The following is a 134348-nucleotide window of genomic DNA, read 5'->3' as shown; positions in this document are numbered from 1 at the left end:
TGGACCGAAACGTCGTTGTCCCATCACTTTCTAGTGTGTGGTTTGGTCAACATACTTCAGCCATGTTATTGTGACTCCTCGTCTGCACTGTTAAACATTTTTATTACTGTAGCATAATTGTCTGACATTAATCAATCTAGTCACTATTCAAGTTTAGATTTTGTATTTAACATAACATATCAATATACTGAGTTTTATTTTACCTGTTCAATGTATGTACAGTATTTTGTTTATCTTTGTTTTGTTTAAGTTCACCAAAATACTCACTTGCTTTAACTCTCTCTAACTTATCTTCTCATTGAAGTACTGAACGGTATTCTTCTCTGTGTGATTTTCTCTTCACATCTATTTCTTGTTCCACAAAATATAGTTTCATTATTATGTTGATTTCTTATCCCTTATTAGCTGCAAGTGCTGCTAACTGGAATTATTAGTGTTATTATTACTACTATCTTGATTCCAATCACGAACATATATTTCTAGCGATGCGGCACTGGGGGTTTACACTACCGAGGAAGATCCCCTCCCTGTTCAGCTCGTTGCTGCCGTGGAGGGGCTTGGTGGGCGGCTGCCGGAGTGTGATGCTCCTTAAGGCTGTCCCCTGTTCTTTTGTAGCCTTGTGCTCCTGCTGCTGTCCTCACGAATTTTGCTGGACGCCTTTTCCTTTTCCTTCTGTTTCGTTTTTCTCCCCCCTCTTCTCCTATCTGCTTGTCGTTTCCTGCTGACCTTTTGCTTGTTTTGGTTATTCCTTTGGACTACTTCTATTTTGACGCCCGGGTGCTCGAGGAGGCATACTCTTGCACCCGTAGAACTGTAGTACCCAACGTCGCGAGCGAGAGGAACCTTTTATTGTCAATCCTCCTTTCGTCATTGAACCCGCTCTCGACGGACTCACGGTTCTTAAGGTGGCGTATACTCACGACGCACCGCTGGGGGGCCCCCAGCAAAATCGGCGATAGCTGGGTGTCCTGCCTCTAATTGTGGCTCCATGGTGGGTGTGGGGACACATTCGTGAATGAAAGTTTTTCCTCGTTTTCATGGCAGATAATGTTTCCCTTGTACCTTTTCGGGCTCGTGGGGTGGGCGACCAAGCCCCTGAGTCGGACAGTGTTGGAAGACCAGGCCCTGTAGCCCTCGCTGCATTGGGTCCCCGACTCCCTGACTACTCCCCTCAGCTCCCCTCCCTCTGCTGTAGGGTCGAGTTCCCAGCCCCCAGTGGTGACCACCTCGTCCCCTGGCACGGCTTCATCTCTCACTGTGAATACTGCGCCTTTTACCTCCTCTCTCTCTCTCTCGGGGTTCTCAACGCCTTCCCCGCCACGGCCGCACTCGCATGATCCCTTCCCGTAATAATACTTATAACGCCTTGTTTGGTCCCGCTACGTGGACTAAATACTTTGATCTCCACCATCTGGATTCTACTCGTCCTGATGATTTCTCCCTCCATAAACACCTTGTTGATTTAGTAGATGCCTCTGTTACTTTTAACTCCACCAGTTATGGTACGCGTGTTGTCGCTGCTCCTCGCTTAGCTGCTTTGTCCTGCATTGGAGAGACCTCTGTTCGGGTCTCCAAAAACGCTCGGTTAAATGCCAGTGTTGGCACAGTTCTCCCACACCATGTTGCAACTGGTGTTCGGGACCTCAAAGATTGTCATGAGGATATTAAACATATCCTCGAAGCCCAAGGCCATTCTGTACTCCAGGTGGACACGTTTACTCGACCCCCCTCGTGGTCGTCGCCGTCGGCCCCTTCGAGTTGTAAAAATCACCTTTGATAGTAGGGCCCTTCCGTCCTCTATTATTCTTGCTGGTGCCAGATGCTCCGTTCAGGAGTACATTCCCTCTCCTAGACTTTGCAATAAGTGTTGGAAGTTCGGGCACGGTGTCCATGCACCAGTATTGTGTATCTATGCCCCATGTGTGGGGACGATAGTCATTCTAAGCCCGAGTGCACTTCTCCCCAGGCTCATTGCCTCAATTGCGGTGAGGCCTACCCTACCTTCTCGCGCTCCTGTATACACTACAAACTCGTGGAAGAAAACGCACTCAGATGTACCTCTCTCAACCATATTAAGATAAAAACGAAGATATACCTAATAAATTACCTGTAACCAACCTTACCCCTATTGTCAACCCATGTCTGTTTTTTTTTTAAACGACGCTGTTTGTCGACCTAATTGTATTTGTGCTGCTTTTTCAGCCATGTTCCCCCCTTTTTATATCTTTTTTTTTATTTTATTTTATTTGTTCTCAACTCATTTTATTCTTTATGCTCAATTAGTATTAAGCTTTAGTCATTTAAGTTTTTCATGCCCGAAACGCTTTGCGTAATAGTGGCTTTAGGCATTGTATGTACTAGCTCTATCTATAAATCCACCATTCTTTGTAAAATCTCTTGTATGTATGTACCTTACCTAAATAAACATTTATTATTATTATTATAGATTGGGGACTTGTTTATTTTATAATAGTAAATAGTAAATTAATAATTAAATTAATAATAAATTAATAAAAAGTAAATAATAAATTAATAATAAAAAGTAAATTAATAATAATAAATTAATAAAAAGTAAATTAATAATATTATTTATTATATAATAATTTATTAACATAGTATAATGATAAGCAATTATTTTTATTGAATCAAATAGCTAATTAGGGTGAATGATAAATAATTAGTGACAAGTGCATAACAAAGTATTAAAGAATACTTATAATGAATAATCATTATAACGATAAAGTATTAAATCAATTACAATTAATAGTTACATCTATAGTTAGTAATTGAAAGTTGCATTATTTGAATTTACACTAATTACAATTCATGGTAATATTTCTTAGCTATTTGCATGCTTATCACTTTGGGGGTTCCGGCGGAGCACCCCCATCCCGCGAGGGCCAGCGGCACTGAACCCTTAACCTCGAAGGGCGAGCGGCGTCTGGCCGCTGTAACTAGGAATGTGACTACTCGCACTGTGGTTGTAACTGTGCCCGTGACAGGTTTTCCTGACCGAAAAAGTTACCAAACCGGGTCTACTAGACAGATGCTACAAGTGAAACAGCTTCCTTGCCGAAGCAAACGGAGCGCCATCGCGACGTGCCATGAGCATAAAGAGGCAAGAGCCCATCAACTAGACCTTGCGAGGCGAGTGTTCCTCGCCAACCTTTAACTAGGAATATGGCCACTCCTTTCTGTGACAGCAACCATGCCTGCATCCCAGGAGAGATCATTAAAAACAGCCAGGTTCCTCCTGACTGAAAAAGGTACAAAACCCGATCTACTAGGCAGTTAATCAGTTAAAACTAAATGTTTACAGTTAAAGTTAAACTAGCTGTTCTACTAGGCAGTTAACATGCTGCAATTTAAACAGCGTCCTTGGTGAAACCAACGGAGCTTCATCGCAACGGTCCAGACCAGATGTTTTGTCAGTGCGCAGCTGCTTGCTTGTCGAGAACAGGGCAGAGCTTATATAACCTCGGCTCGTTGCGCGCGCAGCTTGGGCGATTAGACTCGGCTCCCAGACATACGTTTTCCTTCCTCTCAGAAAACCCACAGCTTTTTTGGGAAAAGCAGTGTTCTTATCTCCTCAAGGGCACTAGACTTGGATTTAAGGGATAGGATTATCTCATTAACATCAGTGGAATTTGTAGGCTTTAGGTACAGAGACTGTGGATAGTTTCCTGTAAGATAATCCTGAACATCAGTACTGGAAGATGGAATATCATTTGCAAGGGATGACCCAATGGATGAGAAGAACCTATTGAACTCAATAGCAGTATCAGAGGCTGTAAGCTGACCATCGTTATTGGACTGGAGTATTGGTTTGTTATTTAAAATCTTCTTTGATCCCAATATTTGTGAAATTGTGCTCCATGTTTTCTTAATGTTGCCCTTTGGGTAAACTTATCTTCGTAGTATTTAGTTTTGACTCTTCTAGTTATTTTAGATAGCAATGACGAGTAATTCTTTGAAAATTCTTTGGAGACGATTCCTGACCTATACTTCTTCTCAAGGTCATGTTTTTTATTAATGGATTTAAGTATTCCTTTTGTAAGCCAAGGATTGTTTAGCCTTTTAGTTGTGACTTGTTTCATTAGCATAGGACAGTGGATGTTATAAAGGCTGAGAGTTTTTTTGAAGAAAAGATTGCACTGCTAGGTTGATGTCCCTTATGTTACCTAATTCGGACTCTCAGTTGACATTAGCAGCAGCAGCTATAAAATTGCCTATAGCAGTTTCATTGTGCAGCCTATATCAATTGTGCAAACGTATCAATTGTGAGATTAGCTCTGCACATATGTCAGTTGCTCACTTTCGCGCTCTCACAAACGAAAAAAAAAAAAAACGTGTGCGCGCAGCATTTCGCGCGATCGAGCGGCAACACTGAAAAGTGTATACTCTTTTTCACTGTCCTGACGTTAATTTACGATGTACGTATTTAATTTTTGTACTAATGTGTTCGCAATAGAATGTTCTAGAAGAACATAAGTATAAAATGTCACCAAAGCATGAGTTAGACCAGTACCAAATAAAGAACTACGTCGAACACTAGCCGTGAGCGCCAAACAGCGACGAAATGTTTCTACTCTTTTTCAGAGTTGTCAACGCCACACTTGTCCTGTAGCGTTAAATTTGGTATCACTGAGATGGCAATAAAATTCCCTACACGGACATATGCATATAAATGTAGAATCATGACCGCGGCTCACCCGCAAGAGAGTGGGAAGTAGCTAAAGTGTTACCTGTTACTGCACACCCGAAGGCACATCGGCGAAACTCCTAATAAAAAGTGTATTCACTTTTTCACTGTTCTGACATTAATTTTCGATGTACGTATTTCATTTTTGTACCAATGTGTTCGCAATAGAATGTTCTAGAAGAACATAAGTATACAATGTCACACAAGGATGCGTTAGACCGGCACAAAATATAAAACTACGTCGATTACACTCGTCGTGTCAACAATACAATGGTCTTGCCACGATGATGCCATGCAATGCCGTGCTCCCAAAAAGGCTATGCGGCTATTAGAGAAAAAAAATTCATGGCAAACATTTTTAAACTATCCCCAAGTCGATCGGATAAAAATTGGATTTTATATAAATATTTTTTGAGGTAGGATCTTAAACATAATACAGGGTACAAAACACAATCGAATCTGCCCATAGAAGGAAAACAGCATGTCAACGATTTGGGAATAATGATGTCTGACGACCTAACGTTTAGGGAGCATAACCAAGTATTGCGTCAGCCAGAAAAATGATCGGATGGATTACGAGAACCTTCAATTCCAGAGATCCCATCACAATGGTTGTACTCTTCAAATCACTTGTGTTGTCCCGTCTTGAGTACTGCTCAGTACTCACTTCCTCCTTCAGAGCCAACCAGGTAGTGCTTAGTTTTTATCTTAAACTGGTTGAGAGAGGTACAGTCTTTAACATGATTGGGAAGGTCATTCCACATTCTGGGTCCCTTGATTTGTAGAGCATTTCTACTTTGATTAAGAGTACCAACGATACAATTATTAGTCTCCTTGATATAATTTACTCAGCCCTTGATAAAAATGAGTTTCCGATTGGACTCTTCATTGACCTGAGAAAGGCCTTTGATACTGTTAATCACAATTACCTCTTACATAAACTTCATCATTATGGATTCCGAGGCCATGCACTGGACTATATCCAATCCTATCTTAGTGATAAACACCAATGTGAAACCATCAATAATATAACCTCTCCCACTCTACCAATAACCGTTGGAGTGCCACAGGGCAGCATCTTGGGACCTCTCCTATTTCTTATATACATCAATGATCTGCCTAATGTCTCTAACATTCTGAAACCTATTTTGTTTGCTGATGATACTACCCTCATCTACTCTAACCCCAACCCACATACACTAAATAATGTTGTTAATAATGAACTAAAAAAAGTCGACTTATGGATGTCAACCAACAAACAAACAAACACTTAACATAGAAAAGACCTACTACATCTTATTTGGAAGCAAATCTACAAATGTAATTCAACTTCAGATAGACAATGTAAACATTACCAGGAGACTCAACTTCAGCACCCAGATACAACACATAACTAAGAAAGTCTCTTAAACAGTCGGTATACTCTCCAAAATCAGATATTATGTACCTAACTCTGCTCTCATCTCTCTATATAACAGACTGAACAAAAACCATCTAATTATCGCAGGGGACTTCAATATTGACCTCTGCGAGCCTGAACACCCTACTGCTGTTAGCTTCCTCAACTGTATGAATTCCTGCTTCCTCATACCCTTAATCACTAGACCAACTAGAATCACTGATAGTACTGCTACGACTCTAGATCACATCTGGATCAACATAACCTCTCCGCTTACTTACTTACTTACTCTCTGTTAAACTAGTTAGTTACTTAGTTACTCTCCGCTAAAAAAGCGAGAGTAACGCCTGTCCACAAATGTGGTGATCTCACAGATGTTAACAACTACAGACCTATATCAATCCTGCCAAACTTGTCAAAAAATTTTGAAAAACTAATCTATAAGCAGCTTTACTCATATTTAGCCAAACTCAATATACTTAGCCCTTGCCAATATGGCTTCAGGCCCAAAAAAAGCACTAACGATGCACTTATTAGTATGCTTAACTCGATTCATACAGCTCTTGATAAAAATGAGTTCCCTGTTGGGTTATTTGTGGACCTGCGTAAAGCTTTCGATACTGTCAACCACCAAAACCTTCTTCTTAAATTACATCATTATGGTGTCAGAGGACACTACCTACAATACCTCAAATCCTACCTTACTGACAGGCTCCAATGTGTTTCTGTGAATAATACAATTTCTCCCACCCTACCCATCAACATTGGTGTTCCCCAGGGCAGCATACTTGGCCCTCTCCTCTTTCTCATCTACATTAATGACCTTCCAAATGCCTCCCAACACCTCAAACCAATTCTATTTGCTGACGACACAACCTTCATTTACTCCAGTCCTGATCCCCTTGCTCTAAATGCCACAGTAAATACTGAGCTAAATAAAGTCCATCTGTGGCTAACTGCCAACAAACTCACCCTTAACATTGACAAAACTTTCTATATTCTGTTTGGCAATAAATCCTCTAATCAAATAAATCTCAAAATAAACAATACCCAAATTTGTAACAAATTAGATGGCAAATTCCTTGGCATTCTCATTGACCACAAGCTGAATTTCCAGGGTCACATTCTAAACATATCAAAAAAAGTTTCAAAAACTGTGGGCATTCTTTCTAAGATCAGATATTATGTACCACGCCCTGCCCTGGTGACTCTCTATTACTCCCTTATCTATCCATATCTCAACTATGGTATTTGTGCTTGGGGTTCTACTACCCAAAATCACTTACGTCCTCTAATTACTCAACACAAAGCTGCTATTAGGACAATATCCAACTCTGGCCCCAGACATCACTCGGTACCCCTACTCAAATCTCTGAATATGTTAGACATTAAGTCACTGCACATTCTCTCATGTGTATTATACATATATAAAACGCTAAACTATAATGCCAATCCTGATCTCAAAAGCTTCATAGAAGGTTGTAACAGAACCCATGAGCACCACACCAGAAATAAATACAGTTTTGATATTCCTAGAGTACGACTTAATCAAACCAGAAATGCTCTACAAATCAAGGGGCCCAGAATGTGGAATGACCTTCCCAACCATGTTAAAGACTGTACCTCTCTCAACCAGTTTAAGTTAAAAACGAAGCTATACCTAATAAATTCCCTGTAACCTACCTTACCCCTCTATTGTCAACCCATGTATGTTTTTTGTTTTTTTTTGTTTTTCAAATCAACGCTGTTTGAATGTAACTTTCTGTAATAATTTGTAATTGTATTTGTGCTGCTTTTTCAACAATGTTCCCCCCTCTTTTACCTCTATTTTAATTTGTACTCAACGCATTTTTTTCTTTTTACCCATTAGTTTTAAGCTTTAGTCATTAGTGTTTTTTCCTGCCCGAAACGCTTTGCGTAATTAGTGGCTTTAGGCATTGTATGTACTAGCTCTATCTATAAAGCCAACAAACTTTGTAAAATCTCTTTATGTATGTACCTTTACCTAAATAAAAATTATTATTATTATTATTATTATTATATTATTATTATTCTTATATACTTCAGGTATAATCACCGACAGCACTACAGACCATTACCCCACATTTCTCTTAACTAACATTATCAAACCACCTCTTGAGTCAAGGGAGTTAAGCTTTAGGCTGCACAATGAAACTGCTTTAAACAATTTTATAACTGCTGCTGCTAATGTCAACTGGGAGTCCGAGTTAGGTAACATAGGGGACATCAACCTAGCAGTGCAATCTTTTCTACAAACAACTCTTAGCCTTTATAACACCCACTGTCCTATGCTTACAAAACAAGTCACAAACAAAAGGCTTAACAATCCTTGGCTTACAAAGGGAATACTTAAATCCATTAACAAAAAACACGACCTTGAGAAGAAGTATAGGTTAGGAACCGTCTCCAAAGAATTCTCAAAGAATTACTCGTTATTGCTATCTAAAATAATTAGACGAGGCAAAACTAAATACTATGAAGATAAATTTACCCAAATAAAGAGCAACATTAAAAAAACTTGGAGCACAATTTCACAAATATTGGGATCAAAGAAGATTTTAAATAACAAACCAACACTCCTGTCCAATAACGTTGGTCAGCTTTCAGCCTCTGATTCTGCTATTGAGTTCAATAGGTTCTTCTCTTCCATTGGGTCATCCCTTGCAAATGATATTCCATCTTCCAGTACTGATGTTAATGACTATCTTACAGGTAACTATCCACAGTCTCTGTACCTAAAGCCTACTAATTCCACAGATGTCAATGAGATAATCCTTTCCCTTAAAACCAAGTCTAGTGCCCTCGAGGAGATACCAACTTTAATTTACAAAAAAGCCTCCAGATCTTTAGCCCCTGCTATTGCATTGCTCTTCAACAAGTCACTTGAACTCCAAACCTTTCCAGACATTCTAAAAAAAAGCAAGAGTAACCCCTGTCCACAAATGTGGTGATCACACAGATGTTAACAACTACAGACCTATATCAATCCTGCCTAACTTGTCAAAAATATTCGAAAAACTAATCTACAAGCAGCTTTACTCTTTTCTAGCCAAACACAATATACTTAGCTCATGTCAATATGGCTTCAGACCCAAAAAAAGCACTAACGATGCACTTATTAGTATGATTAACTTGATTCACGCAGCTCTTGATAAAAAGGAGTTCCCTGTTGGGTTATTTGTGGACCTGCGTAAGGCTTTTGACACTGTCAACCACCAAAACCTTCTTCTTAAATTACATCATTATGGAGTCAGAGGACACTCCCTGCAATACCTCAAATCTTATCTTACTGACAGGCTCCAGTATGTTTCTGTGAATAATACAATTTCTCCCACCCTACTCATCAACATTGGTGTTCTTCAGGGCAGCATACTTGGCCCTCTCCTCTTTCTCATCTACATTAATGACCTTCCAAATGCCTCCCAACACCTCAAACCAATTCTAATTGCTGACGACACAACCTTCATTTACTCCAGTCCTGACCCCCTTGCTCTAAATGCCACAGTAAATACTGAGCTAGAAAAGTCCATCTTTGGCTAACTGCCAACAAACTCACCCTTAACATTGACAAAACGTTTTATATTCTGTTTCGCAATAAATCCTCTAATCATATAAATCTCAAAATAAACAATACCCAAATTTGTAACAAATTAGATGGCAAATTCCTTGGCGTTCTCATCGACCACAAGCTGAATTTCCAGGGACACATTCTAAATATATCAAAAAAGTTTCAAAAACTGTTGGCATTCTTTCTAAGATCAGATATTATGTACCCCGACCTGCCCTGGTGACTCTCTATTACTCCCTCATCTATCCATATCTCAACTATGGTATTTGTGCTTGGGGTTCTACTACCCAAAATCATTTACGTCCTCTAATTACTCAACACAAAGCTGCTATTAGGACAATATCCAACTCTAGCCCCAGACATCACTCGGTACCCCTACTCAAATCTCTGAATATGTTAGATATTAAGTCATTGCACATTCTCTCATGTGTATTATACATATATAAAACGCTGAACTGTAATGCCAATCCTGACCTCAAAAGATTCATTGAAGGGTGTAATAGAACCCATGAGCACCACACCAGAAATAAATACAGTTTTGATATTCCTAGAGTACGACTTAATCATACTAGAAATGCTCTTCAAATCAAGGGACCCAGAATGTGGAATGATCTTCCCAACCATGTTGTTAAAGACTGTACCTCTCTCAACCAGTTTAAAATAAAAACGAAGCACTACCTAATAAATTTCCTGTAACCTACCTTATCCCTCTGTTGTCAACCCATGTATGTTTTTTTTTTCAAAACAACGCTGTTTGAATGTAATTTTCTGTAATAATTTGTAATTGTATTTGTGCTGCTTTTTCAGCCATGTTCCCCCCTCTTTTACCTCTATTTTTATTTGTTCTCAACACATTTTATTCTTTTTACCCATTAGTTTTTTACCCATTAGTTTTAAGCTTTAGTCATTAACGTTTTTCCTGCCCGAAACGCTTTGCGTAATAGTGGCTTTGGGCATTGTATGTACTAGCTCTATGTATTAACCCAACAAACTTTGTAAAATCTCTTTATGTATGTACCTTACCTAAATAAACATTTATTTATTTATTTATTTATTTATTTATTTATTTATTTATTTATTTATTTATTTATTTATTTATTATGCACTAATCTATCCCTATCTTAATTATGGTATCTGTGCATGGGGTTCAACCACTGCAAACCACCTCAAGTCCATCATCACCCAGGAAAAATCTGTTATCAGATTTTAGCTAGACATTTAATAATACAATCAGAGGTACTTTTTCTTTGAGGAACCCAAACAAATTACTAGACAGCTGATCACCTATTATATATAAAAGTCTATTTAAAATGATCCTCTCCATCATCTTACAAAAACACGAGGTTAAGGACAGGTCTGTACTCTCCATTGGCTTTAGGGATAGGGATGATCATAGCTTTTTTCCATTTACTGGGAATACTGCCCTCTTTATAACTAATATTAAAGAGGTCTAAAAGTGGGCTTTTCGTCATAATGGCAAGTTCATTAAGTATTTCATAAGTTACTCCATCCTCCCCAGGGGCGGTAGATTTCCCAACTTTAATCGCCGTTATTAGTTCTTCTCTGGTAATGCCTGTGCAAGTGACACCACGACTGTTACCTGCTGTAAGTATAAAATCCTTTCTTAGATCTTTCCAAGAATCTAATGACTCTCTCGTTACAGCGGGTAATGAACTAAGTTTGGCAGCTTCCGCCCATTTATTTACGAGACCATTTGCAATTCCTTGCGGGTCAGGATGTGCAACAAAATTATGCTTTTTACCCCTTATTTTATTTACGTCTTGCCAGATTTCCTTCAAGTTTCTGTTACTCCCAACTTTCTCTGCAAACTCCTGCTAATACTTGCTCCTAATTTCCTTTATCTTCTCCCCACACAGCCTAGCAACTGCCAGTAAAGCATTCTTCCCTTCCTCAGTCCTACCATTCCTATTCTAATTTCAGTGAGCTCTTCTCATTGTCAATGTCCACCCCTTAAGCATCTTGTCATGTGTATAATTTTCTTTTCTGGTTGGATGCTTTTTTATACTAGATGTTTTCCGGTTCAATGTTGCATTAAATACATCTACCTCCTTAATTAAATCTTCATAAAATGCTTCTGCCGAAACTGGCTTATAAGTATTATACCAAGACTTAATATGGCCAACAAGACCCCTTAATTCTCCCTCATTAAACTTTAACCTTTTCCTCTGAAGGCAGGCATGCTTTTTATCTAGTTTAAGCTGTATTTGTAATGCAAAATTATCACTTAGCATTTCATCCACAGTAAGACAATTCCCCTCTATACCCTCAGCATTTATCAAACAAGCATAATCTAATCTCCCTCCCCTCAAATGAGTAGGAGAGGGCTCGCCCAGCAGTTGAACATCTTCATGTTCCTGCAAAAACTGGTACCATCTGCAACCATTTCTATTTGCTTTACCCCTTGATCCTAAAGCTGGATGTCTAGCATTAAAATCCCCTACCACAAGTGTATCTTCAGAAAAGAAGGAATCTGGCAAGTATCTTAAATCAAGGGAGCTATCAGAGATGTATAGATTAATGAAATTTAACTCTTGGTCCTTTAATTGTATCCGCAAGCTAATACTTTCAATACCTCTATATCTCTGAGGGATTCCAGTTATCTCAGCAGGTATGGTACTTTTGACATAACATGAGACCCCCCCTAGTTCCTACATCAGCATATAAATGAAAACCTCTATAGCCATTTAGCCTCAGAATGCTACCATCCCTATCCCCAGTTTCCTGGAGTGCTACTTATTTATTTATTTATTTATTTATATATATACAAGAAGGTACATTGGGTTTGTGAGAATACATTGGATAGTACAGTATTTACATTCTTGTAAAGCCACTAGTACGCACAGCGTTTCGGGCAGTCAATATCCAATGTCAATATAATTGTACAATATACAATGTCAATATTGTACAATATTGTACAATGTACAATGTAATGTACAATGTACAATATTGTGTCAATATCAATGTACAATATACTATGTCAATATCCTCTCTAAGAGTATAATAGTGTACATCCACCGCTCTAGTTTTTAATCCATTAACGTTCCAAGATAATATTCTCAATTTACTTTCATCCATGATTAATAATAAAACTACCTTTGCCCTGTCCGTCACATTCCATGAGATACGAGAGTACCTTAGAAACTTCCTTCCAACACCGTAACATTTTTTCTTTCTCCTCACTTGCACAACTACTACTAACATCGAAGGTAATATTATTCATATCTATTTTCTTTGTTATTTCTGTATACCGTTTTACTTTAACCTTTCTTTCAACATTTGTCACAACAGGAGGTTGAACACCGCTAACACTACTAGAAAGTGTATTCTCCTGACTATACTCTATCATCGTTACGTCATGCACATCATTACTTTCTTCTACGCACGTTTCACTTTCGATTTCACGTCCTGTTTTACTTTCAATTGTGTAATTCAAATAATTCAATAATTACCATTGTGATCATTGCTGTCTTCTTATATGTGCTATCAATCTGCTGTATGGTGTCTATTAATCTTGTTTAAATTACCAATCAAGCTGTCAATGTAATCAATCAGAGCTTTAATATACCAATGTGCTTTAATATACTTACTAATCTCTCTCATCATATTTTTTTCTTGCAATGTATCCGTTATCATTGTATTAATTCTGCTAGAATTTACCTACTTAAAATTATCTGTTAGATTAAGGACCTGCCCGAAACGCTGCCCGTACTAGTGGCTTTACAAGATTGCAAATACTATGCTATGTATTCTCTCAAACCCAATGTACCTTCTTGTATATAAATAAATACCTTGCGTACTTTAGCAGTAAAGTCCCCCATGATTTAATGAAAGAAAACGAACACAGACCAATGAGAGAAAATGTGTGTGCGAGGGTCTGGCGAGGGAGCAGGCGCGCAGCAGACGACGCTATTTCTGGGTGTCGGCGGCGGGAGGGCGCAAGGTAGACCCGTCCTTGTGGCTCCCCTCCCCTCGACCCAATGTGGCGCGCCTCACCCGACCTTGGTGGAGTCGGACAAGGGGGGGATCACCACAGCTGTCAAGCTCCGAGGCAAGGTAAGCCGTTCCGACTCTCTAGTTATTTGGTATTACTAGTGTATTTCACTCTAGGAATACGTGAAATGTGCCACAGGAGGACGACGGAATACTTATATTATAAGCAATGCATCATTGGAAGGTACAAGTGGAATAATACGTGGTCATCTTGGCCTGGCAGACGACAAGGCCCGGGAACATACACAGGTATACCGTGACGTGGCCTCCTCCGTATATCTATATATATATATACCAAGTGTATGGTATTGTTGGGCCATCTACAGTGTGCTGCTGTGTTAGTTGTCACATTGTGAAGAGTTTCCGACACCTAGGAACGCCACACACTACCATGCAAATTATTCGGGAATTGAGTGAATGCATCTTTCGAACGCGATCGAAGAAGCCAAGAATACATGGTGCAGGTGTGGTGAAGTACAGGTGTGGTGAAGCAGGTGTGTGGTGAAGCAGGTGTGAGATGAAGCAGGTGTTACTGAGAGGTGTTGTTGTGAATGAGAAAGGGGAAGGCTGGTGTGCCACAGGCCACGACCCGCGGAGGCTGATGCTCCCGTATTGATTATTGTGGCAGGTTGAGCGTGGCGTGGGTCACCCAGCACGTGGTGATGACCGCCTCACCACTCACCACCCACCACGTGGTGATGACCGCCTCACCACCCAGCACGTGGTGATGACCGCCTCACCACCCACCACGTGGTGATGACCGCCTCACCACCCACCACGTGGTGATGACCGCCTCACCACCCAGCACCCAGCACGTGGTGATGACCGCCTCACCACTCACCACCCACCACGTGGTGATGACCGCCTCACCACTCACCACCCACCACGTGGTGATGACCGCCTCACCACCCAGCACGTGGTGATGACCGCCTCACCACCACGTGGTGATGACCGCCTCACCACCACGTGGTGATGACCGCCTCACCACTCACCACCCAGCACGTGGTGATGACCGCCTCACCACCACGTGGTGATGACCGCCTCACCACCCAGCACGTGGTGATGACCGCCTCACCACCCAGCACGTGGTGATGACCGCCTCACCACCCAGCACGTGGTGATGACCGCCTCACCACTCACCACCCAGCACGTGGTGATGACCGCCTCACCACCCAGCACGTGGTGATGACCGCCTCACCACCACGTGGTGATGACCGCCTCACCACTCACCACCCACCACGTGGTGATGACCGCCTCACCACCCACCACGTGGTGATGACCGCCTCACCACTCACCACCCAGCACGTGGTGATGACCGCATCACCACCACGTGGTGATGACCGCCTCACCACTCACCACGTGGTGATGACCGCCTCACCACTCACCACCCAGCACGTGGTGATGACCGCCTCACCACTCACCACCCACCACGTGCTGATGACCGCCTCACCACTCACCACCACCCAGCACGTGGTGATGACCGCCTCACCACTCACCACCCACCACGTGGTGATGACCGCCTGACCACCACGTGGTGATGACCGCCTCACCACCACGTGGTGATGACCGCCTCACCACCACCCAGCACGTGGTGATGACCGCCTCGGTACTCACCCAGCACGTGGTGATGACCGCCTCGGTACTCACCCAGCACGTGGTGATGACCGCCTCACCACTCACCAGCACCCAGCACGTGGTGATGACTGTCTCACCACTCAGCACGTGGTGATGACCGCCTCGGTACTCACCACCACCCAGCACGTGGTGATGACCGCCTCCGTACTCACCACCACCCAGCACGTGGTGATGACCGCCTCGGTACTCACCAGCACGTGGTGATGACCGCCTCACCACTCACCACCAGCCAGCACGTGGTGATGACCGCCTCACCACTCACCACCAGCCAGCACGTGGTGATGACCGCCTCACCACTCACCACCACGTGGTGATGACTGCCTCGGTACTCACCACCAGCCAGCACGTGGTGATGACCGCCTCGGTACTCACCACCACGTGGTGATGAACACCTCGGTACTCACCACCAGCCAGCACGTGGTGATGACCGCCTCGGTACTCACCACCCAGCACGTGGTGATGACCGCCTCGGTACTCACCACCACCCAGCACGTGGTGATGACTGCCTCGGTACTCACCACCCAGCACGTGGTGATGACCGCCTCGGTACTCACCACCAGCCAGCACGTGGTGATGACCGCCTCGTTACTCACCACTCACCACCAGCCAGCACGTGGTGATGACCGCCTCGTTACTCACCACCACCCAGCACGTGGTGATGACCGCCTCGGTACTCCCGCCAGCGCGTGGTGATGACCGCCTCGGTACTCACCACCAGCCAGCACGTGGTGATGACCGCCTCGTTACTCACCACTCACCACCAGCCAGCACGTGGTGATGACCGCCTCGATACTCACCACCACCCAGCACGTGGTGATGACCGCCTCGGTACTCCCGCCAGCGCGTGGTGATGACCGCCTCGGTACTCATCACCCGCCAGCACGTGGTGATGACCGCCTCGGTACTCACCACCCGCCAGCACGTGGAGATGACCGCCTCGGTACTCACCACCCGCCAGCACGTGGTGATGACCGCCTAGGTACTCATCACCACCCAGCACGTGGTGACGATCGCCTCTATTATCACACCTTCCTGGTGCTCACCACACTAACTACAATTAAGCCAGCACGTGCATGGCAATGACTGCGCGTCGGTAATCATCACCACTCGGTAGTTATCCCGCAAATTAGAAACCTTTCATATGAAGAGAGTGACAAAGCTTAATTTACATTCTCCTAGAAAGGCGAAGAATTAAGTGTGACATGATAAGGTCAGCAGGAGTGCATTGCTCACCAGGTGCCGGAGCTCTGATGGTGGTGCACCGTGGAGCTGACAAAAGCCTGTTGTTTCCTATCCTGTTTCTGTATATGTCACATGATTAAGTATTTCGTGTTTGTACTCACTAATTATCATAAAATATAATTATCAAACAAGTAAAGGAAAGACATCGTTCATGTATTGATCAATTTAAGAAGTTAAAACACTTAGTGTCCACAAAATACAACCAGTGAGAAGTTTCACAAGTTTCCACAAAGGGTCAGGGGATATGGCTCAGGAGTCCACTGAACTAGAGGAGGTCTTGACATTGTAACTATAAGGTGTGAAGGATAAATGAAATTGTTTATGTAATAATCTAAGATGAGGTCTGATAAAGACCTCTTGTGCCCTCTGTAATGCTTTTTGCGCTACCGCTCACAGGATGGGTATGGGGTGCACAATAAACAAGCTGCCTCCGGCGGCAACAATCAAAAAATCAATAGAGGAGGTCTATGTAGCACAAACATAAGTGCTGATACATGATTTGTGATAATTCTTGAGCGTGTTGTAATTATTATCAGGTTCACGTTACTGAATTCCCTCTCACATTCAGCAATAATAATAATAATAATAATAACTATAATAATAATAATAATAATAATAATAATAATAATAATAATAATAATAATAATAATATTTTATTCTGGAAAAGTACATACATAGATGCAGAGTTACAAACATAATGTTGGATTTATAAATAGAGCTAGTACAGTACATACAATACCTAAAGCCACTAATACGGAATAAAAAAAAAACTTTGTGGGGAGGGGAGGGGGGAACATGGCAGAAATCAGCAATTGTGCAAGTTGGTCAACAAACAGCATTGTTTAGAAGCAAGACATAGGTTGACATTTTGTCAACCCATTGTTATGGTAGGTTACATGGAGATAATTAGGTAGTATTTAGTTCTACTCTTAAACTGGTCAAGAGAGGTACAGTTTTTGACATGATTGGGAAGGTCCTTCCACATTCTGGGTCCCTTGATTTGTAGAGCATTTCTAGTTTGGTTAAGGCGCACTCTTAGAATATCAAATAGGTATTTGTTTCTGATGTGGTGCCCATGTGTTCTGTCACAATCTCTAAGGAAGCTTCTAAGGTCAGGATTGACATTACAGTTCAGAGTTTTAAATATATAAAGTACACATGAGAGGATGTTCAGTGACTTAATATCTAACATATTCAGAGATTTGAGTAAGGGTACCGAGTGTTGTCTGGGGCCAGAGTTGGATATTGTCCTAATAGCAGCTTTGTGTTGAGTAATTAGAGGACGTAAATGATTTTGGGTAGTAGAACTCCAAGCACAAATACCATAGTTGAGATAAGGATAGATGAGAGAGTAATAGAGTGTCACCAGGGCAGGGCGAGGTACATAATATCTGATCTTAGAAAGAATGCCAACAATTTTAGTAACTTAATTTTTTGCTATAATTCAGGATGTCCGTGGGAATTCAGCTTGTTATTGATGAGAACCCCAAGGAATTTGCCATCTACTTTATTACTAATTTGGATATTGTTTATTCTTAGATTAATTTGAATTGAGGATTTATTACCAAACAAAATATAGAAAGTTTTGTCAGTGTTAAGGGTGAGTTTGTTAGCAGTTAGCCAAAGATGGACTTCATTTAGTTCAGTATTCACTGTGACATTTAGAGCAAGGGGGTCAGGACTGGAGAAAATGAAGGTTGTGTCATCAGCAAATAGAATTGGTTTGAGGTGTTGAGAGGCATTTAGAAGGTCATTAATGTAGATGAGAAAGAGGAAAGAGCCAAGTATGCTGCCCTGAGGAACACCAATGTTGATGAGTAGGGTGGGAGAAATGGAATTATTCACAGAAACATACTGAAGCCTGTCAGTAAGGTAAGACTGAAGATATTGGAGGGAGTGACCTCTGACTCCATAATGATGTAATTTAAGAAGAAGGTTTTGGTGGTTGACAGTGTCAAAAGCCTTACTATAGGTCAACAAATAACCCAACAGGGAACTTATTTTTATCAAGAGCTGCATGTATCAAGTTAATCATACTAATAAGTGCATCGTTAGTGCTTTTTTGGGGTCTGAAGCCATTTTGGCAAGAGCCAAGTATATTGTGTTTGGCTAGATAAGAGTAAAGTTGCTTATAGGTTAGTTTTTCAAAAAATTTTGACAAGTTTGGCAGAATTAATATAGGTCTGAAGTTGTTGACATCAGTAAACAACTTCACCACAAGTGAGATCACCACATTTATGGACTGGGGTTGCTCTCGCTTTTTTTTTTTTAGAATATCTGGAAAGGTTTGGAGTTCAAGTGACTTGTTGTAGAGCAACGCAATGGCAGGAGCTAAAAATCTGGAGGCTATTTTGTAAATTAGAGTTGGTATCTCAGCAAGGGCACAAGACTTTGTTTTAAGGGAGAGGATTATCTCATTAACATCAGTGGAGTTAGCAGGCGTTAGGTACAGACTCTGGATAGATACCTGTAAGGTAGTCCTTGACATTAGTACGGGAGGATGGAATATCATTAGCAAGGGATGTCCCAATGGATGAGAAGAACCTATTGAATTCAATAGCAGTATCAGAGACTGAAAGCAAACTATCGTTATTGGATAGGAGCATTGATTTTTTATTTAAAATCTTTTTTGATCCCAATATTTGGGAAATAATGTTCCATGTTTTCTTAATGATGCCCTTAATTTGGGTGAATTTATTTTTGTAGTATTTTATTTTGACTCCTAATTATTTTGCACAGCATTGATGAGTTCTTTGAAAATTCTTTGGAGACGACTCCTAATCTATACTTCTCAAGGTCATGTTTTTTATTAATAGATTTAAGTACAGTACCTGTATCTCCTTTGTAAGCCATGGATTGTTTAGACTTTTAGTTGTGACTAGTTTCGTTAGCATAGGAATGACTTGTTAACAGCTCCGTAATGGGTGTAAATCTCGGGGGGGGGGGGGGGGGGGGGATGCGGGATCTATGATCCTCCACATAGTTTCTAAAGGCATTTAGTGCAGAGTAAGAAGAAAGCTTAAACTTTAGAAAGCTTAGGAATATCATCTAGGGTGGACAAAGCAGCAAATGAGATTAAAATAATTGAGAAAATAGTAGGTTTAGGAGAAGGCCTCAATTCAAGAGAAAATGTCAGTCATTTTAGGATAGGAAAATAGGAGAAAGATAAAAATTGCCTCTTAAGGGTGACATTTAATGGAGTGAAACAAATGACAGTAGTGCTTAGAAATGCCAGGAAATTGCAGCGATGAGGATGTCAAACCTTGGTCAATAAGACAAGACCTCTTAGAAGAAGACAGAGAAAAGCTGAAAACAAACCTTGATGAAGTGAAATGTATAAATGGGAATAGAAATGAAGAAGAAAGATATTCTTTTTCCTACGTGTTAGGGACTGGAAAGCTAGTGAAATGGTACGTAAAAAAATAAATCAACAAAATCATTAGAGTGATGGGGAGTAAAGAAAAAAGGGAGAGGGAACAGGTTCCTGAAAATTGTGTACACCAACATAGATGGAGTGAGATAAAAAAAATACAGAAGCTAAACAATATAATTCAACTTAAGGTCCCAGATATAGTTGCACTACTAAACGAAACTTAAAAATATTTTAAATGAGGTCGTATTCCCAAGGGGCTACTCAGTTTGGAGACTAATCTGTTTGGAGACGTGACAGGGAAAACTATGAAGGGGGGAGGAGTGACTGTGCCAGTGAAAGAACACATTTATTTATTTATATACAAGAAGGTACATTGGGTTTGTGAGAGTACATAGCATAGTATTTACAATCTTGTAAAGCCACTAGTATGCCAAGGTGGTACACATGAAGGTAAGAGAGTTAATAATCAAAAACTCTCGAGAAGTTAATATAATGGCATTGCAGGTCTGCAATCAGGATGATAAACTGATAATTGTAAATGCCTACAGCCCACCCAGCAAGCAACACATGGACAAACAAGGAACTAATGACAAATGAGAGGGCCTCATAATGGTCATGAGAGAGATTATAGTAAAAGCAGATAAAAATAAATCACGATTGTTGGTACTGGGGGATTTCAACTAGAAAGCAGTAGACTGGGAGGAGTACGAAGCAAGAACGGAGGACATTTGGACAGGCAGATTTGTAAACCTCATTCTGGAGACATTCATGTATCAACACATCAAGCAGGCCACAATGAGAAAAGGGTATGTGCTATCAATACTGGATCTAATATTCACCAGAAAAGAAGAGATATTTGATATCCAGTACCTTCCTCCCTTCGGAAAGAGTGACATTTAATGGCGTGAAACAAGTAAAACAACAGCTGGACCTGTTGGAAATTAAATATGCTTTGCGATATAATCTTGAAGAGAATGGGGACATAAAACAGTTGATCAACTCGATTTCAAGAGAGGACACTATGTGGAACTTAGAATTTTTTTAATGACTTTAATTGGACAGACTTGTTGCAAAGCATTCATTAAAACAAGCTGCATGTAAATGATAAAATCCAGAGTTTGAGAATGGGGAATAGGACTACTGAGAATGAAAAAGAAATGTGTGAAATGCTAAATGAACAGTTCTAAAGTGTGTACAAAATTAGGATTTCAGAAAGCCAGACCAAATACCAATTCCTCAGCACGCCATAGAATGCATCAAGGTATCTCAAGACGAAGTGGAAAAATTACTCATGGGGCTAGGAATAAATAAAGCGGATGGACCTGATGGAGTTTCACCTTGGGTGAAACATGCTGTGAGAATGTGCAACCGAGCTGAGCATTGCAATCCAATTAATATTCCAGACATCCTTGTGCACGGAAATCTTAGCAGATATATTTATATATACAAGAGTTGTTACATTCTTGTACAGCCACTAGTACATGTAGCATTTCGGGCAAGTCCTTAATCCTATGTGCCCTGGAATACGACCCCCACAAAGAATCGTTTTTACAACTAAGTACCCATTGCACACAGATATCACAATATCTGTGTGTAGATATCACAATATCTGTGGTTTGTGTCTCGGAGAGGCTGCAGGATCCAGTAAGTTCAGTAGAACTTCGGTTTCAACTCTTTTGACCATGTCGTAGCTCAGTCGATTAAGGCAGCGTCTGGGATGCTCTCGGACACAGGTTCGAATCCTCGTCACGGCCCATGTGGATTTGTTCATTTGATGCATCACGTTATTGTGATATCTGTGTTAACTAAGTACCCATTTTATTGTTGAGTTAAACAGAGGCTACAGTTAAGGATTTGCACCCAGTAAATTCTCTCCGGCCAGGATACGAACCCAGGACAAAGTGCTCGCGGAACGCCAAGTGAACGTTTTACCACTACGCCACGGAGACTGCGAATGGCAAAAAGCAAAATGGCAAAAGGCAAACATAGTACCAATCTATAAAAATGGTAGTTGAGAGGAACCTTTAAATTATAGACCAGTACAGTATCATTAACAAGCGTGGGAGTTAAAACACTAGACAAAATAGTTAAAGCCAAATGGGCTGAATACCTAGAGCATAATGACATAATAAAGAACAGTCAGTATGGTTTTTGAACAGGAAGATCCTGTGTAACAAATCTTCTTAGTTTTATGATAGAGCCAGAGATACTACAGGAAAGAGGTGGTTGGGTTGACTGTGTCTATCTAGACCTAAAAAGGGCTTTTGATTGAGTCCCACACAAGAGGCTGTTCTAGAAACTGTTAAAAACTGTTAGTTAAAAAAGATTCATATTCAGGATTTACTGACCAGAATGCAGATAATAATAGCAACATTGTGCTTAAAGTAGTTATAGGCATGTTATCTTGGAGGCATTATGGCAGGTCAGGTGGTGGGTCAGCTGACTAGCGTGTTGACGCTATACTGTTCGGGTTCATCAGACCAACTTAGTGGTACGTTGTGGTACACAAAAATGTAAATAGTTATATATATATACAGTGGCACCTCGACTTATGATTGTCCCAACTTACAATAATTGCGAGTTACGATGTAAATTTCATCGAAAAATGTGACTCGATTTACGATAGTGTCTTCGACTAACGATATTTGTTGGTACACGTTTGGGTCGACTGAGCACGTGGTTCCCGGTCACGTGGGCCAACCTGCCTCAGTTTACTAGAGCTGCCCGCTTAGTGACAATCACGCCTATAAGAAATTCTGTTTTTGTGGTGATTTTTTGCTTTTTGAACATAAAACTGATTATTATATATCACGTCATGGGTCCCAGAAAGTCAGTGGTAAGGTTCAACCTAAGAAAATAGTTGTGAGTTGAGGCAGGAGAGGATATCCCTTCCTCATTAAGAAAATGTGTGAAGTATGGGAAGAACTGCAGTTTTGCTGAAAAAACTCACCCAAATAAAGCTGTAGCAGGCCGTTGCATTGACATTTTAAATGACAATGTGATGTCTTATTACAGACAAGTGTTAAAATGTAGGGAAAAACAAGTGTTTTTAGACAGATTCTTAGTAAGACAAGCAAGCAGTGAGCCACAAGCAGGTCCTAGTGGTGTGCAGGCAAAACATGCCAGAGAGTGTATCCCAGAAAAGTCATCACTGCCTGATGTTATAATGGAAGGGGACTCCCCTTCCAAACAGTAACACCTCTCCTCCCCCCTCCTCACCATCTTCCATATACCATCAAGAGTCCTCCATAAAGGTAAGATAAACATTTATACTGTATTGTAGTTAGAGAACAAAATTGTATTCAGTATAAAATGTATTTTTAAGGGTGTGGGAACGGATTAATTCAATTCCCTTTATTTCTTATGGGAAAAATCGCTTCGATTTACGATATTTCGACTTACGATCCGTCTCTGGGAACGGATTACCATCGTAAGTCGAGGCCCCATTGTATATATATATATATACTCGTACTGTATATACAGTGGCACCTTGACTTACAATTGCCCTGACTTACGATAATTTCGAGTTACGATGTAAATTTGATCGAAAAATGCGACTCGACATATGGTAGTGTCTTAGACTAACGATATTTGTTGGTACACGTTTGGGTCGACCGAGCATGTGGTTCCTGGTCACGCGTGCCTACCTGCCTCAGTTTACTATAGGTGCCCGCTTAGTGACGATCACGCCTATAAGAAATTCCGTTTTTGTGGTGATTTTTTGCTCTTTGAACATAAAACTACTTATTATATATTGTGCCATGGGTCCCAAGAAAGTCAGCGATAAGGTTCAACCTAAGAAAATAGTTGTGAGTAGAAGCAGTAGAGGATGTCCTTTCCTCATTAAGAAAATGTGTGAAGTATGGGAAGAACTGCAAAGTTTTGTTGAAAAAACTTGCCCAGATAAAGCTGTAGCAGGCTTGACCTTGCATTGACCTTTAAATGACAATGTGATGTCTTACTACAGACAAGTGTTAAAATGTAGGGAAAAACAAGTGTCTTTAGACAGATTCTTAGTAAGACAAGCAAGCAAAGAGCCACAAGCAGGTCCTAGTGGTATGCAGGCAAAACGTGCCAGAGAGTGTATCCCAGAAAAGTTATCACTGCCTGATGTTATAATGGAAGGGGACTCCCCTTCCAAACAGTAACACCTCTCCTCCTTCCTCCTCATCACCATTTTCCATATGCCATCAAGAGTCCTCCATAAAGGTAAGATAAACATATGTACTGTATTCAGTATAAAATGTATTTGTAAGTTAATATTTTGGAGGGTGGGGAACGGATTAATTCAATTCCCTTTATTTTTTATGGGAAAAATAGCTTCGACTTACGATATTTTGACTTACGATACGTCTCTGGGAATGGATTACCATCATAAATCGAGGCCCCACTGTATATAAATAGTGTGTATGCAATGTAATAGCAGCAAAAGCACTGTTTTCTTGTTCTAAGAATATAATAATCATGTCACTAATATAAACACTATATTTATAAGTACAGCAAACTTTCACAATTTATTATATAAATTTTTCAAATTACACACTATTGTTATCAGAATGCTAACAATAAAAACAACATTGTACCTAGACTTAGTGCTGTGCGTAGTATATCGTGACACATTTTGTGTCGTCTGCTGGCATAATCTGCCAGTAGTGTGTGTGGTACTATGTTGTCCTTGGATTTCATTATCATACCCATTAGAATGGCTTAGTGTTAATAATTGTTCATGAAAATGTACATAGGTACATATATAGTGTGTGTATAGTATAATACAGTATCGTACCACCAAAAATTTAATGTTTTATTGTTCTTTAGCAAATAATATAGGCTGCATCTTAGTGGAGAGAGAGAGAGAGAGAGAGAGAGAGAGAGAGAGAGAGAGAGAGAGAGAGAGAGAGAGAGAGAGAGAGAGAGAGAGACAGACAGAGAGAGACAGAGAGAGAGAGAGAGAGAGAGAAAGAGAGAACAACATGTCACCTCGATTGTTCATACTTTGTTTATTACAATTACTAAGCAAACTTCTACAGGCCCCCTGATTTGACTAACGTTTCGCCATATTTACTTGCAGCCACTTATGGAGCGATAATGGAGGAGACAGCAAGGGTGCCCTGAGCTGTGTGCTCTTTTAAAGCGACTCCAACAGCAGGAGCAGCAGCATGGCTGCTGGAGTGTGAGGCACCATCCATCACCGTCCCCCAATATGAAAATTCTAGTCATCCTAGTCAATCTACTGTGATCTCTTATCTCCCAAGACATAAGTCATTACTGTATAGTGATAAGAAATATATCTAGTAAGTATGCATTATACTGAAAGAAAACAATCGTGCTGAGTTGTGCTCAAATACTTATCATAAGGGAAGTAGTTTTTCCTCAGTATGCCCAGTAAGTCTTCTTATTTATCTTTGTCACATGAAACCCGGGGCTTCCACTGCAAACGTGTATCTGACATCAAGAGCAAGTCGTATCTCTCATCCAAGTGTTTTATTACCTCAACTCCTCTTCCATCACTAGCATCATTATCACAAAAGAAACTCATTGGCTACCATAAGATCTCTTGTGCTACAACTGGCTCAGTTATCAGTTTGAGCAATTCAGAAATTCAAGGTAAAATATCCAGTGGAATAAAAGACTTTGAAATCCCCATTTCTGGGGCTTCACATTGTCAAATTGTGGCAAATGCTGGGACCTTCAGAAACGTATTGATCAATCTTCCAATATCAGATAGATGGAATGACAAATTTCAGGACTCTTTAAGCAAGCCAACTAAAACACATCAAATATCTAATAACAAAGATAAATCTGACACTCAGTTTGATGAGGTCTATATATTAACAAACTTTAACCATGCACACTCAGAGTCGTATAATGCCTTTGACCAAAGGAAAGATGCTCTATTGATTGGTGGAGATCTTTTAATCTCAAAGACTTTTGAATCATCTTGCAAAAGTACAGAGAAAGACATTAATATTAGAGCTGAAAGAAATGTTTTTTTTTTTCCCACGCATACCTCAACACATGACACTCTGACAATAGAAAAGATAGAATATAAGTGTGAAGTGCTGCAGGAGCACAGCAAGGTGTGTGGGTGTCAGACTCCACGCCTCCACGTTTACTTGACAAGCAACCACCGCTGCAGGGACCTCTGCACAATCAATAACTACACTAACATTTTTACTAATAGAGATCCCAAAAGCTCTTCTGGCTGTACAGTCAATATCTGCTCCACTGCAGACATGAGAGGAAAATCTAGAGGTAGACCGCATATGAGAAAACCTGCCAATACTCAGAAGTTACCTAATCAAAAGGTGATGCATGCAAGCAAATCCTTAAGAGTGAATGCTGCCATAAAGGATAAAAATATGTGTCAAGATGAACCAGAATCTGAGCTGCTCATAGTTGGAGAATGTGAGTCTTTACCCACCATCATGAATACACTTTCTGGAGATGTTGAGTACATTGTACTAGATGACGATACTCTAAATCTCAGTTCAAGTGCAGAAGGAGCAGTCTCTCCTGATGCTCTTAAATCTAAAATTAATAACATATATGAGGATATTGATGAAAAACCTGACATTCGTTGCATTGAAAGTAGATTAACAAATAGAAAGGAAATTAAATGTCGCCGAGTCTCGGATTCAAGCAACCAGTTGATAAATATTGAGCATTCTGAAAGAAACTTGGATACCACAGCTTCATCCAGCCTAGCTGGGGTCTGCACTAACCGCTGCCCATCCATCAGAGATATCTTTGGTGATGTGAGCATTAAGGAAGAACCAATAGATGACATTAAAAATGATATGACAGTTGATGACTTCAGCAAGGAAATTAAAAAACTTTCTAATGATGATTTGAGTATAATTAGTGATACTGGAGTAAAAAAGAAGGAAATTAAAGAAGAGGGATATGATGAAGGCACCAGCAAAGGACTCTTTGCTAGGCTTATCAAAGAAGAGATCACAGGAGATGAAAAAAACAATGATGCACACAGTTCAGATGACTCCCTCGGCCCTCTTCAGATAGATGAAGACAGCCACATGCCCTCTATTGAAAACACTGATACATTGGTGGTGAAAGAGGTTAGTGAATTTAATATGCCAAGTGTTAACATAATTAGTCCATTTAAAATCAGGATCCTCTTGGGAAGTCCTAACCGTGAGGCATTTCAAATTCAAACAAGCCAACCACATAGCGGAATATCCAAACCCGTCTCTCTCTTAAACAAACCTAATAAAGTGAAGAAAAATGGAACAGCACTGCCTAGAGGCTTCAAGCGAACTTTGAACATGGAACCTGAAACTGACTTGCCACTGGTTACAGCTACCTCTACACTTCACACAATTCAGAGTTTAACATGTATTTATTGTAACACTGAATGTCCTAATGGTGAGGCATTGGCTCAACACTTTGAAGATCATCAAAAAGACGGCCTAATTATCTGTTACTTTTGTCAAAAAAGTTTTGGTGATAAAACTGGTATGAAACGACACATGCGAACTCATACAGGTGAGAAACCATACCAGTGCCAAGTTTGTGGAAAAAGATTTAGTCTCCCAGGCAATTTTAAGAAACACAGAGACATACATGAAGATCGACGAACAGAACCATGTGGTGTATGTGGTAAAACATTTCGGCGTAAAGAGCATCTCAAGTATCACATGCGAACACATACAGGTGAAAAGCCTTATATGTGTAGTGAATGTGGAACATCCTTTACTGCCAGATACTCCCTACAAATCCACATGAATATACATTTAGGTAAGAAGCCATATAAATGTACTTATTGTAATAAAGCTTTCTCAGACAAATCCACTATGAGGAAACATGTTCGAGTGCACACAGGAGAAAAACCCTTCCGATGTCAAGAGTGTAGACGGTGTTTTGGAGAATCTGGTACACTAGCAGCTCATATGGCAACTCACCGCAGTGACCGACCTTATAAATGTGACAAATGTGAACTTCGTTTTAAAACAACCGGAGGATTAAGACAACATGAAAAGGTGCATTCTGGTGAAAAACAATTTGCTTGCAGATTTTGTGGTATGAAATTCCTCCAAAAGTATAATATGACAATGCATGAAAGAATTCATACTGGAGAAAAACCATATACCTGCTCTCATTGCCAGCGTAGTTTCCGTAGTCGATCATGTTTAGCTAAACATGTTGTGTTACATGGAGGTGATGATGAACGCCGCTTTCGCTGTGATCACTGCAGCAGCCGCTTCTACCGCAAAGCTCACCTCAGGCGCCATATTGATATGCACTTGGGAATAAAAAATTATGAGTGCAACACCTGTTCAAAGAAATTCTGCACAAGGGGAACGCTCAAAAGTCATCTCAAGACTTTCCACAGCCATGGAGCAAGGAGATTCCCATGTAATTGGTGTGGTCGAGTGTTCAAACGCCAAGTATATGTAAGCACACATGTGTGTCTCAAGAACCCAATCAAATGTGAAAGTGGAGAGCAGGAAACACATGATCATCCCAGGTCTGTTTCTGACATTAATTTGGATAAGAACATTTCGAGTGACTCAGAGGGCTCTAGTGTTGAGGTGAAGAGTGAACCTGAAGATGAACTGATAGAAGAGGATGTAGGTATTGATGATGGAGAGGAATATTATGAGGATAATGATGATGATGATGATGATGATGATGAGGAAGTAGAAATTGAAGACAGAGAAATAACAGAGCAAATGATTTTGTGTCAATAACTCTGATGTTGCAACAAGAATAACTAATAACAAACCTTCCCATCCAGATTACTAACTGATACCATTAAGTATTAAAGTGACTGGAAAGCTGTATTAATTGCACACAAAGTGTTATTCATTAGTCCCACATCATCTCTCTATTCAATTTAAATATATTTGTATCTCAGATGAAGTAACATGTCATGTATTTTAATTTTATACTATTCAGTAGTTCATTAAAATACCACTCTTATTTAAGTTGAAGGTTTTACAATTCTCATTTTTACAAGATGTATGTGTAGTGTATTATTTTAGCTAGTGTATTCTGAATGGTTCATACAAGTGAATAATTTATTTTTTCATTATCAAATTCTAGTCATGTGCTTTAGCAGTTGTTGTTCAATGTTAATTTATCAATGCAGTAATCATGTCTCGTGAATAATATATAGGCAGTCGATAGGAGTTGCACTCATCTAACAGTTGATTCTTTACAAGACTTTAAATCTAGCACCATTGCCAAAGTCACAGTTGAATGGCCATGTGTGACTTGACATTTATAGTAACTGAAAATTATTTTGTCAAGTTTCTATGAAAATTGTATTTGCAAAATATCTTGTTAAAGATGATTACACCTTCTTGTCACTTGGTGATCTTACAGTACCCTGTGGTGTCCATAATTATCTGTAGTAGTGCAGTTTTTGTCTGTGGACGAAAACATGTGGTTCTGTTATGTGTAAGTATCCAATAGGAAAGTGAAAGAAAATTCTAAACGTTTTCATGTTTCACCACATTATCAAGGAAATGCAGACAGAGGACACAAAAATTTGGGATTATATACCCAACTACACCTGACTAGACAAAGAACCATAAGTTAAAATATTGAATAATGATCATGAAGGTCACTTCCATTATTTATTTATTTATTATATGCACATACAATGACTAGATTTTAACTGGTACTTTAACCATTATAGATAATACTTTCTCTTTGGTGAGACATTACATATATGGTATTACTTACTTATTATGAAGCACCTTACATTGTATATTAAGAAAAAATAATTATAAAAATTTATTTTATAAGATAGTGCATTTCATGTGAAAGATACTCAGATAGGGTGCATGTTGATAATAAAGTTTGCAACATAAATTAACTAATCAGTACTGTAATATCATTAATGTAGCTACATATAATTTACTCTTTATATCTGTTGATACCCAATGTTTTTGACAATTTAGTTACAAATATTTATTATTTAGAAGTTAATGATTTTTTAGTTATTAAAATGTGTTATTTTTATACAAAAGTATATCCAGATTTGTTTTGTATTTTATTCAAAACAGTATGCTAATTTGTATATACATTATTTGCTGTTGTTTAACCTCCCAACAGTATATATGGTGCTGTGTCTGTCTTTATTGCCATGCTCAACAGTATTCTCTGTTGTTAGGACAGTACCACAGTATAGACATTTTATATTAAAATACTTATATGGAAAATCACAATCAGTGATGAAAAATCAGGCTTTGATTGAATATAAAAATGCATTTCTCAGCATGACACTTTGATGTTCCCTAAGACAAGATTGTTGAAGATTCTATTCAAAAGCATCATGATAGTTATGGCAGGATGATATTTCACATTCTTGTAACAAAGATGTTTTCAATTGTTCTTTTCAAATCATACTAGTGCTAGGGAGGCACTGGAGAACACATAGCCAGAAGCAATACAAGATAGAACTGAAGTTACTGTAGAAGAGATAAAAATACACCTGCAGGAACTGGATGTAGCAAAAACAGTAGGACCAAACCAGATATTACTGTGGTTACTGAAGGGATTCTATTTTACCCATTTACTAAAGCTTTCAATAAGAGAGCTTCCAGAGATATGAAAAAAGACAAATGTAATTCCAGTAATTAAGAAAGGAGACATATATGTAGCACTAAACCATAAATCAGTGTCACTAACATGCATCCTACAGAGAATACTATAAAAGTCATAAGGAAAATTGTTGGGGGGCATTTGAAGAGGGTAAATTTTTTAACAGAGGCACAACAGAAGAAGAAAATTATGTGCAAGTAACATACATGATTTAATTATATGACAGTCATAAAAATAAAGCAAGAGAGTGGAGGATTGATATACTGTAATTCCTAGACTGCCAGGAAGCTTTTGATACAGTTCCTCACAAATTATTACAGTAATACATAAGATGGAGATGAGCAGAGATAAGGGAGAAACCACTGAACTAAGGAAGAGAGTACAGACAGATAGGAACTAGTCATAACCATAGAGGAAATATATCAGGCTGGTTAGGAGTGGAAAGTGGGGTTCCTCAGGGCTCTGTTCTAGAGCCCATTGCTTTTTGTAACTGATGTAACTACTAAAATAACTACCAATTATTTTGTACATATCAACATTTGCAGATGATGCAAAATTAACGAAGGGAAAAAAATGATGATTGTTGAGTGATACCCGTTTGATGGGATTCTGGGAGTTTTACTACCCAAGCCTAGCCTGAGGCCAGGCTTGACTTTTGCTGCAAACTTCAGGAGTGAACAAACAAATGTAATCTAAAATTCAATCCACATTAGACTAAGGTAATGCAGATGGGAAAAGGAAATAGGAGATACAGGCACTACACCAAAATTGGGAAAGCAACTACAAGAAGCAATAAGAGAAAAAACCTAGGAGTAGATATAATCCCAACACTAGCCACCAAAAGGTTACATAAACAGAATAACATCAGTGGCATATGAGAAGTTGGCAAACATAAGAATGGCACATAAGAATCTAAACAAGGAGATTTTCAAACCATGTACACTGCCTGCAAGACCATTACTGGAATATGCAGCAGTGGCAAGGAATCCATATCTCATGAAGCACAAAAAGAAACTTTAGAAAGTACAGGTATGTAACTACTGTAGATTAATACCAGAATTGAGAGGGTTCGGCTACGTGGACAGAATAAGAAAACTCAGCTTCAATGCTTTAGAGAAGAGCAAAAAGGGGTTTATGATTACAGTACTACATTCAAGATATTGAAGGGAAGAGAGAACATGGACAAGGGCAGCCTATTTAAATTGAAAGTAGGTAAGACAAGACATCAGTGGAAGCTGGATACACATCAAGTCATAGAGATGTAAGGAAATTCTCTGATTCTGTATGATAGTCAGCAAGTGGAATGTATTAAAGGAGGAATTTGTTGACCCCACTTTCATCCACAACTTTAAGATAAAATATTTTGAACTTGAGTGTTGTGAGATGTAATTAGTGCAACTGGAATAAATGATTAGGTAGCAGGGCCTAAAGTGATAGACTTCACAAATCGTCCTCTCGAATAGTACATCGTATTTTGATGTATAAATCCCCCAAGGCTAAAATCTTAAGGTTTAAAAACTGTTGTACTAAAAATCATTGTGGCTTGCAAAATTGACGTAATTTCCCATTTTCTATTCGTGGGTCCTCATTAGGTTAGGTTCGGACAATTTAGTACATCAGTTTAATGATGTTGGGAACACTTCAGAGAATGGACTGAGATTTCATTACTAGTATTCCTCAATAACTGACAAGTAAGCACTCAAAGCCTAACCAAGCCCTGCCAGGCGTTACAAGGATATTTAAATACTTCTCATGCAAACTGCTAGTTGCCTACCTAGGTGCCAGACTCAACCACCACCATATGACAGCACCTACACCAACCTCAGGTCCCCTGCCTTGTTTCCCACCACATTTTAACAAAGATAAAGCAGGGAAATTGGGGAAGGAATGAAGGCATCAGTGTTTATTGCTCTGAAATTATCTTTTTGAAACCAGTTGGTTGATTTCTGAGCTATTCCACAGCAGCAATAATAATAGGGTAAAAGCTTACCTGAGCTGTAGAATGGAATCTTCAAAGTTACAGGGCAGGCAGTACAGTACTCTATATTGAAACACCGAAGATCAATGCAGAACAACTTTGGCCCGACTGGAGCAGTGCAGATTACTAGTCCTAGAGAAGAGCCTTGCAAGTGAAATACTAATAGTGCAGTCTGGGAATTCTGGGGAGGTATTGGGCAATATATTTTTGACTGGATTGCCAGAACCCAAGCTAATATGTCATAACAGGATATTGCCGAGAGCACTTTCAGTTTCACACTTCTGTATGCCATACGCTTAAGGATACACCTGCAACTAACTAAACTTGACCATTCTGTGTACAATGTAAACTTCTTTATAGCAATTAAAGTGTGCTAGAGAATATCAAACTATGAGAATGAACTAGATATGAGGATTTTGGCTTAATTCCAACAATTTTTTACTGACAATAATACAACATGCTTCTTTTTTAGCATAGAGTATATTTAAGGTGTGTGATAATAATACTTGTAATGATAAATTTCCTGAATGTTGATGTGAGCCTGCACCAATGTCAGATACCAACTTCAATGGCAACATCATGGAAGCTGGTAATAACGCCTTAACCCATGCTATAAGCAATATTAAACAGCTCAAGAGAGCTAGAATTCACCAAGGGACTCAACCCTAAAAACTATAGATAGAGGTAGCCAAAAGAGATCCCCCAAGGGCAAAGGACAAAGAAATAAGAACCAATCCAATTACAGTAATAACCAGTGATAAACAAAATTGGATAATGGATAAGCCTATTTAAAATCTTTAGTTGGACATGACCCAGCAAATATGCCATGTAGGTAAAGTTCAGCTTGCCAAATACACTTTCAAGATTCCCAATGTGAGAGGTGGTGTTATCCCAGGACTAGCATGGTCTCCAGAAGGGAAGTGGAGACCATCTTGGTGTCCTACAAGAGCTCCAACCACAGAAAATACTGTGAAGACTGGATCTGGAACTTCAGCTGGTTGATGATATAGTTAAATTTGCCCAGCACCACCAACACCAGATCTTGGGCTAACAGTCAAAGCTACAGACATTAAATCCAGGTAAGCCAATTGATGAGGTAAGCCAAGACTTTGTTCTCCATGGTAAGAATCTCCTGGGTGAGCTTATCATGGAGAACAATCTAGTGAGCCTGATTTAGTCCAAAAGGATGAGCCCAAAAGTGTCAAGACATGCTACTCATCCAGAAGCCAAGCAGTTCACTGAATCTTGGACAAATGAACATTTACCAATAGGCATCCTAAAGGTTTAAAGACCCAAAAGTGGGGCAAGAACATCTGGTAGCCCACTGGCCCTGACAAATCAAGGATTATTCCCTTTTTGGTGAATCAAACAGGAACCCAAGGCACCACTAAGGCTCATGAATCCCTGGCCCTAAGTCAACTGAAAGGCATACAGGCATTCTCCAACGGACAGCAATTTCATGTCCATGGGAAATTAGTCCACCAGAAACTACACACAAGAAGCTGAAAAGCATGACTACAACCCTTCATTCCTCAAGAGGAAGTGTGTGCCATGGATTTCAGCCAAAATACCTAGTTCAATGACTGAAAGAATGTTCTGCATTATCCAAAACCTGCTGTTACTCTTCAGGAAAGAGGAGACATACGAAGGATGAGAACACCAGACCATAAAATAAAAAAAGGACACAGCCCATGAAAAAAAAAATAGAAATACAGCTAAGAACAACTTAGCCAAGGCCTGACCTAGATAAGTAAACAAACAGTTCGCCCACACACACAGCTAACCTGAGTGTCCTTGAGGAGTGCTCAGCTGAAGCCAAACCAAACTGGAACAGAGGAGTCTGGTCACCAGGCTGATCAAGTTTCACTTAAAATACGTATCAAACAATACAAAATCAACTCTAAATATACTTCCTTTGCAAGTTCAAGCGTATATGAAACGTTGGTTTCTAAAGATAGAATGCAAGGTACTTACATAACTGAACCTGGTCACAAGCCTGCCCAGCCATCCTGGGAATGAGTAATGAAGGAATGTTATGAGGCTTGAGGCAGGGTACCTAAGGTTGGTGAAGGTGCTATCACCTAGTAGTGGTTGGCAATTGGCAGTCACTGTGATGTCAAGTAAGGCTTCGTAAAAAATTGAACGAATTAACTTGCTTTAATTACCATACGCTGGATTGAACTTTTCTCCAGTACAATACTTCCGTATGACCAGTATAATCCCGAGAATGGCTTGTGAAAAGATCTTTGTCGCACCAGTGTGGAATATCACATATCCATGACTCATAATCCTGTCCACTGGGACTTTCAATGAGCTTGGTTTAAGAAATATCTGAGTGGAATGGCTATGAAATATAAATTATGGTGGCAGTAGATATTAAAGTGCACTCAATGTTTTAATTCTCTGTGAGAGGCAAAATTCATTCTTCACATTTAAGTTTTGTAATGTTATTAATTTAATATGAAGGAATATTTTTTGTCTAGTGTAAAATTTGTATTTACAATTTGTCAATAAATGATGGAATGATGCTCAAATAACTTTCTGAATTAGCTATTAAAATAAGCCTCAGGGATTAGAGGTGTATATGTATGTATGTATATACACACGCACACACACAACATATATGCCGGTGTACAAGTCGATCTAGTGCAAAGGTCGACCCCTAAATTTTTTAGGTGTAATTCAGGTTTGGGCCTATATTTAGGCCCTTAGGACGATTCCCCAAAATAAGGCAGCACCGCTTCCCCTGCCCTACTGTATGGAAACAAAAAACTATGATATCTCATATACACGGTACCTTAACAAATATTTACCACATAAGGTTAAGGTGCTAGAATTAGTTCTTTCAGCAGCCAGGTCAACCTCTAGTCTCTGATAAACTATTGGCTAAGTTTCTTTTGTTGGTATCACTCATAGGCTACACAAATAAACATGCACCAAGTAGCAGAAACACAATGGTATTAAAAATTTATTACAGAAATGCTGGTAATATAGAGTGATATCAAATGCCAATACTGCTGAAACAATTTCCATAAACTTCTACCGGTATGTTGTACCATGTGCTAGTATAAATAAAAACAAACCAAGATGTGCTTGCCATTCTTCATTTACACACATAAAACATTGAAATACAGTATATACTAAATTATTGTAAAATAAAAGTACATGTGAAGAAATTAATACAATTTCCAAAGAGTAAATACTGGTACAGTAGATGTAAAATTTATTTTCTACACAAACCCATAGTTCAACAACTAGCTGCTTGGTGTTGGTGGCGCCACTGGTACGCCGATCAACTGTTGTAAATGGAGAGTTTGCAGGGCTATGTTTTCTACAACTGTAATGTAGCATGTATTAACCATTGTGACTATACCATTTCGTGGTGAAATTAGTTTTTTCCGATAATGTAGTTGAAATTTTCACTTTTCCAATTGTTTTCTTCTAAAACACTTCAGTCGCAAGTGAATTCTAACTCACAGGGTTATCCAGCCTAAAGGCAGGTGGTGTCAGTGGTTGTCAGAGGCAACCACAGTAAAGCATGTTTGGATTATGGACTTTTAAAGAAATTGCAACCACAGTGGACTGCATTGCAATAATTCCCTGAATTTTAAGGACTTGAGAAAGTACGAGCATCATTTCACATTACTGTATGTAGCCTTCATATTGCATTAAGATTTATCTTCTTAATGCATGGTTGCAACATAACCTTGAAACATGCCTATCACTACTTTGCCAACTTATAGTTGTAATCATAGGTTAAGAATAACAGAAGTACATATATGTTCAAATATATTTTCATAATCAACTATTGCTGGAAGTCAAACATTTGTAAAAACTGTATTGAAGATAAAAGAATAACTGGCATTACTACTTAAATTCATTACATTTGTTAGAAACTAGTACAGTCATTTATTGTTGTGGTGAGGTGTGTATTTAGTTATAAATTAAAAAAACCATTGTTGAATGTAATGAAATGCCATTTTCTGGGTGAGCCCCATTGGTTTCCTGAAGCTATGCTGATATAGTGCTAAACTATTAGGTGTCATTATTTGCAGAGTTCTATTTGGCCTACTGGAGATCATGAGCCAGAACCTGGCCCCCCTTCTAAAGAGGTGCAGGGAGCAATGGTATTTATGATAGAATTTCTATGAATTTATTCATGTCTGCTACCATTGAGTAAGGCATCCAGAAAGTTAGTGAAATAAAACAAACGATCATAAATAAGACCACAGCCTCAAGAACCACCAAAAGAACTCCCCCAACAATTTAAATGACCAAAAAGTCGTGAAACTTGCACAAGTTCATTTGCCCCACCCCGCCCCTCATTGGGAGGGAAGGGGAGGGATGTAGCCTTGGTCAGCTGGTTGTTCCACCCTCAGTTCTATTGATGGAAACAACCTCCTGACACCTTGGGGGAGAAACGGTGTCAGGGAGCCACCAGGGTTCAACCAGTAATTGGTATTTCATTACTTTCAATGCTGATTTTCTGGGGGGAAGCTCCTTTTGGTTCCCTGAATCTCACTACCTGTGGAAAAGGAACAAACGAGCACCAACCAGAGTGGAGGGAACTCCGCAGAAAGAAAGATGAAAACAAGACACAGCTGCAAAACAGGTCCCAAAACTAAACAAGGGTGCTGGGGACCAATCACGGAGAGAAGACATTGAGCTGCCAGAATGCAGGACAATCCCCAAAACCCCCAAATGCCCAAAAGCAGCCAAGGACAGCTGAAGAATGGCACAACTGTAAAAAGAATGGGAATGTGGACAGACCCCCCAGGCCAGTCAGACAATGAACCCACAGATCCTGCAAGACACAACCGAAAGCCACACAAAGGTGCCGAGGCCTGGGCACAGCAAATGAGGCTGGGTCCCAGATCCCTGTGCAAGCTTCATAAACTCTGCTTCCAAAGAACAGCCTAGAATGGACAAAGAAACAGCAAAAAAACAAACATCAAGGGCAGGAGGGAAGACCACAGGCTAGCGCCACTAAATGACACTGCGAAGAACCAGAGAACGAACCTCAGAACAAGGGACCAAGATGACAATACAAACCACAGAAGGCCACCGAGGCAGAACCGGCAGCACAAGGAAATGGCAAAACTGCCACTGAAGACAACTCAAGAACTGAACCAACCCCAGCTGAACCAACCAAGCAACAACAACCAGGGGAGCCCTTTGGAAGCCAACTGACTCTGACTCTACCAGAAAAAAAAGGAGCCGGCAGCAATGAACAAGCCATCCGACAGGGCCAAAGGAACAAAAACAGAGGTGTTGGAGGAGAGCAAAAAGTTCACCCAACAAGCAACCTGAGGCAAGAGAGACCTAAGCAAAATCAGGACAGAAGGTGATACTGTAAACAGAGTGGAGAGAGGAAAAGAAAGAACCTGGCCAAGAGATGAAACAGGTTCAGGCAGCGCAATAGTGGTCTATGAGACAGCATGCGAAACAAAGCCAAGGCAAAATCGACCCTGAATCCAAGCCGCAGCAGCTCCACAAATGCCACACTAGAGGTGACAGGAATTGACAAATTTACTTCTGCCAATAAAAATACAATACAAAAAACCATACAAACAAATAAAGCCCAAAGAGAAAGGAGAGTGTCATATGCTCAGACACCAAAGACCGGCGCTGGAGAGAAAGGAAGCTGCGAAAAAAGTGCCATGAACTCCACACTGTTGGCACGAAGAACTGCAGATGGGACAATTTTATCGAAGCCACCCACCAAACTGCAAACCTCAACAGGAAATGGGATGAGCCAAGACATTCCAGGGGTCCAGAAAACTAAGTCAAGAACCCATCCCACAAAGAGACCGACCGTGACAAACGCTGGCAATTAGAAGGGGAAAGGAGAAAAACCGGGTCAGCTGGGAAGCACCAAAGACCACTGAAACCCAGGACAGAGCTGGGAATAAATGGGGAAACTCACAGAAATGTCAAGGTCACTCTGACCAATCCTGAAAGAATCCACACTGAAAACAGGCGAAAGGAGGAAACTCGCCTCAAAGTCCGGAACCCTCAAAAACGTGGGGGAGGAGGGAAGGCCTACCAACCACAGCACAGACCTAGGGCAACTTGAAAGGCCCACAAACTTGAGACAAAGAGATGGGAAACAAGGTGATCCGTCATCCCCCACCACCTGCTAGGGGAAAAAAAAAAAAAAAAGCCGTCACAAACCGGAAAAAGCTGCCCACAGAAAGATGAGCCTAGAGTCGACCAGACGGAGAATCTACCAGGATGCACAGTAGACTCAACATCTTACTCCCCATGAGGCCTGCCTCAACCAACAATAGTCAACACCCGAGCTCAAACTTACGATATCGAAAAGAGAACGAGGACTCCGTGGACTGAGGCCCTAACAAGCTGAGAAGTTGTAGACACAAAAGAGAAACTGTGCACCAACTCCGCAAAAAGAGGAGAAAAGAAATGAGAGGTAGACTGGGGAGCCAGGACTCATGCCAACCAAGAAAATGCCAAACCAGCCAGATGACCTGGACGTTGGACAGAAAGGAAGAGTCTACCATCTCTTAGAGTACAGGAATGGGCAACATGGAATACAGCTGATGCAGCAACAGTGAGGGCCAAGCAGAAAGCAGCTTAAAAGAGGCCCAGAATGCACAACATAAACCCAAAAGCAGTACAGCAGAAGGACAACCATCACAAGGATCGGCTACAACAAGGGAACCAGGCAGCAACCCAAACCTACACCCCAGGAAAAGTGGGAGCAAACAAGCAATCAATGAAAAGCACAAAAGAAGGCTCAGCCAAAAGCCCCCACCCTAAAAGAGCAATGACATTACAAAAATGGTGCGAAACACCAAGAGACCATCTACCACCCAGGAAACAGTGGAACTCTAACCAACATTGACAAGGAACCAGAACATGAAAGAAGCACAAAAAGAGAAGCCTCAAGCTGCAAAAAGGGGGCCCCCTGAGAGGTAGGCACCTTTGGGACCTCAACCCCAAAAGGACCCAAGGCATGTGGGATCGATCCTAGGGGGAAGCTGCAACCTATCAAAATAAACAGAGAGGGGAAACAAAACATCGCCCCCTGTACCAAAATACCTATTGCAAAAGGCACGACAACCAATGGAGGGTCCAAAGAGGGCCCAAGGACACAACTGACTTCCCCCAAGCCCCAGGGCAGAGTTCCCATCAATACCCACCCCCTGGATATAGAAGCAGTGTCCAAGGGAGAGGCCTCAAAAGGAGGACGACTGGCTGTGGAAGGAGTACCCAAAAACCTCGATGGACCAGTAGACTCAACTGCCTACTCACACAAATTGAAAGGGCAATTCTCAGAGCTGACCGAATCGCATCCTGAGGTAAACCCCACCGTGGCCCCAAGATGCTTAGACTCCTCATGACCAGAAGCACGGGGGTTAGGGGGAGAGAAAGACATACCTTGCCCAACGGGAAAGGAAGAGGAGGGGGAAGACGAAACCACAGCTGAATTAATCAACACCTCCAAATTGGGGTCCCTAAACACCAACCAGGGCAGCTCTGGAGGTATCCGAGCACACAACCCAGACTGCTGATACCTAAGAACCCAACATGCAAGTGGTCGCCACCTGAAGACCCCACTGAAAGGGTCAGAAGGAGAGCAACATGAAGGAAGCAAGCCTCTTCTCCCCCCATGACTAAATGCCGAAGGTGTCACCGACCCAACAGGCAGCGCGCAGGAACAGACGAATCAAACGCTGCAACGTGATTTGGACGACAGACAACCCTCAACCTCACTCAAAGCATGAGCGGGTTTGGTGGGAATACTGCTATAAGCACCGAACCCACTGGGAAATTTCCAGGGCCTGAAGAGGGGGAAAAAAACCTACAGGTATGCGCAGGCACTGGGAATGCTATGCCGGTATACATATATGATCATATAGGCTTCCTCGAAATATATAATGGAAAGGAGAGAGAGAATAATAAGTTAACACAGCCCAATCATATGGCTGTGAAGGCTGACCTTAGTGCACAGGTCAAAGTTGTGCAAACTCCAGTGTGCTCTGCCATCCAAAATTGTACACAACCTGAGAGAAAACAGGAAAATCAAAGAGCACTGACTCATCCAGGACGAATCCTACCACAAGCAAGGACCTCCAAAGGGGCAATCCCATAACACTTAAGGGAAGATAACCCTGGCTGTGCAGGGGCAGCACTAAAAGAGCACAGAAGGAAAATAGCCCAGTTCACATGCAGCTCCAAGCGATCTTCACTCCTGGCTCACGTTGCACGAAAGTGCACGGGAACAGCCACAAAAGCAAAAACACCACTTAGCTGAAAACAGGACACTAAGAGTAAAATAAAGAGGACCCCCAAGCACTGCTACTATCAGCAATAGAACTGAAGGTGGAGCAGTTGGATGGCCTAAGCTGCCTCCCCTCCTTCCCAACAAATGAGGGGTGAAGGAGCTCGCATTAGTTTCGTGACTTTTCGAGCTTTTGTTTACATTGTTGGGGGAGTTCTTTTGATGGTTCTGGAAGCTGCAGTCTCATTTATAATCAGCAGTGGTTTGTTTTGTTTTGCCGACTTACTGGGTGCCGTCCCTGGTGGTGGCAGACATGGATTAATTCACATGAATCTTATCATAGGTGCCATTGCTACCTGCAACTCTCTAGAGGGGGGCCAGTTTCTGGCTCATGGTCCCCAGCCTTAGGACAACTAGAAGTCTATAACTGATGGCACCTATTAGTATAGTAGCTTCAGTGAGCCGCAAGGAAATTCCCCAGAAAATGTCATTGTCCAGAGGTGTCATCTGACTATCAGTTATTGCAATGCAACATTTTAAATATACAGTATTTCCTCCTATTCTTTGTTGCTGTGATCATATCATTGTATATATCATGCGACATCAGTTTCATATATTCTGCTTTCATTATCAGTTAAGTATTTATTTTATAATTTTATTTATATGTAGCTAATACTGTAGTTCTAAACTTTTAATAAAAGTCACAAAGTTTCTTTGGTTTTATCTAACATAAATAGCAAGTTCATTAAATATGTACAACAGTGATAAATGTAATAAAATCTTTTATTACATTTTTTTTTAAATTTGCACATACATCTCTTTAATTTTCTCTTTGTACTTTTCTAGTTCCTTGTTAACCTCCTCTACATGAGTAATTGGAAACAGGCTGATTGAAATAGGAGAAAAGTGCCACAGGATCAAACCCTAAAAGCCAAAAGAAGAAATTGACAACCAGAAGCCACTGAAGAGCCAAAGGAACCCACACTCAACAGACCGCAGGATGGCAAAAGGACAAAACCACAGAAGCTGGCACAGCCCAGAGCCAAATCAAATAGGCAACGTTCAGGCACTCGCCGAATCACTTGAGAAGTCATCCAGAAATCTTGGACCCAGAAGATGGTAGTGACACAGTGAGCAACTGGATTGTACCTGGAGGGGGTTCTAGGAGTTGTTCTATTCCCCAAGGGTTGTTGCTCAGGACGGCCCACAGGCCCTCATATCCACTAAAGTCTGGTTGATCCGGCACTTTTTGCAGAAAACATTCTAGTTTTACTTGAAGAAGTTCACTTTTCCTAGTAACATTTCTTATACTTGCTGGAAGGATACTGAACATCCATGGACTTCTGATGTTCATACAGTATCTCTGTGCCTGTGGCACCTCCACTCTTCACTGGCTGTTCTGCACTTCCTTCCATACTATTCACTCCAGTATAGTTATTTTACTGTACAAATCTGGAATCTGGCCCTCCAGTATTTTCCAAGTACAGTATATATTATTTGATACCTCTCTTATCTCCTTTCTAGAGAGTATATTTTAAAGAGCTTTGAGATGGTTCCAATAATTTAGGTCCTCTATTGTATGTGTGAGCGCCGTATGTTCTCTGTATTCTATTTCAGCAATCTCTCCTACTCTGAACGGAGAAGTAAGTATCGAGCCATACTCAAGGTGGGACAGCACCAGTGATTTGAACAGTATGAGCATTATGATGGGATCCCGGGATTTGAAGGTTCTCATCATCCATCCTATCATTTTTCTAGTCGATTTGCTTGGTCATGTTCCGTAAAATTACGTCATCAGGTATTATTCCCAGAACCTTTACATGTTGCTTTCCTACTATGGATAGATTTGATTGTGTCTTGTACCTGTATTTTGTTTAAGGTCTTAATTTTTACCATACTGTACCTGGAATTTATCACTGTTAAATATCATGTTATTTTCTGCTTCCCAATCAAAAATTTTATTAATATTGGCTTATAGTTTTCAATGTCTTCAAAAGATGACAAATCTGTGACTTATATTTTTCTCTATATCTGATCTGAGAATTTGGAAAAGCAGTGTTGCAAGGACTGTACCCTGAGGTACAGAGTTTTTCCATGTGCCTAGACTCGATTTTATTTGATTGACTTACTTTTTTAATTCTGTTTCGACAAAATTTAATATCCATCGCCCTACTTTAGCCGTCATTCCTACTGACCTCGTTTTATGGACTATCACTCCATGGTCACATTTATCAAATACTTTTGCAAAGTTTGTGTATACCACAGCTACATTCTTTTGTTCTAATGCAGCAGTGATTTTGTCATAATGGTCAAGTAGCTGTGAAAGGCAGGATCTTCTGGCTCTAAATTCATGTTGGTCTGGGTTGAGGTCATTAGCCTCCATAAAACTAGAGATCCGACGCCTTATCACTCAAAATTTTGCATTATGCAGGACGTTAGTGCAACTGGTCTATAATTCTTAGACAATGCTTTGCTCCCTCCCTTGTGTAGGGGAGCTATATCTGCTGATTTAAGTGGTTTTGATATCTCCCCTGTATCTAAGCTTTTTCTCCACATTACATTGAGTGCTAGTACTACTGGCAGTTTGCATTTCTTTATAAATATTGAATTCTATGAGCCTAGACCTGGGGCTGAGTGCATGGGCATGTCAATTTCTCTTTCAAAATCTGCAGAGTTCAAGTTGACATCAGTTATCTAGTCTGTAGTAGGTAACATTCTGTCTTCCAAGGGCCTGGTGTGATGTGTAGAGCTATCCATGTCGCTAGCACCAGGAAGCCACCGAGGGGGCCCTCAGAAAGAGGCGCTTCATTACATCCAACACTGGATTTTTCACCAATAGAACTAATTCCCAGTTCCCAATTGCATTAGAATTTTTTATAATTAGATCATGAAGCAACTTGCACTAGGCCTGACAGCCGAGTGGACAGCACTCTGGATTTATAGTCCTGAAATTCCGAGTTCGATCCCCGGCTGAGGCGGAAACAAATGGGCAGAATTTCTTTCACCCTTATGCGACTGTTCACCTAGCAGTAAATAGGCATCCGAGAGTTAGACAGTTGCTACGGGCTGCTTCCTGGGGGTGTGTAATAAGAAGGAGGCCTGGTCGAAGACTGGGTCACGGGGATGGGCCCTGACAACTGAAGCATACAAAGGTCTGCTTGAAGCACGCACCTGTGAGGAGAGTCAGAAAGAGGACCACTCTAGAAAGAGAACTCGGACAACTGTACAGGAGAAGGAAAAATAAAACGGAAATGCTTTGGCAGATACGACTATCACAAGAAAGGAAAATAAACCTAAAACGGGGAGATCGAAGAAATAGAACAAACGAAGCGATCATACAAGCGAGGAAATGGAATTGGAACAGAAAGCTATACGAGAGATAAAGAAAAATCCAAAATATTTTATCACATATGCAGGATCAAAATTCAAAAACCTCGACCAGTATTGGACCCTTAATTACAACCGAAGGTACGTACACAGAGGACAACAAAGAAATTAGTGAAATTCTAAGAAGCCAGTATGAGGCTATGTTTAGCACACCAATAAACAACATGAAAGTTGATGACTCGGACAGCTTTATGAATGACATTCAAGCTGCAGATAATATAACCGATATTAACATGAACTTGGAAGACTTTGAAAGAGAAATTGACAATATGCCCATGCACTCATCTCCTGGGCCCAACTCATGGAATTCAATATTCATAAAGAAATGTAAAGTACCAGTAGTGCGAGCACTCAGCGTAATATGGAGAAAGAGCCTGGATACAGGGGAGATACCAGCTGCACTTAAATCTGCAGATATAGCTCCTCTGCACAAGGGGTAAAGCTAAAGCCCTGACAAAAAATTATAGACCAGTTGCACTAACATCACACACAAGTTTTTGAAAGAGATTTCTAGTTTTATGGAAAATAATTAGCTACACAACCCAGGACAACATAGATTTAGGGCGGGCAGATTCTGTCTGTCACAGTTACTAAACCACTATGACAAAATCACAGAAGCTCTAGAAGTAAAGCAAAATGCAGATGTTTTATACACAGACTTTGCAATGGCATTCGACAAATGTGACCATGGAGTGATAGCACACAAAATGAGGTCAATGGGAATAACTGGTAAAGTAGGACGCTGGATACTCATCTTTCTTGTCGAACAGAACACAGTAACAGTCAAATAAAATCGAGTCCAAGCGCAGTTAAAAGCTCTGTACCTCAAGGTTACAGTCCTTGCACCACTGCTGTTCCTTATTCTCATATTAGATATAGACAAAAATACAAGTCACAGCTTCGTGTCATCCTTTGCAGATGATACAAAAATCAGCATGAAAATTACCTCTGCTGAAGACATTGAAAAATTACAAGCAGATATCAACAAAGTTTTTGATAGGGCAGCAGAAAATAACACGAGGTTTAACAGTGATAAATTCCAGGTACTCAAGTACGGCAAAAATGAGGATCAAACATAATACAGGGCACAAAACACAATCGAATCTGCCCATAGTCAGAAAACAGCATGTCAAGGATTTGGGAATAATGATGTCCGACGATCTAACGTTTAGGGAGCATGAGCAAGCAAATATTGTCAGCCAGAAAAATGATAGGATGGATTACAAGAACTTTCAAATCCAGGGATCCCATCACAATGGTTGTACTCTTCAAGTCACTTGTGTTGTCCCGTCTTGAGTACTGCTCAGTACTCACTTTCCCCTTCAGAGCAGGAGAGATTGCTGAAATTGAGGGAATACGGAGAACATATACGGCCCACATAGACGCAATAAAGCACCTAAATTATTGGGATCGTCTCGGAGCTCTCTAAATGTACTCACTAGAAAGGAGATAGAGAGAGATACCAATAATATACACATGGAAAATACTGGAGGGCCAGGTCCCAAATTTACACAGTAAAAGAACAACGTACTGGAGTGAACGACATGGAAGAAAATGCAGGATAGAACCAGTGAAGAGCAGAGGTGCCATAGGCACAATAAGAGAACACTATAAACATCAGAGGTCCACGGTTGTTCAACGTCCTCCCAGCGACTATAAGAAATATTGTCGGAACAACCGTGGACATTACACACAGAAATCACAATTGCGTGATGCATCAAATGAACAAATCCACAAGGGCTGTGATGAGGATACGATTCTGCGTCCAAGAGCATCCCAAACGCAGCCTTAATAGACTGAGCTACGACATGGTCAAAAGGAGTTGAAACCGAAGTTCTACTGAATTTACTGGTTCCTGCAGCCTCTCCGAGACACAAACCAGGGTTTTACACAATTCCCCCCCATGCACTCGAGCTATGTCAATAGGCCGTTCTCCCTCTTCGCCCTTACTTTATTACACAGAAATCACAATTGTGTGATGCATCAAATGAACAAATCCACAAGGGCCGTGACGAGGATTCGAACCTTCGTCCGAGAGCATCCCAAATGCTGCCTTAATCGACTGAGCTATGGCATGGTCAAAAGGAGTTGAAACCGAAGTTCTATTGAACTTACTGGATCCTGCAGCCTCTCCGAGACACAAACCAGGGTTTTGACCATGTTGTAGCTCAGTCGATTAAGGCAGCGTCTGGGATGCTTTCGGACGCAGGTTCAAATCCTCGTCACGGCCCTTGTGGATTTGTTCAACCGTGGACATCTTCAATAGAAAACTAGACTGTTTTCTAAAATAAGTTCCGGACCAGCCGGGCTGTGGTGGGTATGTGGGCCTGTGGGCCACTCCAAGCAACAGCCTGGTGGACCAAACTTTCACAAGTCATGCCTGGCCTTGTGTGCCGGGTTTGGGGAGTAGAGCTCCCAAAACCCCATCAAGCAGGTATCAAGCAGGGATGCTAAGCCCCAAAATCATCTCAAGATAACTTCAAGAATTAAGCTCTCCTTATTTTCAGTTATTTAATAACATTTGGCTTACTGCAGGTCCAGTGCTGTAAGCAGGAATACTGTATATTAGTCTACACACTTTACGAGAAATTAATAATGCTGCTCTCTAGATACACTACTACAATAAATATAAATAACATTTCATAAATATTTGCACTGGTCAGAAATAACAAACCATGAAACTAATCAAACAATTATTATAAAATCTTTTATTGATTGCACATTTTAATTACTTGAAAATTATATGTATTTGATTTTTTCCGAGATGAAGTAAAATAAAACTACTGATACTTCATGTAGTTTGTGTCTTTAAAGATGAACCATATTGGAAGTCAATATGATACACGTGTCCTTCATACATAATGAAGGTTCAGTAACCATCAGCAAGCTTAATATACACAAATGCTTTATGAAGCACTGAAGTAGTCAAAGGTATCTTGCTTTCCAGTTGAACAATCGTCCTTTAATAGCCATCAAAAGTTCCCTCATCAACTTCATACAAGTCACACAGCAGATCAACTGAAAGAGATGTTTTGTTAAGTTATGTCACCAGACTTAAAATTATCTTATCATTAGCTTTTCACCATAATAACAAATATAAAATATAATCTGGAGCTGCACGGACATTAAATTTTTACTCCCTCCAATGTAGCTCTGATTCCTTGTTTCATTTAAGTTTTGATACTCTACATTTTTTTTTAAATTTTACACTGCTATTACACTGGAAATATTTTTGAGTTACTAATGTGAATATTGAGCAAATTAAGTTATTGCCTTAACCCTATCCAAATGACAAATGAAAGATCCAAATTTCCCCCTGGAATTCTTAATATGTATTACAAATATGGCCCCGATAGTTCCTAGGTATGATGGTGATCAAGATCACCTCAGTGTTGGGGGAACCATTTTATTCTCTTCCTCGGTTTATTGTGATATCCTTGATTTTTGACACAGTTTATTTGCCCATGGAGAGCTCTAATGATCTCACTCTGCAGGCTACCTCAATCCTGTTTTCCTGCCATTCAGGCATTGAAGGTTTGTGTTGTTCTTGTTGCAGGACAGAATCCACAGTTTGAGTTTGGTTATCATCTTGCTTCCTTTATTTTAGCATCAGGTTATTGCTTCCTCTTGGTTAGCAGACGGTTCTAAATTTTCTGTAAGGAACTGTAGAAACTGTTTTGCAGGTTCCCAGTGTTGATTGGACAGCTTTACCCTGACTCTGGCATGATTTCTGGACCCCTTTAATATCATTAACCAGGGTTTTTTTTGTTGTTGTTTCCATATAATCTTGCTAATTTACACCCTCCACATCCAGGTTTTCCTTATTGGGAAGTATATTGTTGCCAGTTTAAAGGTTCTCAATTGTCTGCCAGATATGGTTCAGTTCTTTTCCTGCCAGGAACTCTTCTTTCAGCAAACTCATTGCCTACCTTCTTGATGGATGTTGCCTTGACAAAATTGTTGCACATATACTTTGTGATGTGGGGACACCTTCAATGCTCTCCATTTGGGTAGAATTAAAAAAAAAAAAAAAAAAAAAAAAAAAAAAAAAAAAGTTTTCCTGAAATAAAAATGTGTAGTTCTTTAATCCCAGATAAATATGCTAAAAGTAAAAAAGTTGATTTTGGGTGATTACCATAATTTTTGGGCTGGCAACCACTTAAAATGTGTCTAGGGGGGGAGGGAGAAATGAATATATGGCCATAACTCACTAACCACTGGGGCTAGAGACATGACTTATGGCTCAAAATTTGCAGAATTCTCATGTTTTGTTATGTCTTAAGAGGAACTTTCTCTATTTGTGCAAGAAAAGAAGTTATTGGCAAAAAATCCATTTTGGGGGATTCCAGCATTGGTATCCCCATCTGTCAGTAGACAATTTATCATGCATCATAACTTTATTCACCTAATATTTATTGAGTAACATTTCCTCACCACTACAGTATTTACATTTCGTGGAGAACGCAATGTAAAATTGGATATTCACTCGTAGTGTGTTGGTTTTTGTTTTACCAGAACCATTCCCAGGAGGCCTACAAACTGGTTGCAAGATGGCTGTTAACTTGCAAGAAGTTCATTCTCCCTTTACAATCTTTATGGTTGTCTGACCATGTCTGGTCACCCTTCCATTGACTGGTGCTTAGGAAAATTGCATTTTGGTGTCAAATATTTTCATAAGTTTGCAGGATGTAATTTTTCAACTAATCAGGACATCTCTTCTTTCAAAACCAACAACTTATGCTAATGCCTCAGTCACCAACTTAACATGTCTCTCAATAGACTAGTTGTGACACGAATGGATGAGCTATAAAGGTGTCATTTGGCATTGCTCTATATCAAAATATATCTAGTGCCAAATGCCTGGACACAAGCCCCTTCCATGGTGTACAAGAAAAAAATTACCATTTTTTTTTTTCCTTTCTGATAGTTAAAATGCATTTCCTGAACATGGGAAAGTAAAAAAACAGCGTTGAATGTAATGAATTGCCATTTTCTGGGCGAGTTCCGGAGGTTCCCCAGAGCTTCCCGAGGTGATATGTATGTACAATATTAGACCATCGCATCAGTCAATTTGATTGGAGTTCTTGCCTACCACAGACCACGAGCCAGAACCTGGCCCCCTCAGAGGCACGAGGAGCAATGGCCTATAGAAAACCCATGTGTTGGATTCAATGTCTGCCATCGACTGGGTTAGGTATCCTGAAAGGAAGAGTCCCAAAACACTCCACCTGGTTAAAAATTTCTACCGAAAGCCGAACTATCAAGCAGAACGCCACAATCTGAAAATAAGAAACAAGCATGACATCACAACCGCCTTCTTGAGTCTTCAACCGTCTGCACAGCTCCCCCCCCCCCCTCCCTGGGAGGGAGTTAGGGGAGCCCAAGACCCTCGTGCCAACTATCCAACCCCAGTTCTGAGGCCGATGTGTTGAGTTGCAGTCGTTCGACTCTGGCTCCTGTCTCTGTGCAGTGCTGTACTCTTGGGGTGTTGTTCTGCTGTGTTGTGGTGTGCGAGCCAGAAGTAATTCACGGAGTAAAACCTGGGAGGCGGCTGCCATAACCTCCTTAACTCGAAGGGAAAACAACCGGTTGCAACCAGCAACCCAAAGCCACACACGAATGCCCAATGCCTAGGACCAGGAATGTTGACCAAATAACAGGAGGCCAGGACCCTGTTCGGCCTTAAAAATCCCTGTGCCTGAATATCAGCCCAAGACATGTTGCCGAAGATGGCAGCCAAAGCCGCAAACTTCCAAACGTCATGGGCCCGAGGATAGATTGCAGGCTGACTAGACTTATAACCCTGTGGATGACCTGGGAGACCTGAGTCCTGTAACAGGGAATGCGGGAAACCGGATCAACCCAGTGTTCCCAGCCACTGAAGCCAAGGTGCACAGGTGACTTCCTGCAAAAAGCTGCAACCGGACACAACACATGATGCACCCCCAGCCTGACCAACCAAGCATCATGACCCAAGGACCTCTCTCTGGAAATCAGACTTCTCATTCTTCGCCAGAAAAGAAGAAGGCTGCAACTGAACAAACCGACTACCAGGACCGAAGGAGCAAAAACCCCTGCACCAGGGTTGAGCATGAAGCTCGCCAACCTAACCCCCAGAAGCCGATGTCAGCAGAAATAGGAGTCTTGAAAAAACAATCTTGAACCGAATGGGCCACCAAGAACCGAGGAGGAGAGAGATAGGAGAGCACCCTGTCCAAGGACCAGGACGGCTCAGGCAGCGCATCAGCAGACCGGAGGTGAAACAAAGCATGAGAAAGTTTGTGGAACAGGGCAGAAGCATCAGCCACCCCAAACGCAAGCTGCAGCGACTCCGCCAGAGCCGCACAATACGAGGCGATTAGGCAATAAATGTAGGTCCTGAAATAGCCAAGACAGCCCGATCAGAAAGATGGCAACCTATAAAGAGAGATACAACCTACGAAGAGAGAGAAAATAGCGGAAAGAACGCCATGAAACTTCATACTGCCACCGAGACAAAGCTCTCAGTTGGGACACCAACAAAACCACCTGATCACCATACAAATGGTGATAAATCCGCATCAAAAAGACCAGACACGAAGAGCGGAGGAGAAGACCGAACTAGCCATGTATCGGACCGGTCCGATCTGCTGGAAGAGGCGAAGCCGTGGAAAATGCCCTGGGTTCGGACATTGAGCAAGCAGCGCATAAAACCAAGGCTGGGCCGGCCACCAAGGGGCCACTAGGACAACTCTTTCATGGTAAAACTCCAACAGACAACCTGAAGCAACAGCTAGACCAGGGTAAAGAAGTACAGGTAACCTGATCTCTACCAGTCCTGCCGAAAGGCATCCACCACGAACAATCTGCGGTCGGAGAAGGGCGCCACATATATATCGAGACACCCATCGACCAAGCTGTTGCGAAGAAGTCCACCTCTGGGAGTCCGTATGTCCGGTAGAGCCAACTGAAGGAGTCTGTGTCGATTGTCCATTTCATGGACAGGGGAATGAACCGAAACAGGCCGTCTGCCAGGATGTTGGACACACCCCGGATATGAACTTAACCAAGAGCCAAACTCCAAGAAACCAAAGCATATGAGCTACTCGAAGCGACCAGCCCCAAAGAGGTAAGGACTAGAGAGAACCCCTGCGGTTCAGGCAATGAACCACCGGAGAACAGTCCAAATGGAGATGAACGGTCGAATCCCGAGCGACCTGAACCTTCCGAAGCGACAGCCAGACTACCGCGAACTCCCGCACCAAGCTGTGAGCTTGACAGAAGAATGGTCGAACCTCCGAAGCGACAGCCAGACTGCCGCAAATTCCCATATCGAGCTGTGAGGCCGATCGAAGAACGGATCCCACCACCCCTAGCCGGCCTGGAGAGCACTGGTCACAAAGTCCCAGCCGAGAGACGACGCGTCCATAAACACATCAAGTGAGGGCGTGGGTAGGCACCAAAGCACTGTAACCCCAAAAAACGGAAAAGGTTGCCGGCGACAGCGACACAGCAACCAATGCAAGGCCCCTGGAGGCCAAACCCAGCAATTGTGAGGGGCAGAAGGGGCATTCCCAATGGAACCAGAACAGACATCTAAGCCAAACCCGACCCAATGGGTAAACCAGTACCCCCTGCCTGTCTCCGACTGTAGGGAATTATTTCACAAATGTACACTCATTTTAGTCTATATTTATGTACTGTGAAGTTCAGACTCCCGCACAACTGCTCAAACAACCACTGAGTGACTCGGGAACCCCCAGAAACAGCCGAAGGTGGGATCGCAGCCGCAGCAATGCCTCCAGAGGGAGAGACATGGAAGCCGTCCGAGAATCCCAAACAAGACCCAGCCAGGTCCGAACCTAGGATGGAACCAGATTGGACTTCCTCTATTTCACCAGATCCCGAACCCGGCGAGGTGGGAAAGAAACACACCCCCTGCAAGGCTCACTTGTCCGTGAGTAGACAAGCGGACCGGTTGGGAGCCCACACCAGCCAGTTGTTCTGGGGCGACCCCTTTCCCCTCCCCCCTCCCGGGAAGAGGGGAGCTGGGCAAACGTGTGGCACGTCTTATGTGACATCATGCTTGTTTGTTCGTTTAAAATTGGGGAGTCCTGTCTACTCGTTTGTCTATTTTTGTCGTTTTTAACCAGAATAGAGGTTTGTTTTGGGGGTGCTTACCTTTTTGGGTGCCTGTCCAGGTCGATGGCAGACATAGAATGCTCCAAAATCACACCTGCATGTCTATAGGCCATTGCTCCTCGTGCCTCTGAGGGGGTGCAGGTTCTGGCTAGTAGTCCCCAGTAGGGCTAGAACTCCACCCACATCGACTGATGCCAAAGTTAGGGATATCCTCATCAGCCTTGATAGCTCCATGGAGCCCGTAGGGGCTCCATGGAGCCCCTACGGGCTCCATTTTTTTTTCACAGGGCGCGCGCGCTTTAAAGTGTTAAAATGTACAATGAGGGAATTATAACTACTACTTTTAGGGATTAATCAGCTATAACTGGTGAACTTCCAGTTAGAACTTTGGTAATAATTATTTCACACAACACACCATTAGCTATTGGCATTAATATTCCACTGTTACTATTAATATAAATATTTACAGTGAAAGTTGTGACTAACTACAAGAATAGAGTGAGGTAGCTTGTGATAACATACCTGTTTGTCTGTCAGGTTGTATATCCTTTGCACTAGTAATGATGGTGCCCATCAAGGCTGTATAGTGAGGCAGATGAGCAACTTTCTCCCACCACTCTGGGTCTACTGTGGACCAACGGTGCAACACTCTCACACTAGACAGCAACAGCCTATACACCGTCTTTTCATAACCTTTATCAAAATATTATCACACTATCAAAATAGATTCTTTAAAAGGACGAAATATCAAGAGTATATTTTGAGGCAACTTATGTTAAAACTGGAATGTACCTAAAGAAGGGTAAAGTATATTGCTTCATAAATACAATAATACATATTTACACGAATTAATTTTTAAGAGAAATCTCATCCTTACGTCTCTCTGAATGTGTGTAATGCAATGCTTGATAAACCTGCTTGAGAAGTGTAGCCAACAACTGGGATGGGCAGATACAGTTGGATTGTAACCATGGTGGTGGATCTTCCACTAATACCATAACCCACTTCAGCAACTCGCTGACAGTGGTCACTTCACGTATGCATATTTTGTCAATGGTGCTACATAACTTTCCAACCAAACATGAACCTGAATAGAATTTGATAAGAGAAACATTTTTATTGGCAACATGTTTTACATTAAGATCATATGAATTCGTTATATAATATTTTATTTAATAATCACGACCCAATTAAAACACATTCCAATTAAGATGGCAAATAAGTTACCAATATAATAAAACAGAATTTATGAGTTGATTAATAGGGTAAGAATAGTTAAACAATTTAAGAAAAGGTCATTTTCACTGTGATCACAGTTGCAAAAATCTAGATGTAGTTTATGCAAGAGAAAATGCATATAAAGGCTACCTGTTAAGGATGGCAGTAATTGTAAGAGTAGACGAGGAGCAATACCTGCAGTGGTGCACATGAGGCTGGTGAGCGAGGCATGGCCAGCCACACCTACTAGAGCCTTCAACACAAGTAAATGTTCTCTGTCTGTGTTAATATTTGCAAAGCAGTCTATAAGAGATGCAATTACCTGCTCACATCTGCAATACAGTACAATTAAGAAATGTATTGAAAATTTATTGTATAAAACAATTAATGTATATATCATAAGAATGAAAGTAATATTAACTAGATACACTGCAAAATAAGTTTAATGATGTTGACCAGACCACACACTAGAAAGTGAAGGAACGACGACGTTGCGGTCCGTCCTGGACCATTCTCAAGTCGATAAGTTTAATGAAGCCCAAATTTAAGCGAACATTGAACCTCATCTTATTTGTGTGCGTGTGTGTAATTACCCAAGTTTACTCAAGTGTAATTACCTAGGGGTAGTTACAGGATGAGTCCTATGATCATGATGTCACATCTTTCCTGTAACTAACCTATCATATAACATCTTAAGCTTCTGATGTTATGGCATCCATACCCTTCCTGCCTAAAAAATGCATTGCATACTTCATTGCCAAAGAAGATATGGTCACTTTTACTCAAGGGAAGAAGGTACTGAATGTCAAATATCTCTCCTCTTTTCTGGTAAATATCAAATCCAGCATGGAAGGAACAGCCCCTTCCCTCATCCTCGTAGCTTGTTTAACATGTTGATACACGAATGTTTCCAGGTTGAGGTTTACGAATCAACAGGTCCAAAGGTCCCCTGTTCTAGATGAGGGGATCTGACAGCCGAGTGGACAGCACTCGGGATTCATAGTCCTGAGGTTCCAGGTTCAATTCCTGGCGGAGGCAGAAACAAATGGGCAGTTTCTTTTGCCCTCATGCCCCTATTTACCTAGCAGTAAATAGGTTCCTGGAAGTTAGACAGCTGCTACAGGCTGCTTCTTTGGGGTGTGTAACAAAACGAAGGCCTGGTCAAGGACTAGGCCACGGGGACCCTAAGCCCCGAAATCATCTCAAGATACCCTCAAGATAACTTCACATGCCTCCCAGTCTATGGATTTCAAGTTGAAGTCGCTAACTACCTACTTTTCCAGAACCCTGGAAAACTCCCTTGTGGTTGATACCTGGTTGAGGTTGGGTTTTTCCTTATCTGCCATTGACTGGGTTAGGCACCCTGAAAGGTAGGCATAATAAAACAAACCCCACAGGGTAAGAAAACAACAACAACAACAACAAAAAACAAAGAGGCAGAACTCCCTCCAATCCCAAGCAAACAAGCAAACGTCACACTCCACTGCCATGTCGCTCATCTGTGCAGCCCTCCCCTCCCCGAGAAGGGGGAGAGGGGAGCCCCGGACATCGCCGCGCTGGCTACATAGCATTCCAGTTCGGATGCCAAGTATCAAATAACGTGAAAAAAATGCCGACCGGAGGGACAGAGGGTTGCCAGGGAGCCTCCAGGGCTCACTCAGAAAATGGCGTTTCTTTACATTCAATGCTGGTTTTTTGTGGGGAGCCCCTATGGCTCCCTGGAGCTACATATTCAAAGATAAGGAAAAGGGAGACATATCCAGGAGGCAACCGCTACACACTCCTCAATACGAAGTTGAGCTAACTGGCTGCAACCTGCGACCCAAAGCAACACAGGAACACCTAGGAGCAGGAACGTTAACAAAATAACAGGCAACCAGGACCCTGTTCAATCTCCAAAATCCCTGCACCCGAATATCAGCCCAGGACATGTTGCCAAACACGGCAGCCAATACAGCAAACTTCCCAATGTCATGAACCCGATGATAGACCTCAGGCTGGCTAGACTTAATAACCCTGCATACAACCTGGGAGACTTGAGCCCTGGAACAGGGAACGAGGGAAACCGGATCAGCAGAAAGTGCATCCCCAGCCACTGAAGCTGAAGAGCACAGAAAACAGTGAAGAGCAGCAACCTGACAATACATGATGCACCACCGGCCTGATCAACCAAGCATCAATGACCCAAGGACCCCTCCGGAAAACAGCCGTCTCGTTCTTCACCAGAAAAGAAGAAGGCCACAACCGAACAAACTGACTACCAGGACCAAAAAGAGCAGAAACCCCTGTGCAGGAGGAGAGCATTAAGCTAGACTGACCCTTTCCCCAGAGGCCAATGCCAAAAGAATCAGAGCTATGGAAAAACCAATTGAACTGAAAGGGCCATCACAAACCGAGGAGATGAAATATAGGAGAGCACCCCGTCCAAGGACCAGGACATCTCGGGCAACTCCGTTTCACCTCAGGCGGTGGCTCTGCTTATGCAGGCCAGAGGTGAAAAAGCAAGAGAAAGCATATGGAATGGGGCAGAAGTGACATCCACCTCGAACACAAACTGGAGTGGGTCCGCCAGCCCTGCACGATACAAAGCGACAGTATTAGGCATCAAATGACTGTCCTGAAAAAGCCAGGACAGAAAGGAAAAGACAAAATACGAAGAGAGAAAATGGCGGAAAGAACAGCAGGAAACCTGATACTGTCGCCGAGACGAAGCTCTCAGGTGGAACACCATCAACGAAGCCACCTGATCACCATACAAATGGTGATGAACCCGCGTCAAAATGACCAGATGGGAAGAGCCGAGAAGACAAAACCACCCGTGTACCAGACCAGTCTGACCCGCTGGAAGAGGCGGAGCCACGGAAAATGCCCTGGTATTGCACACTGAGCAAGGCACCCGGAGAATAAACCCAGCAATCGCGAGAGAAGCAGAAGGGGCGTCTCTGAAGGAACCAGAACAGACGCCGAAGCCAAACTCAACCTAGCAGGTAGACCACCACGGCAAAGTTCAAACTCTCACACAACTGCTCGAGTAACTGCCGAGTGACCTGAGCCCAAGGCACAACCGCAGCCTCAGCAATGCTTCCAGAGGGAGAGACATGGAAGTGACCTGAGAACCCCAAACAAGACCCAGCCAGGTCTGAACCTGGTATGAAACCAGATGTTACATCCTTCAGTTCACCAGGAACCCGAACCCGGTGAGCTGGGAAAGAACAACACCCATGGCGAGCAGACAAGTGAACCGGCTGGAAGCCCACACCAACCAATCCTCAAGGTAGGCTAGGACTCGAACCCCTAGCAGACGCAGACCACGACCCGGGTAAGAGGCGTGAATATGCGGGGTGCCAGATTCGAGCCAAAAGAAAGGCAATGAAAGTGGTAAGCCTGATACCCCACCACGAAAGCTAACCAGTCCCTGAACCCTGGATGAATAGGAACGTGCCAATACGTATCTATAAGGTTCAGGGACACCATCCAGGCACCCGGGTCCAAAAGAGGCTGGACCCGAGAGAGTGGTCATCCGAAAGGAGGGGCAAGGAATCCAGGGGTTCAGACGGGACAAGTCCAGAATGAACCACAGATCCGCACAGTCACGTTTTGGCACTGGAAACCAGGCGGGAAACTCACCCGAGGGATAGGATCGTTTCAACCACACCCACTCCGAGATGACCTGAAGAAACACAGGGAAAAGTCGTCCCCGCCAGCCCCGAACCCCCTGAAGGGGAAGGAGCCGCCCAACGCCACCACAGGCCGGATGACACGATTGTAAACCCCCACGAATTGTGGGACCAAGCACGAGCTCCCCCCCCCCCCCCAACAACATGCCCAGTTGACTGGGCGAACTGCGAAAGGGCTGATGATTGTTACAAGAAGCCGACCAACAAACAGCGATCATTGCGCCAACACTGGCTTCGAAGGCAACGTTTGGCACTAAAGGCCCACCTCAACCAGCTGTACCCCAAGCCCTGGCATGACCCTTCCGAGAAGACTGAGAACGGTCGCCCCGGAGAACCAACAAGTCTGACATAGGATGACAACTAGACGAAGCTGCCTGCAGAAACTGCGTGACAGCAACGGATAAAATGGTGACGAAAACCCAAGAGCCAGGGGGCACAAGTGGATTCCAAACAGAGCGAGTACAGTCTGACGGTAAGTGAGGTGAGAACAGAGACACCACCTCCTCCAGGATAGGCACAAACAGCTTCAACAGCGCGGTCGACGCCCAAGCAACCGAGGACAGCACAACAGACGAAGGCCCAGCACTCAACGCCTCCGCATCATCCTCAAGCCAAGCAGAAGACAGCTCGAGAAGGCAAAAGAAGTGCAAGACTGAAGCCAATTGCCCATTCAGGTGTGCAAATCCTCAGCAACCAAGAACGCCAATAGGATAAGAACCTGGATGTGCAACTGCACAAGGCCAACATCCCAAGAAAGCATAGAGACGAACAAGCATGCATTAAGGCACTCAAACTCACCCCCCTAGGTAAACCTGCAAAATGGTACAAGTCTCTCGTCACACAAGCGTGCAGGTTCGACAGAACTCGTGCCACACCCCCAACGAAAAGAAAGGGCAGTCTGCCAGCCAAGACTCTGGAACCTCCCAACGCACCCTTTATTGAACTAAAGAACTGAATTCAAATAAGAAGAAGAACTGAACTCAAATAAGGACGGATCCATCATGGAGGCAGAATCCTAGTTTCGCAAGAGGTACCGCAGCAAGAGCCTCCCAAACCTCCCTAGGGGAGATACAAGAAGCAGAAAACCTCCGGAAGGACGGGGCCGAGGAACCCAAGGGAATCTGGAACTGAACCCGGGGAGGAGCCAACCCAAGATCATACTCATACAGGGGGGTAAGAAAACCCCTTCCCCTGCAACAAAGGGGAGGGCCCAAGGCCCCCAGGTCGCTGGGGGCCTTGGCCACTGGGATCCCCCAAGTCAGGACCCAGGGCAGAGCAGTCTTCCATACCTTGAGATAATTTTGGGGCCAAGTGTCTCCGTGGCCTAGTCGTTGACCAGGCCTCCTCTCCCTCCATAATGTAAGCATAAGGGCATCAATGCATTCTTGTTCGCCCCTGTGCTTTCTCAAAATGTTGACCTTGTGCAGCTGCATGTGCAGGTTCCTACCCTTTTGGTGTCCCTGGTTGCCGAGGATTTGTGCGCCCGTGGGCATACGTGGGCATACTGGTGGGACCCAGAAGCCTCGGCAACAGAAACTGCCTTGAATGCCTTCGTCCCCAACCCGAGTGGGGCAGCCCCTGAAGCTGCCCGAGTTTCAGTACCAACTAAACCCTGCCCAAACTCTGAAACCCTTATACGTTTGGGAGCAGGGTGAACAACAGGGAAAGGACCATGGAGTGCAGAGGGAACCAAAGTTGAAGCAACTAACTCCCCCAGGTCTGGGTCCCCATAACCAAAGCGGGGCAGCCACGAGGCATCCGGGTGGGAACCAACCTTGTGCATTGCAGCAACCTGAACCTAGTATGCAACGTGGATGCTGCCTGTACCCTAATAGTAATGTCAATAGAATAGTACTGGAGAACAAACAGAGAACATGACTCGCAAGAAACTCCGGGTCAATGGTGTTTTTGACCCAACAGGCAGCATGACCGAGGCAAACGAGGTTACTGTCACCATGAGACAAGGGCACACAGCAACCTTTAAACCCACATGAGGCAAGCTGGAACTCTGAAGACGTATCCATAGGTCCACCGAGCTCCGATAGGGTTTTCCAGGGCCCGTAGGGTGACTGCTACGGAAAGCCCAAGCAAGGTGTTGCTAACTGGTCAAGATCCAAAGCCCAAAGATAAGGGAGAGATCAAAACACTGAAACCTCTGCAACGTGTACAATCACAGGGGCTTAGCAGAAGGCCACCAAAATATGAGAAGTGGAACTACAGCATAGCCACACCAGGCAGACCCCAACCAGACAATAAAAACAAGAAAAACCCCGCAAAAGTACAACGTCCCCAGAGGAAACAGGAACTGGCTGCCGCATAGGTAGGCAGGGTGCACAACACCTTGACACCCCAACCAGCACGATGCTACTCCCTACCCAAGGCTAAACAAGGGTGGGGTAAATCCTGAGCAGCAAAAACCCCTAGGGAAATGGTTCCCGAACGCATCGGGGAAGAGAACCCTAATATGCAGTACTTCCAGGGCCTCTAGGGAAGGATGCCCCTAAGTGCATGCAGCCCCAGTACTCTTGAGGACACCTAGCCACCACACACAACAACACTGCAGAGGTCGCCACGAAAGCAAAACCCCGCCTTGGAATTCGAGGGCAGAAAAGACGTCCACCCCAGACCACATTAGAGAAAGAACTGGAGTGCTCGGTATGCGGCGTGGAGAGGTCAGTGGCTTCCCCTTCCCTCTCTTGGGGAGGGCTGCACGGACGAGCGACACGGTGGTGCAGTGTGACATTTGCTTCTTTGCTCGTTTCCTTTGGATTGGAGGGAGTACTGTCTCTCCATTTTTCTTACCATGTGGGGTTTGTTTCGTTATGCCTACCTTTCTGGGTGCCTAACCCCAGTTGATGGCAGATAAGGGAAAAACCCCAACCATGGGGGGAGGGGGGGTTTCCAGGGCCATTGCTCCCTGCACCTCTCTGAGGGGGGCCAAGATCTGGCTCGTGGTCCCTGATAGGCTGAACTCCATAGACTAATGCCCCAGTCTAATATATCGCATATTAGCTCGATAGCTCCAAGGAGCCGTAGGGACTCCCACTTAAATTACCCTTGTCAACTTTGTTCACTTCTGTTATGATTTTGTATATGGTTACTGCATTGGCTCTCTTCCTTCTAACTACTAGCTTTGGCATATTTAAATCCTCCAGCTTCTCCTCACACTTCTTGCTTTGGGGTCCACAAGCCATTTAGTAGCATCTGTGAACTTTTCTGGTTTATTAGTGAACTTCTTGGGACATGAACACCACACAACTGCTGTATACACTGTATTCTAATTTCAGCTTTACAAATGTTGTGAGCAATTTCTTTTTATTTCCCCATTCATGAATTTAAAAGTGATAGTGACAATTGCAAATAGAGCATAGGTTTCTCTCACAATATCTTGAATGTTATCCTCCGACTCTCTACGTAAATCAAGTGGCACACAGCAAACTTAGCATGAATTGAGAGGAAACCGAGTCACAATTTTGTTAGAAAATACAACTGAAAATTAACACCACTCACAATGACCAAAGTCTGTGTGTTATCTCAAGTTCCAAACTTCAGAAAGCCAAAAGCAAAGGGAAGCTTAATCAAGGAGGAATAGGGATCAAGTTCCATTCTTATTCCAATAAGATAAAATGGGCCTTTTGAAAACATTAAACCTTTGTCAACTACATTTAACTTGGATTGTAACAATGAGATTAAAGCATGCAGTAAATATGGAAGTCTGACCTCTCCAAAAGTACACTGAAACAGAACTCTAAAACTTGCCAAATATGCACTTCTATGCAACTTCTATGGTAAACCAATAACAAATGATAATGATAAACCAAGATAACTTCACACCAACACAAAATCAATTACTTCCTATTTAAAAACAAACTGGACTACTCACATTATTTTGTCTTTTGGTGATGACACAAAACTTGCAATTTTCTCCATAGTTTCCAGAATGATACAGCAAATTCTGTTGTTGACAAGAACTTCCTGGAGGGAGGAAAAAAAAAAACAAGCGTTGAATGTAATGAAACGCCATTTTCTGGGCGAGATCCGGAGGCTCCCCGGAGCTTTACCAGGCTGATATGATAATGTCAGACTTTGGCATCAGTCATGTGTATGGAGTTCTAGGGCCTACCAGGGAACACGGCCAGAACCTGGCCCCCTCAGAGAGGCAAGGGGAGCAATGGCCTATAGAAACCCATGTGGTTGGAAGCATTCTATGTCTACCATCGACCAGGTCAAGCATCCAGAAAGGTAAGCATTCCAAAATAAACCCCTATTCTGGTTAAAATTGCTACCAAAAGCCGAACTAGTGGATAGAACTCCCCAACAGAAAACAAGCAAACTAGTATGATGTCACACGTCACTGTGCTGCTGTTTGCGCAGCTCCCCCCTCCCCGGGAAGGGGAAGGGGGAGCCCCAGACCTCACACGACGGCTATCCACCCATCAGTTCCGAGGCTGGATGTCAAAACACGCGAAAAACCTCCGACCGGAGGGAGGGAGGGATGCCGGGGAGCCTCCGGGTCTCGCCCAGAAAATGGCGTTTCATTACATTCAACGTTGGTTTTCTAGGGGGAGCCCCATCGGCTCCCCAGAACTAACTACCCACAGAGGAAGGTCAAAGGGAAGGAACCGGGAGGCAGACACCACGCACCCCTCAACGGAAGCGAGACAACCGGCAGCCAACGCCAACCCAAGGCGACATAGCCTGAAAAAGGCCCCAGGAACAACACGAGACAACGAGCAGCAAGGCCTCTGTACGAACACCAAAGATCCGTGCCCGAATGACAGCAAGGACACGCCACCAAGACAGCAGCAAGAGCAGCGAAGCCACGAACGCCACAGGCATGGGAAAAGAACACAGGCAGGCCAGTCGCAAGAACACGGCTGACAACCCGGGACACCGTCACCCGCGAACAGGGAAGAAAGGAACCGGATCAACTCAAAACACGCCCCGGACATAAAGGCCGTGGCATGCAAATAACAGGAGGAGGGCTGCCACTGAACACAAAATCACGACACACCCCCGACCCGACCAACCAAGCACCAACAACCCAAGGACCCCTCCGGAACGCAGCAGCCCCAATCCGTGCCAGAAAAGTTGGAGACTGCTGCCACCAAAAGAACTAAAATGCCAAAACCGAAGGAGCAGAACCCCCCCCCCCCCACCGAGGGGCAAGATGCCCAGCGACCTGACCCCCCTCCCCCCCAAGAGGCAAATGCCAACAGGAAAAAAGCCGCCGAAAAAAACCCAGAACCGATGGGGCACCACCAACCGAGGAGAAGACAAAGCACGATGACCAGAGACCAGGACGGTGCAAGTGGCGCACGAACAGGCTGGAGGTGAAACAATGCACGAGACCGCTTACCAACAGTGCAGATGCAACACCAAGACCGAAAGCAGGCCAAAGCGGCTCCGCCAGCGCCGCATGAAACGAGGTGACAGTACGTGGCAAGACGACGGCCCCCAACCCCACCAGAAAAAAACCAAGCCGATAGTAACAACTGCAGCACCTAAGAAGGGACCGGAGGAAAAGGAAGGACCACCAAAATACCCTATACTGCCGCCAAGAAGAAGTACGCAGGTGGAACACCTACCACGAAGCCACCAGACCACCAACCGGAGGCGAGACACACGAGGCAGAACGTAAACAGCCCCGACAAGGCACCTCCGAGCCCAGGAAAAGGCGGAGCCGCAGGAAGATCTCTGGCGCGACCACCAAAGCCCAGGAGGCACAAAGGAGATGGAACGTCTGCCGAACAGAAAACTCCAATGCAAGCAAGCCTGCCAGGAGATCAGAAACGATTGAAAGGGTTGCCACCAGAACAGTACCCAAACCAAGGGGTACGACCAACGAAAACAGACCAAGACACATAAGCGCACCATAGGACACAAGCTGAAATAACGCCCAAGAAGCCAAGGAACGCACGAAGAACACCCCTGCGGGAGAGGAGGAAACAAAGGGAACGCACAAGGAAGGGAAGCGGTAGAAACCAACCCCCCCCCCCCTATAGCAGCAAGAGCAGGCAAAACCGACCAAAGGAGATGCCAGGGAAGCGACTGGGGAAAAGCAGGATGAAAAAGCCAAAGCTCAAACCCCAGGAAACAACCAGGGGTGGACAATCAGGCAAGGACAGAACCCCACGCATATGGAAGGGCCAAGCCAGGGACCTGAAGATCGCGAAAAATAACAAACAAATCCCCAGACGCCAACCCCAGGCACAAAACAGCAGCAAAGTGTCACACCACAACTGGACACCGGAACAAGGTCACGCCACCGCAAAACACGTTACCAATGCACACGTGCAGCCGCAACATTCACCACCGCAACACGCAACATGTAAGTAGCAACGTGCCTCTGCAAAGGCAGAGAACGGTGCAGGCAGACCCCCAGACAGGGCCAACAGAGATACAACAGAATCCAGCAGGCCCAGGAATCTGCACACCCAGCGACCGACGGCGGAGATACCAGGCCGATACCTGCTGGATGGGGTTCAAGGAGTTCATTTACTCCCCAAGCCTGGCCCGAGGCTAGGCTTGACATGTGAGAGGTTGGTCCACCAGGCTGTTGCTTGGAGCGGCCCGCAGACCCACATACCCACCACAGCCAGGATGGGCCGAAACCTCTATTCGAAAACAGGCTAGTGTTCCTGGGAAGTCCACAGACGTACCGGCAATACGGCGGATGCTCGCAGGTAGGACGTGTAACAACCGCAGACCTCTGATGGTTATACAGTGTTCCCCGATTGTGCCTATGGCACTACTACACTCCATTGGTACTATCCCGCAAGTTCTTCCATATAGGCGGGACCCAAGAGCCAGAGCTCAAACCCCGCAAGCACAACCAGGAGAGCCGTACCAGGCGAGTACATAACCAGCACGACAACCGACACACCTCATAGCACGAAAGAGGTGGGTCCCCTGAATGACTCTAGCATGGGTTGGACATGCACATGAGTGGGACTGGAAGGGTTGAAAAGGGACAGTCACTGGTGTACTAACAGTTTCATTCGTACATAAATGTACCTAAATAAACACAGGTGTATATATATCCACAGATGGGTGGATAGCCGGCGTGGGAGGTCTGGGGCTCCCCTTTCCCCCTCCCGGGGAGGGGGGAACTGCGCAGACAGCGGTGCGGTGATGTGTGACGTCATACTAGTTTGCTTGTTTTCTGTTGGGGAGTTCTATCCACTAGTTCGGCTTTTGGTAGCAATTTTAACCAGAATAGGGGTTTGTTTTGGAATGCTTACCTTTCTGGATGCTTGACCCAGTCAATGGCAGACATAGAATGCTTCTAACCACACGTGGGTTTCTATAGGCCATTGCTCCCCTTGCCTCTCTAAGGGGACCAGGTTCTGGCCGTGGTCCCCGGTAGGCCCTAGAACTCCATACACATGACTGATGCCAAAGTCTGACATTAGCATATCAGCCTAGTAAAGCTCCGGGAAGCCGACGGGGCTTCCCCCCAGAAAAAACATCACTGAATGTAATGCAGATCCAATTTCTGGGCCGAGAAGGCTCCCAACTTCTAGGTTGCATCAGCCGTGGCATTTTTAGGCCTACTGAGGACCAGAGCATTAACCTGGTCTTCTCAAAGAAGAGCAGGGAGATTATGAGTCCATCACCTCACTGGGAAAGGAATCCAGAAAGTCAGGAAACCAAACAGACCGAAGCCTCAAAACTAGCGGATGCTTGTTCGCCCCACCTACCCCACCTGTTTGGGGTGGGTGCATACCCTTCAAAGGATTGAGCTTTCTGGAGCAAATGCACACACAAACCCTAACCAAACAACCTGTAAGGAAGAGAATCAGGGAGCCATCAGGGCTCGCCCAGAAATTTGCATTTCATTACATTCAACGCCTATTTTCCGAGGAAGGGGGGGGGGGATAGAACTGCAAGCAGTCAAGACAGAGACCACAAGTTGAGAGATCCGACTCAAGGCTAGATAAGGAAGCCGAGGTCTGGGAACATTAACTATATACCATACTCCCAGATTCCTATTAGACTGCTAAAATCCCCATGCCTGAATATCAATCCAGGGCATATTAGCAAACACAGCTGCCAGAGCAGCATACAGTACTGTACTACTGAACATCATTGGCACAAGGGTAAGCTGCAGGCTTACTGGACTTGATAACACTACAGAATACCCGAGAAACACGAGCCCTGGAACAGGGAACCAAGAATACAGGCTCCACCCACAAAGTATCCACCGAGGTAGAATTGGTGGCACAAAGGTAGTGGTGAAGAGCCGCCAGTGGACAGCACATAATAAATCCCCCGGCCGAACCAACCAAGCAATACAGTAATAACCAAAAGACCCCTTTGGAAGCCGGCCAAACTTGTTCTTTGCCAAAATGAAGGAGCTGGCTCCAAATGAACAAAACACCCACCAGGGCCAAAAGAAAAACCATACCCCCAAAGGAAACCATGAAGCTCCCCCTGACCCGACAACCGGAGGCAAGAGAAAAAAAAAAATAAAAAGGGCATCCTTAGCAAAGGAATCATGGACCGAAGGGAAGGGGACAGTAAACCAAGGAGAAAAGGATGAGCAAGGTCCAAGAACCAAAGAGGCTCAAATGATGCATGAGTAGGCCAGGGGCGAACAAACATGTCAGACAGCTTGTAAAATGGCGCAGAGATAATATCGACTCCAAACGCAAGCTGCAGCAGTTTTGCCAGCATGTCATGATATGAGGTGACAATATTTTGCACGAGATGCCGATCAAGAAAAAACCAAGAATGAAAGGAGATCCCCACATGCTCAGTAATGTAAGAACGATGAATCAAATCAAACCCGTACAGGGAAGGAAGCGTAAGAACTTCTCCCTCTGCAACAAGACAACCTCACCAGAAGGGACAAAGAACCACTTGGAGTCCAAAGAAAACCAATACTTCTCGGGAGCCAAAGATGAAAGTATCACACAGGATGCAAAAGCAGAGCCCAGATGAGAGGCTCCAGAGGAGAGGCTTCAGAAGAGGGGGCCAGTTTGAAGGAAAACCCTAAAACCTTGGCGAGATCGGCCAGCTCAACTGCTTCCATGCCCGAAATGGAAGTGGCAACCCCCAGAGCCACCCAAGCCACGTTTCCAAGCTAAACCCAGCTCCAACCTAGAAACCCTCAGACACGTTGGGCCCGGAAGCAGGGGGGGGGGGGGGGAGGGGAGTAAGATCAGATGGAGGGCAAACCAAGCCTGAAGGGCAAGGTGGTGGTGTGGACAGAGCCACAGCTTACAAGCATCTCCACATCTGGGTCCCTAAAAGCAAGCTGCAGGGCATCCAATCAGGCACATAACCTAGATCACTGGAGGTGGGCAAAAGATCCCACAAAATGATCACTGCCTGATACACACTAACTTCATCTGGAAGGTCTGATAAAAGTGTCACATGGGAAGTGACACTTCCCATGTAGGAAATTCCCCACAAGACAGAACCTGGCCCTCTTACAGAAGGGGGGCCAAGTTCTGGCACTGTCTCCAATATTGCCAACAGGACTCCTATTACTGATGGGACTCAGCATGGGAAGCCATCACAGGAAGAGTGTTTCAGGGACCCACTGGGGGCTACCCCAGAAATACATGACTAGACTTTGATGTGTGTAGGAAACAAGTTACTAAATAATAAAGTTAGTAGTTTATATAATTTAGAAAAATAAATGATGGTAAGTCAAGTTCAATATAGAGTATTTTGGAAATTTCTCAGCACTACATGATAAGTGTTTGAATGCGAGACAACCCTGTGAAAACAATGAAAAGCAATGTCAACTACCTTAATATATAGAGGTGATAGATGAGCACTGATGATCTGCAGTATCTTAGATTCTTCAGTTATGTTATGTGGAGAGACAAATGAACGTATCACATGAAGAGCTGGAACTACCTGGCCTTCATACCATTCTAGTGGAGAAATTGGCCTGGTTACTGGAGATCTGACGAAGAAAATATTAAAACAGTTCAATGAAGAATAGGGTAACTATATTTCTTTTCTAGAAGGCAGTTTGTTTCTGTTTACTGTTTCAATATGATACACAATATTCTGCAGAGTGTTTGGTGTGACAATTATAGTTTGGTAGATTTCCCTGACAGATTCTTAAACATTCTCAACTTGTACTTTCCGACAACATTGTGTTAAACCCATACCTTCCAGCATGAAGATAAAGTGTATCCACTGACCTATCACTCAACATTCTCGGATGCTATGAATCCCGTGCTGCATAAATCTGCTGAACCTGCTACCCTCCAAACACACACCGAAACTACGACGTTGGTACAACGTTCGAACAAGTTTTAACACCTCCTAACCAGTTATAACAACCAATATAACAAGTTGTAACAACGTTCAAATACGTCATAAACACGTTAAGCCAAGATGTAACAACTATTATAAGTTGTAACAAGCGGAAAATAGAGACAGTTTCGGTTTGTGTTTCCAGGGTATGCTTCTGCCGTTTGTGACCCTGTCTAACGCTCTGGTAAAATATGTTTAAACCTTCGTCTGTTCTATTTCCAAGGAGAATATCCTGTCTTATGAGTATACAGTATTAGCACACCCAAAACATTAATTCATGCTTCACTGGCTATTACCCATATGACAGTTACTGCCTGCTAGAACTGTACTACTCCACAGATACAAGTACCATGTGGTAAAGTCTATCTAGCCAACAGATACAAGTAACAAGTGTTCAAAGTAAACTTAGTTTACAAATAAAATCCATTATCACCTCTGATGCGTAATTGACAGCTCACCGTTTCTTCTGTTATATAGACTAGTAATTTGTGTGAGGGCAAGATTCATTTATTGAGAAAATCAGTAGGAACCTTGAGGAGGATTCGAACCCATGCTCTGGGTACTTCCAAGCAAACACCTTAGATGAATAGGTCATGACATGGTCAAAAGAATTGCAACCCGGGATTCAGCTGAATTCTCCAAGGTTCCTGTGGCTTCAAATGAAGCAAAACCAGGGTTTAACATAATTACCCCATGCACTCTGGCTCTGTAGTTCAGAAATTCTTCCTTTAAATGCTTTTCTTCAAGTGCACAATGAAATTAAATTAACCCTTTGAGGGCACAGCCATTATTAGCCAACATCAAAGCTGTGCACATGAAAAAACCAGCATTGAATATAATGAAATGCTACTTTCTGGGTGAGCCCCTGAGGCTCCCAGAAGCTATCATCACTGATTAAGTGCCATACTACCTAGTGTAATGAGTTGCGGAGTTCTTTTTGCCTACCAGGGACCACGAGCCAAAACTTGCCCCCCCCCCCCCCCCCACAGAGGCGCAGAATGTGTTGGCCTATGATCACTTTTCATAATCTTTATATCATAGGATATCATCTTTGCCATCAACAGAGAAGACACCCAGAAAGATATGCAAATCAAAACAAACCATTGTCCGGTTAAAAATGCAACTAAAGCCCTAAAAATGCCAAAAGAACTCCCCAATAATAAAAGAAATGACCAAAACGTAATGAAAGAAGGCCCCGCTAATTAACTCCACCTTCCCCCTCACTGAGGGGAGGGGGGGGAGCCAGCCTGGGTGACTGGCTTCAGTTCTTTACTGAGAAACACTCCTCCAACCTGGGAAAGGGGTTGTTAGGGAGCCTCCATGGCTCACCCAGAAACTGCCGTTTCATTACATTCAATACTGGTTTTCTGTGGGAAGCCCTGTCGGCTTTCTGAAGCTAACTACCCATAGAAAACGACATGGGAGACTTACCAGGGAGGCGGGAGCACCGCAGGTATCAACTCGAAGTCGAGACCAAAGGTCGCGACAGACGCCCCAATGCAGCACAAAGCTATGGAGGATTTACAAAATACACCACCAAACCAGCCATCTGATCACCATACAATGGTGTAAAAACACACAAGTCCAGAAGTGAAAAGTGAAACAAAAGGTCAAACCAGCGAGGTACATCACCTGCCCGATCCTCTGATAGAGGCGGAGCCATGGAAAGACTCCCGGGGTTCGTACATTGAACAAGTAGCGCCTGAAACTATGGCTGGGCCAGCCAATAGCACAGAGATGTAAAAACTCGGCAGAAGAGCTAGGCGCCAGATTCAACCCAAAAGGATGGCAATAAAAGCGGTAAGCCTGCCACCCCACCGCGAAACCTAACCGGTCCCTAAACCTCGGATGACTCCTTAGGCGAGATTCAAGAGGTAGAAAACCTCTGGAAGGAAGGAAGGAGCCATGGAACCCTAGGGAACCCGGAACCAAACGCGAGGAGGAGCCGACCCAAAATCATACTCATACAGAGAAGGGGAGTAAGAAAACTCCTCCCCCCTGCAATAACAAACCAAGAAGAGGGCACCAAAACCCAAGTGGGATCAAAGTGGGCCCAAGCTCAGGTCAATTCCTCCCCTGCCCTGAGATCCTCCAAACCAGGACCTGAGGCAGAGCTGTCCTCCACATCCTCAACCCCTGAAGAAAAGGCAGAGTCCAGGGGAAAAGGCAGGAAATAAGGTGGTCTGCTGGTAGGACCCACAAGCTTCGATAGGAGGAACAGGCTCGAATGCCTCCGTTCCCAATTCAAATGGGGCAGCCCCCCCGAAGCCGCCCAAGCCTCAACACCAACTAAACCCCACCCCGACTCCAAAACCCTCATACGTTTCAGAGCCAGGAGCAGGGGAAGGGGGAGCAGGGCAAACACTACCAACTGGGGAAGGACTGGGGAACACTGACAGAACCAAAGTCGAAGCGACTAACGCCCCCAAGTCCGCGTCCCTATAACCAAAACGGGGCAGCCTCGGAGCATCCGAGTGGGCAATCAAACTGGCACATTGCGGCAGCCTAAACCGAGCATGCAATGCAGATGCCGCCTGTACCCCAACCGGACTGTCTATAGAATGGGTAAATTGGAGCACAAGCAAAGAATATGTCTAGGAAGACTGAGTCAAAGGTGTCATTGACTCAACAGGCAGCATGACTGAGGCAAAACTGGTGACCGTCACCCAGAGACAAGGACACAGAGCAACCTTCAAACTCACACGAGACGAGCTGGAACTCTGAAGACACATCCATCGGTCCACAGAGCCCCAACGGTGTTTTCCAGGGGTTTTCCAGCCCGTAGGCTGAATGCTACAAGAAGCCCAGGCAAGGTGCTACAAAGATAGTTAAACCCAAAAGCTAACAAAGGGGTATGAGCAAAACATTGAAATTCCTGCAACGTGCACAATCATGGGGGCCTAGAAGGCCACCAAAATATCTTAAGTGGATCAATAGCTAAACATGGCAGAACCCCTCCAGGCAAGGAAAACAAAGAGGAGAGAAAAACCTTGTAAAAGTACGTCGTCATCAGAAGGAACAGAAACAAGGCCACCAAGTTGGTAGGCAAGCTGTGCAGCATCTTGCACCCCTACCAGCAGCAAAAACAACTCCCTAACCAATGCCAAACAAAGGCCACAAAACCCCAACTGGCCTCCAAGGGCTGGGTAAATGCTGAGCAGCAAGAACCTCTACAGAAGTGGAGTCCCAAAGACACTATGGAAGGGAACCCTAGCACCCAAGTGTAGTTCTGTATTTACAGGGTGCTTAGGGAAGGCAGCCCTCAGTGCATGCGGCCCCAGTACACTGATGTTACACCTGGCCACCACACCACAAACAGCAGAGAACACCACTAAGGAAAAACACTGCCAAGTAATTGAGGCCAGAGTTGACGACCGCCCTAGATTGCATCAGCCAACGAAATTGGGTGCGAGTAGCTGGTGCGGGGGGGTTTGGGTTTTCCCCTCCCTCCTGGGAAAGGGAGGGCTGCACGGATACAGCGCTCCAAATGTCACACACTGTGCGGCTGCAGTGTGTGACGTTTGCTTGTTTCCTTGAGAGTTGGAGTTCTGCATCCCTGTTCAGTCTTTGGTTACAATTTTCTTACCAAGTGAGGTTTGTTTTGTTATGCCTACCTTTCTGGGTGCTTAACCCCGGTCGAAGGCAGACAAGGAATACCCCCAACCACGGGGAAGGGAGGGAGGTTCCAGAGGCCATTGCTCCCTGAGGAACCTGCCCCCCCCCCCCCCCCACAGCTATGCAAAAATAGTCAGCCAGCCTCCCCCCCCTGACCCCCCCCCAAACCTTATGAAAGGGTTAACAGGTACCTCGAGTACCAGCCTTCCTAATACCTCCCAATCGAGGAAGATGGGGGGGGGGAAGGGGCACAACAGCCCCAGCCGCCAGCTCCACAGAGGAGCCACCTCGACCAACAGCAGGTGAAACCCTAGGCTCAACTCCTCCGAGAGGACAGACGAAACAGGTCCTCACCCCCCCCCCCCCCCGGACACGCAAGTCAGTGACCAGACAACACCTCACCAGAGCTGCCGACCAAAACTGAGCAACTTAGTCCTCAGAAAAAAGCAGAGGACAAAAAGGATAAGCTGAAAGAAAAGCCAGGACCCACACCGAATCCAAAGCATGAACCAGCATACCCTGCCGACACGGGAAGTGAAAAACAATGTAACCGCCTCCCAGAGGATCAGAGCATACAGCTTAAGCAAAGCAGATGAAGCTGAAGCCACTGCAACAAACCCCCCTTCCCCACAAGAGGCGCCTTTCTGAGTGCCTTCACATCCTCTGCAAGCCAATCAGAAGACAGCATGTGGAGACATGAATAGCACAACAGAAGCCAATAGCGACAGAGTCCAAAAATCATCAGCGACCACAGCTGCTGAGAGAAGTTGAGTATACAATTGCACCGGACCAGCATCATAGAAAAGGGCAGGAGCAAAGAGGAAAGAATTGAAGTATTCAAGAGAGCCCCCCACAGAAAAACCTGCAACACAAGACACTTCCCGCCAATCAAGCGCACGGATACGGTAAAAACCACACCAAGTTCTCGGCCAAAACAAAAGGTTTGGTTGGCCAGGATGACTCCGGAACCTTGTAAGGCACCCAATATGGGGAAATTCTTTTGACCATCTCGTGGCCTAGTTGTCTAAGGTGTTTGCTCGGGAGCACTCAGAGCATAGGTTTGAATCCTCCTCATGGCTCCTGATTTTCTTGATACATGACATTAATATGAATTCATTGTGCATTCTTATTTAACTGAATTTAACTATTATTATTAAAATATTATAATTTAACTATTATTATTAAAATATTATAATTTAACTATTATTATTAAAATATTATAATTTAACTTATTATTTAACTATTGCACATCTTCATTACTTTTCAGTGCAAATTTAAAATATTACTGGTATTCGGAAGCACTATATTCAATGCCTCTGAACTTTGTTATCACACCTGTTATCTTCAATTTCCTTGGACGATACGAGTGTGTGTACCTCCTGCAGTCTCTCTATTGCTAGTGTCATCACTCTTTTCTCCACTTCCACATTACCATTCTGAAGAAAAAATACAGCAATTCTTAATGTTAGAATCATGTTGGAACACACATCACAAAATATATCAAGAGAAACATTTTAGTACAGCTTTCATATGCTGAAAAGTATAAAACACACATTTTTAATCATTAAAAATAATAATTATTTGTTGAACAAAACAGTAATTGTTGAAATGTTAGTCTGTTTTCATTATCAGTTTAATGACCTTAACTTAGTAATGACCCAAACTCATAGGAAGCAGGGTCCATCATGGAAGCGAGGGCCAAAATCTACAAGAGGCACTGCTAAGGTCCTCACAGGCTATCGAAGGGAAAACTCAGAAAGAGGGAACCTCTTAAAAGACAAATCCATAGGACCGAACGACACATGGAAACAAGAGACACCACCTACTAAAATACAAGAGGAATTGACATGGACAAACTATTTACCATGGGTGGAACACAAACAAGGAACACAGGTTTAAAAGTGTTATATGACAGTGCTGGTAGGACGGGACACCACAAGCGGGGGTGTTACATGTTAACCTCACATGATGGCAAGATAACATGTATGGCACTTCTAACACAACCTCTCTCATCCACCCTACGGATCAGGGAGTTATCTGTGCCACGAAGAGGTTGTACACCAAAAAGATGCTGAACGAAGTTTTGGTGGTTTTGCCTCTTCCGGAAGATATTGAACTGTGTGGATAACAGGGCTAAAAAAAAAAAAAGAAAAACTTGAGAATTTGAAGAACTATACAATCATGGAAGCCATAACTGGGCCAAGGTGTGGAGTGAAGTAAAGGAATCGACTTTGAAAAATTCCTGAAAAAAACTCCTCACGTCTACGGTCAGAAATGAGGATGAAGAAATGGATTTTGAAGGATTTATAGATGAAATCCATGGAATGTTCAGAAATTCCAGCGAAAACTTAGAAAGACAAGATGTGGTTGATTGGCTTGAAAAAGATGCCAATGACCCAGGATATGGTATGATGAGTGAAGACGAGATTCTCCAGTCTATTACTGGTGAGGTCGACGTAGAGATAGAGGATGAAGAAGGCAGTGAAGAACCAACACCAATGACCACAAAATACAGTGTACTCATAACCTATGACCACAAAATACAGTGAACTCATAACCTATGTTGACGGATTAATAAATTTTTCATCCAATTGTGCTCATCCAGAAGTTGGAAACATGTATCATTACCCGAGGCGAACAAAAGCGCTGATCATACAACTGGCCAGTGAACACAGAAGGCAAGCTACACTTTATTCTTATATGGTACAAAAATCAAGCCCAGCGCCTTCAACAAGTGAGGCGTCACAGGTAAGCCAAGTGCCTTCAACCAGTGAGGCTTCCGTTGCTAGCAGTCAAAACTAACTTTGCCTAATGAACTGTACAGTAATTTTAAGTGTTAATTTTAGTGTTGTGTTAGTATAGGTTACGTAAATTGTCAAATTTTTAACTTCAAGATGTGTAGCATCAATCAAGAAGACGAATACCAAGGTAAGTTGAGGTTTCTAGTTGAATATTTAATAATTATATGTGGCAAGGCAATTCAAATTATGTTGTTTGTAGTATAAAAATAGTTGGAAATGGTCACTTTTGGACTCTTGGGTGAAAAAGTACCATTATCAGGAACACGTGATTATCTGGCTGGGGGTCCTTCCCATATAGTCCGGATAATCAAGTGGAGACAGCATAGTTCATTTTCCATCCATGCCTCTTTTAGGAAATCTTTCAGTTTAGGAAGTGTTCCGCTCAGGGAGTGTCATTATTTAATTTTTTTTATAGCTTTGCATCAATAAACTCAGTTTTAATATTTACATTTTTGTATTTTTGAGTATTTCCAATAATTACACATTGTCTTTACTGTGGTCCTCATGAGTCTGGGTTAGTCTTAAGTGAGTAAGCACCAATATTGCAGGCAAGCCTAGTCCATTTGAAAAGCAGATATATCCCCTTGTTTTTCCATTTGAAATCCACACTTAACGTAAATTCATCTCCCCCCCCCCCTCCCCTTTTCCAAGTAATTGGGGATAACCCACCCCAAGGGTTAATGGTTAATTAATTGGCCCAAACCCCAATTAATTAATCTTCAAGCTTTGTTTGTTTATATGGTGGTGGCGGCAAGCCGAGATCCTTGAGCGTGTAGTAAAAAGGTCTCTTGTTTGTTTTATCTAAGGTGATCGAACGTCGAAGGTCACGAGGCGTGGGACTTGGCTGAGAGTTAACTCCAAGACCCCAGAGCTAAGTTTATTTACGGGCAAAGTAGTGGACAATAGAGAGCTACTACCCTGTCCCGTGTTACACCTCGAAAGGGCAAATTCCCAAACATACCAACGAGGTAACTGCTGTATGCATGCAGTTAGAAGCATAAAGTGAAGTCCACATAACAACACTAGATAGAAACACACATTTGCAAAGGTAATATGTTAGAATGATACACAAGCAAATGATTCCACAGGAAAAGTCCTAGTATGGCCAGGACTTAACTTAGAAGCACTGGGATCCATCACAAGAGATGGCGACCATGGAGCACTTACGTTGCACAAGGCAATGCATCAGTGATAGAACCGAGTAGCAAACTCCAGGTCACCTGGTGATAGTGATTGGTATTAATGGGTTAATGCTAGTTTCGAGTAAATTATTTTGATCAAATCGTTTGGGTGGTAGTTTGGCAGTTTCAAGGCTCCGAGTTTTGTGACCCCAACAGTTGTCTGTGAAGTTTTGCCAATTTTCTGGATGGTTTCACTGTGAAATGGCAGAATATAATTTGCTCTCTGCACCTCTGTGAAGGGACCAGATTCTGGCTCTGCTTCCCAGTAAACCAAACAGAGCTCTCACAACAGATGTGACCTGTAACATGGAGCAATCTCAGCAAGATAACTACAGGGATCCACCAAGGGGTTCTTCCAGAATGATACAATATTAGTACATGCAAATACAGAACAGTATAACTATTGACGATTCTCTTACAATAGACACCTCACAAAATCACACCTAAACATTCATTTACCCACTACTGTATTTATTGGTACCTTTCTAGCATAGCATAACAACATGTATTCTTACCTGGATTATGATCTGTGATGTCAAATATGACCACTCACATGGTAAGCTCCATTGTTTGGCGGCATAACTGGTGGCTTGCCCCTCGATGGATGGTGCTGATCCAATGGCTGACAGAAGGTAAGCAGCGCGTCTACTGCCACATTTATGACCTATCATAATATTGTAGTTCTGAATCATAGAAATCAGTTTTATTTTTATTTTATCTCGAATATCAAATAAATGTACAGTACTAGCCAAAGAAAATACTGTACTGTAATAACTGAATTCAGTTATAAACAAAAATCAAACAGATGAACTACTATTGTTCTAGAATTTAGATTATAAAATATGAAAATTTATAGTCACCAATTTAAATAGGCCAGACACTAATCTGCCTCATTATATTAACATTTTTGCTAGCCCGGTGGGGAATCCAAAGGCAAGCCCAGCATTACCGGTGAGCACACAACCCAATGTTAAACTCATTCACTCGCAATGTTTATACTTAATAATAAGACATTGCAAAAAAATTTTGCATGACGTTTGCGTCATCCGGAACTCTGCGTGTTTTGGATTAAAAACGCATATTGCGGCATCAGGGAGGGAGTGTTAAGTTCAAAATTAAACATAGCATTTAATATAGAGGAAAATTGCAGTTGTATACAAAACTGTAATAAGGTGCAGGCAAGAAAAATTAACACCTGTATATGTAGATTAGTGAAAATGGGAGATGGCACTACTTTTGTGCTTAAGAGTTTATTGACCTTTTATGTAAACGATATAACGTATGAAAATTTTACGTATTGGCAATTGGCTGTCGAGGCAAACAATGTGATGTCACACACAGAACACTCTCGAGAGAGAGAAACTAAAAATATGGGAAATGTCTGATCATATTATACATGTAATTCGTTGCTATTTGAAGAGTCATATGCTCTACATGCATTGCCATATGATAAATGTAAACAAAAAAGTTATTTGCTTCATAAAACACCTACAGCACTAATGGGTAAACAATACATATTCCGTCATCAGTTGTTTCACCAACAACATAGAAGATTAATATGGCTTCTTTATTTATTGTTTGGTAATAATTGAATATAGCTATGTTATGTTGGTTAACCATCATATAAATATCAAGGCATATCAGATGCAGTTTCATCATAATGTATGATAATCAAGTACAGAGGAACCTTGGAACTTGAACAATTCGGCACTTGAATGCTGTGTTCGTGCTCGGTAGTACAGTGGCACCTCGACTTACTATTGCCCCGACTTACAATAATTTCGTGTTATGATGTAAATTTGGTTGAAAAATGTAACTCGACTTGCAATAGTGTCGTCGACTAACAATATTTGTTGGTACACTTTTGGGTCGACCGAGCTCGTGGTTCCTGGTCACGCAGGCCGACCTGCCTCAGTTTACTAGAGCTGCCCGCTTAGTGACGATCACGCCTATAAGAAATTCCGTTTTTGTGGCGATTTTTTGCTTTTTGTAATCATAAAACTGATTATAATATATCATGCCATGGGTCCCAAGAAAGTCAGTGGTAAGGTTCAACATATGAAAACCCATGTAAGGATGACCATAGAGCAAAAACAAGAGATCATTCGTAAATATGAAAATGATATGCGGGTTGTTGAACTAGCTAGGCAGTACAACAAATCTCAGTCAACGATATCCCCCATACTTGCTAAGAAAAAGGACATTACAAGTGCTAAAGTGGCAAAAGGCATATCAATAATCACAAAACAGAACACAAACACTTGAGGATGTTGAACAGTTATTAATTTGGATACACAGCAAGGAGTTAGCGGGTGATAGTTTCAGAGGTCATCATATGTAAAAAAGCAAGGAAATTGCATGAAGACCTTTTAAAGAAAACCCCTGGAACGAGTGATGCAAATGTGAGAGAGTTTAAGGCAAGCAGGGGATGGTTTGAGAAATTTAGAAAAAGAAGTGGCATACATAGTGTTCCGAGTGTTGTGTGTTGCAAGCTGGTGGAGGAACACAGCGAAGAACTGACCACCGAAGAACTTCACAAGGAGCAGCAACAAGAGACAGCTGAGGAAATTTTTTCAAGGGAGGAGAAGACAGTACAGAATGTCCCTTCCTCATTAATTAAGAAAATGTGTGCAGCATGGGAAGAACTGCAAACTTTTGCTGAAACGACTCGCCCAAATCACAGTGCAGTAGGCCGTTGCCTTAACCTTTTTAATGACACTGATGCCTCACTACAGACAAAAACTTAAACGTAAGGAAAAACAAAAATCTATGGAAAGGTTTTTAGTGAGAAACAAGCGGTGAATGACAACCAGGTCCTAGTGGTATGCAGGCAAAACATAAGGGAGAATCTACCCCAGAGAAGTCATCACTGCCTGATGTTATAATGGAAGGGGACTCCCTTTCCAAACAGTAACACCTCTCCTTCTCCCCCCTCCTCACCATCTTCCATATGCCATCAAGAGTCCTCCATAAAGGTAAGATAAACATATACATGTATACTGTACAGTATTGTAGTTAGAGAAAAAAATTGTATTCAGTATAAAATGTATTTTTAAGTTAATATTTGGGGGTGTGAAAGGGATTAAGCCAATTCCCTTTATTTCTTATGGGAAAAATCGCTTCGACTTACGATACGTCTCTGGGAACGGATTACCATCGTAAATCGAGGCCCCACTGTAAACTTTGTTCAGCACTCAAGTGTAAACACGTGTAACGGCCAAGTCAGTTTTCCAGTATTCACCTAGTTGTGCTTGCAGGGGGTTGAGCTCTGCTCTTTCGGCCCACCTCTCAACTATCAATCAATCAACTGTTACTAACTACTAACTTCCCCCCCCCCCCAAACCCCCAAATACGGGGAAGAGCCGTACCCAAAAGACCGATCCATCACAGAGGCAAAGTCCAGGTCTCACAGGAGGTAAACTGCAAGAGCCTCTCAAACCTCCTATGGCAGGATTCGAGAGGCAGAAAATCTCTGGAAGAGGGAGCTGAGGATCCCAAGGGAACCTGGAACTGAACCTGGGGAGGAGCCAACCCCAAATCAAACTCGTACAGGGAAGGGGATTAAGAAAACCTCTTCCCCTGTAACAACAAACCCCACGACGAGGGCACCAAAACTCAAGCGCGATCAAAGGGGGCCCCAAGCCCCCCAGGGGTGACTCCTCCCCAGCCCCAGAAGCTTTCAAGCCAGGACCCAAGCCAGAGCCACCATCCACGCCCTCTACCCCTGGGTAGAGGACGTGGAGGTAACAAATGTAACAAAGAAAGGGATCCACTGGTAGGACTAAGAAGCCTCAGCAGGAGGAGCAGGCTTGAATGCCTCCGTATCCAACTTGATTGGGGCAGCCCCCCGAAGCCGCCCGAGTCTCATCACCAACTAAACCCAGCCCTGACTCTGAAACCCTTAGACGTTCAGGAGCCAGAAGCAAAGGGGAAGGGGGGTTAGGGAGAGCAGGGCAAAAACCGCCAACCTTGAAAGTACTTGTGGGTGGGGACTGTACCAGAGTCAAAGCAATCAACACCCCGAAGTCCGGGTCCCAAAAACCAAAATGGGCAGCATGACTGAGGCAAAACAGGTGACCATCACCCTGGGACAAGGGCACAGTACAACCTTTACACTCACACAAGACATGGTGGGACTAAGAAGATGCATCCATTGGTCAACCAAGCCTCGACGGGATTTTGCAGGGGCCCATAGGGGGTTTTGCCTACGGGAAACCCGGGCAAGGTGCTGCAAAGCCGGTGGAACCCGAATGTAAACGTTGGGAATGGGCTATAAACTGGACCCCTGTGATGTGTACAAGCACAGGGAGCCTAGAGGAGGATCACCAATATCCCCTAGGCCCTAGGTTGACTAATAGTCAATCAAGGTAGACCCCCTCCAGGCAAGGAAAATAAAATTAAAGAAAAACCCCGCAAAAGTACAACACCACCAAAAGGAACAGGAACACAGCCGCCTCGTAGGTAAGCGTGCAATGCAGCACACTGCGCCAGTTGCAATTTCTTACTAAGTGGGGTTTATTTTGTTATGCCTACCTTTCTAGGTGCCTAACCCCGGCCAATGGCAGACATAGAATGCTCCTAAACACATTGGTGTTTCCATAGACCATTGCTCCCTGTGCCTCTCTGAGGGGGGACCAGGTTCTGGTTTGTGGACCCCGGTAGGAAGAACTCCATTGACTGATACTCCAGACTAATATATCATACATCAGTTCGATAGCTCCAGGGAGCTGGAGGGGCTCCCCACAGAAAGAACTACTGTACTGTAATAGCAAAATATGAAAGTGGTGTCTGCTCTTGCTACCGAGTTTGGAATGTCTAAATCGATGATATCTACAATACAGGTATTGTACTTGAAAATAAAGAAGCGATCAAAGCTGATGTTGCAAAAAAGTGAAAGCGGTTACAAAATAAAGATCGCAGACATTGCAGACAATTGAAGAGGTTGAGAAATTGTTGTTTACATGGATTGGATGAATTAACAACAGTTGGTTGGTATTAGTAATATATATCCGGGGTCATCATTTGTGAATAACTAAACAACTGCATGGTGATCGCTTACAAAGAAAAAAAAAAAGGCCGATTGTGAAGTGTTCAAAGCCAGTCATGGGTGGTTTGAAATATTTAAAGAGAAGTGTCACTCAAAATACTGTATGGTGAGGCACGGGAAAGATGCCAGTTTTAACACGGACACTGCCGAGAAATTAGTATTCAAGTTTCGGGACTTTGTAGAGGCCGAGGGTTTTATTCCCAACCAAGTACTGTATGTATTTAAATGTGATGAGATAGGCTTGTTCAGGAAAATGATATCAAAGAGGATCTGATTGATGGGGTTCTGGGAGTTGTTCTACTCCAAGCCTGGCCCGAGGCCAGACTTGACTTTTGAGAGTTTGGTCCACTAGGCTGTTGCTTGCAGTGGCCCGTAGGCCCACATATCCACCACAGCTGAGTTGGTCCAGCACTCCTTTGAGAAAATGATCTAGTTTTCTCTTGAAGATGTCCACGGTTGTTTCGGCAATATTTCTTATGCCCGCTGGGAGTATGTTGAACAACCGCGGACCTCTGATGTTTATACTGTACAGTGTTCTCTGATTGTGCCTATGGTATCCCTGCTCTTCACAGGTTCTGTTCTGCATTTTCATTATCTATATCAATCAAGAGAAGAAGTCATTGGCAGGACTCAAGCCAATGAAGGACAGACTGACTTTTGTTGTGGGAATACAAGTGTGGATCTTAAGCTAAAACCTTTGCTAGTCTACCACTCAGAGAACCTGAGGGTGTTTAAGAAAAACTGTGATGAAAAGTAAGTTACAGGTAATGTGGAGGGCTAACAGCAAAGCTTGGGTAACCAGGCATTTTTTTGTTGAATGGGCTAATAAAGTGTTTGGTCCTAATGTCAAGGAATATTTCAAAGAAAAACAATTGCCTCTGAAGGCCCTTCCTTCTTGTGAACAATGCCCCTGCTCATTATCCAGGCACGGAGGCTGGTCCCGTGTCAGGAAGATGACAGGGCTACCTCACCCCATCCAGAAAATACTGAACAATCAAAATGTATAAACAACCACCACTGCCACTAAAAATAAAATTAAAATACTGTATGTTGTTGCAATTAAGCCTTAACGACTGTATTCATAATGATATTATACATCGTGTGGATGCTTATCACCTAGGATATCAAAATTTGATTCATTTTTGCTATTTAATATTTTTGTTAATACTGTATAATTTTTGCTTTAATGAAACAGCTGGAAAAAGCTGGTAATTTTCTACTAGAAATGTAATAAAATCAGGAATATTAAAAATTAGATTTATGGCAATATTTTGAAATCAGGGTTTAAATCCAAGTGTTTGAACAGGATTTAAATCAAAGTGCCACAACAAAATGGTTACCATACATTAACCAAGTTCTCTGTTCTATCGATCAATTAAATAGGTTTACATTCTTGGAAATGAAATGTAGGTCCAAAAAACTTTGAAATTTGGATTTAGTTTGTGGGGACAATTTGTACTGTAATTACACTCCTGTTATAGGAGGCCTTTGAGATGCACGATGAACAAGGCACACAAGACAAGCAGGCAGCAGTTATCAAGTCTTGACTAGAAACCACAACAATTTCTGAGATACTGTACCCAGTAAATCAAATTAAAAAAAAAAAACTTCTGAAGTAACATCCTCACCTCCGGCAGCAGCAGCAGCAATAAGCTGTCTTCGCACTTTAGTTTTAGAATACGATTCAGTTTGAATTTCCACACTGCGAACGCTGACTCTGCTTCCTCCAAAATCAAACCTTAAAAAAATATTTTTTTTTATGAAACTAATACTGTATATATAATGTAAACATTAACTGTTTTTTTGTAAAAGAAAAATTAACACACAAAACCAAGAGGGGATGAATTTGAACAAATTATCAGATTCATAAATCTGGATAAGAATTCAGTGCAAGTATAAAAGTTAGCAAAATTCAGGAGTAACTCATAACTCAAATGGAAAAAAAGTTACTAAAGGACTGGAAAAGTGTAAAGAGGAAATAAAAAAAAAAGCACAAGTTGTCAAGTTAAAGAATCAAAGAAGTATATTTGGAAGACAAAAACTGAAATGAGCAGTCAGGAACTGACATTAGACAAGAGTTAGCAAAGAACTGGTTATCCAAAGTAAATTAGCACAATATTTTTCATAGAAGTCTATAATAATCTTTGGATGTTTAGAAGAAACCAGCATTGAATGTGATGAAACAGCAGTTTCTGGGCGAGCCCCGGAGTTTTTTCGACTTACTGATTAAGTGCCATACTACTTTGTGTCATCAGTCTCGGAGTACTTGTTGCCTACTATGGACCATGAGCCAGAATTTGGCCCCCTCAGAGATGTGCAGGTAGCAATGGTTCATGAACACTTTACATTTAAAGTTCATCATCTTGCCATCAACTAGGGAAGACACCCAGAAAGGTAGGCATCTCTAAGCAAACTACTGTACTGCATGGTTTATTGCAAAACAAAACCATAATATCAAAAGAACTCTGCTAAAAACAAAGGACGAATATTTCGTCAAACTAGAACCAGCTCATTACCTCCACCTCCCCCCCTCGTTCGGAAAAGGAGGGAGCCGGTCAGTTTTGAAATGATGAAAAGCTGCCGACCGTAAGGAGAAAGGGTGTCGGGGAGTATTTGGGGCTTATCCAGAAACTGGCATTTCATCACAATCAAAACTGGTTTTCTGGGGGAAGCCCCATCAGCTCCCTGAAGCTAACTACCCAAAGAGCAGGACAAAACAGGGGAACTTACCAAGGAGGCAGAGACACCGCAAGTATCAACACGAAGAAGAGTCTGACGAGTGCAACAGATGACCCAGAGCAACAGAAGGTTATATACGACCATGAATGTTGACAAGATATGTTGGCAGCCAAGATCCTGTTAGACCTCCAAAACCCCCATGCCTGAATATTGGCCCAAGACATGTTACCAAAAACTGCTGACAAGGCAGTGTAATTCCGAACATCATGAGCACGAGCTGGCTAGCTCTCACAACACTGCAAACAACCTGAGACACACAAGCCCTGGAACAGGGAACCAGAGAAATCGGATCCAACAACAACGAATCCACCGAAACGGAATCGGTGACTTGCAAGTAGCGGTGCAAAGCTGAACCGTACACAATGCATGACTTGCCCCAGCTGAACAAAGCTTCCACAACCATAGGACCCCTCCAGAAGCCTCCCGTCTCATTTTTTGCCAGAAAAGAAAGAGCAGGCTGCAAATGAACAAAATGATCAGGATAAAAAAAAAATGGAGCTGGAGCAGGGCATGAAGCTCACCAACCCGACAACCAGAGACCAAGGCAATAAAAACAAGAGCCTTCCAAAAACAATCCTGGACCAAAGGGGCCCATGGTAAATCGAGCAGAAGAAAGAAAAGAACCCAGTATAAGGACCAGGCAATCTCGGGCAGCACACGAGCAGGCAGGTGAAACGAAGCACAAGGAAGCTTGCAGAATGAGGCAAAAGAAATGTTAACCCTGAACAAGAGTTGAAGCAGCTTTGCCAATGCCGCACAATAAGAAGAGACAGTACTTGGCATAAGACGCCAATCAAGAAAAAGCCGATAGAGAAAGGACAAAACCCTGTCAGAAACTGAAGAAAAGGATAGAAAATGGCAAAAAGACCGCCAAGAAACCTCGTATTGCTACAGAGAAAACGACTGTAGGTGGGACACCAACACACCCACCTTTTTGCCATACAAATGGCAATAAAGATGCTTCAAAAAGCCCAGACATGAAACGTGGAGGAGGTCGAACCAGCGAGGTACGTCACTTGTCTGACCTTTTGATAAAGGCAGAGCTGCGGAAAAAACACCCAAGTTCAGAAATCAAGACTGGGCACGCGAGTCTCGCAGTCAGGGAATAGCGCCACATAGAGGCAGACGCCAAGACCATGCCAACGTGAAAAGGTCCACATCCGGGCGCCAATATGTCTGGCAGAGCCAGCGTAAGGAATAGGCATCGACGGTCCACTCAGTGGAGTAACCCGTCCTCAGACTAAGTCCATTCTATCCAGCGGTCGACGACCCTAAAGACACATTCATCAATTTTAACTTTCCATTCATTCAAAACATCACTTTTTTCAAATATAAATTATTATTACAGTACTGTATATTAGTATATCGTGCATATTTAGGCACTGGTTAGGTTAGGTGTTTAGGTTCTGTTGCCGATTATTTGTATTTGTAATACGTGGATGAAGCATTTACAGCATTATAGTTCAAAACAAAAGTCGTCAGCGAAGCACTTGCTCCGGAGGTATTCAGACGTTATCTGTCGAGTCGTGCGTGTGTAAACCATTTTTCATTCATAAACAGGGGATTTGGGGGTGCATGGAATATACTTTAGGTCTTTGTTTAGAGGATGGGCTGCAGTGGAGAGAGAAATGAAGCAAGACAGACTGTCGGCCAAGACATTGGACACTCTGAACGTGAACAGCGTGGAGAGCCAAACCCCAAGAACTGAACAAAAGAGCTACCCGAGGTGACTAGTTTCAAAGAGGCACAGACAGAAGAGACATCCCTCCCACCCTTTCCCTGGTTGAGACAATGAACCACAGGGAAACAGTCTGAACAGAGCCGGATTACTAAGCCCCAACAATCTGAAACCTCCGCAGCGCCTGCCACACTGAAAAACTCCCGCACCGTGCTACGAGACCGATGAAGGTGCTGTTGCCAACAACCCTGGCCGTGCTGGTGAGCACTGGTCACAAAACCCCCAACCTACAGCCAAGGAATCCGTGAAAACATCAAGCAAGGGAGGAGGAAGGCATCATGGCACCGAACCCCAAAAAACCTGAAGAGGAAGCCAGTGATAGAGCAACTGCTACAGGGACACCAGGGGCCAGACCCAGCGATCGTGAGAGTGGCGACAGGGGCTGCTCCAAAGATAACAGAACAGCCTCCAGAGCCAAACCCTCTGGAGACGCCTGCAGAGATGCTCGAGCAAATGCAGAGGTTCTCAGCAGCAGCCAGAGCAAGGCCGCAGAGGGAAAGGAGAAAGCAACACCTGAGAATCCCAAATGAGGCCCAACCAGGTTTGAATTTGGAACGGAACCAACTGGGACCTCCTCCAGTTCACCAGGAACCTAGGAGACACGAGTTGTTGCTTTAGGCTGGCTGTTTCCCAGCTTCATGTATACTTTGCCATCTCTCCTCCTCCTCCTGGTGAGTACTTTGTCTTTCATTTCCTTGGTTAGTTAGCTTCAGGGAGTAACCATGGGGCTCTTCCAGAAAACCAGTGTTGAATGAAATGAAATGCCTCTTTCTGGTAGAGCCCAGGTGGCTTCCTGACACTCTCCCTCCCTTCCAGGTGGTTGGTTGGTGGATGTGGGGTTCATCTGCTCCAGAACTGACTTGGGAGAGTTGGCAAAGGGCCAGGGTTCCAGGCATCATGGTAGCAGTCTGTTGGTACCAAGGGCTCGAGCTAGTTTCGAACGATTCAATTATTTTGTTTGAATTGTTTGAGAAGTTGGTTTGACGGGTTTCAAGGCTTCTGTTCCTGTGACTCTTGCAGTTGTCTGTAATGCTTGCTGACTTTTTGGATACTTTTTTGGTGGAGTGCAAAATGTCACAATGTCAAAATACCTGCATTTCTGTGAAGGGGCCAGGTAGGTCAAACAGAATTCCTGTGATGTGACCTAGGAGAAAGGAGCAATCTCAATGAGTTAACTTTAGAGAGCCACCAGGGCTCTACCAAAAAGCGTCATTTTATTACATTCAATGCTGGTTTTTCTCCAAAGCTATGGGTCCTCATTATTTATACACTATATTCTATTCCTTACCTCGAAGTAAAGTTTGAGTGTAATTTGCTTGGAGATACTTTAGGTGAAAGTACTTCTGAATGACATCGTTTAACTAGGGATCCATGCAACTGGGATGGAACATGCTGTTTTGTTTGCTGTTCTAACTTGTGGCATCTTCTTATCAGTTCTTCTATCTCACGATTCTAGAATGTAATTACAGCTAGTGATAAGCATTTGCCTGTTAGAATGAGCACTCGAAGGAGCCCAGGGAGAATCATAAACAATTAATTTTGTCTTCATCAATAACTATACTTGATAATTAGAGTGGTAGTTTGAAATACTGTAAGGGTGTGTATGTACCGTATTCATGAAAAATTACTATGTATCAACATCACTGATGAAAATATTTATAATCATGTCTACTTTATACATATACAGATGGAAAATTAATCTGAGCTCCAGACATTGTTAAAGGACTGGAAATTTGTTTTTCTTAACTTCAACATGCATGCCTCCTCCATATTAGGCACAACAGTCAGTAGAAAAAGAATTAAAGTGAAATTACATGTATTGTTCTACTCTGCAAAAAAGGAACAAAATCTAGTATTCAGTGTCATGAAACAAATCTTTCTGGTTGGTCCCTTGGCATCACCCCAAACTACTAAGAAATCCTCCAGACCTTAGATGGCTCCTGGCTCTCGCAGCCAGGAGAAATGCAGATTATTTTTTCAAGATGGCCAATTTACTAGATTCCCGAGAACAGGATGCGACCCCCGTGTACCCATGGGAGTTTTGAATCTCATGATATACAGTACAGTACCAACATTCATCATGTCTGGTGGCACCCCACCACACAATGCACATCTAGCACCCAGTGAAAGGGAACCCCGAGCACATGCAGCTGCAAGTGCACAAAAACTTCTTGCTCATGCTGCACTAAACACACAAGGAAGAGCCTCAAAGACAAACACCACTTAACTAATACAGGAGACTGGAACCAGAGCAGTCAGAGAGGGTGACCAGAATAGAGTACCATGTCTACATCAGCAAAGAACTGAAGGTGGAGCAGCCGGCTGACCCAGTCTGCCGCCTCCTCCCCCAAACAAAGGGGAAGTCAGTTGCAGACGCAACCGATTCACATATTAAGAGAACAACTTGCAAATAGGAAATGTTCTTGAAATGCCTACAAAATAGGTACAGTACTTGCTATCTTGATGTCCAAACCACACATCAGAAAAAAAAAACCATTTCAGTCCGTCCTGTACCATTAGTCAGCTTAACGGTCAAAGATGAACTGAAACAACATCGTTTCCTCATTTAACTAATGTGTGGGTTAGACATTATATTGTCAACCACATTACCGTGACTCATGTCTGAACTTTTGTTAAAAAAAAAAAAAAAAAAAAAAAAAAAAAAAAAAGCAGCAGCAAGTAAAGTACCTTAAAGAGAAGCTCTCCTTCTAGCTTCTCCACACTTCTCACACTCTCCTTTGTCCTTGTCTCGGCTTCAGCAGCAACATTGGCTACCTGTGAAATAAATGCCATTCATTAATGCTACAAATTTGCATTGCATATCATCTTATAATAAATCACAATTACCTGAACTGTATTTACAACTATACAATAGCATAGCAATACCGTATGAAAATCTATTCTAAATCACACGATTTGTAAGGAAAATGCATTTCAGTACATGCAACCTCTGTACCTACAAATAGACCATTGTAATAGGTTCTTAGGTATATTGAATGAATAAAATTATTATTATTACTTTTCTTATAGTAATTGCTCTTAACAGTGATGTTCTGACCAGCTTCATACAATGTAACAATTGGAAAGATTGTGGACAAGTACATACACACAATCCAGCATGAGAAGAGGCTTCTATATGATGATGCATCACCCAATCATAAGTTTTCTTAATTTAAAAAAATAAATTTGAGAAAACCTATGATAACAAAAACCCAGCGTAAAAAGTAAATGAAATGACACTTTCTTGATAATCAAGCTGTTTACCTTGTAACCACAAGGTAAAGAGCTTGGTTACCTTGTGGTGATTCCGAAGATCACTGTCCCTGCGGCCCAGTCTCTGACCAGGCCTCCTGGCTGGGGGTCTGGTCATCCAGGCTGTTGAAGGCAGTTCTCCGAGATGGCTCCAACTTCTAGATCACATCAGCCATGGAGTTCTGTTTGGCCTACTGAGTACCAGAGACAGAACCTGACACCCTCCCCTCACAAAGATATAAGGAGCAGATGACATTCCGCTACTTCACAGAGAAAGCATTCAGAAAAGTCAGTGAACCAATACAGACTACTGCTAGGCTCTAAGAGACCAAAGCCGCCAAATTAACTCCCTCAACAATGCAAACAAACGATCTCTCAAAACAAGCATGCAATGCTTCACCCCACCCCTCCCACTAGTTGGGAAGGGGGACCAGGGCTCACGCTGTCCACTGTCTAATGCCATCAGTTTAGGAGCAGATGCAAAACCAGAAGAAACTCCTACCAACAACTTGGAAGAGAGGGGAAGGAAGGGGGCAGTGGAAATCAGTGAGCCACAGGGGCTCACCCAGAAAGATAGGGGAATCAAAACAAACCACTGCCTGGTTTAAAAATGTGACTGAAGCCCCCAAAATGCCAAAAGAACTCACCCCAATAAGAAACAACCAAAACTTAGTGAAATTATTGCCCCCTTCCCAGCTAGTTAACTCCACATCACTCCTTTATTGTGGGAGGGGGGGGGGAGCCGGCCCTTTGGCCGGCTTTCAGTTCATTAATGAGAATCACACTGCTAATCTGGGAGAGGGAGGGAGTCAGTGAGCCTCCAGGGCTCACCTAAAAATTGGCATTTCATTACATCCAACACTGGTTTTCTGTGGAGAGCTTTGTTGGCTCCCTGAAGCTAACTACCCACAGATAAGGAAAAAAAAAAAAAAAACAGGAAACCTACCAGGAAAGCGGGAACTCGAAGGAGAGACCAAAGGCTGCAACAGATGCCACAGAGCAACACATGACTGCAGGAATGACCAGGAATGGCCACAAAACACCCGGCAGCCAAAACCCTGTTAGATCTCCAAAACCTGTGCTCAAATATCAGCCCAAGACATTACCAAAACAGCCGACAAGGCAGCGTACAGTACAGTATATACGAACATCATGAGCACAAGGGGAGACCACAGGCTGGCTAGCTGTAATGACACTGCAGACAACCTATGAAACAGAGCTCTTTAACAGGGAACCAGAGAAACCGGATCAATCAACAACAAGTTCACCAAAACAGAACTGGTGGCACAAAGGTAGCAGTGTAAAGCCGCGTTCGGATAAAGTACATGATGCACCTCAGGCCGAACCAACCAAGCTTCCTCAACCAAGGGACCCCCTCTAGAAGCCTGCCATCTCATTCTTTGCCAAAATAGAAGCAGCAGGCTGCAAACGAACAAACCTTCCCCAGGACCAAAGGAACAAAAACCCCAGCACTGGAGGAGAGCATAAAACTCACCCACCCGACAACAGGAGGCCAAGGAAATAATAGACAATAATAAAACAAAGACATCCAAAAACAATCCCAGCCCGAAGGGGTCACAGTAAGCCAAGGTGAAGGAAGAAAAGAAAGATCCGGGTCCAAAGACCCAGGCAGGCTCAGGCAGTGCATATACAGGCGGGAGGTGAAACAAAGCACAAAAAAACTTGCGAAACGTCCACCCAGAATGCAAGCAGAAAAAGCTTCAATGCCCCACAAGCAGCAACAGATTTAGTTATTAGATGCTCATCAAAGAACAGCCAAGAGAGAAAGGACAGAACCCAGTCGAGAACAGAAGGACAAGATGAATGGAGAAAAATTCCTCCTCCCAATATACTACATACAATGCTAATTTGGGGCACAATGCTGCAGTTACCAGAATCCTGAAATTTAATAATTTTCCACAACTTTTTTTTTTCTAAATGAACATGAACTGTCATTTCAAGATGTTTAGATGCACAAAACAATGGCAGAGTGCTGCAGCTGTATGCATAGTGGTGTGAACACCATAAACAGCTTTGTGTTCACCAACATCTGAACATTGTATATAGTCTTTATCACAGTCAGGAACTTCTATGATGATATTGCCAAATAACTGCAGTTATTCGTATATTTTTCATTTTTTTAAGTGATGCTGTTGACAAGCTGAACAGTGGGTGCTGTTAGCTTGTGCTGCATTTGTTGGCTTTGGTTGCTCACACCCAGGAACAGTGGCCACAATTTTTTTTAAATGGCATCTACTTACTGGAGGCCTGAGAAAGCCAATGTGAGCTTTGTATCCCTGCCGGATTTTTAAATCTTATGCTGTAACAAAGTAAGGACCCAGCTCAGATGCACAGTTTGCGGATAATTAGCCACTATGGCTCCACTTGGGATGGATAGTGGAAGGGTTAAACAAAGCATTCAAGGCCCACCACCGAAATGAGGTGGGTGCCACTGGGGAAGGGGGGGGGGGTAGTGTACAAGCTATGGAGTTGGTGAGAAACCTTCCACTGACTGACCATGTCCTCTGGCTCCTCTTGCCTCCATTTTATATTCTTTTCAGCACTCAATATTACTGAAGCTACAAAGTATACTGTACCATATATATATCAAAATGCCTTAGAGAATTAGACAAGAGGATTTTTATGCACCTTTTCCTTGCCTCTCTTCTCTGCAGCTTCTATTGCAGCACAACGATCCAATCTCTCGGTTTCCAAAGCTGCCTCTTTCCTTTTCAGCTCTGCTCGCAATAGAGATATCTGTAAAAAAAATTATATATATATATACCATTTGAATTTTTTACTTTTCTAGTATTCTTTCCATACAATTTATGAACATTACACATAATGCACAGACCTTAAATATATTTATGTTTACTATAAATGCAACATAGTTACTGGAAAAAATCCACCAGTTCATATGCTGCAAACTTTGAAAATGACAAACAAATACATATCTAACCTCTCCTTGTTTGAGTAGAACATCTTCTTCAAGCTTGCTTTTCTCTATCTGTATCCTTCTCAGTAATTCTTTATTATCTTCATTTACTGCTCTTCCTGATAAACACGAGGGTTGAATACAGCCTTTCCCAGAGTTAACAGTGCCTCCAGCTCCTTTCATAGGAATAGAGTTATACACTTTACCTGAACCATGCACTGGTTTTAAAGTTCCCGAGGATGATTTATGCGAATTATTACTAGGAATGGCGAAATCGTTGAATCTGTTAGAATAGCTATTTTTGGGTAAACTACTTGGTTGATTACAAACTGTTCTTGTATTTTTAGAAGGGAGCCTTGAATTAGCTGTATTTAAACTATTGCTCTGAACACTGATAAATCCACTGTCATCTAAGTTACTGGCAGCATTATTGTGAGGGGGTTCCACAAGTCTGGGTCTTTTGTTAACAGGGTTTTGGGCATCAGAGTTTGTTTGGATAGTAATACTATTTGTAAAGTTCTGCCCAGCTGTTTCATGGCTTTCATCTACTTTCTGATTCGATGAACATTCCTCTTGAGGAAGCTCCGAAAACATCTGGGTAGCAAGCACCATACACTCTTCCACGGCGCTGTCATCAAGGTCTTCCCAATTATCATCCATTCTTTCTGGGTCCGATTCTCTGGAAGAAAATTATCCCAATTTTTTATAAAACTTTATATATTCACTAATTCCTGTTTTTCAAATAAGTACTAAACAGTAAACAAATTTAGTTTATTCTTAAATAAACAATACTTTATGCACAGACTAACGAATCACTGCCAATTCGTACAGAGCACAATGCTCTGTAAAGACAAATTCCAACTTCCATTTCTACACAATGAGACACCATAAAGTGAACCATAATAACCAGTTGCAGCATGGTCTAATACCCACGGAAAGTTTGAACTAGATATGTCATCGATACTCTTTAACCAAATCCAACCCATCCATAATTATCCTGACAAAATGTTGTCTGTGCTCAGCATAACAATGACAACATAATAGTGAAGTCGCACACCTCGTGCACACTCTACATACAACACAAACATTTATATATTACTTTTATTAGTTTAGAAAAGATTAGGTTAGCTTGCTGGGTTAGAGGGCCAGGCTGGCTTAAGAGTAGCAATGAATAGCCAGTTCAAACTTTTCTCAGACCATAGACGGTTGGTTAGGTTAGTTTGTCTTGCCTACTATGACTCATGGCTCCTAAGAATCATATAACTTGTAAACTCGGCTAGTATTATGAGTTCTATTAATGTAAACTTCCCCAGTACTTCAACATATCTGAGTCAAATCCAACACCCACACATATGGGTGTAGCGGGGACAGTGCTACACACTGGCTCACTAGCCAGCCCTGGCGTCGCACCTCATACTCCTGTTAATATATATACCTCCAAAGTAACTGACCATTTATCCAGGGATGAAGTATGAGGCGTGAGGAATGAGGTGTGAGCGTCAGAGTCACAAACAGCGGTGTCTTCTCTATGACAGGTGCAGTTTCGTGGAGGTAAACACCAGTCAAACTGCTGCTTCCCGCCACCCACTATTGACGACAGCAATCAGCTGATTCACCTCACTCAACAACGCCATCTGTACCCCCATAGTGTTTCACACATTTAAAGTCACTAAAGCTATAAAACACACCATCTAATTTATTATTTATTAAAAATAATACTAAATATCAACAAATATAAATTAAATTCGGTCAAGTAATTGCAAATTGTTCACGAAAACAACCCATTCATCACCGCTTTCGAGTCCTTTTAAAATACTTCAATATAAACAATATAATTGTAGCGAGTAAACAATATACTCGCTCCAACCTCTTATTAACTTAATGTCAAACCTCATTAGCACTAATTACGAATTATTTGTTCACTAATTACGAAGCTATAATCTTTTTCCTAATTACAGGTAACAAAAAACCATATACAACAGGCATTCGCATATGTGATTGCACAAAACACTCAAAATGCAATCATACACACAGACTCAAAAGCTGCACTTCAAATACTAGGACAAAAACAGTGGAAAGATAATGTGGAAATAATTACCACCATTTTGTATCAAGGAGCAGTCGCTAAAGGCAAAGGCCTCAACATAACTTTAAACTGGATCCCATCCCATATTGAAATCCCATTAAATGAAAAAGCTGATGAAATTGCTAAATTGGCAACTCGTCATCCAGTGATACATAAAACAATTCAACCCAGCCTAGAGAACATAAAAAACATCATCACCAAAAAACTCTCACATCTCAACAAAGCCTACCTGCACCAGAGAATAGCTGAAGGTTCGCCATCTGCAACATGGTATCTTCAGGCAACCAAATTAGAAAGGTTAAATATCCCAAAAGGAATCCACAGGGAAATAGCAGTTAGGCTATATAGACTACGTCTAGGTTACAGATGCAACTGGGAGATTGGTGAACCCCGACAGAGAGAGTGCATCTTCTGCCAAACTGTCACAGAAAAGCCATTACGTCACTATCTTCTGGAATGTGAAGCAACCAATGACCTTAGAAGAGCTTTAAGAGTTCCTGAATCATGCAGTGGCCACCCTGAAGCCATCAACACAGCCACTCTCCTGGTCAACAAAGGTGTCCAGCAGCTGGACACCCTCATAAAGACTGTGAAGCAGTATCCTCCCCCACGATAACAGCTTGATGGTTAAATGCAACCTCATAACACTGGGAAAAAAAATTGTACCACTTACGGGCTATTCATGCCCGTGCCACCTCTTGGGTGGCTTAATCTTTATCAATCAATCGTCACCACACCATCTGGTCACCATTTGGTCCGGGAGACATCTCCCGTCACGCTGGGTGCAGTCGCACCTCCACAGGTCTCCAGTATCATCTATTGATACTGGTGATGGCTCAAAAGGGCCACCACTTACGAGCTATTCATGCCCGTGCCGCCTTTTGGGTGGCTTCATCTTCATCTTAACACATTCACAAGGGAGACATCTCCCATCATGCAGGGTGCATTCGCACCTCCACAGATCTCCAGTATTAGCTCTTGATACTGGTAATGGCTTAAAAGGGCCACCACTTACGGGCTATTCATGCCCGTGCCACCTTTTGGGTGGCTTAATCTTCATCAATCAATCAATCTGGTCACCATTTGGTCCGGGAGACATCTCCCGTCACGCAGGGTGCAGTCGCGCCTCCACAGATCTCCAGTATCAGCTCTTGATATTGGTAATGGCTCAAAAGGGCCACCACTTACGGGCTATTCATGCCTGTGCCACCTCTTGGGTGCCTTAATCTTTATCAATCAATCAATCAAGTATATCATTTGGCCACACGGGGGGAGACATCTCCCGTCACGCAGGGTGCAGTCGCACCTCCACAGATCTCCCGCAAAAGCTAATGATACTGGTAATGGCTCCAAAGGGCCACCACTTACGGGCTACCACTCATTATCTTTTTCACTGCCATCAACACCGTATTGCCAGATATATTTGTATCCTAATCTTAATTTCATGTAAATTGAATCCTTCCAAGTAGACTTTTCTCTACCATAGGTGAAGGACGAGTTTGTATTTATTAATGAATAATTCTGATCGGGGAGAAAAAACAAACCAGGAGTGGGGGGACCTTAATTTATTAAATAATGTTTACAGAGCAACTGCTGTACCACAATATAAAAGACGTGTAACATGACTGAGTAGAATGCCAGTACTGCAAAGGTGCAACTAAGGGAATAAGTCGTAGGACATTAACCGTGCCTAGTGCCAGCTAGCCGAAGCAATGTTGCAGTACTCGCAATCAGCTTAATACTATAATTAAAAACAATGCCAGAGTTAATTGAGTGGCACAGCCAGTACAGTATGTATAAAATATATTCTGTATACACAGAGGGCATAGAAAAGAATAGATAAGAATTTCCAGGGGTAATGATATGCTAGTGCCTAGTTTACATGTAAAGTCTGCAACCCCCAACTTGCACTACAAGTGAGCACTAGACATATGGTAAGTAGCTGCGGGCAGCCCTAGACTTGGGGATCCGGCGCAGCACCCCCACTCCGCAGGCCAGTGAAGCCGGTCCCCCCCTCCCCCCAGTAGAGTTTTCTCTACCATAGGTGAAGGACGAGTTTGTATTTATTAATGAATAATTCTTAAGTGTGTTACTACTGTCTACCATTGCCATTCTCTTTACCATTTCTTCACCCTCTTAGATCATCTTGAGTCTTGTTTTTATTGGTTTCAAGGTTAGCTGACATACAACATCAACAAGTTCTACTGAACTTACTGGATCCCGTAGCCTCTCCGAGGCACGGGATCTGGCCTGGTTTGTGCCTCGGAGAGGCTACGGGATCCAGTAAGTTCAGTAGAACTTCGGTTTCAACCCTTTTTAACCCTGTCGTAGCTCAGTCGATTAAGGCAGTGTCTGGGATGCTCCCGGACGCAGGTTCGAATCCTCGTCACGGCCCTTGTGGAATTTGTACGCGGGCTATATGCTGGGGCCGCATACTCCAGGATTTGTCTTACATATGTAGAATACAAGGTTCTGAAAGATTCCTTATACAGGTTTCTGAAGGCAGTTTTGATGTTAGCCAGCCTCGCATAGTATAGGGGGATTAGCATACAGGAGTTCATGCTGTTTAGGAAATTGTTGACGTGAGGGCTATTTTGTTGACACAGGTCAGTACTGAAGTCACCTCCTAGAATGATGTGATTTTTGTTGAGCTCATTGTTTATGATTAGATTTATTAGGTTATCTGCGAATGCAGTTAGTTTAGTTTAATTAGCTCATTATAAGTGTTAGGGGAGAGATGAGAGAGATAGTATGTGTTATCGATCCATCCGTCGTGGACGGGTGGCGTTGGACACCCTGGCACCCTGCCACCACTCGCACCACCGCGCAATAACCTTGCAAATTGTCCTAACACCAAATTAAAACCTTTAATTAAAAATTTATGTCACCTATTAATTAAATATATTTTTAGCAGCATATTAATTTCAGGTTGGGAACACTTGGTGGGTGGGAGGAGGCAGAGCTGTGTGAGTATAGCCTGGGACACACGTAAACACTGACGAGTCTGCCGTGGAATGAATGAATGGCAACCGACCTTCTGGGGTTGACACCGCTCACCACTCTCTTTAATATATAACGATTAGCTTCAATAAACCTGCAGGTTAATTACAACTTTAAATGCTAAGAAAATCATGAATTTATTATATAATTTCGGGAATATATGCTTTTACTAAGTAATTCTACGAGGCGAATGTTACAATAATGTGTGGAGAAGAAGTAGGTGGCAGTGAGGGGAGTGTGCGGAAGGTGTTATAGCCGCGTGGGGGCTCCAGGCTCCGTAGTACGACACACTCGCGCTCTGCGCACTTAACACACTCGCGCTCTACATACTCAACTTGCACTCGCGTTCAACCCGAACTCTCGCACTTGCAATTCCTCAACCGAGACTGAAATAAAATTCGCTTCAGAGAGACTAATTATCTTATTGTGCGCGTAAATAATTGATTATTAATAGTACTAAAAAGTGACAACTTTGGGGGTAACACTGAACATCATTAGGGTTGTTGAGGTCGACTATTTGGTAACGTAGCTGTGACTGGGTAAGGTAACGAGGTGGGCAGAGAAGAGCACTAGCTAATGTGGTCCCAGCTGGCCACGACGGACCACCACCACCTGTACACCATGCCTCCTGTCATCCACCAGGGCTCACCCGTCTCTCTCTCATCCATCACCGAGGAAGGTAAGCACAGCGCCACCAACAATATTAACCTGTAGGCAGCAACAACGAGCGAGGGTGTAAGGCGCCATGCAGGCAGTGGCAGTAGTCGTGGGAGCTGCATGGCACTTGCTATACACAGCTATACCGTATACTTTATATATAACAGCATATACTTGTTTAGAGAACCTTAAGTATATTCTCTTAACTAACCATTTATTCTCATTATGATTACATTTATCTCTGCCATGACATCATTTAACCCTGTAATGACACCATGCAATACTGTCATGACACTTTATCCCTGATATGATACTATTTATACATGCTATGACACATTTATTCCAGCCATGACATCATTATCCCAGCCACTACGCCGTTTATTCCAGCCAATACACCAGTTATCCCAGCCATAACACCATTTATCCCAGCAATTACGCTATTTATCCTAGTCATGACACCATTTATCCCATCCATAATACCATTTATCCCATCCATAATACCATTTATCCCAGCCATAACACCATTTATCCCAGCCATAACACCATTTATCCCAGCTATAACACCATTTATCCCAGCCATAACACCATTTATCCCAGCCATAACACCATTTATCCCAGCCATAACACCATTTATCCCAGCCATAACACCATTTATCCCAGCCATGAGGGGTTCAGAAGGGTGGGGGTCAAAAGGGTGTATAGAGATGTAGAATACAGAGTTAAGAATATTGTGGGTGTTGGTATACCCGGAGGTGTGGATCATACCATCAGCATAGCTCATGATATGATCGTTGGGCCTCATAGGAACAGATTTTAGCATCGCGTTAATTAATACATTAAACAGGGTAGGACTGAGTGCCTCGTTCTGAGTCTCTTGTTACACTCCTATGTCCTCGAAACGTTACAATTGACTTCCTGTTGGATAAATAACCTATCCAACGAAGAGGCCGATCCTCCAACACCCACTCTGGCGAGTTCTCACTGAGGGAGATGCCGCTTAGTAATGCCCAAGGCAGACAGTGGTTGGGCAGTGGAAGGATGCCCACCCGACCACACCCTGTGCCTGGACAGACAACACGTCGTTAATTCTGTGAAGAAGGCGGTTGAAAACATTCTCACAATCGACTTGAGAATGGTCCAGGACGGACCGAAACGTCGTCGTCCCTTCACCTTCTAGTGTGTGGTCTGGTCAACATTCTCTCATTAAGATGGTTAGATTTAAGACTGGAAATAATGAGATTGTTGGTCCATGAATTAGGAATCTTCCCAGGTACATAGCTGATGTTGTGCAACTGCAGTGGCAGTGTCAGGGATGGTGTGATGGAAGGAACAAAGTGGTGGGAGGGACAAAGTGATGATAGGAACAAAGTAATGGTAGGTTCAAGTTCAAGTATGTTTATTGAGATAAGCAATAAATACATCTCAAAGGGATAGAGTAGCTTAGGCTATTTCTACCCCCCTTAATGGTAGGGATATTTTTAAACATGGTAGGAAGAAAGAGAGAAGTGAGCACTTATGATGTGTTTACGTGGGAGTGCATGAGGTCTAGCTCCTTATCCCCCTGCCTACTAGCATTATTGTATCTATTCAGACGATCGAATTCTTTGTAGCGTCTGGCCTTGAAGTTGTGGATGAAGATGGCTTCTGCAAGCTTCTTCTTTCAGGGTATTCCACTTGATGACTTCTTATTTCCCTCCTGTTTCTTCTGTCTAGTATGAATGTGAAATTTAGTTTCATTAGCCTATCCTCGTAGCCTAACCCTCTTAGCTCTGGTACTAATCTTGTTGCAAACCTTTGTACTTTATCAGTTTTGGTTTCGTACTTCACAAGGTAACGCTGTACTTCACAAGGTGACGCTGTACTTCACAAGGTGAAGCTTCAGTGCCGGTGCTGCATATTCTAGTACTGGGCTAACAAATGTTGTACAGATTGCCTTGAAGGAGTCCTAATTTGGTCTTTGTCCCTCGTGTGCCTCCGGTGTTGGTGCCTCCTCTCTGTCCCCCCCCCCCTTTTTTTTAGAATATTAGAATTACGTTTCCCTTTTTCAGAATTCTTGGAGATTTCTTGTCTCGAACATTTTATTACAAATTTTAGATAACAGCCTTCTTTAGCAGCCATGGTGAGATTGTCTGGTTACATTGACTTTGTCACATTCAGTTCTCCCAGATGGTTTTTCTTTTAACTTTTCAGTGGCTACAGTGTCATCCACCGTTTCTTTCAGCATTTCATCTCGTAATCTTGATTTTCCCATTGGTTCTAATGTAAATCCCTCCTGAAATCTTTTGTTGAACTCCTCACATATCTCCTGGTCATTTTCTGTGAGAATTACCCCTTGTCTCCTCAACCTGAGGTGACATGGACACTCACTGTTGTCACTGCATCATTTCATATAATGTCTTCCCTTTCAGTTCTCTCTCCCATTGGATTTCGCACTGAAAGCCCCTCATTTTACTGTCTTCCCCACGTTTGTAATATCGTTTTCAGCAGGTTTTTTGTCTAACCAACTCTATTAGATTCACTTAGTATGCAAACAAGATGATACAGTAATCGCTGTATAGCTCCTAGATGGATATCATATTTTATTTTTTCAACATGTCTCATTTTGGGAAAAGACCATGTTGAGTGTTGTCAGTGGCTCCATTTCCTTTACTCGTAATTATTTTGTAATATGCTGCTCTAAGACGTGTTTGACGGTCATTCTACTAGTTTTGATCTCCATGTTTCATCATCCCCGTCGGGGCTCCTTATTTATCCAGTCTAATTCCCTGTGAATTAAGTCTCCTAGCATTAGTATGTTAGCTCTTGCTTATCTTGCCACTGTGGCTTTGATTCCCAATACCTTTAGAAAATTATCATTCCCATTGTCGTGTTCTTCCTTAGAGCTTTTGTTGTTTGGTAAGGGATTGTAAATAAATCACTGCTACCACTATCTTCATGTCTCCAACTGCTATTATCCTTAGCATATATTCTTGCTGGTGTGACGTGCTTAGGTAATGCAGCTAATACCTCGCGGATGACAAAGGCTCTTATGCACATTAAATAAAAAAAAAATAAAGTAAATAAAACTGCTAAAGTCGATTGTGATGAGGAAGTAGATGCAGGCAATAAATTTTATTGCCTGCATCTACTTCCTCATCACAATCGACTTGAGAATGGTCCAGGACGGGCGGAAACGTCGTCGTCCCTTCACCTTCTAGTGTGTGGTCTGGTCAACATACTTTAGCCACGTTATTGTGACTCATCGCCTGCACACTGGTCAGATTCCTCTGATAATTTTACATCTTCAAAGTTCCAGTGAAGCTGTAGCAACAGAGCTACACCACCTTAATTCCCCTCGGTTCACCCTATCTTTCCTTATTCCCTCATATCCTCGTGGGAAGATTACATTTTCTATAATACTTGTCAGTTTTGTTTCTAGTATCACGATCATGTGTGGCTGTTCTTTTGCCACTCTTTCTTGTAACGCTACTCGTTTATTTGTAATTTCATCTGCATTTGTGAACGTTACTTTTATGCTGCTCATCACAACTCTGTTGCTTTTGTTCCCCACGAGGTGTAGTTCATAATGATGCTGCATATATCCTTGTCTGATAGGCAACGGAGTTAGGCATGTGTATTGGGTGCTAAGCATGGTAGGAAAAGTGTAGTGTGTGGTAGATGTGTGTGTACTGGGTGCTAAGCATTATAGGAAGAGTATAGTGTGTGGTAACGTGTGTACTCTGTGTTAAGCATGGTTATACACAGTGGTCGACCTTGGCCAGCGCCAGGTCCAGACGACCACAGTCTTCCTTGTCCTACCCCCACCAAGGCACAACCACCTACAGTCGCCCTCGCTCACACACACCCTGTATAACCTGCTAGTAAACATTACGCTGCTTACAAGACCCGTAAACAATAACAAATTGGATCAGTATGACGTGAGTGAGGTGGAGGGGGAGAGAGGGACGTGTTGTGAGTGAGGTGAAGGGAGAGAGAGGGACGTGTTGTGAATAAAGTCTATTCAAAGTGTTGTCTTTGAATATGTTAGATATTAAGTCACTGCACATCCTCTCATGTGTACTCTATATATTTAAAACTCTGAACTGTGATGCCAATCCTGACCTTAAACGCTTCCTAGAAGGTTGTAACAGAACCCATGAGCACCACACCAGAAACAAATACCTATTTGATATTCCAAGAGTGCGACTTAATCAAACTAGAAATGCTTTACAAATCAAGGGACCCAGAATGTGGAATGACCTTCCCAATCATGTCAAAGACTGTACCTCTCTCAACCAGTTTAAGAGTAAAACAAAGTACTACCTTATTAACTCCATGTAACCTACCTTACCCCCTAAATGTCAACCCATGTCTTTTTTTTAATTAAATAATGCTGTTTGTTCTCCAACTTGTACAATTGATGATTTCTGCCATGTCCCCCCCCCTTTTATTTCTTTTTTCAACACAATTTATACCTAATCCCGATTACTATTAAGTTCATCTAAGTGGTCCCCCCCCACACACACACATTGCCCGAAACGCTATGCGTATTAGTGGCTTTAGGTATTGTATATATTAGCTCTATCTATAAATCCAACTTTATGTTTGCAAATCATCTATGTATGTACTTTTCCTGAATACAAAATTGAATTTGAATTTAAGTGTGGTGGAGGGAGGGACGTGTTGTGAGTGTGGTGGAGGAGGAAGTATGATACATGAGAGGTGTGGTGTGCGTGTGAAGGTCGGCCGCCTCACTGTGATAACAAACAAATCATACCGAGCAACAGTCCCACGAGCGCTAGTGTGGTGCACTATACGCTAAGTGCACCAGTGTTGGTGCACCGGGCGCCAGTGTAGTGCGCTGCACTTTAAGTGCACCAACGCGTGTGTTGGTTGTTGTGGAGTGCGGATAATACGCTTCTTTCCTGACTGTTAAGAATCATACTTCCCCTTTGTGCGTAGCCTAGGAGAAGCCTAGTAATATTTAATAACCCTAAAAAAGAAGGCGAGATGCCGCAGAATAAAGATATTTATGTTCTAAGTTTAAATGAGAGTAGATGAGAGCGCAGCTCTACCATAAAATGATGGATCAGCTTCCCGTCAAGAGAACGTCTTCCCGTCAAGAGATACTCCGGAGGCGTCTTGGCACCTAGTTGCAAGGGATATGATTGGTCAGATGCAGGGGCCTGTCCAGGCTGACCAATTAGGAAGCGCCCTTTGCGTGACGTAGCCCTACGCCAGCGCGCCCCTGCGGGGGGCGGGAGAGAGCCGTCGTCACTAGCCACAATAGAAATAGCAGTGGAGTGAGAGTAACAAGGAGTGTTGCTTGACGGTCTCCCGTTTCAGTGAGATTTGAGCCTCCAGACGGACGTATTCCCAAGCAGTATTCGAGAGGCGAAGAGGAGCTGCCGGTCGCCTTCCGAGGAAGAGCAGAGGAGCTGGACCGCAGGCCGCCGTTCCAAGGTGTGGAACTGTGTAGGGAGGCTCAGACGGCAAGTCCTGGTCTGAGTGTAGCATTAATAACGACCCTGGGTGAAGAAGAAGCTATTCTACCAGTCTCTTCAGTAAAAGAGAGGAGGGCCAGTAACCTGTGTGGGAAACTAGTAGAGGTTCATTCGCTCCCTCCTAGTGCAATTTACAGAGGAGCTCAATGGTCGGAAGCCGCCTACTTGTTCTAGGAAGAAACCTATCTAAGCGCGGCAGAGGAGAAGTTAGTGAAAGAGGAGACTTACTTACCTTATCTAGACGGAGTTCCGGATGGATCTTCAACACACACACAGCTAAGGGCTGCAAAGATTACATCTTCCAGGCTTCGTTAATATGGTAGATTAATTTTCCCTCCCCCCCTTGTTGATAGTTAAAGTATATATATAATTATATATGTGTGTGTATATATAATATATATATATATATATATATATATATATATATATATATATATATATATATATATATATATATATATGTATTATTAAATATGACCGAAAAAGTAAGATTAATAATTCTAACACGAATTTTCTCAATCTTTCGTACATTTCGTTTCACTGTTGGAGGTAAATCAAAAATCAATTCTCCAAAATTCATTTTTATTTCTAGTCTGACGCGACACGAGCGCGTTTCGTAAAACTTATTACATTTTCAAAGACTTTAGTTTACAAATACACAACTGAATAGAACTTACGCATCTCCGATTTTATATCTACATTTGAGTGAGGTGGATGGGGTGAGGTGGCATTAATAGGGTATTAATTTCATCAACACAAGACAGAACAAGAGGTGGCATTAATAGGGTATTAATTTCATCAACACAAGACAGAACAAGAGGTGGCATTAATAGGGTATTAATTTCATCAACACAAGACAGAACACGAAACAATGGGTATTGAATAGAAGTGTTTGTAGAAAGCCTATTGGTCCATATTTCTTGATGCTTCTATATTGGAGCGGAGTCTTGAGGTGGGTAGAATATAGTTGTGCATTAATTGGCTGTTGATTGCTGGTGTTGACTTCTTGATGTGTAGTGCCTCGCAAACGTCAAGCCGCCTGCTATCGCTGTATCTATCGAAATCCACATAAAAGTAATCCACATAAAAGTAATCCACATAAAAGTAGAACAACCGCCATAAATACCCAAATTACGGAACTATTCACTACCCACCATGAGAGTAAGAACAAGACCGGCACCAAGATGCCAACATAGAAGACACTCCTCAAAATTTCCCGCCCACTACACCTGATTAATCTTTGTATGTGCTTCTTCCCCCTTTTTTCTACTTTATTCTTCCTTATTTATGTCCCCACTTTATGCCTTCTTTCCTCCTTTACGCCATACTCAATTACAAGGGGAAATATATTTACTCATAAAGTGCTCAAGATCACAGGTGATGTTCAAAGCAATTCAAAATCTATGACTCAGGCTTTATTAAGGGAAAATATATAAAATATACAGATTAATAAACAGTAACTTTATTCACTAAGGCAAATTAATTACCCTTAAGGTAGTGACATCCTATCCTTATAGGCGTGGGTAATGTGCATCAAATTGTACAGGAAACTCAAACAGACAATTACCTTGTGTCCACTGCTTTCTCAGCCTATGTTGTAGGCTCCGTGGTAGATCACACCATGCTCCCCCACCCCCCCCCTCTCTCCCCACAGCACCATGCTCCCCCACCCCCCTCTCAAGCACCCCCAAGATCACACTAACACACTTTTGTCTCATCCTTCAAGAAAGTATAGGCTTCACTCACGCTCTTGCTCTAGAAAACTCCGCCCCTCTCTAGGCCAATATCCAATCACTTTGAACTAGACATAGGCCCTGGCACTCTCAGCTAATGAGGGAGTTATTCATCCAGGAGGCGGGGTTTTCCCAGGAAAGCTGGGTATCTGGCCTATTTTCGGAGAGCCATGAGAAAACATGTGACCTTATACTGTAATTCTAAACGATAATAAACTGTCCTTGCCGTCCAAAGGAGGGACAGGCAACCATGGTGCCAATTCCTCTGGGTGGATAGGAGCATGTAGGAAAGGGGAGAGAAGCGGAAAGGAGGCAGGAATAATAAAGAAGGGAGAGAGAAAATGCAAGAGGAGGACTTAACATGTCTCGCCGTTGCAGTGGCATGTGGGCCTGAAGCCATGATTGTGAGTGGGTGGATGAGATATGGCGCGCCTGACTCTACCTGCCCGGCACCGGGAACCTGTACAGATATAGCTGCCAGGGTCACTCTCAGGGGCGTAGTCACCTTCTAAAGATACGGGAAGCGAACAAATTAAAACAAAACAACAAAAAATGCTCCATAACACCTACACATTTATTTTAAACCTGTCATCGATTTTTATTTTTGTGTTTAAAACCAAACACAAGGAATATACAGTTTAAAGGAAGTACATAATTGTCATTTTGTATTAACAATTCCTGTATTTACAATCGTATTAACGATCACTGGGATGTGACTTGTGATGTGTGACAGATGAAACTGGATAGGCTGGTTCAGCGTCAGAGAGGAGGGGCGCCGCCGCCTTCCTCCCCACTATACATACACTACTGGTCATACTCTCTCTGAGTGTAGTCACTTATTATGCACCCCATACCCATCCAGTGGGCGGTGGTGGCCCCATACCCATCCAGTGGGCGGTGGTGGCCCCATACCCATCCAGTGGGCGGTGGTGGCCCCATACCCATCCAGTGGGCGGTGATGGCCCCATACCCATCCAGTGGGCGGTGGTGGCCCCATACCCATCCAGTGGGCGGTGGTGGCCCCATACCCATCCCGTGGGCGGTAGTGAAAAAATTTCAGAGGCACATAATGGGTTCAGAATCTGAACCCCATAGTTCATTTAGCTAAGCATGTAACAATTTCGTGAAGTTAGTTACACAATCTTGTGAAGTTAGTTATACAATTTCCCTTTTCTCTGACAGAAATACATGCACAAATATCAATAGTCTTTTTATGTCACAAGTGGTTCAAGAAGCAGCCCACGACAGTCTATACAGGCAGTTTATACCTGCTTCGTGGCAGTCACACAGTTACTACTCCTGCTCCACACCCACCCAACTGGGCGCCAGCATTACAGTTATGTTCATGCTGCACCTACAGTAAGCAAACTTTGGATATTTGTTTAAGTATCAAATGACACCACATTATTATCAGTGAAGTACTTATACAGTTCTTGGACACCACTGAGTTATGTGATATGCAGTGATGCGAGGCGCCATGCACTTGGCTCAGAGTCCTGGCTTTAGTGTGTATTGGTCGCCTTGCTGCCAGATTCTGGTCTCCACTCATCTCCTACAAGGACTTATTATCTGGGTCAGGAAGGCGTGAGTCCAAGTGTCCTCTTTGGGAATATTTGTGGCGTGCGCGCGATGGTAGCGGGTAAGAGAGAGGTCATCAAAACACCCGAGAAGATACGATGGCCGCCAGCTTGGCGCCAACGCTCTCGTGGCGCGGAACCTGTTCTATGACGGCCGCCTGCCCGCCCTCGCCTCACACCCGTCATCAACCTCTGGGACTGCTCACTAAAATGTGCCCCCCCCCCCACTCCCTCAAAAAAAAATCCATCCATCCACAGATCTCCAGTCTCGGCTATTGGTACTGGTAATGGCTCCAAAGACCCTCCACTTACGGGCTGTTCATGCCTGTGCCACCTTTTGGGTGGTTTAATCTTTATCAATCAACCAGTACAATAGTTTTTTAAAATTTGATAGAGGGGGTGAAAGAGCCGAAGCTCAAGCCCCTGCAAGCACAATTGAGTATAATTAGATGAGTGTATTCACACTGAGTAAGACTGGGACTGTTGTGAAAGCTGGAGCCAGCATATAAAGAGGTGCAAGTTGTGCCACCAAGACCTTCACCCAGTGAGTGCAGGTGTTGGCACAGTGTCAAGCAGGCGCCCAGTGAACAAATCCACAATGGGCCGTGACGAGGATTCGAACCTGCGTCCGAGAGCATCCCAGACGCTGCCTTAATCGACTGAGCTACGACATGGTCAAAAGGAGTTGAAACCGAAATTCTACTAAACTTACTGGATCCTGTAGCCTCTCCGAGGCACAAACCAGGGTTTTACACAAGCTCCCCCTCATGCACTCGAGGTATATCAATATACCGTTCTCCCTCTTCGCCCTTACTTCATTACACACAGAAATCACATTGTGATTTATGTGTGTAACCAGGCGCCCAGTGTTTCCATTATACGGCCACTCGGTTTTGTTGTCTTGCTGCAAATCCTTATATTACACTGTAGCAAGGATGGTTACTTGCGATACAAGAACAGTTGACCAGCGTGTGAGAGCGGCAGGGAGCGCGCGGCCCGTCTAATTACCCAAAGTTTCCTGGTATTATGTAAACATTGAAGAAATATGATATATTTACTCGCTATAATGTTGGTGCTGAATGTAGAACATGACAAAAATTTGTCTACTCAGAAATAAAATAATTTTATAACGAAATTGGGTCCATCAAATTACCCAAAGCCTCAACATTGTCGCTTGGATCGTCGACTTCCCGTGGCGTCACCTGCCACATAGTTTTGTATAATTTCGTTATTAAATTATATTATTTCAGAGTAAAAATATTTGTTGTATTGTTTTACATTTGTTTTGTAGAACATGGCATAGATTTGTTATGTTCTATGCATGCCACTCGCACACATAGTGTTTCGGGCAGGTATTTAATCTAATTTTCCCAGGAATACGACCCGCCAAATCGTTTAGTCTTTTTAGTCTTTGTCTAACCTGAAAACGGAAGGACTTATCAGGAGAAAGCGCCAAGCCAATACAACTATATATCACTGGAAGGGATCAGGATAAGGATTTAGGATGTACCGGGGGGGGGGGGGGAGGAATGGTGCCCAACCACTTGGACGTTCGGGGATTGAACGCCGACCTGCAGGAAGCGAGACCATCGCTCTACCGTCCACCTCAAGTGGTTGGGTGACCAAATCGTTTAACAACCAGGTACCTTCACTGCTGGGTGAACAGAACCGTACAATTAAGGATTGGCACCCGGTTAATCCTCCCTGGCCAGGATACGAACCCAGGCCAAATCGCTCGCGAAGCACGGGCGAGTGTTACCACTGCGCCACGGGGACTGCTTATCTTGTGTGTTGTGGTGTTATATCTTGTGTGTTGTGGTGTTATATCTTGTGTGTTGTGGTGTTATATCTTGTGTGTTGTGGTGTTATACTTGTGTTTAAATTAGCGGTGAGGCCTTGTGGAGGGAGTGTGGCTGGTGGGAGGTCACTCGTGCAGCCAGAATCAGCTCCACGAGTGTTTGGTCATGTTATAATAATGATGAGATAATTATATTCGCCTCGATGCGTATCCTTGTGCGGAGACGACGGCGGCGTCAGGCGAGGTGGCGCCAGCCAGCCTGGACACATCCTCTGCCTGTCCGCATGTGAATAAACTGAATAGTATAACAGGAGTTTTGCATGTAAGTGGTATAAAGCCAGCTGATAATTCTCGTTAAATCCAGTAGTGTATAGATGTGACGTCATAGCTAGAGGTGCGTTTGTTGTGGTGAGATATTTTGGACAACATGGGAAGTTAGGCAGTCAGACTGTTTCAAGTTCAAGTTCAAGTATGTTTATTGAGACAAGAAAAAAATACATCTCAAAGAATAGAGTAGCTTAGGCTATTTCTACCCGCCTCTACTTCAAGTCCCTCAAGGGGCGCACAAATTCAGTGAGTACAAATGCACAAATCACACTACAAGAATCCCATTTAACATTGCAGGTAGACTGCTTCACTCCCTCCGTGAAGAGCAGTGAGGACCTCACTGAATGCATCATTATACAGGCAATGGTTGAGGCTGTAACACCGTGGCGCTAACATTGACTACACCGAGATTGACTGTAGCATTGTTTTTGAGGAAACAAGATGATAACATTTGTTTGGAGACAATATTTTTAATAAAACATAAGAACGTCTGTATGTCTCCAAGGTTGGGGGTCAGACGCGTGGGAATAGTCTCACACAACTGTAACTGCTCAAGGATTGTCCTTGCCTATTCTTCTATTACCCTTCTCAAGTGTTGCCGAGATTAATGAGTCCTATTTCTTCGAGGAGTTGTTGGGAATGGAATCTGTTTAACTAATAGATAGTTATCTGGTCGGGTAGCATGGCCAGTACAAGTTAACTTGTCACAACGACCTGTTCACAAGCTGACCTGGCCACAGGTCAACACCCTTCCCTCCAGCTGGTCATGGTCCCATATATAAGCTCGAGGATGAGCCAGGATTTTTAGTGTGAATAGGATAGTGCTGGATGGCACGGCTATTCCTGGGGGCTGGACGCCACCTTACACCTAGTCTGATGAGTTGCAGAGTTGTAGGTAGTTGCTTCCTGAATTGCACATGTAAATCAACCCATTGCTAGTAGGATATAATTGTTTTTTTTTTTAATAAATTACTTTGCTAAATTTTTATTTGCTATTTGAGTACATTTCCCTCTGTCTTGGATCTTACAAGAGATTACTTGGTCTTTGTCATTCTACAGTGAATTTCAAAGTGATTTAATATGTGAAGTAAATACCTTACTGGCAATGGGGTGATGAACAAGCAGAGAGTAATAACTCATTATTGTCCCGAGTAATTATCAAGAGTACGGGTTCCAAGTCTTAGTATTCCAGGACCGCCCTCCCCAGGGACCACACATTATATTGACAGTAATTATGTTATGAGGAGTGGCGGACAGCATTAACAGTCATGAGCAGATGTGGAACCATTACGTCTTGCATATAATTATCCCTTGTCATAACATGATCGACACTTCCGGTACGGTACACTCAATTACCACTCCTGTGGAGACCAACTGTGGCGCTGCAGACGACGAGTCACAATAACATGGATGATGATATGAAGAGTACACCACACACCAGGTGATGAGGACACGACCACGCGTCGGTCCTGGACCATAATAATGGTCCTGCCAACACACGACGTAACGCTCCCAACCCGTTCTCGCACTTTCTTACAGTCAATATTGACTTATTTAATACGTGCATATGTGACATACTAAGCATACTAGTTTACCTTGAAAAGCTTCCACGGTCCCTATGATTCCCTTCTTACAACTTGTAATAAAGGAGTTACGTCTTGTTATAGCTTTTTATAACGTATTAGAACGTTGTTACAACTTGCTATATTGGTTGTAACAATTGTTAGAAGGGGTTTAACCTTGTTCGAACGTTGCAGCAACGTCGTAGTTTCGTCATGTGTTTGTACGTACGTATCAAGTCGATTGTGATGGTGCGAGATTGTTGTTTTAGATGTAGCTACTCTGAACGAAATGTCCATGTAGCACGGGCTATGGTGAGCCCGTAAGGGATCCAGTTGTTGTTGTTATAGATTCAGCTACTCGGAACAAGTTCCAAGTAGCACGGGCTATGGTGAGCCCGTAGTGGACTTAACTGGCACAGGAGCGGGGCTGTGTGTGGATCGAGGGAGGGTGGGCATTAAGTAAGGCAAGAGGGAGGTGGAGAGAGGTAAGGAGGAGGAGGAAATTCCTAGAGGAAGGTAAGAACAAGGCGAAAGGTACGAATGGGATGGGTGTTATAAAGGGGTGTAGGAAGGGGGGTAATAATGGGTATAAGAATGAGGACGTAAGAATAAGAGGATTACGGGCTATTCATGCCCGTGCCACCTCTTGGGTGGCTTAATCTTTATCAATCAATCAATAAGAGGAGAGTTTTCCTTTTATAAATTCCTCAGAAAACTGTAGTTTTCCACTGGAAGGGTGGATCGTGGTTTGTTTATCATGGCGTGCACATTGGTGGTCAAGGGTCAGATTCACGAAGGAGTTACGTAAGTACTTACGAACCTGTACTTCTTTCCTCAAGGAGTTACAGCCCCGCTCCTGTGCCAAATAAGTCCACTACGGGCTCACCATAGCCCGTGCTACTTTGGAACTTTTGTTTAAGTAGCTGAATCTAAAACAACAACAAACTTTCCTCAATCTTTGACGGCTTTGGTTATGTATATTACACGGTTTTCAAGCATGAAAACTTCCCAATCAACTGTTGTTATTGTTATAAACAGCCTCCTGGTGCTTCGGAGCTCATTAACTGTTTAATAATTGTAAACAAAGCCGCCAGAGATTGAGGAAAGGTGTCCAGGTTCGTAAATACTTGCGTAACTGCTTCGTGAATTTGGCCCCAGGGGTTTTGTTAAGGATACTTACTGAACGGTTAAAGATAAGCATCACAAATCGTAGTTGTTACACAACTTTGCAGGGTGAACAGTGAAGGTAAGGGTGGGTCTGGGGTAGGGTGGGGGTCTGCCACATTGCTCCCACTAAATGAGGGTTAAAGTTCCCATGGCTACTGCCACGAAATCGGTGGAATTTGGGTAGCCGAGTCCCTAGATTTTAATAAATATTAACCACCTCGTCTTAGCATCACCTAGTTAGCTTTTTTAACACACTGTACTCCACTTCATATAGTCTAGGGTAGCTGCACTAATGCAGATGTACCTCATATATTAATAATAAAAAAAAAGTAATATCTATATCTACAGAGGAGAATGTCTACCTGTCTGTGCGAGGCAAGATGCTTAGAGCTACCCTCATTAAACTTTAAAAGATTAATGATTATTGTATCAGAAGTATCATAGGGAAGGAGGGTCAGGATCATCTCAGTGCCCCCAGAAGGGGGAAAGGTCCCAATGTCCCTCCTTCATAAAGTCTGTGGATGTGAAGTGTTCAGCGCCAAGTCTATAGATTTTACCATTAGTTGAAATATTAGTGAAATAAGATATTGATTTTCAAAACATATGTTCAGATAACATATTTGCTCTCTGGGCCTTTTGGTTACAATGACAGGGGAAGGGGGAGTGTGGGCAGGGAGGGAGTAGACGGAGTAAGGGTATGTGATGGCAGAAAAGAAGAGTGGGGAAAGCACATGTGTGGGCAGGAAGGGAGGAGATGGGGAAAGGGCGTTGGTGGGCAGAGAGGTAGGAATCGGAGGAAGGGAGTGTGACCAGGGAGGTTATGGAAGAATGGTATGTGTGCTGGGGAAGAAACTGGGGTGTATGCTGAAGGAAATAGGGAGTGTTTGTGGGAGGTGGGGAGGGTGTGTTGGTGGGGGATGGGGAGGGCGTGCAGTTGCTTTGAAGATGTTTACTGAGATAAGTCAGTGATTATATATATATATATATATATATAATACTGTATATATATATATATATATATATATATATATATATATATATATATATATATATATATATATATATATATATATATATATATATATATATATATATATATCGTATTTCATTGACTTAAGCACTTGAAGCTTGGACTCAGTGACCCCAGGAGCGGGATACAGTACTGTGTCGACCACACCACGAAGAGCCTCAATAACGCAGGTTACCAGAAGCAACTAACCACTATCCAACTGGAACTTCAAGACTTTCCTGGGCTGTCATTAGAGCGTGGAGGAAATAGGTGGTCGACGCCCACGTGGGCGTGCTACAGTCTGTGCAGAAGCTCTCGTAGAATGTTGCTGGGCGCCACTCTGGTGCGTAAACAAGGGCGCGCACTTGGCATGGTTTATCCCGGCTGAACTGTCAGATATATATACTGTTTGGGGTCCCCCTCCCCTCTATCTTGGGGGCCCTCTCCCCTCTCCCCTCTCTTGGGGGCCCTCTCCCCTCTCTCTTAGGGGCCCTCTCTCCTCTTGGGGCCCTCTCCCCCCTCTCTTGGGGGCCCTCTCCCCCCTGTCTTGGGGGCCATCTCCCCCCTGTCTTGGGGGCACTCTCCCCCCTCTCTTGGGGGCCCTCTCCCCCCTCTTGGGGGCCCTCTCCCCTCTCTCACTCTTACGTGGTAAAGTAGCCGAATTAAACTTCACATCACTGAGGAAGAGAGCAAGCGGGGGAGACATGATCGCCGTGTAACAAAATATGATTAGGAATTGAGTTGATATAGAGGGACAGACCATTTGGCCTGGGGGGGGGGGGAGGGTGCTTGGGCCACACGAGGAACCCAAGTGCCTCAGAGATATTATAATCTGAATGTGCCTGAGATATTATAATTAATATTTTCAGTGTCAGAGAAGTAAATAAAACGGAGGCGAACCTTATGGAATAAAGATTCCAAGTAGATATTATAGAGCCCAAATGATTGTGACCCGGACACCAGTCCACTATCAACCTCTCCTCAGATACTCTGGTGGTAATCACTTCAAGACCACTATGGAATTATCCCGATCACAGTACTTACTCAAATGTTTTTACCTTTCTAGGTAATACTAGCATACGTGTAGGAAACGCGCCCAACGGAGTTTCAAATGTAGATATGATAGAGCCCAGTAGGCTCAGGAATCTGTACACCAGTTGATTGACAGTTGAGAGGCGGGACCAAATACCCGAAGCTCAATCCCCGCAAGCACAACTAGGTGAGGACCTGCATCTTCTCTCCACTGTCAACCACAGACACCCGCCGGAATCTCTCCACTGTCAACCACAGACACCCGCCGGAATCTCTCCACTGTCAACCACAGACACCCGCCGGAATCTCTCCACTGTCAACCACAGACACCCGCCGGAATCTCTCCACTGTCAACCACAGACACCCGCCGGAATCTCTCCACTGTCAACCACAGACACCCGCCGGAATCTCTCCACTGTCAACCACAGACACCCGCCGGAATCTCTCCACTGTCAACCACAGACACCCGCCGGAATCTCTCCACTGTCAACCACAGACACCCGCCGGAATCTCTCCACTGTCAACCACAGACACCCGCCGGAATCTCTCCACTGTCAACCACAGACACCCGCCGGAATCTCACATAAAACTCCGGCAATTTAGCCAAGAGCGAAGGTGTAAAACACAGTGAGAGGTTGGTATGTGTTGTGTTATATGAGGCAGGGTCAGGAGGGGGCCGGGCGGGGTGGTGGTGTTGGCGCCGGGCGGGGTGGTGGTGGTGCTGGCGCCGGGCGGGGTGGTGGTGGTGCTGGCGCCGGGCGGGGTGGTGGTGGTGCTGGCGCCGGGCGGGGTGGTGGTGGTGCTGGCGCCGGGCGGGGTGGTGGTGGTGCTGGCGCCGGGCGGGGTGGTGGTGGTGCTGGCGCCGGGCGGGGTGGTGGTGGTGCTGGCGCCGGGGGGGGGGTGGTGCAGGCGCCGGGCGCGGATGGTGGTGCAGGCGCCGGGCGCGGATGGTGGTGCAGGCGCCGGGCGGGGATGGTGGTGCAGGCGCCGGGCGGGGTGGTGGTGCTGGCGCCGGGCGGAGTGGTGGTGCTGGCGCCGGGCGGGGTGGTGGTGCTGGCGCCGGGCGGGGTGGTGGTGCTGGCGCCGGGCGGGGTGGTGGTGGTGCTGGCGCCGGGCGGGGTGGTGGTGGTGCTGGCGCCGGGCGGGGTGGTGGTGGTGCTGGCGCCGGGGGGGGGGGGTGGTGCAGGCGCCGGGCGCGGATGGTGGTGCAGGCGCCGGGCGCGGATGGTGGTGCAGGCGCCGGGCGGGGATGGTGGTGCAGGCGCCGGGCGGGGTGGTGGTGCTGGCGCCGGGCGGGGTGGTGGTGCTGGCGCCGGGCGGGGTGGTGGTGCTGGCGCCGGGCGGGGTGGTGGTGGTGCTGGCGCCGGGCGGGGTGGTGGTGGTGCTGGCGCCGGGCGGGGTGGTGGTGGTGCTGGCGCCGGGGGGGGGGGGGGGTGGTGCAGGCGCCGGGCGCGGATGGTGGTGCAGGCGCCGGGCGCGGATGGTGGTGCAGGCGCCGGGCGGGGATGGTGGTGCAGGCGCCGGGCGGGGTGGTGGTGCTGGCGCCGGGCGGAGTGGTGGTGCTGGCGCCGGGCGGGGTGGTGGTGCTGGCGCCGGGCGGGGTGGTGGTGCTGGCGCCGGGCGGGGTGGTGGTGGTGCTGGCGCCGGGCGGGGTGGTGGTGGTGCTGGCGCCGGGCCCCACACAGTATGATGCATGTGGCGCCAGACGCCGGGTCCCACACAGTATGGGGCGGGCGGCGCCAGACGCCACAGTTGGCTGCCACACCGCCTCCTCCCGCTAAGGTCAACCATGCTCTGGTAACACATTATCACCCGACTCAATACCCCCAAAATACCCTTCAAGGGTAAAACTGTAAGAATGTGGTGGTGATGCTGGCGTCGGCCGGAGTGGTGGTGCTGGCACCGGACGAGGTGATGGTGCTGGCGTCGGGTCCCACACAGTATGGACTGGGCGGCGCCAGACGCCACAGTTGGCTGCCACACCGCCTTCTCCCGCCAAGGTCAACCATGCTCTGGTAACACGTCACGGCCCGACTCAATACCCCAAAATACCCTTCAAGGGTAAAATTGGTTTTACATGTAAACAAAAGTTATATAAAATATATACTGGCAAGCGGCCATGCTTAGTTAAGGTTGGTTTCGCATGTGAGCCATAAACTACATCCAGTGAGGCAAAAACTGTATGAAGGATGAAATCTATGTAAATAAAAGCTTTAAAATTTATAAGATAACGTGACAGATAAATCGTCAAGGTTGGAGCCTGAAACAACGGCAAATATTGCTTCCCGCTCGAATGTGGTGGTCGCGAGAACACGGGACTCCCTCAAGTGTTGATGTCAGGTATCTCTCCCTCAGGGAGGTGGTGGTCGCGAGAACATGGGACTCCCTCAAGTGTTGATGTCAGGTATCTCTCCCTCAGGGAGGTGGTGGTCGCGAGAACATGGGACTCCCTCAAGTGTTGATGTCAGGTATCTCTCCCTCAGGGAGGTGGTGGTCGCGAGAACACGGGACTCCCTCAAGTGTTGATGTCAGGTATCTCTCCCTCAGGGAGGTGGTGGTCGCGAGAACATGGGACTCCCTCAAGTGTTGATGTCAGGTATCTCTCCCTCAGGGAGGTGGTGGTCGCGAGAACATGGGACTCCCTCAAGTGTTGATGTCAGGTATCTCTCCCTCAGGGAGGTGGTGGTCGCGAGAACACGGGACTCCCTCAAGTGTTGATGTCAGGTATCTCTCCCTCAGGGAGGTGGTGGTCGCGAGAACATGGGACTCCCTCAAGTGTTGATGTCAGGTATCTCTCCCTCAGGGAGGTGGTGGTCGCGAGAACATGGGACTCCCTCAAGTGTTGATGTCAGGTATCTCTCCCTCAGGGAGGTGGTGGTCGCGAGAACATGGGACTCCCTCAAGTGTTGATGTCAGGTATCTCTCCCTCAGGGAGGTGGTGGTCGCGAGAACATGGGACTCCCTCAAGTGTTGATGTCAGGTATCTCTCCCTCAGGGAGGTGGTGGTCGCGAGAACATGGGACTCCCTCAAGTGTTGATGTCAGGTATCTCTCCCTCAGGGAGGTGGTGGTCGCGAGAACATGGGACTCCCTCAAGTGTTGATGTCAGGTATCTCTCCCTCAGGGAGGTGGTGGTCGCGAGAACATGGGACTCCCTCAAGTGTTGATGTCAGGTATCTCTCCCTCAGGGAGGTGGTGGTCGCGAGAACATGGGACTCCCTCAAGTGTTGATGTCAGGTATCTCTCCCTCAGGGAGGTGGTGGTCGCGAGAACACGGGACTCCCTCAAGTGTTGATGTCAGGTATCTCTCCCTCAGGGAGGTGGTGGTCGCGAGAACATGGGACTCCCTCAAGTGTTGATGTCAGGTATCTCTCCCTCAGGGAGGTGGTGGTCGCGAGAACATGGGACTCCCTCAAGTGTTGATGTCAGGTATCTCTCCCTCAGGGAGGTGGTGGTCGCGAGAACATGGGACTCCCTCAAGTGTTGATGTCAGGTATCTCTCCCTCAGGGAGGTGGTGGTCGCGAGAACATGGGACTCCCTCAAGTGTTGATGTCAGGTATCTCTCCCTCAGGGAGGTGGTGGTCGCGAGAACATGGGACTCCCTCAAGTGTTGATGTCAGGTATCTCTCCCTCAGGGAGGTGGTGGTCGCGAGAACATGGGACTCCCTCAAGTGTTGATGTCAGGTATCTCTCCCTCAGGGAGGTGGTGGTCGCGAGAACATGGGACTCCCTCCAGTGTTGATGTCAGGTATCTCTCCCTCAGGGAGGTGGTGGTCGCGAGAACATGGGACTCCCTCCAGTGTTGATGTCAGGTATCTCTCCCTCAGGGAGGTGGTGGTCGCGAGAACATGGGACTCCCTCCAGTGTTGATGTCAGGTATCTCTCCCTCAGGGAGGTGGTGGTCGCGAGAACATGGGACTCCCTCCAGTGTTGATGTCAGGTATCTCTCCCTCAGGGAGGTGGTGGTCGCGAGAACACGGGACTCCCTCCAGTGTTGATGTCAGGTATCTCTCCCTCAGGGAGGTGGTGGTCGCGAGAACATGGGACTCCCTCAAGTGTTGATGTCAGGTATCTCTCCCTCAGGGAGGTGGTGGTCGCGAGAACATGGGACTCCCTCAAGTGTTGATGTCAGGTATCTCTCCCTCAGGGAGGTGGTGGTCGCGAGAACATGGGACTCCCTCAAGTGTTGATGTCAGGTATCTCTCCCTCAGGGAGGTGGTGGTCGCGAGAACATGGGACTCCCTCAAGTGTTGATGTCAGGTATCTCTCCCTCAGGGAGGTGGTGGTCGCGAGAACATGGGACTCCCTCAAGTGTTGATGTCAGGTATCTCTCCCTCAGGGAGGTGGTGGTCGCGAGAACATGGGACTCCCTCAAGTGTTGATGTCAGGTATCTCTCCCTCAGGGAGGTGGTGGTCGCGAGAACATGGGACTCCCTCCAGTGTTGATGTCAGGTATCTCTCCCTCAGGGAGGTGGTGGTCGCGAGAACATCGGACTCCCTCAAGTGTTGATGTCAGGTATCTCTCCCTCAGGGAGGTGGTGGTCGCGAGAACATGGGACTCCCTCAAGTGTTTTTTTTTATTATTATTATTTTCTACCACAGACGTGGCCAGACATTTACAATGCTAACCAGCATATATACATTTTCTTCTGTCCTCCATGGACAGGGTTAGAGAAGTGTTAAACATATAGTTCAAGGGTTTATTGAACACTCAACCACAGAAGGTGATTCGGTGCTTTTAAAATGCTAAGCTAACCTACATACGTAAATACATAGATACACAGATTTACGTATGCCCTACATAAAGTGTTAGATGTGTCTTTTACATAGTGTCATTAATGTACATTCACAAAGGTGAAATGTAATTCTGATCAGCTTCCATATATACTTTATACCCATACATATACATACACACACACACATATACATACATATATACACACACACACATGCATTCACATACATTTGTCTCATTTACTCTGACAGGGTGAGGTGGCTGATAAAGAAACTAGTGTGCAATTAAGCACTTAATCCCAGTTATCCCATGGAGTAATTGGCTGATTAATCATTAGTTGAGTTGGGTACATATTTAATATGTGGTGAGACCTCCAATTCTGGTAGAACTATTTTGTTTATTTCGCTTATTGTGCACCCCCAAACCCATACCGTGAGTGGCAGTGGACCCCCATACCCATACTGTGAGTGGTAGTGGACCCCCAAACCCATACCGTGAGTGGCAGTGGACCCCCATACCCATACTGTGAGTGGTAGTGGACCCCCATACCCATACTGTGAGTGGCAGTGGACCCCATACCCATACTGTGAGTGGTAGTGGACCCCCATACCCATACTGTGAGTGGCAGTGGACCCCCATACCCATACTGTGAGTGGTAGTGGACCCCCAAACCCATACCGTGAGTGGCAGTGGACCCCCATACCCATACTGTGAGTGGTAGTGGACCCCCAAACCCATACCGTGAGTGGTAGTGAACCCCCCACTCCCGTCCTGTGAGTGGTAGTGGACAATCACACCCATACTGTGAGTGGTAGTGGACAATCACACCCATACCGTGAGTAGTAGTGGACCCCCACACCCGTCCTGTGAGTGGTAGTGGAACCCCCACACCCGTCCTGTGAGTGGTAGTGGACACCCACACCCGTCCTGTGAGTGGTAGTGGACACCCACACCCGTCCTGTGAGTGGTAGTGGAACCCCCACACCCGTCCTGTGAGTGGTAGTGGACACCCACACCCGTCCTGTGAGTGGTAGTGGACACCCACACCCGTCCTGTGAGTGGTAGTGGAACCCCCACACCCGTCCTGTGAGTGGTAGTGGAACCCCCACACCCGTCCTGTGAGTGGTAGTGGACACCCACACCCGTCCTGTGAGTGGTAGTGGACACCCACACCCGTCCTGTGAGTGGTAGTGGAACCCCCACACCCGTCCTGTGAGTGGTAGTGGAACCCCACACCCGTCCTGTGAGTGGTAGTGGACACCCACATTCGTCCTGTATGGGGGGCCATCATTTAGCAGGTATGGCGAGTAGTGACAGGTGTGGCGAGTAGTGCCATGTGTGGCGAGTAGTGGCAGGTGTGGCGAGTAGTGGCATGTGTGGAGAGTAGTGGCAGGTGTGGCGAGTAGTGGCAGGTGTGGCGAGTAGTGACATGTGAAGATGCCTCAGCAGGGGTGTGGTGTGTGGGGCGTCACGTACACCTGCGTGGACCTGCTCACATGGGGGCCGGGGCGCCCCGACACTTTGGTTACCATGTAATCATCTGGTCAGCACAGCTTGTATCAGTAGGCCTCACCTGTATAATATGACGCTGCAACACTGAATTATAACCGTACAATTGAACATTATAATATTTTAATGATTTAATGAAATTACGAGTAATTATGTAGAGGCATCATCGAAATCATTGCCAGACACCGCCAGAGATGTGCAGTCGCGTTCATTGAATACACAGAAGCGTATTAACGGTGGCGACCGTTACTTCCTCATACACATGTTGTATGCGAGTGTGTGGGTCGTGAGACAATACACAACACCAGCGGTGACCGCGCCCACTACCAACGTACACCAGGTGCTGTACAACTACGCCTGGAAAATTCCGTTTAAGAGTTTGAAAGCTGCCAGATGTGCGCGGGACCGCACTTCGGAACATGTAATACGGAAGGCATACGTGGGCTCCCATAATATTATATAATGTTATTTTTTTATCGTGCTTACTATATTGATCTGCAGGGAGAGTTTATTCCAGTTCATCAATACTTTGTGGAAAATCTGTACACTGATGCATGACCTGTGACAGGCCGGCATGATGTGGGCTTGCATATAATATATACATATACAATATAATTATATATACCGTATATAATACGGTATATAGTGGTCATTATACACAGTGGTCGGTACACAGTGCATATTTGTCATTATACACAGTGGTCGGTATATACAGTACACAGTGGTCGGTACTCAGTACATATTTGTCATTATACACAGTGGTCGGTATACAGTTCACAGTGGTCGGTATACAGTTCACAGTGGTCGGTATACAGTACACAGTGGTCGGTATACAGTACACAGTGGTCGGTATGCAGTACACAGTGGTCGGTATACAGTACACAGTGGTCGGTATACAGTACACAGTGGTCGGTATGCAGTACACAGTGGTCGGTATACAGTACACAGTGGTCGGTATACAGTACACAGTGGTCGGTGTACAGTACACAGTGGTCGCAGAACGCAGCTCTGCTTCACACCGTTCCTCACTAAGATGGCTTTTGACTCTTCTTCATCAAGTACTATCGCCCTCGTGCCGTCGTGGACGAGCCGAACAGTTGCAATAAAGTTGCCGGGACGCCAAACTTCAGTTATCTTCCACAAGCCATATTTGCTGTCCGTTTGTTTGGAAGTTTGGTCAGGTCGACGAAGGTCACGTAGAGGTCGCTACGCTGCTCTATGCATTTTTCTTGGAGCTGGCGTGCGGTAAATATCATATCAACAGTTCCGCGTTCTGCGCGGAAGCCGCATTGGCTTTCTGGGAGGAGACTGCTCAAGGTGTTGCAGGAAACGGTTGAGCAGGATACGAGTCAGCCTGGGGCCAGATTCAAGAAGCAGTTACGCAAGTACTTGCGAACGTGTACATCTTTCCTCAATCTTTGACGGCTTTGGTTACACTAATTAAACAGTTTACAAGCATGAAAACTTCAAAATCAACTGTTGTTTTAATTATAAACAGCCTCCTGGTGCTTCGGAGCTCACTAACTGCTTAATAATTGTAAACAAAGCCGCCAAAGATTGAGAAAAGATGTACAGGTTCGTAAGAGCTTGCGTAACTGCTTCGTGAAGTATGTTGACCAGACCACACACTAGAAGGTGAAGGGACAACGATGTTTCGGTCCGTCCTGGACCATTCTAAAGTCGATTGTTTCGGTCCAGGACGGACCGAAACGTCGTCGTCCCTTCACCTTCTAGTGTGTGGTCTGGTCAACATACTTTAGCCACGTTATTGTGACTCATCGCCTGCTTCGTGAATCTGACCCCAGGATCTTCCCAGAAATACCCCAGGTGATTAACGCAAGACTGCTCGTTGCCTTTCCTCTTGTAGATTTTTTTCAAGGATATTCCTGCGCGGGCCCCAAGCCTCTAGCTGGCCCACTGGGCGGCCCCTAAGCCTCTGGCTGGCCCACTGGGCGGGCCCTAAGCTTCTGGCTGGCCCACTAAGTGTTGCTTGTTTCTGTTTTACTTGGGCGGAGTATGAGTATTTATGACTCGTATGGTCGCTTCAGTAAGATTCTGCCACATGTGTTTAACAACTTCTGCTCTGTTGAATCTAAGTTGAAATCTTAATGGGTTTGTAACTGTGCACTGTGTTAGATAATGTTCCAGTGGTCTGTCGGGCATTTCTCCACAGTGCTGACATTTCCTCTCATCTTCCGGAACCTGTAAGCCTATTTCCCATGCACATGGGTATCCAAGCCTGATGCGATGTAAGTGCACCTTTGTTCTACTGCTCCCTTTCATCAAACTAAGTGGTTCGTAGTTGGTTGAATTCTTGTACCAACCCGCAGATCCTGATGTTGCAACTGCTGTGTTGTGGTCACTGTACATCTTTTGCATTGTTCTGTTTCTAATTACTTTCTTAATCTGTGATAGACTCTGTGGTATGTAAATGTCTACATTTCTTCTCTTAGTTGCAAGTTTTGCAGCTTCGTCTGCAATGTCATTTCCTATTATTCCCACATGACTTGGCACCCAGTTGATAAGTACCCGACAGCCGTGTCGTTTGAGAGTTTGCATCTTGTATATACGAACCGTGCTGACATCTTTTAACTGTTGTGAGACCTCGCCTTCAGGCCACATGGACTGGAAGAGCTTTGTATACATAGATTGGTATACAGTACACATGCAGTGGTCATTACACAGAACATAGTCAGAGAAATCACAGTAACGTGAAATCAGTGAGAAAATCCACAGGAGCCGTGATGAGGATTCGAACTTATGCACTGGATCTTCCCAGGCACACGCTCTCGTGGAGTCCTCGTGGGTTCAGTAGAACCCCAGGTTGCAATTCTTTTGCCATGTCGTGGCCTAGTCGTCTAGAGCGTGTGTCTGGGAATACATATACCTAGGGCATAGGTTCGAACCCTCATCACGGTTCCTGTGGATTGTCTCACGGAATATAGTGGTAATTATTCAGTACACGGAGGTGGGTATAGTACACAGTGGAGGGTACACGGTAGGCAGAACATGGCCGCTGCTCTTATATCTTCAACATGCCAGTAAGTAGAGTAGTAGGCCTAGCCTACTACTCTAGATTAGTAGGCCTAGCCGCCTTCTTAGTATGTTAAATGTAAAATTTACATGGAAAAATAAACTTGGCTGTCATATTTTCTCAAATAATTGGTTCTTATCAGTAACGAACGACCTGGCAACTTTCTGCATCTTTTAATGATGTCTGGTTAATGTTGTTGATGGCTAATTGTTTAAACAATTAAACAATTGATGGCTAATTATTTAATGATGTTAATTTCATGTGGCTACAAGAGGGAGAGGAACAGGTGTGAAGGGACGACCCAGCCCAGCACATTCTCTCCTCTTCACATGACCTCTCAACCACGGTCATTATTAGTTTAAAAAGAAAAGTAATTGTCAAAGCTCTTATATTTCATTATGCTAACATAAGGCCCGGACTTTGTGGACCATCCATAAGACCAGCCAGTAGCTGCGGCCACATGACCCACATGTAGCTGTAAGGGAGAATGTCTGACTGTCTGAGGGTGGAGGCCAGACGCTTGGGGCTAGTCTCACTAAACTTTGCATATTGGACTGACAGGACTGACCTGTCAACCTCTGGAAGTTTATTGTGGTTACGCACTTAAGTGCTTACCAGTCAGTAAGTATACTTTAGCCCTGAACATAGTTGAGGACTAAAGTAAACTCTGTTTACTTTATATATATTAAATTATATATTAAATTGTATATAAAGTAGGAAATGTTGTATACCATAAGGTATAAAAATGTTGTGGATTCCTTCTCACATTGGCATGCAGGAACATGACAAAGTTGACGCCCTTGCTAAGGCTGCAGTAAATAAAGACAGTACTGAACGGAATATTGAGTTGTCAAATAGGTCCCTTAAAAGTGTCATTAGACGAGAACTCCTGGATGGATTTGAAGAAAGTAGAACAGTGCAAACTGGAACTAGCAAGTCCATTGTTTATCACAATGAAATGTGTGAAGTAAAACATGTGTATGGGGCAAGTAACAAAGTCAGTAGACTAACAGATGTTGTCACAGCTCGTATATGACTTGGCTACAAGTATCTCTGGCAGTTCGGCTTGTATAGGGATCTAGATGAAGTAAAGTGTAAAGTGTGTGGACAAAGACAGGGACACACACTCGAACACTATATCTTGGATTGTAGTAAAATTGAGCCATTTAGAGATAAACCTAATCTCACACTGTATGACATGGCAACCTATCTTATTACCATGGATAAATTACCTGAAATCCTTGCACTGTATCCATATTTCGTTCCCAGTAGATAAACGACATGTGAGACTAAGAAACTAAGTATTGTGAGGACTAATAACAAACAGCAGCTCCCCTATGACTGTAATATCCCCATTGCTCAAACAATTATGTATTAGCGATAAGACCTACCATTAATGTATAATGACTTACTGGAAATATATAGCTCTTAAAATAGAACATTCTATGTAACTAGCTGACATTATAACTATAAGGTGTGAAGGATAGATGAAATTGTTTATGTAATAATCTAAGATGAGGTCTGATAAAGACCTTTTGTGCCCTCTGTAATGCTTTTTACGCTACCGCTCACAGGATGGGTATGGGGTGCACAATAAACTAGCCGCCTCCGGCGGCAACAATCAAATCACTCCATAAGGTATACTATGGTGCGCATAGTTACAAAACCACTATCTAAACAGGAGAATGTATTGAGTAGGAAGACGTGTTGAACGAATTCTTTGTTATCCAGGGCGGTGAAGGGGACATCGTGACGTCATACGTGAACACTGTTTGGTGAGGCAATTTTTCCTCAGTTGTTAGTCGCTGTGTAATATATCTTGGGTCTTGCTACACTCAGTACACTTAGACAGTACTTGTAGTAACCATCTGGACCATCGTACATATGTTGACGTAATGGACAATTAGAAAGTAGAATTTGGTACTATTGAATTTGAACAAACTGGAAAAAGTTTTGTATTTATATTGGTAATAAAACCTAACCTAACCATCCTCGGCATAATAATACACGCTATATGAGGCGTAATATAGTACATATATGTGCTAGACTAAACCTAAGAATATTTAAGTTTGGTTTTAGCTTTATTTTTTCCGAATTATAGAGTGAATAGTACCAAATTCTACTATGTAATTGTCCATTACGTCAGTACACGTACTATGGTGCACACAGTTAGAGAGAATACTATAAAGAGGTGGCTGGGTCTTCTTCTTCTTCTTGTTCTTGTTGTTCTTGTTGTTCTTGTTCTTGTTGTTCTTGTTCTTGTTGTTCTTGTTGTTCTTGTTGTTGTTGTTGTTGTTGTTGTTGTGGAGTCGTCAGTAGTGTGCCTCAGTTGTATCACTAACCATCCTCCACCATAGCGACTTATTAGGTATCACAAAATATGTTACTGTTCGTATTATTTAGGGTTCCTGTATACATGCTCATATACCTATGTTAATATTAATAAATAATAATCACTTTGTAAGATTGTGGAGCCATCAACTGTCACTCGGTCACACCACTGTCGTCATGCGGATGTGTTCCGTGTTATGTGCAACTTAGGTTCAGCCAGAGGACATTGGCCTACGTCAAGTTAGCGAGGCTAGAAAATGTATGAAACTGGAACTAACAAGCATCTAGCTGTATTGTGAAGACACTTGTGGTGAGGCGTCCGCCGGGTGTCGGGCCGTCGGCCAGCTCCCGGGACTGGTTGTGTGTGCTGACGTCACCAGAGAAGCTCGTCTGTGGCGCCACAACAAAGGTTGGGACGTTCTTGACACGAGGAAAATTATTATCAGTAGTTAGCATAAACGGAAAGAAAGGCCGGAGTGTGATCACGTGACTGTGACAGCGACAATATGCCGATAACATCACTGTGTGACAACGATAAAGAAACCACCTGAGCCCCAGGGAACATAATCTTTTATCTTATCTAAATTAAAAGGTTATTTCTTTCTCTGAATTTTTCCTAATGAAGCAAAATATAACAACTTTTAAATTATTGAAGTATCTGCACCACGTGCAGACGACTGCCAGAGTATAAAGCTATATTACTGCATTATATCTTAATGTAATATAGATGGAGCCACGATGGTGGTTCCTTCGTCAACACGGCTTGGAGAGCTGTAGTCCAGACTGGTGTTGTTATCCTGCGCGCGCACACACACACACACACACACACACACACACACACACACACACACACACACACACACACACACACACACACACACACACACACGGCATTTTGCCAGAGATAGTTTGTATGTTAGAACATGCGCGCACACGCTAGCCGGCAACGGCCAGATTGACTCGAAAAAAAAACAGGTACCTGTACCTTGTAACCGGGATTGATATGGCGCGCCTGGCAACACACCAGTATGGTAGCCTGGACTGTGGCAACACACCAGTATGGTAGCCTGGACTGTGGCAACACACCAGTATGGTAGCCTGGACTGTGGCAACACACCAGTATGGTAGCCTGGGTGACAACACACCAGTATGGTAGCCTGGACTGTGGCAACACACCAGTATGGTAGCCTGGACTGTGGCAACACACCAGTATGGTAGCCTGGACGGTGGCAACACACAAGTATGGTAGCCTGGGTGACAACACACCAGTATGGTAGCCTGGACGGTGGCAACACACCAGTATGCGGTCAGTCACGCGCCTTGCTGTTGTCCACCTTCATGAGGGTTCGTCTTACCATTCATAATTTCGGGGGAGAAAGTTAGTTTGATGTTTAGGATGAGAGCGTCAAGGTACTCCAGCACCGATGTGCTCACTTGCACTCCTCCACTGGCAAGGCTGAGTTAGGTCTGGAAATAGACCATGTGGGCCGTGAGAGTGGTCCAGGACCAACGTCGACCCCACCACCCCAACACCGTGTTGGTAGCCTCTCTCAATCTTCTGGGTCATATAAGAACTATATACCCATGGTGCAGCAGCTGGGGTGCGGACACTGCTGTGATCACCTCTCACCATCAGTGAGTGTCAATAAGGTCGGTGTTTACTGATAGTGTCAGCCCTACATAATACCACATAACCCAGGCAGTTAGGGAACGTCCTGCTTGATACCTGCTTGATGGGGTTCTGGGAGTTCTTCTACTCCCCAAGTCTGGCCTGATTTGTGAGAGTTTTTGTCAGTTCATGATAAGTGTCAACTGAAGTTGTTGGAAGGAAAACCATGCCTGCAGAGAATGCATCGTTTCTCTCGACTCGAAAATAAGAGTCTTAAACTGCTGTGATAAACTGGACGGACAAGACACCCAGTAGCAGCCCGCTCCAGCTGGTTTGCTCACCTAACCTATGTGGAGGTTACAAGTGACCTTTGTCGCGGGACAAACGACATTCCATCATTGATTTGTTTAGTTACGCCACCAATATTGGTCTCAAACATAGTAACCTATAGAGGTAATGTACTGCAAGTGCAATCTTGCAAATATTCCTGTCTTGCAGACAATGAGTCATATTAATATGGCTTAAGATATGAAGACTAAACCACACAACAGAAAATGAGGAGACGACGACGTTTCGGTCCGTCCTGGACCATTATCAAGTCGATCGATCATCGACAAGTCGACACAATCAATTTGATAATGGTCCAGGACAGACCGAAACGTCGTCGTCTCATTTTCTGGTGTGTGGTTTAGTCTTCATTCCTGTCTTGTTAATTAATATTTTATTTGTACGTTTGTATGAAATACGTTATACTTGAGGAGTGTGTGCGTAGATAACGTCAAAGGTGGCCTGACGTCATATACTACTAGGGCTTGCGTCACGGGCCGGGCGCCAGGGGTAAGCCGGACGACTATATAGGGTCTCCTACGACACGGACCGGGCGCCAGAGGTGGGTCAGTTTCTAACCACATACCACGTAGATGGTGTACGTACCACGTAAACTTACCTCATAAGTTTCTTCCTGCCCACCTGCTACTACGTCTCCTGCGTCACGGGGAGGGTCAGTTGCCAGGAAGTGTTCATAGGTATATATATGTTATGGTAGTCGTCCCCTACGCCCCCTCAACCCACTGTTGTCTAATGTTTCCAGTGATCATGTTGTCCTAGTTGTATAACTTAGCTAGAGTATCAAAGTTGGTTTATAATTAATTGGTCCAAGAGCAGGACGAGACGTTTGGCCAACTGTTGTGGTTGGCATCCTGGGCAAGGTCAGTAGGTGAACCCATAGGAGGATCTTAATTACCCTAACAGGCTTCTTGTACCCAACAATAAGATATACAACCCATGTGCTAACTGGGTAGGTGTTGCTACACCACCGAATGTCACCTGTGTGTGTACACACGACTTTGTTACGTGTTCCTGTGGTGGCGCGCGTGTGGTGCTCTTGGGGTCCGGCCACAGTTGTCCAGGACCCGCGCACCTGAGCCCCATAAAATGTGACGTCACACTTGCGCACGCCAAATATACAACACAACTTTCTATCTGTTATTTTGGTTAGGTTTACTTGAAGAGTAGCGATGACGTAGAGGGTGAAAATACACGCAGGTGTTAGTGATGTAGTACAGCACCAGGCCGGCGCAGGCCGCCTCGGCTCCCCGGCCTTCCTTACTACAGTGCTACATCACTCTGTTGGTTTTATGTACGAGAGTTACAGGGAATAAAACATTAACTATTTATACATTATTATTTGTAAATATATTGTGGCTTCGAGAGCTTTAATGACATGTGAACAACAATTACTAATTAACGTATATGGTCTTGTTCGTGAGGTTTAACGCAATACGATGGACCAGACGCAAGATGACACCAGCTTCCCTCACCTTAGTTCCCTCACCTTAGCTCCCTCACCTTAGCTCCCTCACCTTAGCTCCCTCACCTTAGCTCCCTCACCTTAGCTCCCTCACCTTAGCTCCCTCACCTTAGCTCCCTCACCTTAGCTCCCTCACCTCAGCTCCCTCACCTTAGCTCCCTCACCTTAGCTCCCTCCCCTCAGCTCCCTCACCTTAGCTCCCTCACCTTAGCTCCCTCACCTTAGCTCCCTCACCTTAGTTCCCTTACCTTAGCTCCCTCACCTTAGCTCCCTTACCTTAGCTCCCTCACCTTAGTTCCCTTACCTTAGCTCCCTCACCTTAGCTCCCTCACCTTAGCTCCCTCACCTTAGCTCCCTCACCTTAGCTCCCTCACCTTAGCTCCCTCACCTTAGCTCCCTCACCTTAGCTCCCTCACCTTAGCTCCCTCACCTTAGCTCCCTCACCTCAGCTCCCTCACGTTAGCTCCCTTCACCTTAGCTCCCTCACCTTACCATCTCTCCTCATAAACAAGTCATTACCTCACCGCCACACTTGCAAGCGTGGGACACCAGTGTAGCCAATAAATGTACCTGGCGCTGCTGTGTGAAGCCCAGGTGTGTTGTCAGTACAAGACTCAGGAACCCCAGAGAATTCAGTTGAATCCCAGGTTACATAACTGTTAAGGAATGTATTGTGGATCAGTGGTTTAAGGCGTGTGTTTGGGAGTACCCATTGTGAAGGTTCGAGTCCTCCGCATGACTCCTACTGATTTTCTATAATAATAATAACAATTACAACAGGTGTGATAAGGTCAGGTCAGATCAGGTCACAGAGGGATACATGCCCAATTATGAATTACAATATATTTTTATGGAACAGTTTTTAACAAGAAGGTAAATTTAACATTGCTAACCCTCTTGCTAATTAATTCTTCATAAATATCATAAATTAAAATATTATTCACTGAGTGACGTCAAGCCAGCTGACCTGGTAATATAGCCAGAGATGACCTAGCAGCTGCACACACCACTCATGAGTGAGGGAGTACAGCAGCCACGTGCACCGGGTGTGTGGTAATATTTTTTGCAATTAGGTGTGTTTTGTAGAGGTTTGTTATCATGAGGTATAAGTGTGTGTGTGTTGTTACAGAGGAGGTTGAGAGCGTGGAGGCGCTGCTGGTGATGAACAAGCTGAAGAGCGTGCTGTACCGCGGGGTGGAGCGGTACCTCAACTGTGAAGCCTTCCTCATCTCCCGCTCCACACTACTTAGGTGAGTGTACCGGCCCACGACAACTGTCAACACCATACAACACTGTACAACAATACACTACCTTAGGTGAGTGTACCGGCCCACGACAACTGTCAACACCATACAACACTGTACAACAATACACTACCTTAGGTGAGTGTACCGGCCCACGACAACTGTCAACACCATACAACACTGTACAACAATACACTACCTTAGGTGAGTGTACCGGCCCACGACAACTGTCAACACCATACAACACTGTACAACAATACACTACCTTAGGTGAGTGTACCGGCCCACGACAACTGTCAACACCATACAACACTGTACAACAATACACTACCTTAGGGCAAGCATGGCACCACAACACCTGTACAACACACTCCACAACACACCGGCTCTTGTTGTAGTCAAGATGACACTATGTACAACAGCTTCCCCTTCTCGGGGGCATGAAGTCTGTTAGGCCTATCGAGGTCTCCCTAGTTATACACAACGTTCCCAGGATGCAACCCATAACAGTTGCCTGACTCCCGGGTTCCTGCTTATTGCTAGGTGAATAAAGGCATCAGGTGTAAAGAAATATGCCCAAGGGTTTCTGCCCTGCCGCGGGAGTCGTAGAAATCCGACTGTGTTGACCACTCAACCAGAAACATTCAACTTCTAAATACTACAAAGTTAATCAAATATATTGTCTTACTACAGAACCCAACACTGTCATTGTCTTACTACAGAACCCAACACTGCCATTGTCTTACTACAGAACCCAACACTGTCATTGTCTTACTACAGAGCCCAACACTGCCATTGTCTTACTACAGAGCCCAACACTGCCATTGTCTTACTACAGAGCCCAACACTGCCATTGTCTTACTACAGAACCCAACACTGCCATTGTCTTACTACAGAACCCAACACTGCCATTGTCTTACTACAGAACCCAACACTGCCATTGTCTTACTACAGAACCCAACACTGCCATTGTCTTACTACAGAACCCAACACTGTCATTGTCTTACTACAGAACCCAACACTGCCATTGTCTTACTACAGAGCCCAACACTGCCATTGTCTTACTACAGAACCCAACACTGCCATTGTCTTACTACAGAACCCAACACTGCCATTGTCTTACTACAGAACCCAACACTGCCATTGTCTTACTACAGAACATTGACCTAACATGAACCTTACAGAAGTCTTACCTCGCCAGCCTGGTTTATCTTACTTAAATATTAAATGCGTAGGTCGGATGTTTTGTGAAGCGTACAGGGAAGGGGAAACATGGTCTCATGGCACTGTGTACAGTTTTCATCAACCTATACTTTAAATGTATTGTGGACTTCTAATATAATGCACAAATGTGAATTTGTAAGTTCTCTAAATAAATTTAACCACATTTAAGTTTAAGCAAAATACAGTAACTTGAGCTATCACTTAAGATGGGGCGATGAGAAGTATAAAGTGAACAAGAATGACAAGTTAACATGAAATGTTGTGTTGACAGGGCGGCCCATGACGTGCTGAGGCTGAGCTGTGACCGGCCCCTGGGCCTCCGTAGCTCCCTGGTCGAGCTTTACCTCCACGACGGTCACTCCTCCAAGAGGTAACTCACTCTCACTTTTCTATATTCTTCATGTATTCCTCATTTCTCTATGTTCGTTGAATACATTGTATTCATAACATGTTGATTCTGCAACAAACATTAGTCACATCCTTTGCATAATGATATACTGTACTTTGGTTTGTCATTTCATATAATATTTACCAACAACTCTGAATTGTCTTGAAGTATTGTTACCTGAATATTACCTGAGGGCCACCACTCTTTCTAGTGGCCTGGACGGGAACAGGAAGCCGGCAGCTTGTCATAAGTCCCCTCAATTTCAGTTTTTCTTGGTGATTTTATCCAGCTGGATTTTGATTGATTGTTGCCGCCGGAGGCGGCTAGTTTATTGTTCACCCCATACCCATCCTGTGAGCGGTAGCGTAAAAAGCATTACAGAGGGCACAAAAGGTCTTTATCAGAACTCAACTTAGATTATTACATAAACAATTTCATCTATCCTTCACACCTTATAACTACAACATCAACTAGTTAGAGAATGTTCTATCTCAAGAGCTATATATTAACAGTAAGTCATTATACATACATGGATAGGTCTTATCGCTAATACTCAATTGTTTGAGCAGTGAAGATCTGCAGCAATGTCCTGGCATTTACGGCTTCGTTGGGTTAGCTATTTCATGAATCACTCTTATTTTTTTTAAGATTGCTTAGCTATTTAACATAGAGTACAGTGAGTCAACCAATTAGTTTGTGACGAAGGTTGTGTTGCAGGCTGGCGCAGGTGGTGGCGGACCCGCGGCAGGAGGTGAAGACCGTGATCAAACTGACCCTCCACAAGGACCTCAACACGCCGGACCACAACACTCTCCGCATACACTCCGGCTACACCATGGAGCGCCACTGCCTCCCGTGATCACTTACCTCCTCATCTTGTGTCATACGCCGTGAAGGTTCTGCAAAACGTTTGCATTTTCCTAAATGCTTAAACGCATTAGGGGTTGGATGAATCATTGTTATGACTGATGATACATTTACGTCACCTTAGTGTATTTTGAGAGTGACATGACCATTAACATGACCGCTTCAAGCTGGGGTTTCACCTGGGCTAATATGATCCTCTCTACCAGAAAAATGTGACAAACAAGTCAATTGTTCCATCATACCAAGCACTGGCAGAGTGTGCAGGCCACAAATATAATGTGTTCCATCTTCAGCCGCTGTGGTAAAAGCTATACAGGTGTGTATTGAATACACTAATTAACCGATCCTCTTGATGGGTGCAGGAGAGAAGCAGTCTAATAAAAGTGCCTTCGCCTGGTCCATGACTTGGGCCCTCCTGTAGTACCCTCACTTGGTCCATGACTTGGGCCCTCCTGTAGTACCCTCACCTGGTCCATGACTTGGGCCCTCCTGTAGTACCCTCGCCTGGTCCATGACTTGGGCCCTCCTGTAGTACCCTCACCTGGTCCATGACTTGGGCCCTCCTGTAGAATACAGCTGTATTGCCCCATATAAAAATTGACAAGAAGCTTCATATTGTCTTGTTTGAAGAACAAACGTTATAATTGTGTTATGATAATATCTACAGCTACAACCTATGGTATTAAAAATGGCTACTGCTAATCATATCTGGAATATATATATATGTATGACCTAGGAGGCACAAGGTGTTACTCCAGCAGTGAGAGAATATCGCTTTCTCTCTGAAGCAGTTTTTCCGCAATATATTAGCAAATTATTTGTTAGGTAATATGCAGGAAACTAACTAATGCACCGACATATTGGTGAAGTGTAACCAGATTATGTTGACCGCCATGTGAACTTTTAAGCAGCTAACATGCATTAATACATGTTGACCAAACCACACACTAGAAAGTGAAGGGACGGCGACGTTTCGGTCCATCCTGGACCATTCTCGACTTGAAAACACAATCGACTTGAGAATGGTCCCGGACGGACCGAAACGTCGTCGTCCCTTCACTTTCTAGTGTGATTTGATCAACATATTTCAGCCACGTTATTGTGACTGCTCATCTGCATTTAATACAACTATGTTTTCCATGTATGACAGTTACCCTGAAGTGTTGATAGCAGTTCACTGATTCAACGGGGCAATGTCTGTATATCGTGAGTGTGTCAGTGTCTCCCTGTCTCAGTATACAAGTTCTTGGTGTAAATTGTCTGCACTCTCTAGAAGATGACGTAGCTCCTCCTTTATCTGTCCTGCAGTCTCTAGTCCAGCGGACCCTTAGCCCGGCGGACCCCTTAGCCAGGCGGACCCTTAGCCCGGCGGACCCTTAGCCCGGCGGACCCTTAGCCCGGCGGACCCTTAGCCCGGCGGGCCCTTAGCCCGGCGGACCCTTAGCTCCGGCGGACCCTTAGCCCGGCGGACCCTTAGCCCGGCGGACCCTTAGCCCGGCGGGCCCTTAGCCCGGCGGACCCTTAGCCCGGCGGGCCCTTAGCCCGGCGGACCCTTAGCCCGGCGGACCCTTAGCCCGGCGGACCCTTAGCCCGGCGGACCCTTAGCCCGGCGGGCCCTTAGCCCGGCGGGCCCTTAGCCCGGCGGGCCCTTAGCCCGGCGGACCCTTAGCCCGGCGGGCCCTTAGCCCGGCGGACCCTTAGCCCGACGGGCCCTTAGCCTGGCGGGATCATAGCCCAAGGACACGTGCAGGCCAAGAGACTTATAGCTCGCGGGATCCCAAGCCCGGCGCAGGTGGACCGATGACACCTGACCAATATACTCGCCCATCGGGGAAACACTAAAAAGAAAAAATCTGTAGTCATCCCACACTCACAGGCAGCGCTGCCACGTCTTGCATCAACACCCCACACTCACAGGCAGCGCTGCCACGTCTTGCATCAACACCCCACACAGTGTACTGTGTAAAGATAGAAGAACATTATGTATCAGATAATTATACAAAACCCAGCTGGTATATTTTATTGCAATTTTTGTCTCATACAAAAGCCAGATAATGTAATAAAATGTTAAAAAATTTCAGTAATGCAAGAATAAACAAATTGTATTACATTGTAACAAAGTAGTATTGTTAGTACTTGTTAACTTTTATTTTGCACTCTGGTGAATGAGTACCTCGGTGTGTGTGTATACTCTGGTGAATGAGTACCTCGGTGTGTGTGTATACTCTGGTGAATGAGTACCTCGGTGTGTGTGTATACTCTGCTGAATGAGTACCTCGGTGTGTGTGTATACTCTGCTGAATGAATATCCTATTGTGTGTATTCTCTGGTGAATGAGAACCCCAGTGTGTGTAAACTAGTGAATGAATATCCTATTGTGTGTATGCTCTGGTGAATGAGTACCGTAGTGTGTGTATACTGTTGTAAATTAGTATCCCATTGTGTGTATACTCAGATGAATGAAGACCTCAGTGTGTATAATTTAGGCATTTACATAACATTGTATATAACAATCATTCACTCACTTGTTCTGTGTTTATATATGTCATTACATTCTGTGTATATATATGTCATGTTTGCCAACCATCGTCCCACACTTGCACATGTGTGGGTACGTGCGGGTTCTCACACCTGCACATGTGTGGGTGCGAGTTCCCACACCTGCACATGTGTGGGGTGCGGGTTCCCACACCTGCACATGTGTGGGGTGCGGGTTCCACGAGATGCAGAACTCTCAGGAACAGCCTGTCAGAGATCGATGTGTGATCAATTGCTCAAAGTTCCACTGTAGTCTCACCACCATTTTGTGTAAACCTTATTTTGAAAAAAAATACTTTTGTAATTTACTAAAAAGATTTTTTACGGATACATGATGTCGTTTCTCTTTTGTCCTTGAGAATATAGAAATGTATATAAACCTGATTTTTGTATACCTATAGCAAATAGATCCACATTACTTCTGCAGTGACTGTCACAGCAATGTGGGAACGTCAGCGGGCGCTGATATTGCTCGTTCATGTATACAGGTATATTGGGTTGGAGTGTTTTAAGCTCAGAGTAATTAATTAGTGAGCAGACTCTGTGTTTATTAGTGTTTTGTGTGACTAAGAGCTCCCCTGGTGCACACTCTGAGCTGAGTGCAAGATTCAGGTCTTGGACACACACACTGTGCACTTAATAACATAAGTGACTCAAACGAGGTTTAAAGCGATACATATGAGAGTTTTTAAAATGAAAATATTCTCTCAAGCTAAGAGAGAGAGAGTTAGGAAGAAAGATGACTCTGGTAAATAATATCCCTTATCCACGTGATAAAAATTAATAACAAGAAGTTAGCCTGTACAGCACAATCAAAAAACAAAAGAGGGGCTTAGGCTACAAGGTTGGTTATCCTTATTTGCTTTTAATCTCTGCTTGTTAGTCAGGGAAAT

General features: G+C 44.0%; 3 protein-coding genes and 1 long non-coding RNA gene across 6 annotated transcripts; 2 read left to right on the top strand and 2 right to left on the bottom strand.

Annotated features, from left to right (window-relative positions):
* The first annotated feature begins 13632 nt into the window (after positions 1–13632).
* LOC123763946 (uncharacterized) lies at positions 13633–28797 on the top strand. 2 transcript variants are annotated; one of them, XM_045751286.2, is made up of 2 exons: positions 13633–13764; positions 25020–28797. In XM_045751286.2, the coding sequence occupies exon 2, from the start codon at positions 25327–25329 to the stop codon at positions 28657–28659; it is 3333 nt and encodes a 1110-aa protein (XP_045607242.2). In that variant the 5' UTR covers positions 13633–13764; positions 25020–25326; the 3' UTR covers positions 28660–28797. The 2 variants fall into 2 exon arrangements, 1 of the variants encoding a protein (XP_045607242.2); XR_011229441.1 differs by lacking the exon at positions 13633–13764 and adding an exon at positions 17367–17465 and having other exon boundaries at positions 25020–25157.
* An 18026-nt stretch (positions 28798–46823) lies between these two features.
* On the bottom strand, positions 46824–92361 carry LOC123763948 (uncharacterized). Of its 2 annotated transcripts, none has more exons than XM_045751289.2 (14): positions 92187–92361; positions 90760–91414; positions 90450–90557; positions 87237–87323; positions 85837–86000; positions 81700–81809; positions 75540–75688; positions 72378–72478; positions 66909–67068; positions 61030–61121; positions 53665–53801; positions 53129–53338; positions 52774–52944; positions 46824–47148 (listed from the first exon to the last, which is right to left on the bottom strand). In XM_045751289.2, the coding sequence occupies exons 2-14, from the start codon at positions 91393–91395 to the stop codon at positions 47093–47095; spliced, it is 2181 nt and encodes a 726-aa protein (XP_045607245.2). In that variant the 5' UTR covers positions 91396–91414; positions 92187–92361; the 3' UTR covers positions 46824–47092. The 2 variants fall into 2 exon arrangements, with proteins under 2 accessions (XP_045607245.2, XP_069186080.1); XM_069329979.1 differs by having other exon boundaries at positions 92171–92322.
* A 3728-nt stretch (positions 92362–96089) lies between these two features.
* On the top strand, positions 96090–133787 carry LOC123763949 (uncharacterized). Its single transcript, XM_045751290.2, has 4 exons — positions 96090–96500; positions 128324–128444; positions 129934–130032; positions 130768–133787. The coding sequence occupies exons 1-4, from the start codon at positions 96398–96400 to the stop codon at positions 130907–130909; spliced, it is 465 nt and encodes a 154-aa protein (XP_045607246.1). The 5' UTR covers positions 96090–96397; the 3' UTR covers positions 130910–133787.
* Positions 133117–134044, bottom strand: LOC138367880 (uncharacterized). Its single transcript, XR_011229439.1, has 2 exons — positions 133579–134044; positions 133117–133548 (listed from the first exon to the last, which is right to left on the bottom strand). It is a non-coding gene; the product is annotated as an uncharacterized lncRNA (long non-coding RNA).
* Between the last annotated feature and the right edge of the window lie 304 nt (positions 134045–134348).

The sequence above is a fragment of the Procambarus clarkii genome, chromosome 23, assembly GCF_040958095.1.
Source record: "Procambarus clarkii isolate CNS0578487 chromosome 23, FALCON_Pclarkii_2.0, whole genome shotgun sequence".
NCBI lineage: Eukaryota > Metazoa > Arthropoda > Malacostraca > Decapoda > Cambaridae > Procambarus > Procambarus clarkii.
This window is presented reverse-complemented; position numbering and strand designations above follow the sequence as displayed.

Bases quoted from the DNA above. Each gene is read 5' to 3' on its own strand.
- LOC123763946 (XM_045751286.2), top strand. From the start codon at position 25,327: ATGCCCAGTAAGTCTTCTTATTTATCTTTGTCACATGAAACCCGGGGC.
- LOC123763948 (XM_045751289.2), bottom strand. From the start codon at position 91,395: ATGGATGATAATTGGGAAGACCTTGATGACAGCGCCGTGGAAGAGTGT. The intron at 81,810-85,836 runs GTAAGGAATAGA...TATTTTTTTAAG, and splicing joins CACTCAAACTTTACTTCGAG to GTTTGATTTTGGAGGAAGCA. The intron at 53,802-61,029 runs GTGAGTAGTCCA...ACTGTATTGCAG, and splicing joins TCACCAAAAGACAAAATAAT to ATGTGAGCAGGTAATTGCAT.
- LOC123763949 (XM_045751290.2), top strand. From the start codon at position 96,398: ATGTGGTCCCAGCTGGCCACGACGGACCACCACCACCTGTACACCATG. The intron at 96,501-128,323 runs GTAAGCACAGCG...GTGTTGTTACAG, and splicing joins CTCATCCATCACCGAGGAAG to AGGAGGTTGAGAGCGTGGAG. The intron at 128,445-129,933 runs GTGAGTGTACCG...TTGTGTTGACAG, and splicing joins TCCCGCTCCACACTACTTAG to GGCGGCCCATGACGTGCTGA.